The following is a 144179-nucleotide window of genomic DNA, read 5'->3' on the forward strand; positions in this document are numbered from 1 at the left end:
CTGGGACACGAGGCATTTCTCCTGCCCTGGACCACGTGGTACACAGATGCAAGACCTAGAAGTGGAGTAAGCATTTTAGCTCTTGTGGGGAAAATCAGCCTGAAGAGAAGTTGGAGGATGATTCGGGTTAGAGAAAGAGCCTGGCAGAGATCCAGAGCCACATCCCCGATGACAGAAATGACACGTGAGCCCACATACATTGGTGAAGCGGTCTCACCCACATTCTTGAAACACCGCCCAGGAATGGGTTAGAAATGCAATGTCTCAGTTATCACCCTAGACCTGCTGACTCAGAAACTCCGGGGTGGGGTCCAGCAGTCTGTGTTTTAACAAGCCCTGCAAGTGATTCTGAAGTTTATTAAAGTTTGAGAACCAATGACCTAGAGAAGTTACTTATGTGATAAATCCGCTTCCTAGTTTAAGTCAGTTTGAGTGGGATTTTTCTGTTACTTGTGTCACCTGCACTTTGAACCAGTAGGACTCTGGTGGAAAGACAAATATACCTTCATCTGTGGTCCTCACTGCCTTGGAAACTTGCTCAGGTCTGGGCAGTCCTTTTGCCAGCTGGGGAAAATTTGGACCGGCCCCGTATCTTTTCCATCCCTTCCTTTTCCCCCCTGTATTTTGTATATTGTGGTAAAATAGGCATAACACAAAATATGCCATTTTAAATGTACAGCTCTGTGGAATTAAGTACATTCACATGGTTATGCAACCATCACCACCATATACCTTCAGAACCTTTCAATTTTCCCATACTGAGACCACATACGCATTAAACACTAACTGCCCATTCTTTCTATCCCTCTGCCCCTGGCAACCACCATTTTACTTTCGGTCTCTGTGATTTTGACTACTCTAGGAACCTCATATAAATGGAATCATACAACATTTGCTGTTTTATGACTGGCTTATTTCCCTTAGCGAAATGTCTTAAAGTCACCCATGTGGTAGCATGTGTTAGAATTTTAACTTCCTTTATAAGGTTGAATGATATTCCATTGTATGTATAAGTCACATTTTATTTGTCTGTTCATTGGTCAACAGACACTTGGGTTGCTTCCACCTTTTGACTATTGTGAATAATGCTGCTATGAACATGGGGGTACAAATATCTGTTGGAATCTCTGCTTTCACTTCAGAGAAATTCTTATCATAAAGCCATTTCACACATTCTCTCTTACTCTTTATTCTGTCCCTTTGCAATGAGGGGATTTTAGTGTCCTGGAATTGGTTTTGGATATTTGGAATGTTTTCTCTTGTATCTCAAAGTCTCATTTAAAATGTACAACTCAACCTTCCCTTCTGTTATACAACTGAAGACACATGAGCTGTTACTAATCTCTTGCAAGAGTTCTTTAAACATGAGTCATAGCCCAGCCCTCAAAGAGAAGAGAAAACTCACAAGCATTTAGAGACCACAGAGTGCTGGGCCTCAGATAGGGCTTTACGTTTTTGGTGTTATTTAATCTGTGTAACAACCCTGCCAAATGAGGGTTTTTATCTTCTTTTCAGATGAGGAAGCCCGCTTCAGAGAAGACAGCGTATCTGAGGTCCCATGGCCAAAAAGTGGAAACACAAGTCTGTTGGTCTGCTAGGCACTTCCATAACCTTTTGTATCCTGTGGTTTCACATATAACTGGAGAGACAAAACTGTGAATGAGTAAATTATAGAGCACTGATCCTATGTTAAATCTCAGGAAAGGGAAACAACAGTTTGGGCTATAGTGACTTCAGAGTAGTCTATGTTGAAGATTGAACATGACCAGGACCTTGAAGAATGAGTAACATGTAGACAGACACAAGTTAGAAGGGAGGGCATTCCCGGGGTGAGGACTGTATTAGGCAAAGGTGGGGAGGAGGGAGTCGGTGTGGAATATGTGAAGGACAGAGATGAGACTTTCCTAATTGAGTAGACGGGGTCTGTTGCAGAGCAGAAGGAGGTAAGGTTAGATCCGAAGGGTCCGTGTACATTAGAACAGAACTGGAAATCCAAGCGAGCTTTTCAAAAGCAGCATGACATAACACATACAGCATGGAGTTAAACTGGGACTTGAATCTCTGCCTTGTCCTCACGTGTAAAATCTTGGGCCATTTAAGTCATCTAAACACACTGATCCTCGGTTTCCATTCTTGTACAATGGGGATGATAATGGTCCTCGGTTCAGCCGTCATTAAGAATTAGTGATCCTAAATGTACAGTGTTTGTCCCAGGCCCGGCACACAGTAAATGCTCAGCACAAGTAGTGGTCCCTGCTGCCACCATCAGCACAGCTCTCCTCGTCAGTGTGTTAGACAGCAGGCAAGGACTGGGAGTCCCCAGACACAGTTGTGGCTGTGGTGCTATTTTAGGTGCTAGTCTAGGAAGACTTGTCCTGCAAGAGCATGCAGTCTGAATTGAGGAAGGTCATGCTGGAGGCCAAGGGACTCTAAGAGGTCCCTCTGGTTCCTGGCGTGTGACACCAGGGCGTAGAGCAGGGTGGGAGGAACTGGAAGGAAGAGGGAAGAGTCACCAGGAGGCCCTTTGAAGGAAGAGATGGCAGAGCTTGCAGAAGCTCGAGAGTGAAGTACCAACACCAAGCTGTCTAGTTAGAGTGAGGAGGAGGAGGAAGGGAATACTGGTGTCATGGACTAAAAATAAGAAAGGGGAGCAGGTTGGGAGTGGAAATGCCAGAGGGAAGCTGCTTACGTCAATGCTGGGTATGTTGAGTTTGAGGTGATGATAGGCACTAAAGTAAGACAAAACTACTGGGTTTCCTTACATGGACTAAGTGGGAACTGACACCAGAGAAAATGGGAAAAACCCAGAGTGCCTGAGAGGAAGAGCAAAGCAAGAATAGATTTGGGTTGAATGAACTGGCAACAGTACACTTCATACAAAGAACTCTTGTTGCCTGGAGCTAGTAAGAGAAAAACAGTGTATTTGTTTTCCTGTGGAGGCCACCACAAACACCCCGCAACCACGAGACCCTATGTGGCAGTCCTTTGCTTTCTGAGCTTATGGATTGCACAGCTCTGGGTAAGTGCCAAGTGATCAACACTTATGATGGAAGGAGGGAAGATGGTGTCATGGAAAGTTGGGCATGACCACTACGGCAGAACTCTGATCAGTGGTCCACGTGTACCTCGTGTCAGTTAATGCAACATAAAAGATAATGCAACAGCACTGACCCTTTGGATAGCATCCTGACAGTCAACACATAGTCTATTGGAAATTCCCTTTACACCTCTAAGTTGCTAGGTTATTATTTAGAACCCCTCTGGCATATGTTTCTTAAAAGTGTTAATGTGGGTCCCCCAATACTTTCACTGTGGCCCATTATTTTTAGAAGCTAAAATGGAATTAATGTGATTTAGCAATGGTCACAAGGTTTTATCCTTCTTAACTTTTTTTTTTAATCTTATTTTGGCAAAAATTACTTAATGCAAAGAGTTATTCTTGGGGTGGAGGGTTTCTTTTTATTTCAAATTATGTCTGATTTTTTTTCTGTGTAAACCAGTGTTGATCATTTATCCAAGGGACAAGAGCATCAGAATGTAGGCACATTTACTGTTTGAATGAAATGGCATGCATCGTTAGTTGAATCCTTGATATGGGTTCCACCTTATTGCTCTTTTGAGCTCAAGCGGATTATAGAAGAAAGTCTTTAAATTTTACACAGGCAATACATAGTGCCTTCTGGGTAGGAACGAGAGTGGAAAGAGATTTTACTCTTGCTTTTGTTGCTGGACTATTCAGATGCCCCATGCCAACTAGACAGTTTCGATGTGCGGAATGGGCAGCAAACCTCAAACCGGAAATTCTCACACCCCTGGCTTCTCTATTCAGCACATGTCACATTACTGTGAGCTGGTGGCCCAGGTAACATAGAACACCAACCATACAGAGGAATGCTTTGATTTTTATTTATAGAATTTAAATAATTAAGATTCCCTGATGATGTCCCTCCTGTGTGCTCCCATTTTTCTCCAACATTCTTTAACATAGAAATACTGCAGTGTGTTTATTTAGCTTCTCTTCCATTAAATTGTCAGTTCTATGAGGAAGAGACCACATCTGCCTTGTTCACCAGTATATCCCCAGTGTAGTTCCCGTGTCAAACTAGAAGATGCCTGCAGTGCTTATTTGAATATCTCAATCCATGAAGGATGGTGATAAGCTGGTTCATTCGGCTGATTATATGAAATATTGATATATTTCTAGACTATATTAATATGATCTTTTACATAACCCACCATTTTATCTTAGAATCAGAAACTTAGCATGATAAAGACCTTATAAGTCATTTAGAAGCACACTGGAATCATCTGGGAGCTTTGCATGATGGTGAGGCTTGGGTCACACTCCCAGAGGTTCTAACACGACTGGTCTGGGGTGTGGCCCAAGCACTGGGAGTCCTACAATCTCCTCAGGTGGTTCTATTGTGTAGCCAGACTGAGAAGCACTGATACATTGCAACCTTTTACAGATGAGGAAGTTGAGACCTAGAGAGGTTCATTGACTGGCCACACGTCATGCAGCTAGTTAGTGGCAAAGGATAGAAACTCAGGTGTTCTTGCTCTCAGACCAGTGTTCTTCCCATTCTACCTGTGTTTTTCAGTCTTGGCTCATTCACAAACTATTTACCCTGTCATTCAATATTTTCCTTTAAAGTGACTCCCTTTTTAGCATTTTAATTATTGATTATAAAAGAAAATTTTCTATTAGTTGATAACTGGAAAATATTTCACCTGCTATCCATAGACAAGAACTAAAACTAAAAATAATGATATTAAAACATGACTAAGTTTTAGCTAGGTAAAATTGCCCACTGTAGGGGTGTCCAGGTGGCTCAGTCAGTTAAGTGTCTGCCTTTGGCTCAGGTCATGATCCCAGGGTCCTGGGATCCAGCCCCGCATCAGGCTCCCTGCTCAGCAGAGTCTGCTTCTCCCTCTCCCTCTGCTGCTCCCCCCTGCTTGTATCTCTCTCTCTGTGTGTCAAATAAATAAGATCTTTTTTTAAAAAAAATTGCCCACTGAAGATTCTCAGCCCGAAACTTGTTCTCTCCTTAAAAAGAACAGAAAGTGATAAAGAGGAATAAACATCTATCATTAAGCTGAGACTTTCTCCTTCACAAGAGGATTGAAAGAAGAATTGAAGTGGAGGGACCGTTTCACTCTCTGAGTCAAATAACACATTCTGGGAAAATTAATTAATTATTTTATCGATTCATAAACTCTGTGGCCCTACAGCATCTATGACTGCCTGGGATATCACAGCGGTCCGCACCACAAACTCGAACATGCCATGCTGCGTGCACCACTGGATTCACTGCTTTGTTTGCAACGGCATAGCTAATCAGAATGGCTCAAGGTCAAAATACATTAAGGGTAGAATCCTGGCAGAAAAGGAAACTGTATATCATGGGAAAGCAAAGAAAAACACAGAACTTTCTTCTGGTATACCTAAAGGAGAAGCTTACCAAGAGCTTCCTTTATTGAGTTCAAAGCTCTTCACAAATGATTAAGTTATCAAGTTCTGCTGCTGATGATAAACAAGTCCACATTTACTAAGTGCTTTCTCCAGGCAGAAAAAGCTCAAACACTGGGTGGAATGAAGGCAGAAGATAGGAAAAGACCCTACTGGGACTTTCAGCCAAGTCAAATTTGATTAGACCACCTTTCCTAACACAAATTTGTATTTTCTGAGGCAGAAGTTCTCAGACATTCCTCCATGGCATGGACCAGCAGTATAGGGCAAATTAGGGGGCACATGAGCCTGATGTGTGTTTACTCAAGCACTATTCCATAACGAGAAAACATTGTACTGGAACAATCCTTATACTTACCGTAACATGCAAACTCACTGGCACTCCCTCCGTTTCTTTCTTGGAGGCTGACAGTGTCTTTGTCTACTTTGTGCTGTTTTAAAAGTCGTCTCATCAATGTTGGCCTAATGCTCGCATCCTTCCGGCAAAAAAGCCAGCTGGGATCTTTGGTTCTGTCAGGGGGCAAGTTATAATACATCGACTTTCCTTTCAACACACTGACTAGGAGATCTCCCCTGCCAGGAACTAAAAGGCTTTAATTTTATGAATCATCAAAGCTTTTTTTCTATACATGATGTAGAATAACCTTTTCTTTTCAGAAAGTCTAATCCAATAGCCTCCCAGACCTCAGGATGTCACCAAATGGCATGTGCGTGGTGTGCAAGAAGAACAAAGGAGAAAAGTATTCAAAGCTGAGCTGTATATTGCATAACACCCTGTATGAGAAAATCTCAACCTATAAAACGCTTACCTACTTTGGAGTTTAAATAAAGCAGAATGGTGTTCCTTTTTAAAGAACTGCTTTACAGTTATCTTCCTGTCAGAATTCCAATTATTCTATGACTCAGTGGGTATATGTCTAGCTTTTTTAAAATTCTTTTTTCGGGTAAGAATGTGAAGAAGTTTTTATGAGAAGTTTGTAAAGGAAGGGTTTATATAATAATGCTGAGCTTCATCAAATACAAATACACTTTATTTCATTATTTGAAATAGTGTTTTGAAAATAATATTTTCAGAATTGAGCCTTACCTGTAAAAGTGATCAACATTTTCTTTGATGCCTTTGAAAATGTGGTAATTAACTTCGGCTTAGGAATTAACTTATATTTCCGGCAGGGTTGAGGGGATTCAATATTCACTTCTGTTCATCTTTTGGAGTAAGGCTTTCATAAAAGAAGAAGAAACAGACTGGAATTTTGTATGCAAGGGATTAATTTTTCCTAAATTTCATAGGAAAATTTCCTTTGATAGAAAGCATAGGCACTTCCTATTTCACCTGCAGCAGAGACCGGCTAGTCGCTTCCGCCTTCTCCCGAGCACTCAACTCCGCCATATTTCTCAGCCCCTCATGCAGCTGAGCGCGGCCTCCAGACTAGCTCTGGCCGATGGAATGTGTACAGCAATGATGCCCTCACCTTCAGGCCTGGCCCAAACTTTCCAATCCACTCCTATCCCTGAATGGTAAAGGATCCAGGCGAGGATGCTGAGGCCACTCACCAATCATAAACACCCACAACAGTGAACTTTGAATAAGTAAGAAATAAACTTTCATCATAGTAAATCACTGAGACTTTAGAGTGTTTTCATTTTGTGTTGTTGTTTAGTAGCCACTAAACACATCACTTGTTGTCCTTTCTTCTTTCTTTCTTGGTCTCCTTCTGCTTGCCTCATTTCCTTCCTCTTATTGTCTTTGTGGATCATGTGATTAGGTCTTTCTGATTTAACCACCAAACCAAACTGCTTTTATTGGACTTGGGGCAAAGGCCTCCACAGTGTTGAAATAAAAAGCAGACCCAATTCATTTAATTAGCAGGAAACGTTCAATCAATTCAACTTTTTAAGAAGCTTACATCCTAGGATAATTTTTATTCAACAACTATTTGAGTAAAGGGTCACACTTACCGAGTTTAGAGATCATGTAAGAGTCTCATGGTAACTGTGACAAACGTGATAATCTCAGTGCTGGAGACCCAGCAGATGTGTACACAACCACCACCTTCTGAGGAGGAAAATCAAGGTGCGTGGACTTGAAAACAGACATTAGCCTAAGCCCTCAGGCTTGACTTGCATGTCACCATGGCTTCCAGTAGGCGAACATGGACATTGCACAGGGTCAGGCATCGTCAGAGCAGGCCAGAAAGAATATTAGCACTTCATATGGCTGGGTGAGGCTTCCAAAAGAATTAGAGTTTCAAAGTGGCTTTTTAAAAAACCCAAAATGAAAATTCCAGTCTGATTTTGCATCAGCTGCTTTCTTTCAGATTCAATATGGCAGTTTACCCTCTTCCTTCTCTTCCTGCTCCAAGTTGGGGGTTCTCGCGCTGGGCTCGGCGAAGCCCATTCAGAGGCTGTCTCAAGAAGTGGGCTCCAGGCAACCCGCTCCGGATTTGACAAGAAAAGCTTTCTTTTGATCCGTTTTTGCAAACGGGACTTCTGCAGAAGCATTTATTTTGGGGTGTGAGTTGGGAGGTTTCCCTTGCTTTATAGGGTTACAAGCCATAGCTTTATAGGTTCTGCCTGGACATCACACCTGCTCTAAAAGTTTTAGTAACACAAATACCCAGTGAGGTCCAAATCTGAGTCTACAGCACACGTCTTTTCTGGGCCCCCCCCACTCATAGTCCCACTCGTATTTCACCACCTCCACTCGCTGGATGCCTCATAGCCACCTCTTCACAATATTCCAGGAATAGAATGCATTATCCTGCCTACCCTTCTTCCTGCACTGATGACATCACCATCCACCTGGTGATTCAGAGAAAACTCTGAATCATCCTGACCCCCTTTCCCTTCCATCCCCAGATCCAATCAGTCATTTAGTCCAGTTTGTAAGCTGTCCTAAGTATCCATTGAACATGTCCTTCCTCTCCATCCTCAGTGCCACCGCTTTAGCCTACACCCTCGTCGCCCTCCTTCAGTCTGGACCATTACAGTCACCCCCAGCGGCTCTCCTACCACTCTGTCCCTGGCTGCCTTGCTTTTTCTGAAATACAGTAGAAATCATAAACGTGAATATTTATTTCTAGCTTGGCAGTTAACAAGTTGCTTTCATGTACATTTTCATATTTAAGTATCCTAGCATTCCAGCAAGAAGATACTGTTATTCTTAACTTGGAACAAGAATTTGAAGCCTGAGAAATTATCTTGATCAAGGATCCTCAAAAAGGCAAAAAGCTGTTGTTCAAACCTGAGGACTCTAAAGTTTATGCTGATGACATTAAACCACACTACCGAACACATGTCAGTCCTTGGTTTTAACACCTTCAATTTCTCAGCACTGGCTACAAGAGAAAGATCAGACCTTTTAGCACATTGAGAATGCTCACTATAATTATGTCCCAGGGAGCTTTAGCGGTTAATAGTAATAGTTAACAGTCCAGCTCTGGAGTTAGAACCCACATTCTAGTCTAACCTCGTGGATAAGTTATATAATCTCTCTAAACCTCAGTTTCCTAATGTGCACACTGAGGCTAATAATAGAGTTTACCCCACAAAGTTGTTGTGGGGCTTAAACAAGATGGCACATGTGATGTACTTCACACACTGCTTGTCTAACAGAAAGTGCCTGGTGAATGTGCACTGATTTACCAGCCTCATCCCGCAGCATTTGTTTTCCCATCTTCCACCCTTCAAGCAGCCCACCTACACTTTCTGTTACCTCCTCTATGAAATCTTGAAGATCCCAGTTGGCGATTTCCCCACCACTTCGTACACACCTCTACAGTTAGATATTCGGTTGGGTTGTACAGCCCTTAAGACCGGCAGTGGAATGTCTCCTGGGAGGGGTTAGTAGGTCTTGGAGAAAGTCCCCACTACAGAACGCTCTTCCCCAAGCTCTCCCAGGTCTCCTGCCCTAGACTCTTGTTCCTTTGCTCTGCCTCTCCCTTAACCCCTGCCACTTCTGATGTCATATGTCCTCCAGGCTTGCCCTTGCCCTAACTTGACAGCCCTGCTGAAGGCATCTGACCTCATCTCCGTGCCAGTGCTGTGTGCCACTTAAGGGCAAGGCTTTGGCAACTCGTCTGTCTCTCCCTGGCATCTGACCTCAGTCTGTCTCCTGTTTCTAGATTTTCTGAAGCTGACAACTCCCAGGGACTGACCAAACACAGTTCAGTTAGGATGATCACCGATCTTACCACACTGTTTTGTGTTGTCTTTCTCATCCATCAGACTGAACTCTTCCAAGACAGAGATGTCTTGTCTTTGATCTCAGTAGATCCTCTGTGGCATCCGGTTCAGAATAAACTCTTTATAATTGCTTGTTGATTGAATAGACTATTGTTCCCCAAACAAATGGCTGTGAGTTTTGGGGGCTCCTGCTGTATAAGTTCTTAAGACCACAGAGGCATTTGATAGTGCACTCAATCTTCTGAAACTCCTCTTATACAACCAGTTTCAAATCAATGAAAAGTACACATAACTACATCACCTGTAGTGTTTTTTTCATACCAAAATATAAAAGCATTTCACCTATAAAATGTTTTTTTCTTATTTTTTGCCATTACTTGTTGACAGCATTCTATAAATTTGACTACGTCATCAACAATCTATTTATTTAGCTTCATTCTATGCATTTTCAAGGTTAACTGTTTGCTTTTTGCTGCATACCCTTATGATTGTATGTAAAGTTCTTGAAAGAAGTCTTTGTGTAGTTTCTGTTTTTGTCTTTGTTTTTTGGTGGCACCTTGTTGAACAACCTTATACAAAGTGCATACCACAAAATATTGCTTACATTGAAATATACCGCTGTTTTTCAAGTTCTGCTGCTGAAAAATAAGCTCATTTTGTGTTTGACTCAACTATCATGGCTTTCACTGGATACATTTTTCTTTAACCACAGGGCCTAAATTTTGTTTTTGTCTGTAGAACAACAAGATTGCCTAGATGATCACTGTTCCTTTTCACTTCCAGCCATACGTAGTGTAGAATTCTGAAATACACTTAAAAACCCTGGTGTCTCCAGGGGCACCTGGCTGGCTCAGCCGGTTAAGCGTCTGCCTTTGGCTCAGGTCATGATCGCAGTGTCCTGGGACTGAGCTCTGCATCGGGCTCTCTGCTCAGCAGCGAGTCTGCTTGTCCCTCTCCCTCTGCCTGCCTCTCTCTTTCTCTGTGTGTGTGTCAAATAAATAAATAAAACCTTTAAAAAACAAAAACAAAAAAACTCTGGTGTCTCCTTGTCTCAAATGATCTCAGAATTAATAGACAAAAAACCTAAAAAAATCTATTGATTTACTAAAAAGAAAAATACACTTTGAAATTATTAAAATTTTGGAACATATACCTCAGGGAAATGCATATTAATGCAACAATGAGAAACCACAAATTGCCTACCAAAGATAATTGATTATCCCAACACTGGGGGCATAATTGGACAGCACTGGTGGAAATGTAATTTTGTATAACCTTCATACCAAAAGGACAATTTGGCAATATTTATGACCAGACTTAAAAACGCATATTTAAAAAAATTCATTTGAACCAGAAATTATTCTTCTGCTAAGTTCTCCTAAAGAAATAATCAAGGATAGACGCAAAGCTTTAGCTAAATGGTGGTTCTCAGCATTTAGATTGGAAAAGAAACTCATTAAATGTTTGTGGATTTTAGGAAGTGTCATTTCCCAAACAAGTCGCACAGTACTTTAAGGCTACTACTCTGTAAAAATTGTAGACTGGGCACACAACAGGGAAGAAACGTCTAATCACTTCCTTCTGGGGCTCAAGTCTTGCAGCTGAATCATTCCGGGATCAAACCAGGCAGGGCGATCTTCCTTTATCCCCTGACCAGCTTCATTACAGGACAAACCAGAGGGGACTGAACATCTCAGAACCGGAGCCAGAGGTATGAGGAACAAGTAGCTGGACGGAGCAGAGGAGCGGAGGAGAGGTAAAAACTAGAAGGGAGAAGAGAGGAGGCCTTAGGAAGCTCGAGGGGTGGGGGCGGCGTGGGATCCGAAACACAAGTTGACGACGGAGGACGAAAGCGGAAAGCGCTCTCTTGCGTCACCTTCTGGTACCCACGTGTATGTGCACCAGATAGACCTTTCCCTCTGCTCACAAACTGCTTGTTTGCTCTTCTAAATGGTTAGGACATAGTTGAGGGTTTACGATAGATAATAACCAAAAGGTCTAACGGTAGGAGATGGATTGAAAAAATGTTTATAGAAGATTATTGTAAGGGAGGAAAAATAATGTTCCTTCTCCCCTAAGTTCTTAGCTGAGACCCCCATGGTAAAAGACAGATTAACAAGAGAAAAACAGTTTTATTAACATTATACCTCATGTATACATGGTAGATACTCAGGAAAAAAATGAGTCACTTCCCAAGATGGCTTAGAATTCAGGCTTAAAATCAATTTCTGAAGACAATTTAATCACATGGGAATATGCTTATTTTGTGTAGGTTTTTTAAAAGCGAGCTATGCAATGCCCATCCCAATATGGAAAAAAAAAAGTGTAAGTATGGTATATATTATCTAAGATGCAAAGGAAAATGTCTGGGCTAAAAAGCAAATGCCAAGATAGATTCTGTGGTTATTTCCAGCAATGGAATTACAGGTAGCATTTATTTTATTTTCTTCATACTACCCTATATCGTCCAAAACTTCTACAATGAATATATTTTATTTTTATGATCCACAAAAAGGTTTAAATATGTAAGAAGTGTGCGTTAGAGACAGAGAACAGTGTCCTAAGGGTCAGAGGTCACCAAGCATCCTAATAATGTGAAAGAGATCTAAGCAGCTATTCGGTGGGAAAAACCCAGATTCAACTCTGAGGCCTGGATGGGACTCAAGGTCCCTTGAGATTTTACTGTTATTTTTCTATTGCAATTTAAATTGTAATTTGCAGAGCAGTAAAGAAAGCTCTTTTTATCTTTTGATAATACAAACATAAATTTCCCTATTGGCAGATAAGTTTCCCCTGTATAGCTCATAGATATGTGCATACTTTGCATGTCTAATCATGTCATTTGCATATAATGTAAACCCATAAGTCATGTTTATAAGAATTCTGAGCCATACTCATTGCATTCAGCAAGCAGGGTGAACACATTACATTCTGTCTCTATTAAACTATGATCATAGAAGCAGTGGAGGAGGCGCTAATCCCAGTTCTCTATTGAGGGGCTTACTAGTGACCTTGGGCCTACCACAGAACTTCTTAGGGCCTCAGTTTTGTGATTCAAACGAGGGAGGTAAGCTACTATTGCTCAGGCCCAGTAAAGCCTAGGATTTGAGGATTTCCTTTTCCCCATGCTAAAACTTGACAACATCCTAAAAACATAATGAAGACTGAACACTCTTTGAATACTAATAATCTTTATTCTACATGCTTTACTGAAAAGGAGCTATTGCTATTTTAAAAAGAAATGTCTGAGGCTGCTTATGCATTCTGGAAGTGGAAGAGATAAAGCTGGTCTTTTGTACGAGAAATACCTGCACGGGGCTTTTGGTTTTAAAAGGTGATTTCTGCAAGGCATATTGCAGAAAGAGCTACTTTGACAGAGAACTGAATTGCTCTGTAGGTAAAAAAGAGAGTTTGTGGGTTTGCCGTGATAAAAGGAGGGGTAGCTATATGAGTAGGAGTGGCTTTAGCCCTTCCCTCTACCTTCCCTCAGATCCCCAACCCACTCCAGGTAACATACAAGCTAAGTCAAGGCAGCGCGCTTCTAAACAAAGGAGACTTTGAAATAATGCCTTTATTTATTTTTTTTTTTAAGATTTTATTTATTTGAGAGAGAATGAGAGAGAGAGAGAGAGAGAGCACACGAGAGGGGGGAGGGTCAGAGGGCAAAGCAGACTCCCCGCCAAGCAGGGAGCCGGATGCGGGGCTCGATCCCGGGACTCCAGGATCATGACCTGAGCCGAAGGCAGTCGCTTAACCAACTGAGCCACCCAGGCGCCCCGAAATAATGCCTTTAGTCCTAACTTCCAGTCAGATTGTTCTCCCCAAGACTCTTCATCTGTATAAAAGGGTTGAGAATCACGCCTGTTAGGAGAACTATTTGGAAATACTGAGGACTTCTCAAGAGGAGGATAGAGGAGAGAAGGGTCAGAGCAGAGGGGAAGGCAGGTCCCAGAAGGGTACAGGAGCCAGGGCTGACAGGAAAGACAACGATGGCGAGGCCTCACGGTGGGGGGGGGGGGCAGTTGGCCGAAGAGCTCCCACAACAGCAAGGCCTGCTGTTCAACCTGAAGTGGTTTTCTCTCCGGGCCATGCTGTTGCCCGTCCTCTGTTATTCCAGACCTTCCGCAGAAGCTTACCGCATGTAATTGTCTAGCGCTACTAGTTCTTCGGGGGACTGAAGGGGTCCTTATAGGGCCAAAAAGGTAAGAGCAAGAACTGTAGCTGCAGGAGGCGAGAAACGGAATTCGGCGGAATCAGTCAGAGTGAGAGGGGACTTAAAGAACATAAGCCACCCCGGCTCCCACACACCCTTGTCCTCTGCTGTGACACGTGAGCACATGCACATGCATGCTCGTGCCCGTGCGTGCACACACACCCGCCCACACACTCACGTACCCCCTACCGGTAAGCTTCAGAAATACTGGAAGGAGACAGGACTTCTCATAATATATGGGTTGGGGGCCGGGAGCTAATCATTTCATCTGAATATTGTAGGACAGGGTATTCTCAGAAGGTTGGAACATTGGTGAATGGCTTTCATTTGAATGTGGGATTCTTTTTTTTTTTTTAAGATTTTATTTATTTATCTTAGCGCCCGCAGGAGCGAGAGCACACCCACGCATGCAGCGGGAAGGAGCAGAGAGGGAGGGAGGGGGAAAGGGAGAGAATCCCAAGCAGATTCCCCACTGGGAGCAAATCCCCACGAGGGGCTCCATCCCAGGACCCCGAGATTATGACCCGAGCTGAAATCACGAGTCGGACACTTAGCAACTGAGCCATCCAGGCGCCCCTTGAATGTGTAATTTTTTTTTTTTAAGATTTTATTTTTATGTATTTGACAGAAAGAGCACAAGCAGTGGGGGGTGGGAGAGGGAGAAGCAGGCTCTCCGCAGAGCGGGACTCCATCCCAGGACCCTGGGATCATGACCCGAGCCTAAGGCAGACGCTTCACCGACTGAGCCACCCAGGCGTCCCAGAATGTGTAATTCTTTTTTTTTTTTTTTTTTTTTTGACAGAGAGAGACACAGCGAGAGAGGGAACACAAGCAGGGGGAGTGGGAGAGGGAGAAGCAGGCTTCCCGCTGAGCAGGGAGCCCGATGCGGGGCTCGATCCCAGGACCGCTGAGATCTTGACCTGAGCCAAAGGCAGTCACTTACCCAACTGAGCCACCAGAATGTGTAATTCTTAACAGAGAACACATTTTTGTAATATTAGTAAAATTTAGCCTCAGGTGGCTCAGTTTTTTTTTCTTTAAAAGAGAGTAGCAACTTCCATTGTAGTAGAAATCACTTCTCCAATTGTTGGCAACATTTTCAGTGTTTGGTTTCTATTTTAACCTCTTGCTCAGTCAGCTGAGCTCAATTCACATCTTGTACTCACAAAGGTTCCCTAACCTGGCCGTTCCTTCAGCCTCAGGGGCCTCCGTCTCCCCTGGGTCCTTCCTGAGATCCTTGCCCTTAAGGGGCCAAAGAAGTGCCTGATCCACCCACTCGGGCCGTCTTCTTATGTCATTGGGGTTTTTTCATTTAAATGATTGAGTTTCGGTAGCAGATGCTGTGTATCTGATGTGATGCTCCCTCATTTGGAGTATGTAAAACTAGGAACACTTACCATGTGACCGTAACAAAAGTAAATATACCAGATGGGGCTTGGGTTTCACGGATCTGTTTTTATCCTGATTTACTGTTAGCTTACGTGACCACCACAAGTTGAAGAAAGGTCCAAACCCTCTGTTTGTACTCCTCTGCTGTATCACTTGTAAAAACAAAGTTTAAAGTACGAGGTCATGAAATGATTCTGCGAGCCAGAACTTGTTCTAGTTATTCATGAAAATATGCAAGCAAATGCTTTTGGGGTGTTATGATTGTTAAGTGTAACAAGATGGCGGAAACATACTCGATTAGCGGCTGGTACAAGCACTCCTCCCAGGGGGAGCTTGTCTTCAGTAGGAAACACCCTTCCTGCCTGGGGTAGAAGCTGGGTCTGCAGAGGCTGGAGTTTGGTTTGTCACACCACAGGGAGCTCCTGGGTGAATCTGGGGGCGGGGTGGGGGGGAGGAGAAGAAAGGGAGAAAGAGACGAAGTGAGAGAGGCGATGTTGGGAGCTGTACCATGACTGGGGCCCCCTGAATCTCCAGAAAGTTAAAAAAAAAAAATCACAAAACGTTTGGTGTGATTGCCTTTCTTGTGGAAACCTGAGGCGAGCTAGCACCTGTGTAGTCATGGAGAGCAGCAGCCCGGGGCTGCCCTGGAGGGACACGGCCAGCACGCACGCTCGGAGGGAGACTAAGGGATAGCCCAGGGAGCAGAAGCTGCAGCAATGCAGCATTGCAGCAGGCCTGAGTGCTCGCAAGTGAACCGGGATGGTCAGTGAAGGGTACAGACGGAAAGAACAGATGTAGGGAATCTCACGATTTGGAGGGCAGGCTTGAGGGAGAGAGTTCCAAGAAGGCAGCTTGTTTTCTCCAGGAGGGACATAGGAGCCAAATCCTTGCAGGAAAAAGAAAAATATGCTGATCGTCTGTTCCTAAATGGAACGCAGGCATTCCTGGAAACTGCATCATTAAGGGGACTGCTACAAAACAAAACCGATTTCCCCCCTAGGAAAATTATTATAACAGAATAGCATCTGGACCAAGGACTCAGCATTGCGTAAACCATAAATACAACCGGCCACATGTCATCAAAGCAAAATAGGTATGCACTCAAATGATCACTTAAAACTGTACAATTATTCTTGGGTTCCATAAAACAGGCATAAATGTAGTATACTCATAATTTTACAAGAGACTCCATCCAATATGCTATAAAGTAAATGGTTGTAAAAGCTAGAGTAATAATTTTTTTTAAAATATTTTATTTATTTATTTGACAGAGAGAGAGAGACAGTGAGAGAGGGAACACAAGCAGGGGGAGTGGGAGAGGGAGAAGCAGGCTTCCCGCTGAGCAGGGAGCCCGATGCAGGGCTCCATCCCAGGACCCTGGGATCATGACCTGAGCCGAAGGCAGACGCTTAAGAACTGAGCCACCCAGGCACCCCTAGAGTAATGAATTTAACATGAAATATGTTAGTTATAACAATTAGACAATTAGTAATATTTTCTTTGCCTTCTTAGCACTTAAATGTAGTTTTATGGGAGAAGTATAACTCTTAAGGATTATCCAAGAAACTTTGAGTGAATGCTTTCTTTACTCTTGTAAAATGTGTCTGAATTAAGCAATGCTGCTGGAAGTCAGTCAGTTAATCAAAAGTTGCTTAAGGAACATGGCTGATGCTCACCACCTGTTATTCTTGCTGTTGTTGAGGGTGTTGATAATTCTGATACTGAATAGCATATTTACAAGAAAGAAGCAGAGAGGAAGTTACAAGAGAAGTATCCTCTACTGTGTGATTGATCTGTAGATGGTTACGTAGGTACTACCTCTTAAGAGGTAGAACATTCTGGAAGGTTATCAAGCAAAATTCATACTCTGGTGTAAATAATGTGGGCTTACTGGGAAGTAGTTGTTTAGGAGTATTTTATTAATCAGAATTTCATTAGGCTGCTTATAATAGATACCTGTCTATAAGTAGGGGTTTATAGTTTCCAGTAATAAGAAGTAGAAGCAGCCCTGGGCTGATATAGCCGCTCAAGATAGTCATCAAGGACACAGTCTTTTGGAGCACCTGGCTAGCCCAGTCAGGAGAGCCCAAGACTCGTGATCTTGGTGGGGTTGTAAGTTTGAGTCCCACAGTGGGTGTAAAGATTACTTAAAAATCTTAAAAAAAAAAAAGAAAGAAAGGAAAGGAAAGGAAGGAAGGAAGGAAGAAAAAAGGACCAAGTCTTCCATACTGCCCTGCTCTGCATCCTCATGCCCAAACTCAAGATGGTTTTGCACCTCCAGGTGTCATGACCACATTTCAGGCAGGAAGAGGGGAAGGACCAAAAGCATGTACCACCCAAGTTTTTATAAGGAAATCAGTAGTCTTTTCAGAAGCCCCATCTAGTGGACTTCTGCTTATCTCTCAGTGACCACCGTGAAACATGGCTAGCTACACAATGGAAGTTGAACACATTCCATCCATCCCAAATGAAACCAGTGTTCTGTAGAAAAGAAGGGGAGAATGGATAGTCTATAAGCAGCTAGCGATGTTCTTCTGCAAGTTGACTTATTTTAGGGTAGTGATTCAGAGCTTTGTGGTGGCATACTCCATATTACAGGTGGTGTTCAAATGTCAAGGTCATTAACATTTTTTTCACCTAGATTGTCTGAGTTTAAACTGCCCTACTTCTTATAAATCCTGCCCACCTGTCCTCTCAAGGTTATTATCTATCATTTAAAAACACATAAATCTCAACTTTAGATGAAATGACTTGTCCAAGGACAAGTGGACTCAATATGAACATGAATTGTCTTCATCCAGCATTTCACATGTAGAAAGTTATCAACTGTGGATCTTGGAATCAGAGATAGAAGAGGCCCAAGAGACCACTGGGATAGCAAATAATGGGGCAGAAGACCAGGAACCATACCTGGTTTAACCAAGGTCTCATTACCAACAGAGAAAGGACTAAAGCCCAGCCCTTTTGGCTTCCAGTCCAGTATCCTTTCCACTCCTTTCTGAAATCTGCCTAGTAAATATGTGTCTAAACTTGGAGCTCGTTTCTTTTGCGGGGAAGGAGAGTCACAGAGGTTTCACTTGTTTTGCCACTATTTCAGATTCTTTCCTAAACTACTTCTTCTTTACAGGACCCCTCAGGACAAACCTGATGACAAGGTTTGTCACTTTATGGACTTAGACACATACATCATGGAATAAATTATATTTGCCAAAATGGTAGGACTGTATCACCAGGAGCCTGGTATGATCCAGTTTGTCTCTGACACTTGAGTTGATGCTGTGTGCAAGGCAATTTGCTTTAAGTATTCTCAGTATTTCAGTTCTTGAGGCTCACCATCTGGAGGCCAGAAAGACACACTTCTTTGATGGCATGATTATGTCTGGGAAGGTTTGGGGTGCACACCCAAGTGGCAGACAGTGAAAGGACCATGGAATCCACATGGTCCATCCTTTCCCCCAAGGCAGGTACCAAACCCCTGTGTCCCAGACTTAATTGCCATAAGGCATCTGTAGGAAGACCTGAATGACAAGGAACCACTATTATGTAGGCAGCTCTAAAATACCATAAAGTTCTTCCCTCTCTTAAGCTGAAATCCACTGTTTCTTAGCTTCCATTTATTGATCCTAGTTTGTACATCAGAGCTATATGGATGTTAACTCCATCCTCCATGGGACAAATATTTGTAGAAAGCCATCATGGTCCTGGTTTATCTTTTCCTCCGTTCCTTCTATTATTCTTCCTGGGGCATCTCTAGATCCTTTACCATCCTGATCACCACCCTCCAAAAAATCCAATTTATTAGGCTCCTTAAAACCAGGTACATTGAGAACTAGACACAATACCATAGATAAGATGTGAGGAGCACATAATAGGGCCATTTCCTCCTTTATTTGGATACTCAACTAACGGGGCCATAAACTGCATTAACAACCTCATACTGTTGTTGTTCCATATTGAGCCTGTTGGCCAGTTGAGACTCTTACTCTTTTCCTGGAACATTATGTTGGGTCAGTTCTCCTCCTCTGGATTTTCCTGTCTACACGTGCCTTGGGTATACTACAGAAGCAATCGAATAAGTAAACATGTCACATTAATTTGTTTTGTGGTTGTCAAAGTAATAATTCAATCACAATGATGTACTACACTCATTGTGCACTTACCTAATCCAGGTAATTGACCAGGAATATCTCCTTCAAGCCTTACAGTGACCCTCTTAAGACAGATATTACCCAGTTTTAGAGATGAGGAACAGGCTCATAGAGGTTGAAGCATCTGCTTACAATCACACACAAAAGAAATGGAGAATTCAGATCCAGATCCCTCAGAATTCAAAGCTTTTGCTCTGAGCTACAATTCCACTCTGCCTCTTTATCTAATCATGCAAAACACCAAACAAGCCATTAAATGAAGGCTCTTCCCAGATTTATAATAATTGAGAGCAGACAGACTTGGAGAAATGGGTTTGGGGTTCTGGTTTGGTTGATGTCTAAGATAAATATTCTGGGGCATAAAATCTCATAATCCTTTACCTTCTGAAGGGTAGAGAGAAAGTGATCTAGTGACTTACAGAGGTATCATTGAAAATGTCCATTTAATGAGTCTCTCTGGCAGCCGGCATTGCTGGGCTTATGATAGAGGCAGCTAAAAAGAATACTATGGAATGACACCCAAATATTTATTGAAATATTGGGAATCAAAGTCCCATGCAAACATTAGGCTACAAATATTTCTGGTCAGAGCAGGCTTGAGGAAAATTGTTCAATAGTGACTGACATAAGGGGGAAAAGAGCTCTTTGATTGGTTTGTAAACTAATATTTTTAATGCCCTGGTCGGCTAACAGCTGTTTTTCCTGCTGCGTCAGTTCTGCCCCGCAGCAACTCAGAACAAGAGTGGCTGCAAAAGAAAACTGCCAATGTGAAAACATAATCAGAATAATGGCCAGCCCCCAGCAAGAAGACCTTGCCCAAATAGGACGAGGGCATTGGCTTTGGCTTTGTCTTCTGAGCTTGGTGTCTCCTCCACCTTCTAGGGAACAATCCTTTGAAACTGTATGTAACGATGACTTTGAGAGAGACTCCAGAAAATGAGAAACGTTCATTGTGTGGAACCAAATTTAGCTGGCTAAAACTAAAAACAAAATCTTGCTCTGGTTTCTGCCAAGGGGAACGCGAAAAACAGGAATTAGATACAAGCAAGCAGTTAGTTTTTTCTTGTTTTGAAATTGTACTTTTTACTCTCAGAAATCCTTTCTTTGCTGTTGGTCAGTTCTGTGAAATGGCTGTCCCAGGACCTCTGCATATGAGGTTGTGCCCACCAAAGGACCTTTGCACATGTTGTCCCTTCTATGTGGAAATCTTCACCCTCATTCCCACCCCATCATCCTGGCTGACTTCTGCTCATCTGTTATGTCTTGGCTGAAATGTCCTTTCCACAGGCCTTTCCAGACTACTCAAACTATCTTAGGTATTTTAGGTTTTATGTTCCTATACTCTGTAGATTTTCTTTTTAGTGTTTGTGACAAAATAATGGCCCCCTAAAGATGTCCACATCCTAGAACTTATAAATACATTACCTTACATGGTAAAGGGAATTTAGAAGATATGATTAAGGATTTTGAGATGGGGATTATCTGGTGGGCGCAGTGTAGTTACAGGAATCCTTATAAATGAAAGAGAAAGGCAGGTATGTAAAGAAAATGTCCCATAGAATCCCCATTTGGGGAGATTTACAAAGGGGGCATTACATACTCTGGATAATGGTTTGATTTTTTTAAAGGATTTTAATATGTGTATTTCATTAAAATGAGGAGTGGAGGATCCCATAATCATTCAGTAATTAGCTTTTTTTTTTTTTTCCTTAGGCATGACCTGTTTTGTGACCTTCTCTCTAGGAGACAGATGAAAGTGTATTTCCATTTTTAGCATTCAGTTCCTAAACCTGAGCTGAAAACCTGAGAACTACATCTAGAGTAGCACAGGATATGATCTGAGCTGCCCAACCCCCTGCTGGCACAATAGAAGTGAGGAGAGAAGTGAGGGGACAGGGAGCATGGTAGGCTCTGGGCTCTGCAGGGCTGTGGGTCCGCGCCCCGGGAAGAAAACCCGGGAAGGTTTAGGGTGCGCTCTACTGCCATCTGCTGTCGCCCCTGGCTTCACGCACAGAGAGGTTTCCACGGTTTAAGACACAAAGAAATCCAGTGGAAAGTTACAGATTAAGACTGATCGCCTCCACTTTATATAATAAACATAGCTCTCAAAGTTCATTTGCTCCATATCCTTAGCAGCAATTGGTATTTTAGGTTTTTTAACGTTAGCCATTTTGGTGGTTCCGGGGTGAGGGGTATCTCACTGATTTTATTTTGCATTCTCATGATGACTAAGGGGGAGCACTTTCTTAAAATATTAATTTTTATTAAATACGATAACGCATGCCCCTTTTGGCCTGTCCTGGGGTCAAATCTGCAACGTTGGTGCTGTTAGTGGCAAGTCTATCCAACTGAGATAACCAGCCACCCAAATTAACACTTGCCGTAGGTGCTTAACGATCCTTTGGAATTCCTTTTTGGGAGTTGCATACTGCAGTCTTTTGCCCATTTTACTACTGGGTTTGTCTGACTTTTCATTATTGATTTGATGAGTTCTTTATTCTGGTTGGAAGGGCTTTGTCAGATAACACGTTTCTAAATATTTTTTTTCCCTACTGTTTGCCTTTTCATTCCTACAACGGTATCTTTTGATGAACAGAGCTCATGTGAATCTCAAGTTTACATTTCCATTTAATGGAAATAGACATAAGTGTAAATTTAATGTAAATTGTAAAGTCCAACTTACCGATGTTTTCCTTTAAGGTTAGTGTTTTTTGGGTCTAAAGAAATCTTGGCCTACACCAAAGTCATAAACATATTTTCCTGTGTTATCATCTAGAGGCTTTAGCGTTTTACCTTTCACCTTTAATTTATTTTTGGGTAAGTGTGACATAGGGATAAGGATTCTATTTTTTTTCTGTTGTGATATTCAGTTGACCATTGAAAAACCATGCTCTCCTCACTGTACTACATGTCACAGATCAAGTGACTGCAGATCTGTGGATCTGTTTCTAGACTTCATTCCAGTGGTCATTTGTTTATCCTGGGCAGATCCACGGCCATGGCCTTTTTTGTAATAATAATAATAATAGATGCAAAGTTATTTTTTTAAGCCCGCAGACTGCTTTGTGTTGGGCAGTTTGTCACTGGTACTTCTAGCACTCCCAGCAATGTGACATTGTCTTACAGCCAGCCCCAGAGACTAATCTGGGTCTTTCTATCAGAATTAAATATTGATAAGACTTACTACTGCTACTTCTACTACAGTAACACTTGCATAGTACTAGCTATGTGCCAGGCATTCCTCAAAGCGCTGTATGCTCATTAACTCATTCAGTCTTCCCCAAACCTCTAAGCGGCAGGTACTATTACCCCCTTTTACAGAGGGGGAAATTTAGTCACAGAGAGGTAACTTGCTCTGTATCACTCAACTAGTAAGAGCCAGAAGTTGAATATGGTGAGTCTGGCTCTAGATTCTGTATTGTTAACCACTACCCTTTGCTGCCTGTCTTATAGGCAATGCATTTTTTTTTTCATGAACCGTGATATGCAGCCAGGCAACAGAGAGCTGAAGCACCAGTCTCCTAGCCCATGAACCCACCAATTATTCCAGCGTGGTCTGACTGTGGAAGATCCCTTCTTGCCCCCTCTGTCCATTCACTCCCTCTTTGGGGTGCTAGTCAGCTGGTAGATTTCACTTGGTTAAACTTTATACACTGTGGCTTGATGTAAAAATCTTTAATGATGCAGCTTTTATTTTCCTTTTCAACCTCCTCTCCCACCAAAACCCCCAAATGTACTGTTCTGTGTTCTTTTATGTGATGGTCACCCAAAGAGACACAGGAGAGGCTCAGGAAAACGAAGCTTATTACACGCACAGGCCCTAGAAACAAGAGGCATGCCGCATCTGCAGGTCCCCATATCACATGGAGCCGCACAGGGAAGCACGGGCGTTGGTCAGGAGGCAGAACAGGAGCAAGGGGAGAGCTTAGGTCACAGCCTTTATCAGTTTCTGCATTCTGCAGGAAAGGCAAGGCAGGCCAAGGTAAACAGGATTGGCTAGCTTGAATAATTACAGGGGGCTCTAAGCTACAATGGGCTCTAAGGGGTGGTCCTTATTTGCCTGGTACCTGGTCCTGGGATGATTAAGGCAGAGGGATATTGCTTCCTGGGGTGCACTGGCCGGACAGAGGTATGGATCTGGATGGGTTAGTCTGCATGTCAAAAGCATGCTCCTGGCTACACCTTTTGCTGAAATTCCAATCCCAGCAAAAATGTTTGTCTCTCTAGCCAGAAAAAAAAATTTTAAGATGTTAAAACATTACAGAAATTTTAAAAATATAAAGAATACATGTACTCCATATTCAAACTACCTATAGTGCCCAACTGCTATGTGCTTCATCTCAGAGTACAGACCGTTTCTTGCTTTGATTGCCCTCGTCTTGTTTATTTTTTCTAAGATTTTCTTTATTTATTTGACAGAGAGAGAGACAGCAAGAGACAGAACACAAGCAGGGGGAGTGGGAGAGGGAGAAGCAGGCTTCCCGCAGAGCAGGGAGCCCGATGTGGGGCTCGATCCCAGGACCCTGGGACCATGACCTGAGCCGAAGGTGGACGCGTAATGACTGAGCCACCCAGGGACCCTGGCCTTGTCATGTTTAGATCAAATACCACTTTTCTCAGGTAGAAGTCCTAATGACCACAGATGCACAGTTAAGAGCTTTCCCATCACACCTTGGTGGCTGTAGCACTTGTCAGATCGCTGGAATTGGTTAATACATCGCTTCCTCTACCAATTCTAAGACCCTTCTGAGAGGCTGTGGAGTGGGAAGAGGTAGAAATATTGCTTGAATGACTAAATGCATGAGTAAATGAAACTCTCCCTTCCAAAGACAATATTCCACTCTCTCCCTTTTTTCTAATCTGTCCCACGAACCGTGTCTACAGCATGGTATGATGACAGCCCCTTCTTGCCTCCTGTCACCGACGGCTGTGACATCTACCAGGGAGGGCCTCTTCCTGATGAGGCTGGGTGGCTGAAGTAGAAGTAAGGCTCAGAATTTTTGTTGGTCAGTTACTGAGATCAGTAATCTGGGTTTTAATAGTATGGAATTAATTTGTTATCAAGATAAAAAACATTTGGAGGCAGATGTTTTAAACTAAAAATTATAAAAATTCTAGTGTCCATAGTTTACTCACTGCTGTAAGTTTATCTTCATGAATTAACCCTTACAACAAATGGTAAACAAAGGGTATTATTTCCATTGTAGAGATGCAGACTAAAGCTCAAAGATGTCAAATGACTTGTTTTAAGGTCCCAAAGCTAGTAAGTGACAGGGGCAAAATTCTAATTTGAATCCAGGGCTCCTGTTATTAAATCTGGAGCATTTTCCATTAAGCCACACAGCTCTTTGACTTACATTTATTTCCCCTCAGCTTTTGTCAATATTTGCAGACAAGAAAAAGGATACATATTTCATATTTCATGCCAGCAAGCACTGAGTTAGTGGTCATTTTGAATGCTTCTCATTCTGGATAACCAGCAAAGCCTTCTCCAAAGGGGGTGTTAGGACAGCAGTGCCAGAGAAATAAGCAAATATAAACATCTTATAACACAGAGACTGATCTGCAGAATTATGTTAGGGGTCTATGCGTTTCTTTTTTTTTTTTTTGGAGGGGGTTGCCTGTGCATTTCTATGGGGGACACTAAACATAAAGCAGCTTATAAAGAACCTCTAGGTGAACCTAGAATTTGCTTCATTATGAAATGATGAAGAGACGTATCAAATGTTCTAGGTAATCAGTAAAACTGGGGGTATAAGACACCAAGTACAGTAAATTGGTGCTACAGAAACAGACGAAAGATTATGGATCTAATGGAAAATTAGGCACCTGATCATAGAATTTAAACTGTAGCAATGTGAACAAAGGAATCAACAGTGTATGAAAACCTGAACACATTTTTTATGTATCTAACCAAAATAAAAAGTAATATTGTATAAAACTAGTGTAGAATGATTTTTTTAAATGACTTTTCTCTGTGTGAATTTATTAGGTGAGCCAACTGATCCTGTTTTTTGAAATTGCCCTTTTCAAACATTCACACTAATATTAACTTCTCATGTATGGAATGAGAATTGAATTTCTTTCATATGCTTCTGAGCAAGTGGTTTTAAAAATCCATACTATTAAAAAAAATCCATACTATTACATTTTTTCTCTTTGCAGCTTTTATAAAGGCATTCCTGTAGTTTGACCCTTCAGAAACTGTAGTTTCAAATACTTGACTTCTTAGCCCTACTTCTTTCTCCTCAGTCATCCTTAAGATTCAAAGAAATGTAAAAGATTCAACTTTGGCAAAGGCTGAGGACCCCAGCCACAATGGTGTTCTTCATTCCTAAATGTTATTTCATGAAATACACTTAACCAAACAGGAAACAGAGATAGATATCAAATGTTTTATTCCATATTTTCAATTCAGAAATATAAAAAATATTTACACAGCATTACCTTTAAGTACGTACACAGCGTTAACAGAAAAGGCAGTAAGAAATGACGGTTTGGGGTTAATGATCAATATACTCAAAATATTTTAAGATGCCTTTCAAGTACATGGTATATAATGAAAATCATATCATGGAAAATTATTAACTACATGGCTCAGAATTTACATTTTGGATCCTAATATTTTTCTCCTTATTTAAAAAAAAATATAAGCCTACTTACTTATGAGGCCTGTTTGTTTTCAATAAGTCACCTTGTCAATATAACATGATAAATTTACAGTTCATTATTTATGATCTTTAAACATAACTAAAGAGCAGAACTTTGGGAGTGCTCTTAAAATGTTGAGTAATTTAAAATGTATGAAAAACTATATTGGGGTAAATGTCATACATTATGGCTTTTTTTTTTTAATGTAAGTGATATTTAAGATATATACAAGCTTGATGGGAAGAACATATTGACCTAACAATATAGGTATACAAAGGAATGAATATAGACCATTTCATGAGATGCCTATTAATCCAATAGTAAATTAATCCATTGCCAAACAGGCTGAGCAATTAAAATGAGGCAAGTCAAGCCAGCAGTATACAATTTCAAATTTCTAAGTACTTGAAAACATTTTCCAACATTTATTTACCATAACATATGTAAAAACTAGAAAGTACTAAACAGGAAACTAGGCTTGAACTTGGAATTAAATAATCTTGTCAATGTGAGAAAATGTAGGTAAATCCCAGTTTATAAGATAAATTATCTACAGAGACCAATGATGGGGACTGTTTTATCATTAAAAAGTTCTGCTGACAGCAACACTTAGATTTCTTTTGCCCCATTGTCAGTGTATCTAATTTGTGAGTTGGTGAATTAAATACCACCACAAATGGGAAAACAACATTTTTCATTATATCACATTATAAATTCACAAAGAAGTTATGTATCCACAAGTTATAAAAATAAATCTTTCTTTAGATTAGAAAACAAATAAAAATAGAAAAATTTGTATTAAAAGTTTTAAAAACCAGGGCAAACTAACCCGAGAATTATGACTGTTTTTGCCACAACTATATTGTCTTTAGGTTATCTATTCAAAAAATTAAATCAAAAATCTTTGATCCACCAATGTTTTGGATGCCAAATTCTTCTGTCCTACTGTATTACGTATAAATCTAAAAATCTGGAAAAAATTAAAACAATTCAGAATGAAAAGTGTAGAAAGAAAATTCAATATGCACATCAATTAAAAGATCTTAATTAAACTAGGCTAATTCTCTCAGCTATTTGCTTTCATTTGTCAGGCATCTGTATTCCACAGTGATACACAAAATTATTTCAAGAGTATTTATCATCTTTCATAATATCAAAGAAGTGCATATTCCTATCTACACTATATTTTGATGAATTAATAATATAAATCCTCTCATGTACATAGGAATACACTATCAAATATTTTGCAAGGCAACTTACCTCTAGCTCTAAAAGCTATGGAAACATCAAAAGAACTGTTAGGGATAGAATTTGTTTGTAATTTTAGATCTCTGTCAAAGACTGATAAATTATATACTACTAACTCATATACTTCCTTGACATAATGGGGGAATATTTGAGTGATATTAATCACAATATTTCCAGAACAAATTTGTCATTTTTTTTTTAAAGATTTTATTTATTTATTTGTCAGAGAGAGAGAGTGAGCGCACAAGCAGGGGGAGTGGGAGAGGGAGAAGTAAGCTCCCTGCTGAGCGGGGAGCCTGATGCCGGACTCGATCCCAGGACCCTGGGATCATGACCTAACCCGAAGGCAGCTGCTTAACCAACTGAGCCACCCAGGCATCCCAAATTTGTCATTTTTTAAAATCTCCACTTCAGGCTCCATACCCATCCAGCAGTTGTTTTTTTATCCACACAGGTAGAAAAATGTGTGACAGTTCTAATAAAGGGGCTTCTCTGTGGCTGAGTCCCGAGCTAGATCTTCCTGTTACATTAACATCTGGTGCAGAGGGTGAAGGGAACTCTAATTACTGCTACTTTTTTTTTAAATTTCAACTTTTTATTTAAGTTTCAGTTAGTTAACATATATGGTAAAATTGGTTTCAGGTTCTAATGACTGCTACTTCTGGCATCTAGGAGATCAGCAATTTAAATACCTTCTTACTGGATTCTTTTCACGTTTGCTCAAGCAACTTATGCCCTCCACAATACCCCAGTATTTCACTGACCCTGAAGGAGAGTGTAATTGGTTGAAATGTTTCTTCTTTTTCTGTGGGGATAATCATATTCTAAATCTTAACAAATTCCTAGTGAAAGCAGACATTGTTATTCTCTGCTATAAAATATCTACTTCCAAAGTATTTGTTTTATAAGAAATCCAGTAAAAATTTTTAAACTTACCTCCTGTTGTAGGTATGTAAGGAAGGCTGCTAGAACAAAATTTTGGCAAGCCAAATCCACAACACAGAAGAACAGCAGATCAAAAATAAGAAGAGTGGCTTCATTTCCATAATATAGAACACTGCTGAAAGAATACCCTTCGTCTGTTTTTTTTAAAAAAAGCAATTTATAAGATATGTTAGAAACTTTAAAATAGAACTTCTGATAAATTTCAGTGATAAAATTTGGATATTTAAAAATAGCATAACAGAAACTACTACTTATAATACTTCATGGCTTTCAAAAAAATAAAGGGGATTAAAATTTGCTAATCTCAAAAGTTAGTCAAGGAACTCTGCTCATAAAAAGTAATTTTAACATTTGTACCAAGGGTTGGTAATTGCTAGTAGTGTAAGTATATAGTCAATACCTTTCAAATGCCAGGTAATGAATATCCCTTATTTGTTTATATAACTAAAGGCCAAAGAATCTTAGAAAGATTCTCTAAGATAAAGTTAAAAAACAAAACAAAACAAAACACATAGCCAGCAAGGACTGAATAGTGCATAGTGAGCTATAATTTGTTTCTTAGTCCTCTAAGGTTTAGTTTCATATTTTGTTTTTGTTTCCCTTGCCTTAAGAGACACGTCTAGAAAAAATGTTGTTCTGTACAAATGTCTTTGCCTCTCTTCCCTTGACCCTCCTGCTTGACAAGAGCCACTTTTTTTAAGATGCAGTTCAAACTTTGCCATGTTGCCTCTTCTCGCTTGACTCTCTGGTTAAATTTTTCACTCACTATTCTGTATCTAACCTGTGCCTACACAGACTTCCACCCCAGCATCACCCCACTCATATATACAAGATGCCCACTGGTCTGTGCTGTGTACCCCGGGACTGGCACAACACATGACGCCCAATAATGCAAGAATAGGTGATATGCAGGCCACGACGTAGGTTACACCATTTCCATTCTTACCGATCCACATAAGAGATTATCAGCCACATTAAAAGTAACATATATACTACCTTTTTTTTTTTTAAAGATTTATTTATTTATTTGAGAGAGAGAGAATGAGAGAGAGAGAGAGTACATGAGAGGGGGGAGGGTCAGAGGGAGAAGCAGGCTCCCTTACTGAGCAGGGAGCCCGATGTGGGACTCGATCCCGGGACTCCGGGATCATGACCTGAGCCGAAGGCAGTCGCTTAACCAACTGAGCCACCCAGGTGCCCTATACTACCTTTTTAATGATAAGAAACCAGGTTTAGGCACTATTCCTGTCACAGATATCGGCGATTTTTAAGAATTTGGATAAAATGAAAAATTAAATGTTAAAGATTAATCAAAATGTTATTCTTCCTTAAGTGTTTTATTAGTTTTCCACTGACTGCACATTCGCATAAAATCTGAATTTTATGTTCACTCTCGCCCCTTTTATTTAACATAGTACTGGACATCCTAGCCACAGCAATCAGACAAGAGAAAGAAATAAAAGGCATCTAAATTGATAAGGAAGAAGTTAAATGGTCACTATTTGCAGATGACATGATACCACACATAGAAAACCCTAAAGACACCACCAAAAAACTACCAGATGTAATAAATGCATCCAGTAAAGTTGTAGGATACAAACTTAATACCCAGATATTAGTAGCATTTCTATACACTGATAACGAAGTAGCAGAAAGAGAAATTAGGAAAACAATTCCATTTACAATTGTACCCCAAATAATAAAATACCTAGGAATAAATAACCAAGGAAGTGAAAGACCTGCCCTCTGAAAACTATAAAACACTGATGAAAGAAAGTGAAGATGCCACACACAAATGGCAAGATATTTCATGCTCACGGATTGGAAGAATTAATGTTATTAAAATATTCATACTACCCAAAGTGATCTACAGATTTGATGTAATCCCTATCAAAACACTAACAGCATTTTTCACAGAACTGGAACAAATAATACTAAAATTTGTATGGCACCACAAACAGCCAAAGCAATCTTGAGAAAGAAAAAACAAAGCTGGAGGGATCACAGTTCCAGATTTTAATATATACTACAAAACTGCTATAACCAAAACAGTATGGTAGTGGCACAAAAACAGACACATAGATCAACAGAACAGAATAGAGAATCTAGAAATAAACCTACACTTACATGGTCAATTAATCTATGACAAAGAAGACAAGAATATACAATGAGGAAAAGACAATCTCTTCAATAAGTGGTGCTGGGAAAACTGGACAGCTACATGCAAAGAATGGAACTGGACCACTTTCTTACACCAAACACAAAAATAAACTCAAAATGTATCAAAGACCTAAATGTGAGACCTGAAATCATAAAACTCCTAGACAAACACAGTAATTTCTTTGATATCAGCCATAGCAACATTTTTTCTAGCTATGACTCTTAAGGGAAACAAAAACAAAAATAAACTACTGGGACTATATCAAAATAAAAAGCTTTACACAGTGAAGGAAACCATCAACAAAACAAAAAGGCAACCTACTGAGTGGGAGAAGATATTTGCAAATGACATACCTGAAAAGGGGTTAATATCCAAAATGCATAAAGAACTTACACAACTCAACACCGAAAAACAAACAATCCCATTTAAAAATGGGCAGAGGACCTGAGAGACATTTTCCCCAAAAAGACATAATGATGGCCAACAGACACATGAAAAGATGCTCAACATCACTAATCATCAGGGAACTGCAAATCAAAACCACAATGAAAACCTTACACCTGTCTGAGTGGCTAAAATAAAAAAGACAAGAAATAACAAGTGTTTATGAGGATGTGGAGAAAAGGGAACCCTTGTGCATTGTTGATGGGAGTATAAATTGGTACAGCTACTGCGGAAAATAGTATGGAGGTTCCTCAAAAAATTAAAAATAGAAATACCATATGATGGAATAATTCCACTATTGGGCATTTACCCAAAGAAAACAGAAATACTAATTCAAAAAGATACATGCTCCCCTGCATTTATTACAGCATTATTTACAGTAGCCAAGATATCAAAGCAGCCCAAGTATCCATTCATAGATGAATGGATAAAGAAGAGCAATATATATATATTCTCTATCACACACACACACACACACACACACACACACACACACACACACACACACACACGATGGAATATTACTCAGCCATAAAAAGGGTGAGATCTTGCCATCTGCAATAACATGGATGGATCTTGAGGGTATTATGCTAAGTGAAATAAGTCAGACAGAAAAAGACAAATACCATATGATTTCACTTACATGTGTAATAAAAAATCAAATGAATAAATAGACAAACAAAAAGCTGAATCAGACCTGTAAATACAGAAAACTGATGGTTGGCAGAGGGGAGGGGGTGGGGGGGAGGACAAATGGGTGAAGGGGAGTGTGAGATACAGGCTTCCAGTTATGGAATGAGTAAGTCACGGGAATAAAAGGTACAGCATAGGGAATGTAGTCAGTGGTATTGTAAAAGCATTTTATGATCAGATGGTAGCTATACTTGTGGTGAGCAGAGCATAACAGAGTTGTTGAATCACTATGTTGTATACCTGAAACTAATGTAACATCATCTGTCAATTATATTCAAATTAAAAATATCTGAATTTTATGTGTTTTACTATCTCTTCCATGTCTACCACTGATTTTGAAATTCAGTTTTTTTACTTTCTTGCAGAATAATTACCTTTTATATTTTTGTTTCCTGCTACATGACATAATAAAATGAAACACAGAAAACTATAATATCATGAAGTTAACTAAGTTCATTATGTTTCCTTTGTTTTTACATAAAATTATGTAATTAAAAGAAAATAACCATAAGTACTTTTTTTTTCAAATTTTGAAACTAGTAATCAAGTGCAGCAAAGGCATCTGAAGGATACCATTGTAAAAGATGCTTTTTTCCATTGGTTCCATGAATTCCATTCCAAGAATTCTTTCAAGAAGCAGTTTATCTTTTATAAAGTAGTCCATTTCCTTATGAACCTAATATAAAAAGATAAGAGTCATTTCAAAAATAGCAGTAAAATAAATGTTTCCCAATTAATGTAAAATCAGAAAGAGAGAAAATGAAAAATGAATAACAGATGAAGAAAATCTGTTCTTTAAAAAAGACTGATTTTACTGCAAGGGGCTTTATAACAAAATTTTCTTTAGAAATGTTAAATTTTTTATGAGGGAGAGAGAGAGAGAAAGCATGCACAAGCAGGGGGACTGGCAGGCAGAGGGAGAAGTAGACTCCCTGGCAAGGACCCCAGTGCAGAACTTGATCCCAGGAACCCGGTATCATGAACTGAGCCGACTGAGCCACACAGGCATCCCAAGAAATGTTTTATGTTTTAAATGTCTAGGGCTAGATATACTTAAAATTAATTTAAAACAAGCTTTTCAGGAATACAACCATAGCACAGCATATTTCTATAATAAATATAGTAATATTTTAGTAATTAGCTAACAAAATTCCAGTAGACATACTTTAGGGGAATCATCATTATGCTAATAGATACATAAAATGTATATGCTAATAGATACATAAAACGTCACTTTATTTTTATATAAATTGACTCTATCCTTAAGCCACAGTATTAATTTTGATAGGCAAAAAAAAAAAGAAGGGCTCTAAGTCCACTACTTAGTTAACTAAAGAAATAATTGACATTACTGGTTAACTTTTTAAAAATTGTATTTTGCTTCTAGTTGAAATATAAATGCCGACATACATACATGATCGATGAAAGAGCCAAGAAATTTATTCATAGTATGATATGCTTTTATACTCTGCTCAAAAGTACTTGCTGATGAACTCAATAGTCTGGCAGGGCCATTTTTCTAATGTAAAAAAGAGTTAACAATAAATGCAACATGTCTTACGTTCTTGGTTTTTAAGTAACATGAAATATTGGCAAAATACCTGAATTGTACTTTATACAAACCCTTGTTAGTGTGTCATGAATTCTGTCATAGTGTTGTCTCATCTGGCTAGAAATTGCAATCTGAAAAGTCTGACCATCTGTGTTGGGTACCAAACCTCTCTGGCTACACAAATTTTCCTGAAAAGTTAAGAAAATTTAAATAAAGATCATGGAAATTTTGCCCATTTCAAAAAGAAAATATAACATTTTTCTTTTAGTTGGTATCACAAGATTCGGAAGCCAACTGAAATTTTAGTGAAACTATATCTGAGACAGAGATTCTGACATTATCCAAGGTTCCCACTCCCCTCTGGGTTTTACTAATTTCTATGGAGTCATATGCTGTTCAGTTCTCTATATTATCTCCTTTACCCGACTTTAAAAAAATCCATTCTAAATTCATTGTATATTGATATTCGTAGCTTTATGATTAATTTTATTGCTCTTTAATGCATGCCAGAAAGTCTAGTCTTAGATTAACTACTTTTATAATTATAGTCTTTTTTGTTTTCTAAAAACTTTTAGAACATTTCCTTAATTAAATGCAAAAAAAGGTAATGTGATACATGACCAAACAGTTAATGTCATGGACCAGATCTCCATTTCAGGTCTCCCTGATACAACCTGAATCCTGACAACCATAAACACGTAAAATTTTGCATTACCCCACCCCCTAGCTACTTCCCATCCATGCTTCAAGGTCAGCTCAAGTCCTCCCGCCTCCCTTCTTGTGCTTTATTTGCCTACTCCAGAGCTTAATAATCTCTTTGTTTAAATTTAACCTGCAAACATAATATAACACTTGGTTTTCTACAGACTGAAAGGAAGCCTACATGTAGTGAATTTCTCTATTAAAAAAATAATAAAAGCTTTCTTTTTCCTGATTAAAAAAGCACATGCTATTGCAGAGAATTTATAAAATATGGAGAGGTACAAAAAAGAAAGAAAAGAAAAGAAAAATCACCTATGATCTCAACACCCAGAGATACAAGTATTTTAAGGTATTTTATTTCCAATCTTTTGTCCAGGCATATAGATACAGATGGCATAAAACTGGGATCACACTGATTTCTTTTTCACCTAACATTATATCCTAGCAATTCTCTATGTCATTAACTATTCTCTAAAACATGATTTTTATGTCTACCTAAGAATTTCACTGTGTATGAAAACCAACTGCTTTAATATTCTCTTTTTGCCCTTATAAATAACCCCTGTTATGAAGATCCCATATCTAATTAACTATTCACATTGCTAATTATTTCCTTGAGTTCAATTCACAGAATTAGTGAACTCTTAAAAAGCTCTTGGTATATGTATTTCCAAATGCTTTCCAGAAGATTTGTAAAAATTTATCCTGAGACCAGTAGTTTTATGGGTGCCCATTTCACCATGTCCTTGGTACTATTAAGTATTAGCTTTTTAAAAAAAAAAAAAACTTGGCTAATTTGAAGAGTGCAAAAATATTATTTTTTACATGTATTTATTATGAGCTATACATTGTTTACAGCTTCATTAGTCTCCCCTGTTTCTTATCTACATACTTAATAATTATTTTGTCTTTTTCCCATTGAGGTTTTAAGTGTCGGCTTAATGATTTGTATGGCTTTCAATACTGTTATCAGTATCTTTGTCATATTTGTTATGGGAATTTTAGTCAAAATCACGGTCTTTTACTTATATGATTGTTGGCTACATAAATGTTCTCCATTAATAAAGTAAAATCAATTAATATTCCCTTTATGATGCTTTCTATTCTTTATGCTTAAAAAGTCATCTCCCAGTCTCAAATATTCCTTTTTTACATTTAACTTTTCAAACCGGGTATAACTTCTAATAGTTAACCAACCAGTTCATGTATTAAATAAATCGTTTTTCACTGAGATGCCATTATCATATATTAAATTCTTACAAGTCACAGGTGTAGTCCTTTAGTCAATAAATCCTCTTGATTTTTCCTCTCAAGTATTTTATTTTTCTTTTTAAATTTTATTATGGAAGTTTTTTGTTTTTTTTTTAAGATTTCATTTATTTATTTGACAGAGAGAGACACAGCAAGAGAGGGAACACAAGCAGGGGGAGTGGGAGAGGGAGAAGCAGGCTTCCTGCAGAACAAGGAGCCCGATGCGGGGCTCGATCCCAGGATCCTGGGATCATGACCTGAGCCGAAGGCAGACGCTTAACGAATGAGCCACCCAGGAGCCCGTATTATGGAAGTTTTCTAATGTACACAGTACAGGGAACAGTAAACCATCCATCACCCAATCCCAAATCTGTAAATATGTCTGTATGTATCTCTAACTAATAAGGTCTTAAAAAACAAAACAAAAACCCACCATGCCATTTTCACACCTAACAAAATTAATCATTCCTTAATATAATTTAATATTTAGTTCTTAAATTAAATCTCCCAGATTATTCCCAAGGATTTTTGTTTTTAAATTTTTGGTTGATTCAGGATCCAAAGTCTACACATTGTACTTGATTGTTTTGTTTCTAAATCTCTCTTATTATCTAACAGTTCTTCCGACACCACCACCACCACCACCCACCCCTCCTCTACTTTACATGCCTTTGATTTGCTGGAGACACTGGGTCATCTGTCCTGTGAGACATCCTGCATTCTGGATACGGCTAATTGCTTCCTATGGCATTATGTCATTGATCCCTCTATCTCCTCTACTTCCTATAAATTGGTGGTTAGATCTAGAGATTTGATTACATCTAGGTTCCATTTTCTCAGGCAAGAATATTTCACAAGTGATGTTATGTACTTCTTACTGCATCATAACTGGAAGTGATTAATGTTGGTTTTCCTAATTTTTCCTTGTAGTAAGACTGAGCCAGTGTGTTCAGATTATATCAACCTGATAACTCATTATAAAGCTCCCTGTCAACCTTCACTTAATTATTTTGGCATCCACTGATGATTGTACCTATATGCACTAATCCATTAGTCACTACAAAATGGTGATTTACTAAGTTAGAATTCCTTTTATTTTCTTTTGTAAGAAAGAACTTCCCCTCATGAATTATTTGGTTACTCTGAAATACAGTTCATATAGGAACTGTGGGATGAAATTTGATTCTTTCCCTTTGTCAACGTTCAGGGTAATGGGTTGGTACTCTAACTTTCAAAAGTAATCAATGAGGAACTTTTAAAAATATTATTACAAATCCTAAATTAAGAAAAGAGAACCCATCTCTCAATTAAGAACTAAAAGATGTTAAATTCATTCATACCGCTTCTCTTTTAAGGTTCATATTCATTTCTTCCATATTTGTATCTGCATGCCCATGCACTGATCTACCATGAATGTAATATCCAAAGCATTTGTGGGATAAGAGAAACACTGATATCTACAAGAAGATAAAAAAGAAGCAATTAGCAACTCATATAGAAAACAATGAAAATTAAGTTTTTCTTAAAATTGCTTCCTTTCTCTCAACATAAAGAGGGTTGAATTCTTGGAAAATATATAAATAAGACAAAAGGATCGTGTTATTTTTAAAAAGACAGAAAAGAGATTGAAGATATTTTCTAAGAAAGGAAGAAACAGGATTGATATATGAAAATTTTTCAGGAACTCTGCTGAGTGAATTATTTGGTGGATAAGGAATTCATAATTAAGAAATTGCAAATGGAGAAGAAGAAACTAAGGCAGTAAACATTAACTTGTAGCTCATTATAACTATCTCTGGAATTAACAATCAGTGGGAAATTGGACTAAAAAATTCAATCACACCAAATCACTTTCAAAGCCTCTCTTAATGTACTCATGACCTTTAAAAAGGGAAAAATAACAGTTGCAAGATAAAGTCAGAAAGTACTTACATTGCTCATACAGCATAAATCCACAAACTGTCGAATTTTATCTTCTATAAATCTTTCATAAAAGACAGCAAAGAACATGATCTGAAACATTAAGCCAAGTTCATGCTTATTAGCTTTTAAATTTTAATTTTCTTTTACAGCCACAATGTAGTATCTTAAGAAAAAAGAAAGTCCACCCAAGAACACAGTGGCCTCTAAATGGTTCCTATGGGATAAATTCCTACTTATCATTTCTGATTCCTCTGTCACAGAAATAAGGTTTTGGAATTGTGTTAAGATTTATTGAAGGAGCCTATTTTGAATTTCAAAAACTTTTCTGTATCATTAAAACACAACAGGACAAATGTGGGGGAAGAAAGAGAGGGGCTTTAAAAAATTTAGCATAAACCAATGTATTGACGGCCAGACATACGTCTGGTTATGCAATCCTGCCCATCTCCTAAATTCCAAAGCCATTAGAAAACTTGCTGCTTTTCAAATTAATCTTCCCTGACAAGAGTAGCACATAAAAAGCATATATCAAATATTCTATTTCAACTGCAGGTAATATATTAAATATTCAAATGGAATGGTTTTAAGTGCTTTCTTAGCTTTTATAATACTGGAAAGGGAAATTATTTTATAAATCAAAAGAGGAAAGTTTACATCTTAGACCTACTTAGATATATTTCAAAGAAAGATAACATTTCCTAACCATCCAGTTGAAAGGTGTCCCCCATTCATAACCCCCTCCCACCTCTCCTCCATTTACTCCCTATCTCATCTCCCTATTGATGCCCTTCACAGCACTTGCCACAATCTGTAGTTTGTTCTTGTTAAGCATATCCCTGAGCCCAGCACAGTGCCTAGAACACAAAATGGACTCAGATATGTGAATGAATAAATAAATGAATCTAGAGCAACTGATTACTGAACACACTTCCCTAACATTCTGTATACGTCTTGTTTTAAGTCCCTTTAAAGGAACTTACAAAGTTTAAAAACTAAAGGATACCACTTAAAAGTTGAAGAAGCTGGGTTTAGGGAAATAAAAGGAGTAAATAAAGACTAACTATGAGAATCAAGACGACTTCTTTTAAATTTTATTTATTTATTTATTTATTTATTTAGTTAGTTAGTTAGTTATATGAGAGAGAGAGCGCGCGCACGCACGCGTGCATGCACAACATACTAGCAGGGTGAGAAACAAAGAATGAGGTACGAAGGTGGTGCCCGAGATGACTAGTTTCTGCCCCAACAATCCTTTCCCCTTTCTCCTTAGGGACAGACCCCTCCTTGGAGTGGGCACACGGCTGCCTGGCTGAAAGACACCAGTGCGGTGAGGTGTGGCCATGTGCCTGAGTTCTGGCCAAGGAAATGCTGAACAGCACTTCTGAACTGTTCTCCCCGACTCCCTCCTTCAACTCCACCAGCCATCATGGACCACAAGGTGACCTGAGAGATGGGCGTCCTGAGTGGCAGAGCTTCTGAGTCCTGGCGGCAACATGCAGCCACCCTGCGCTGCACAGCTCCACTCTCCTTTCACATGGGAGGTAACGGTCATTTTAACTTCAGCCACTGCTATTTTGGGTTTTTTTGTTGTACTCAACCAAATATGAAAAACTTCAGATGCATTCCTTTAAATTCTCTACATCCAGATGAATCCAATATACTCAGAAAAACGTATACTGGTCTATCTTTAAAATGAATTATTTTCTATTATATTGATGATAAACATCAAACCCCATACTCTTTTGATCCTATCTCATTTCAAATTCTAATTTGTTTGGCTTTCTTTTCTGATTATTAAGCTATCCCTCACTGGATCTACCCTGTAGTTTCAAGTTTAAACAAGTCTCACCAATTTAAAATAAACATAAATTTTAAAAGTCTATTCTCAGGTTACAGAATGCCACCTGGAACCAATTCTGTAGGAATTTTTGGATTTAAATCCTAAACCATGTTTAAAAATAGGCCACGTTTAATTCGGCAGATATTTGTTTGCCAGGTTAGAGGTAGTTTAACCCGATCTTTCTAGAGATCCCATGTTCATTTGTTGACTTAAAAGTTAAAGGAATTTTTAATTAAACAGAAAGCCTTTTTCCATTCATGGGAGTGTCTGGAAGCAAGAGAAAGAAGTACAAATATTAGAGTTAAGTGCTTTAGGTGATGCTTCTTTTCTTCCTTTCATTCTTTTTTTCTTTTCTTTCTTTCTTTTTTTTTTTAACATCTAAGAAAATAGGGAAATGAGCATAGAAAAGATCCTCTGTGGGGTGCCTGAGTGGCTCAGTCAGTTAAGGGTCTTACTCTTGACTTTGATTTTTGGCTCAGGTCATGATCTCAGGGTTGTAAGATTGAGCACCATGCAGGGCCCTGTGTCAGGCTCCATGCTGGGTGTGGAGCCTGCTTGGGATTCTCTCTCTCCCTCTCCCTCTGCCCCTCCCCCTGCTTGCCCTATGCATGCAAACACACACACTCTCTCTTTCTAAAATAAATAAATAAATAAATCTTAAAAAAATAAAAAGGAAATGATCCTCTGCTAGGATCATAGGACCTGAAGCTAAGAAGACTTTAGTTTCAGTTTTCTCATAAAATATTTCAACAAAAATTTCACAAGGAGTACCTGTAATCTGAGTGAGATTTAATGATATATAAATAAATGGAGACAATAAGTTGTTTTTCAAAAAAAAAAAAAAAGAAAATATTAAGGGTAGCTTAGCCTTCCCTATAGTTTATATAAACTAAGCCATGGAGTCCATCCTCTGACTAGAAAGCTGCAGGCTCTGAAAGACCCTTCTGAGCCCACTATTGATAAAAATGTGAACATTCTCACATTGATAAGAATCTAACATCAGGGCGCCTGGGTGGCTCAGTCCGGTTAAGTGTCTGCATTCGGCTCAGGTCATGATCCCAGGGTCCTGGGATTGAGTCCCGCATCAGGCTCCCTGCTCAGCAGGGAGTCTGCTTCTCCCTCTGCCTGACGCTCCCCCTGCTTGTGCTCTCTCTCTCTCTCTCTGTGTCAAATAAATAAATAAAATCTTAAAAAAAAAAAAAAAGAATCTGACATCAGATTGCCTGGGCTCAAATTCCAGTTCTGCCAATCTCTAAGTGCATGACTTTAGCAAACTATTTAGCATTTCTGTGCCCTAGTGTCCTCATCTATAAAATGAGGATGATAACAGAACCTATCTCCAAGGGCTACTATAAAGATTAAATTAATATGTGCAATGCAATTAATTATCACAGTGCCTGGATTATAACCCTAGGTAAGAATTAGCTATTATTGTTGTTCTTGCCATTACCTTCTTTCTGCTGTAGAAAGCAGGATGTGGTCAATATTTGAAGATAATTAGTATGTAAACAGAGTTATAAATATAGAAAGGCAATGTTGCTGAAAAGTATAATCTGTTGTTACCTGTATAATTCCAATGACCAGCCAAAGAGCAGTAGACACTGCATATCTTAAAATGCGGCTATAAGGAGCTATGTAGCTAGCTGGGCTTCTGGAAAGACTAGAGGATGAGTCCATTAATGCTAAGTTCTTGAATCCCACAACCTGGAGTAAAAAGGCAAATTTAAACAGACATACATAAAGAAAATAGTTCTACTCTGAAAATGGGACACTCCTCCCTATTTCTTACCTTAAAAACTAAAATATTTATAAAAGTTTATACAAACAGTAGAAAATCTAGGTAAAAATAATTATCCAGTATTTTTAATTACAAAACAAAATAGTTCATTTGGAATTCTCTTCAATATGACTAAAGGCCAAATATAACCTTATTATTATATACACGGACAAAAGTCAAAAATTTGTCAAAAGAATAAAACTTTCTTCAGTAAACTACCAACGAACAACCAGCATTTCATGCGCTTTTAACATATGCCAGGCATTATGCAAAATACTTTTTTATACTCTTAAACAGTATTTTCCAAAATGTCTTTTAAGGAAGATACCTTCTTTGATAAAAGGAAGCCATGATTAAATAAGTGTGGTCATGCCTTCCACTCTCTTAGAATAAAGGCTCTGGGAATTTTTACAGTGAAGAAATTGATGTGACTTTATTGAATCCAATGTTTCCCAAATGTGCTTAACTAAAAAAATTCTTTTTCATATAACACCTTTTAAAGCTCTATAAAACATTCTTAACAAACAATACTGTAAGTGAATTTTTGAAAAATCATTCATATGCCTTGGATATACACATATTCTTTTGGCTTTAAAAAAGGAAAGCAAGGGAAAGGAGGGAGAAAGGAAAAAAAAAAGGAAAATGGAAGGCAGACAGACATAAGAGTTAATAATTCACATCTAACTTTATATAAGCAGCTAATTCCTAAGAAAAGTTATTACCCACATAACGGTTTTCATAGTTTTCATAGTTCAGTCTCATTCAGTACAGAACACTTCCTTTAATAATACCAGCCAGATCTGTGGGATACCTGTAAAGGTATCAGAAAAGCACGTAGCCACTCTCTACGCATAGTTTAGCTATAGCTCCAGCTCTTGCCACTGAATACAGTCCAGAGTAAGCATTCAGTGATGATCTGTTGAATTGTTGTAGAATTCTAATTCTAATCAGAATGTAAATTAGAGAGGGAGGAAGTTTTTTCAAAATATAGATAACTAGGCTCACCTCAGAGCTACTGAACCAAACATAATCTCTAGTGGTGAGGCCAGGCATAGTAGTTTACAAGAGTTGCCCAGGGAATTGTGATACAAACCAGTAGGGTTTAAAAGCCATTCCTTAGCTACAGTAGTCAAACTGAAAGAGACAGAGTAGAACGGTAATTGCCAGGGGCTGAGAGTGGGGATGGGAAGCTGTTGTTTTGGTTGTGCAAGATGAAAAGAATTCTAGGGGTTGGTGGACAACAATGTGAATGTACCCAACAAGATTGAACTGCATACTTAAAAATGATTAAGATGGTAAATTTCATATTAGGTGTATTTTAACACAATTTTTAAAAGACACTCTTTGTATCGGCTTGATAACTTCAGAAAACTCTTCAGAAAACTTTAGAAAACTCTTCCATGAAAATGTAGCTGGAATTATACGAAATTAATATTTATGAGGTACACAGAAGTTGCACACAATTAAAAAAGTTTATACCTCCAAAAAAAAGAGGACAGTAAGTATTTGAAAGAGTGGATTAATTTTTCTCACAGTCTGAATTTCATTCCATTCATTTGCTACAAAATATGTTCTCCATATGCTCACAGGAACCGTGGCACTCCGAACACCACCCTCACCTGGTCAGAGAGATAAAGTAAGTAAAAGAGTTTCATCTTTGTTCTAGAAAAAGCAGCAAAAGAATTTTGGTACAATGGTTATTTCAGTTACCTTCAACAGCTTTAAGAACCTTTCCTTTAGGTCGCTCCCAATCAATAAAGAATATATCTATGGTAATCTGGGATATAAGCTTATGCAAAAATTGCAGAGCCTGAAAAGGACAGAACACTTGAAAAGTATCCACATTAAGCCTGATTATGAATACAATGATTTTTTTTAAGAAACAAATATCCTGTAATCACAAGAATATACAATTTTCACAAATGACAAAGTTATCATATCATCAGGGGATCAGTAGAAGCTCATCAAATAACACGGAATCAACAAATTCACAAAATTTTCATACACATTAATTTGCCTTCCCTTCTCTTTCTTTAAAATAGGGATGTGAAAAAAGTAAACATCCTACCTCTTCCTCATACAGGGGCCATGCCTAATTGACTCTCTTTCCCAAGGTTTCCAAAAGCATACTTTTATTTTCTAGACCATCTGATTTCTTTATAAGTAAAGGTATTTTTCAACTATAATTGGCTGTCTTAATTAAAGCTTTAAGAAGCCTTCACTATCTTTTTTTCTATTCCTGGTGTTGAGATACTTAATGTTTAAAATGTGTTGTTGAAACACATCTTTTTCATTTAACAGAAGTAATATGTTTAATCTAGGGTGTTCTTCCTAGTAGATGCATTATTCATCAAAGGATAAAAGTGTAAGGATAGGATGATTTCTCTCTTCAAGGAGCTCACAGATCAGTGGGAAAAGCAGACACTGAATAATCACAGGACCATGGGATGAGATCTACTAGGGGCATGTTAAGGAGCTTCACATACATTGACAGAGAAATGAAATAGGGAAAGGGGATGCCATGAGAAGAGGAGGAAAGGAATATGGAGACAGAGAAAACAAATTCTAAGACAAATTCAGCATGTTATCCAGGGTGGTACCCTTTATTGCCCATTAAAGAGGTAAAATTCATGCCTAAAGACATTTTATCCCATTGTGAATGCATCTTCAGACTTTAAAAAAGAAAGTCATATGATGAATTATCACTTTACCAAATTAGCTATAACTTGTATTAATCCAAAAATACTTATTATGGCTTTTTAGGAAAATTATTTAAGCTAGATTTTCAGAATGAACTACCTATTATATTTCCTTGGTAAAATAAAATAATTCATGCTTCCTTTTAAAATCAAACTAAATTTGGGGCGTCTGGGTGGCTCAGTTGTTAAGCGTCTGCCTTCGGCTCAGGTCATGACCCCGGGGTCCTGGGATCGAGCCCCGCAACAGGCTTCCTGCTCAGCCGGAAGCTGCTTCCCCCTCTGCCTGCCACTCCCCTGCTTGTGCCACTCTCTCTCTCTCTTTGACAAATCAATAAATAAAGCCTTTAAAAAATAAAAATAAAATAAAATAAAGCTAAATTTTACACCAAAGATTTTGAAAACATTTTAATTTTAATGACTTACGAGTTTAATAGCAGGTCTTTTAAATTCAGGAATCTGTCCTTTGAAACTTACCTTCAGAGCAAAAGCACATCCCACATAAGTAACAAGACGTTCTTCCTGAGCTGGCACTGGTAGCAAAACAGAGATAGATTTCTGTGCCTATGATAAAAATTACACTGTTAAATATGACCACACAAGGTTTTTAATAAGCACAATTTATAAACCAAAGATGCATAGAAAAGGAAAGTGGTGATACTCAATAAACAGCACATTCAAGAAATGGTGGTTTAGTACTTGCCTCAATACTCTTGGTCAGAAATACCCCCAAGTAAAAACAGTTCCTTTATAAAGACAGCTTACCAGTTATTCAGGTATTAACATTTAGGTTAAATTCGGGAATTCACTTACTTTGAAGAAAATAAGCCAATAAAGACCTGTTCCCACAGTGATGATAAAGAAAACATTGGCCAGATCACCAGCGTAGTACACCAAGAATTTCATAACTGTCTGCAATTTAAAAAGAGAATTATAGTTGTTATAGACTCAATCTATTTACACTATCACTTTCAGTAACATAGTCTCTACCCAGTTTCTCAAGCTTGAAGCCTTATTTCATGTATCCATGGATCACCTAGTTATAAAGCCCAACTGTGGCCATCTCCTGGATTCCTTTGGATCTGTACCTTTCAGTCTATTCCCAAAAGCACCTGTCTCACCCAACACTTTTCACCTTTCACCATCTAAGAAAGTTACATTGCTTCCTAATTCTTTCCTACTTTGGAGCCCTCCACCCCAATCAGTCCTTCACACTACCACCAGAGTTAGTTTTCTAAAATGTAAATTGGATTGTGTCACTCCGTTTCCTAAAAATGTAGTGACTCTTCACTGGAGTGTAAATTCCAGACCCACAGGGTCCTTCACAACCTAGACCAAAATGGACTTTTTAGCCTCACCTGCCAGTTCCAACCACTTACTCTCTGATTAACTTGCATTTCAATTATTTTGTGGAATGAAATGGGCATTGTTTATTGTTTCATCAAATATTCTTTTCTTCTTCTCTATGGCAAAATCTCATGAGCTCTGAGAATAGAGACCAGATCTGTCTTTGCTCACTATCACATCCGCCAGCAGCTGGTAGTGTTCTTGGCAATCAGAAAGTAGGTCCTCAGTGACTATTTTGTGGAATGTACAGATAACCCAACCCAGCCTAAAGTTCACTTCTCTGGAAAGCCTTTCTTTCTATTTGGAATAGTAAACCAAGCCCCCTCCTCTGATTCCTTGGCACACTGGCTTTGGTGTCAGGAAGATATTCTGGTACAAACAAGTTACTATGTTGCCTTTCTCATGTTCTTCATCAGCAAAATAGAAATAAATACCACCATTACTGAATTGTAAAAATTAAATGAGTAGAGAGGCACCTAGGTGGCTCAGTCAGTTAAGCGTCCAACTCCTGGTTTTGGCTCAAGTCATGATCTCATATGTCATGAGACTGAGCCCCACATTAGGCTCCACACTCAGAGGGAGTCTGCTTGGAGATTCTCTGCCTCTGCCCCTCCCAGTGCATGTTCTCTCTCAAATAAATAAATACATCTTTTAAAAAATATATTTAAAAAATTAAATGAGTAGGAAGTTTATTTTACTTCTGCCACAATTTCATTCTGCATAAAATGGGAATGATAATAATTGTATCTGATTTCACAGAGCTATTGTGAGGATTAAATAAGTTATGTAAATAAAACTTAAAAAAATGCCTAGCATATATTCAATAAATGTTAGATAAAAATAAAAACAAAGATAAATTTACAAAAGATTATATGAGAAGTAAAACTATAAAGTTAATAGAATAAAACCTGGGAGGATATCTTTGTGATCTTGAGATTGGGAATGTTTTCCTAAAAAATATTCTAGAAGCATATGAAAAACTAATCAGATGTGACAATATCAAAATTTAGAGTCTCTGTTAAGCAAAGTAACACATAGATAAAAATAACAGATGGGTCATATTTGGAGGAGATATTTTAGCATCAAAAACCAAAAAGGGATTCATATTTAGAAAACACAAAAAAAACTCCTTTAAATAAACCAGAGAAACTGGAAACCTAATAGAAAAATTTGCAAGGGATATAAACAGGCAGTTTACAGAAGGGGAAACCCAAATGATTAATAAAGTATATGAAAAGCAGAGAAATGAAAACGAAACCAACAGTGATGTACTACTTATACTGCCAGACTGGAAAAAAATGGGAAGGCTGGAAAAATATCAGGCGTTGGTGAGGATGTGTGGAAACTAGAACAGTGCTGCTGGTGGGAGTGTAGACTGGCATACAGCAACGTGGGAGGGGAATGAGGTGTGCATATACCTCTCCTAGTTATACACCCCAGAGAAACTTAAGGCAATTTTTAGTTGTTCTCCAGCTGTATCTTAAAAGGATACAAAGTAGTGAAAAGATGAAAATATACTTTAAAAACTCCTGATATCATACCTGTAAATCAATCATGGGACTCCCAATGCGTCTCTTCCACCCTGCTGTCTTCAGAAGAGATGATAAAACAGCCAGTCCACCCAAAACACCCAAAGCAATCTAAAAAAAAAGAACATTTTTGGAATATGTGTAATTTCCCCCATCAATGTTCAAATATGCAAATAGAGTATAAAGATGTGCTCAAAAAATGGTGGAGGGTGTGTTGCAAGGACATAGGGACCAAGTTGAAGGAACTCCCAATGGCTAACTCTAGGACAATTTGAGCAAGAAGACAGATAGTAATGAATTATAATCACGAGAATAAAATAAATATATCCAGGAGTCCATACTGATTTAAAGAAATAATTGAATAAATAAATCTATGTGGGCAAAGGGACAACTCCTTATAGAATTCCATTTAACAAATATAGAAGAAATGACGGAAATAGAAAAATCATTATGAGGCAGATGTTACAATAATACTTTTTATAGACAAGAATCATCACTGGATGCTAAAATTAGAGACCAAAAGGATAATGAGAAGCAGAATATTTGCATCCTCTCAAAGTATCTCCCCACAAGATACTTAATTACAAATGGAAAAATACAGTGGGGAACTCCACGGACACCACCTTAGACATATGATCCGAGTTAATATCATTAGTATTAAGACATCCTGACACCATGTGCCTTCTGATATGATGCACAGAGAAGGGCACAACATCATATCGATGGTATCTGTGTCAAAACTACATGAACTTGATTTCATTATGGGAAAACATCAGATAAACCCAACTGAAGGCCAAAATAATTGACCGGCACTCTTCAAAAGTGTAGGATGGGGTTCTGAAAGAAAGAGAAAGACTGAGGAACCGTCACAGATTAAAGGAGACTAAGGAGACGTGACCACTGAAAGCAATATGTGACCCTGGGTTGGGTCCTAAAACAGAAAAAGGATAGTGAAAGAACTTGGGAAATTCAGAGTATGTAGATCAGTTAATAGGATTACATCAGTATTATTTTCCTTATTGTGAACATTGCACTATGGTTATGTAAGATGTTAACATAAAGGGAGGCTGGGTGAAGGATACATGGCAGAACTATTTTGACAATTCCCTTGTATATCTAAACATTTTTTAATTAAGAAACATACTGTAAATATTTTAACAAGTTAAATAAACTTACATCTGTCTGAACTTGTGCTTCTCCTTGATTCATTTCATATTTGACTGAGAAAGAAACCTGGTATTTAAAAGAAAGCAAATTAGCCATACTAAAATTATATAACACAAAGCTACTTTTACTATAAAGATGTATTTGCATATAAATGCCATATTTTTAATTTATTAATATTACTAGAGTTGACCCTTACTTATACATAAATGGAAATACTTTGAGGAATTATTCATGATGCTTTGAATATCCCTTTTGAACATACATAGAAGAAAGAGGGGTTCATTAGGAACTCATTTAGGTTCATTAACAGCAGTCAAGCTAATATTTCATTTTCTGATAGGTTTTTATAACTGAGGAATGTGACTAATCTTGCGTATCAAGAATTTAGCAACTGGCTCAACAATCACACCTTAAGAAGGCAGAGTATTCAAAGGGCTGAGCAAGAATCTTAGGGATAGCACTATATTAAGAGACGAGAAAGAACCAGTAAAGGATAGAGAAACAGGACTGTGAGAGGTAGGAGAGGCTAGATACCAAAGTCTTACCAAGCTCACAGAACAGAAGTTCAAGAAGAAGGCTCAAAATATGATGTCAAATGTTGTATGAATGTCAAGTCATAAAGAAATAAAGCTAATGTTTATGGAATTCATTGCTGACCTTCAAGAAAGAGGTTTTCAAAGAAGAAAAATGACTAGAGCCAGACTGCAAATGATGAAAGAGTAAACGGTTGGGAAATCAAGGAAAGATACACAATACCAAGTTAAAAAGCTGGCAGAATTAAGGAAAGATGTTATTGGCTGGTTGTTTTACTTTGTTTTTAAGATAGGACAACTTGATGGCTGTTTTAAGCAAAGGAAAGGGACCAGCAGAGGAGCTGGCTGAAAAAGGGATTAGGGATGAAACAGGATACTGGAGAAAGTACTGCAAATAAGCACAGGTAGAAGATTAATTTAAGAAAAGAGGAAGGGCCCTTTGTTCTTAAAAATCAGAACAAGAGACAGGAAGGATAATGAAACAGATTCTGAAGTATTAAAGAGGAAATCTGAGGGAATTCATCGGAGGGGAAATCTGAGGGATGGTGTTGATCTGCTCAGAAGATACGAGGGAAAGTTATTCGCTGTTGGTGAGAGAGCAGAGATGTAGGTGAATGCTTAACTGATGTAGAATTGTTACAACAACTGTCATAAAAAATTAAGAAATGATGAAAGAACTGTACATTCTACACTTAGAATGAATCTGAGGTGGATTTCACCAGTATAGTTTCATGATTCTCTCAATTCCTTTTCTATTTTCTAATTTATCAAGACCACCCTTGGAATATTTAAACAACAACAAAAATAGTTAAAGAAAAGACCCAGAAGTGTTTTATCTTAAAATAAATATACTCTTGGTTACCCAGGAAATTTTAAACCAGCCAGTCTTTTGTTACTAAGCCTGTTTCCGGATTTTCCTCTCCTATTACGGTGCATACAAGCTCAGGCAATGGAAACTAATTTTAACATCCAGTTACATCATACAAATGAGGATGTAACATCTTTTAGAGAGAAGTTATCCTAGGTGCCTACCTTTCGCTTCATGAAAGCCTGAATCCAGCAGCAGCTGAGTACAAGCACAAGCACAACAGAGAAGCCCAAAGTACTGGCTAGAGGAACTACAACATTAACATTTAGGAAAGTAAAATAGTGAATTCAAAGCTGTTAGTGAGGTTTGGAGGTAGGGAATGCTTAAACATCTCTCCCATTTCCAGAGAGGGAAGGGAATATCCATTTAATCTCCCTGAGGAAAAAGTACAGAAGGATTACTTCTGGTTTTGATCTCTATCTCTCTGTCATGAACCCCTCCTCAAAGCAGAGAGGCTTTATCTGACTGGTGAGGTTGGGAGAAGGAACTCAGCCTTTTCCAGGCTCATTCCCTTTGGTGTAGTCCCTCTTCAGGGTGTACGAGGTCTCCCCTCCATACAGGACCTCCCAGGCAAGGAGGCCTTTAGTTCTGCACTTAACTTTGAGTAGAAGAAGTAGTAGGATGCTTACGTGGCTACAGGTCCAAACTGTATTCTCTACTTCACTTTAGCATTACTAGTTATAAACTACTGATAATTTGAATCTCTTTCTACTTGTTGAAGTCTATTTCCATCAAGTGAGCAAGCCTGGTGAGAAGAGACCACTCGTGCCTGCTGAAAGTTTGAGTTTCTGGTTTAATTAGCCAAGAAAACAAAATCTCAGTGCAAGCAAGTTGGCCAAAGAGGACAGAAGCAGACACTACATATCTCAGCATACCCCAGGATCTCGAACAGGGATGCCTGACTGCTGCTGATGGTGTCTAGAAAAAAACTTAATTCTTGTTTTTTTACCTGAAGGATCCACAGGAACGCACCTTTATCATTATTAGTAAAAAGTAATTAAGACTTGACTATATTAAGTGCAGTGTTTATTTAAAACTTGAAAAAGGACAAATAGCCTTTGACCATAATGTAAACTGCATCAGTATCACATTAACACATATAGAGGCACTGACTGGCACAGGACTCACCTTCACAGACTGGCTGCTGGGATCTGTGACATCAATGTCACTGTACGCAATGGTAATTAAAGGAGGGTAAATGTTTCCATTTTTTGTGTTGGGTACAAGGTGAATGCTGTTTATGAGAAAATACATTTATAGTTATAAATACATCTAAGTCCTTAAACATACAGTTAACTTACTGTTTTGGTTTTTTTTTTTTTTAATATGGATAGTCTTGGTGATCTCAAAACCAACCAGTGAATAAGGACTTGGGAAGGTCAAACATAAACTAACGGTACCAACATAAGCTATCTTAGTAGTCAAAACTTAATATTAAAATATACCGTCTGAGACAAATGAGAAACCCTTCCTGATCTAGGTCTTATGAAGTTTACAAATGAAATCACTGAAGTACTGTGAACCATCCCTGAGGAATAGTCAAGGGTGAAGTGTTAAACAAAGCCTAGAAAAAGGCAGATAACATCCTGATTTTCAAAAGAGAAAGATGAATTCTTAACAAAATAATGTGTGTCATATCTAGTACTATTTATGGCACATAGTGGAGTGTATTTTGCTGAATTCAAGGCATGGGTATAATTTGTAAATCAAAAAGGAAAGTGCCAAACACTAGTGGCTAGCATGTTTTCACCACGATCAAGTCAGACCTGACTAGGTCCAATTTCATTTTTACTAGTGATACATTAGTAAATTGAGGGAATGCTAAAAACAGTACATCTGGACTTCAGCAAGATATATAATAAAGCTTCTGTACTGCTTATACCTCATAAGACTAATATGAAAATCAGAATGAAATAACAATGAAAAAAAGATATATTGAAGTGTTTCAAAATGCCAGACTCATGTAAGATGATGGTGTTTATTTTCGCCACTGTTCAAGGTACACATCAAAAAATATTGGGAGTGGGAAAGTCAATGATGATCTAGAGGGAACAATCTCACACTGAAAACAGAAATAAGAGCTGCATGGCACTACCCAAAGGTAGGGTCATCCTTAAGATTTCCTAAGAAGATGGAGGTGTTGATACTTAATCTGGGCCAACCTAGACCACTAAGGAGGTGAAAACACACAGGAGGCCTACCCACTGCAAACATTGGGTGGGCTCTTTCTAACATTCCCATTTCAGCCCACTGCTATTCAATTTCCCTCCACCTCTCAACCCATTCTAAATCAGCAGGGCCAGAGTGTGAATTCTGACAAAACTCCTCAGGTCCTTCTGATATAATTCTTCCCTTGGAGCTCCTCCCTGCTACTGGTGTATACCAATCTACACAGATATCTAAAAAAACCTTACGCATTGTTCCAATTCAGTTGTCCTTATTGTTTTCCTCAGATAATTACTAGTAAACACTTTCATTATAACATTTCCCCGTACACTCCAAGCTTAATTTAGTACAACAGATGTTCACCTCAGTGATATCTGGGTAGCAATTCGAATTAATCTTGGTTGACTTCCTAAGTCATTTTCTCGTCCACTTAGTGCATCCACTAAGAAAATGCGCCGAGTCAGAAGCCACTTGCTTGAGCTACTGTCTTTTATCATAAAAAGGAAGAAAAAAAGATAGCATTAAAAAAATACCTTCAAATTGTTCAAGATGGCTCTTGAGAATTTTACTGAATAAATTTAAAACACAAAATTAGTACATTCTGTTTCAGATAAGATGGCTGCACAGCTATCGCGGTTAGAAATTCCTGGTAAGAGCTTTCCCTACCTCACTTGAATATCTTTGATTGTTTGGAAGATATTTTCCCTGCAAATTACCTAATAAGAAAAATTTTCTGATACGAGAACAACATAAATAAATTTATCCGAAAAGCAGCTTGAGAAAGCTTGAAGAAGCACAGCCCCAATTTACAGTTCTACTAATTTTTCTCAGCTTACACTTAAGCGATAATATTAATTTCTTAACAATAAGCCTGACACGTTTGGTAAAAATGTCTAAATATACCATTAATCTTATTGTTTTACTTTTTGGCAGACTACATAAAACCATATCATAAGAGAAAATCCATGCCCTTTTTTATAACCCATGGCTTACTAAATTATCATGTTGGTTGACTTATTTATTGGCTTTTAGCTCGAGAAAGAGTGTACAGATGTCTTACCTTGGTTCACAAATATTTTATTGTATTGAAGATTTAGGTTTAACACAGGCACAGCCCAAATATATTGGTGTTGATTTTCATCAGTATATTCAAGGTACACATCATAAAATATAGGAGAGGGAAAGTCAGTTAAGATCTTAGAGAGAGGAATCTCACACTGGAAAAATAAAAAAATAAAAGCACTGAAAATTAGAAAGCATATTTAGTATCTTTTAAAGTATTTTTTAATTTTGTAAAATAAAATATCTTTAAACTATCTTGTTTATATACATTTCCATGTACCTTCCAAAACATGAATACTATAAACATGATTCTTTTTAAGGGCCGTAAAAACTAAGAGTAAAGAACTGCCTGGTTCTTGTCCTACAACACAGCTGGAGAGGGTATGCCTTCATTCTTAACGTTAAGTGTACATCAGTGACAAAGTTTAAAAACTACTGTCCTATGGGATGAGGTCTTAAATTCTTCTGATATACAATGATGTCTATGATTTGGCTTCCCTTAAGAGAGTCAGGCTTATCTCCCACTGCTCTCTACCAGTCTATGGTACATTCATACTTGCAGTTCCTAAATACACTATGCTATTCTGTCTCTTTGACATCGCAAACGTTCCTGCCTGACATTCTCTTCCCCACTGTGTTTCCCTGGTAAACTCATATTCGTTCTATAAGCCCAAATGTCACTCATTCCAAGAAGCCTTTTAGTACTTCTCCAGGAATTGCTGATGACTCCTCCTTTGTATCAGTATGGCACCTTGTAGACACAACATTCCACATTCTTTGCAATTCTTTGTCTATATAGCTGTTTTCTCTATTAGGCTGTGAACTACTTCAGAGGCAGCCAGGTTCAATGGAAAAACCAGGAATTTTAAGCCTAATAGAACACTGGTTCCACAATTTACCTGATGCAAGACCTTAAGTTCATTACCTAATCTCACTAAGCACCATTTCCTCATCTATGAAGCACAGATAATGATATGTTTCTCACAGTTATTTCACAGATCAAATGAGATAACAAGGATAAAATGCTGAGCATCCAGCAGCAGGCATTTAACCAGGGTTGGTTCTGTCTCATGGTAAACACATAATAACATTTCTTTTTTCTTTTTTAAATAACATATAAGTCATTTATGATAATAAAAGTGAATTCATATTCATGATAGAGGATTTGGAAAATATAAAAAAATAAATAAATCACTTGTAATCCCATCATCCAGAGATAACCACTGTTAAAAATGTTTATTATCTTCCAATCTGGTTTCCATGATGACATTTTTCATTGCAGTTCTAACAAAACTGAAATCACAGTTTTGTTCTATGGTGTATGTATATGCATTTTATCAAGAAGTATTTTTGTAGACGAGTGAATGTCTTTCAAAAGTTTAATGGCTCATAATATTACTTTGTATGTTCCGTAATTCAGAAATGGGTTTCTAAAGGAAGGAAGGTCAGGGAGGGAAGAAGGGAGAAAAAGTATGGAAGGAGAGAAAAAGAAGCATTTTTACTTGTTAACTGGGGGGGGGGGGGTGGGTAGAGGGAAGAAGAAGTAACATTTTTATTAGTCACTAAAAATAATATTTTCACTTTATTCTAAAATGCTCAGGAATAGGGTGCCTGGGTGGCTCAGTCGGTTAAGCGTCTGCCTTCAGCTCAGGTCATGGTCCCAGGATCCTGGGATCAAGTCCCAAGTTGGGCTCCTTGCTCAGTGGAGAGTTTGTTTCACCCTCTACTCCTTCCCCCTACTTGTGATCTCTCTCTCTCTCACGCGCTCTCTCTCAAATAAATAAAATCTTAAAAAATAAAATGCTCAGAAATAAATATTATTTTTTTAAAACCTATATCCTAGAAGTAAATAAATAAGAATTATGAAAATCTTACATTATATTATAAACTCTATAGATAACAAGGTAAGATTTTTCTGCACCCCAATAATAAAAAATTATATCAGTGAAAACGTTTTGGGGCGCCTGGGTGGCTCAGTCGTTAAGCGTCTGCCTTCGGCTCAGGTCATGATCCCAGGGTTCTGGGATTGAGCCCCACATCGGGCTCCCTGCTCAGCGGGAAGCCTGCTTCTCCCTCTCCCACTCCCCCTGCTTGTGTTCCTGCTCTCACTAACTCCCTCTGTCAAATAAATAAATAAAATCTTTAAAAAAAAAAGTTTTGAAAATTCAAAGATCATTCCAATTATTATCGATGTGAAAAATGAAGCTAAAAAATATAGGCTAGTATAGTTGAAACTTACATTTTGTTGATAGGTTGTTCCAAAAGAATAAGCAGCATTAAGTCTTGTCTCTGTGTCTGGACAGAGCTATAGCAAAAGAATACAACTGATAAATATTTCAGAATAATGTTGCTTTATATAATACTACTTAAAGTAGTTTTAAGAAATTCCCATTTAAAGCACAAGAAAAAAATCAACTGTAGCATGCAAGTGATGCTCTAATCCAGTAAATATTTAATCTTTTCCTCATTTTTGCCTGAGGCAAAAACAAGGCACATTCGTAATTCTTTAGCTAGAAGTATGCTCACCTGTAAAATACCTCCTTCTAAAGTTTGCCACTTGAGAAAATTTCCTCTTACATCATAAGAAGCAGCAACAAACTTCAGTTTTCTATTCTGATTAAATAAAAACAAGAATAAAATAATGTCATGTACTTTAGAAGCAATGTAGTATTCTATAAAGAAACATTCATTGTTGACTGATCCATTCTTTTCCCAAAAATCAAATATTCAACTATCTTTACTTTGAAGCAAAATTAATCTAAGTATCTTTATGATTAAACACACCTAAAATAAATGAACTGTTTTTTTGCATTAAAACTATTATTCCAGAATTGAAAGGCAATGCTAGTGACAGATAACCTCCTTTCAAACCTGTTAAGAATGTGTGTGTGTGTGTGTGTGTGTGTGTGTGTGTGTGTGTGTGTGTGTGTCTATGTGATGTGCAGAAGAGTTGGGGAGTTAGTAGGGGGAGAATAATCTATTTCATCATTCCAGAAGGTCAAAAAGCTGAAGGTAAAAATTTGGATCTGTGAAGTGTTAAGGAAATGGCATAGGGTCCCTATCAGTCTTTGGAAACACTTCTTAAAAATGCAGAGATATGGAAGGACTGAGTCTGTCTGGCATTTGGTGACATAAACTACCTTCCCAGTCCCACGAGTGCTACTTGCCACCACAACCACATAATCCAGAGGTATCCATAGACTCAGGTAAGACTGCTGAATGCTTTATTGTTTGATTCCTATAAGCAGTTGATATTTAAGTTTAGTTGAGTAATCAAATTTTTAAAAACAATCTAAAGAATCAAGAATTATGACTAACAACATTCTTATTACCTTTTAAAATTGTAAACTGAAATACAGTTGTTTTTTGATAATCTAGTGATTTATACCTGGTTTTCCCCTTTAAAACTGAAATTTGTAGGAAGAGGTGTGGTACTGAGTACTTGAGGTCCTAATCCTAGCTGGTCTCCATAGAACAGCCATGGAAGATTCTGTCTCCTGTAAACAATTACAGTTGTTTTAGTAATGGGGTACCAATATTAATATTTGTGACAGTAACTCACTGAATTTGGTTAAAATGACAGTTCATCAATCAGGATATCTTTACCAAAATGAAATAGAATGAACAGTGCGCAGTCCAGCAGTATTTTCAAAGATGAACTGAAACAGTCGGCATGCATCAAAAGTGGTAGAGTCATAAGAATTCATGTTCATCACACACATATTTCCAAGAGCTTGGCAAGATGTTAGATTGGCATACACCTACGAGAGAACAATGGCAAAGAAATGTAACATGGACTTTAATAACTTTAATAACTATATTTGAAAGAAAACTAATTTGTTGAGTTTGCCTCTCAAACTTCTCAGTTTTCCCAATCAGGAAGAGGTAACTCCATTTTTATAGTTACTCAAATCAAACATTGCACTGATCTTCTTTCTTTCCCTTCCCATACCCAACTCCTCAGTAAATCCTGTTGGCTCAATCTTCACCATATATTCAGAAACTGAACCTCTTTCATTTCCATGCTACCACTCTTGGCTATGGGTACACCATCTCTCACTCGGACTGCTGTAATACTCTGCTGACCGGTCTCCCTGCTTCTGCCAAATCTCCTCTCCATGCTACTGATCCTTTCAAAACCTGAAGTTCAATCATATTTTCCTTTGCACAAAATCCTTCTATCTCCCTTGCAGTAAACTCTAGGTCCTTGCCATAGCGACCCCTTTGTCCCCAAATCTCTCTCTCCACTTTCCCTTACTTACTCTGCTCTGGCCGCTCTAGCCTCCTTCCTGTTACTCAAGCATGAACATACCAGAGAACTCCTGTTTTGGAACCTCTGCACTTCCTGTGGTCTCTGCTTAGAACACTCTCTCCCTGGATTATTTACATGGTTTACTCTCAACTTCCTTCAGGGCTTTGTTCAAATATCACCGACAGAGATACCTATCCTGACCACCCTACATGAAATAGTACCCCTTCCACTCTCTATGCTCTTTATCCTGGTTTATTTGTCTTCATAGCACTTAGAACCACCTGCATTTACTTAGAATATAATTCCATGACGGATTTTTTCCTGTGTTTTTCTGAAATATATAACCTGATTTGAGAACAGGGCCTGCCACATAGTAGGTCATTAATAAAATTTACGAAATGACAGTATGAATCACTTTCCCTTAACACTCAATTCCAGCTGAACAAGCTTGAAGACATTCAATTTTGTGTATTTTCTTTCCACTAGAAATGGCTTATTCTTCTTATAGAATATGAATAAGGAGACATATCTACTTAGAAGACTTTTATTATCTGGGGAAAAAATGGTGGCACAAGTCTTCAAAATGAAATAAAATTACTTTTAAAAAATTCAAACTTACCCAACAAGCAGCTGCTGATGACTGCAAATACTTTACAAACCATTCTGAAGTGAAAGACATGCCCTATTCGCAAAAAAGATAAGTTTTAGTTTCAAGTTCAAATGAAGATTCCTTACCTACATTGCTAGGAAAACATTAATATGCATATTTTCCAATGGGAAATGGCTACTATTACTTTCTCAATGTTATCAGAAAATAGTTTAAATGGGAATATAAGAATTAATTCTAACCAAACTCAGTTATTACAAATCAGGACTTTACTGCAAAATCACGTCACTTAGGCAAAAGATATAAGGAAACAAAGTATGTCTCTATAATCGGAAAAAACTATTATGCCCATTTTAGTAATATAAAAAACAAAGAACAAAATGGCAAAAAATAAAAGAAAACCTGGATACTGATTTAGTATTTCATGGTTAACATTTGCTGATTTAGGATTATTATACTGTATTAAATTGGCAAGTCATAAAAGAGAAATATTTATGAATGCTTTCTAAGCAACAGGAAATTGGGGATATAGAGAGTAACATTTAAAATCTCCAAAGTGGTGATTCTCAAACAATGATGAACATCAGAATCACCTGTGAGATTTCCTAAGAACAGAAAATGCCTGGCTGCATTCCAAATCAATCTCCAGGAGGAACCAAGGCATGCATGTGCTCTGAAAGCTGCAGATACAAATCTCTGCTAAGAACCACTGCTTTAGAGCTTACCTGCACATGTTGCTAAAAACTGACACACTGAGAAACACCTTTCAGGGTAATTTACTTACTGGACATGTACAGAGGAGATAAAACCAAATTATATGGAACATGGCACCAGAGCTATCAAAAAAAAAAAACCTAAAATAAAATTATAAGTCACTATTTTCATCTTTTTAAGGAGCAAGAATTCTTACTTTTTAAGAAAAAAACCCACATCTGTGTATAAGATTGAAGATCACATTAAAAAAAACTGAAGTTTTTTAAGTAAAAAAATGGAAAGCAATGACAACAGTGCTTGGAAATTCATGTAAAATAAACCCACAGACATTTCTAGTGGCAGTGTTAAAGCTGCATGATCCTTTCATAAAATAGTATCTACAAGTTTTAAACCAGGAATTTACAAACACTTAGGAAATTTTTCTTAGGGAAATAATCTCCCCAAAAGGAAAAACATATCTATTTGCATAAAATGGTTGACAGCAATATTATTAATAGAACACCTAAATATTCAAAGGCACTACAATTACATAAATTTCAGTGCATTAATGAGAGTGTTAGGTAGCTATTAAAAATTATATTGGTTGAGCCTGTAACATAGTATAGAGAAACCAAGGACGTGCAAAAGGATTGATGGAGACATGTCAAAATAACACAGGAGCTTATTTCAAAATTTGGAACAATTTGAGCTTTGAAAAGAAAAATAATAGTAAACAATTGTAACACACTGAATAAACAAAGATTTCATGAGTTCACAAAAAAGTAAAAACAAAAAAAGCACAGAAAGAAAGGAAATCTTTACAGAAGATTGCTAGCTAATAAATGTAGAGGGAGTAAGAGAACTGTGAAATTATTTTGAAATGACCAATTTAAAACTTGATTCAGGCAAGGTTGGTTCATCAATGGCTACCAAATGGATAAGTAGTCTCAAAGTAAAATCTCAAAACTAACTTATTAATCACAGACCCTTTACAATGAAGAGAAATGGCAAATATCATGGTCACCAGGCAATCAAATTTAGCATCACCAGGAACTGGACCACTTAACACGTGCTCTTTGTTATGATGCAATGGCTGCACACAACACTATATCATATTCTTGCAAAAAAGATGTTTCTCTGAGTCTAATCATGAGAAGACAATCAGAAAAGTCCACATTGTGGGACACTCCACAAGAGAGCTGACCTTGACTCTGCATGTCAATGGCATAAAAGCAAAAACAACAAAAACACCAACAAAAACCACAAAAGCAAAACATAGTAGGGTCTAGATTAAAGAAAACTAAAAGACTAATTGCAGTGTGGGATCCTTAAATGGATCCTTGGACTCTCGCCTCTCCATCTTCCTGCCCCTGCAAAAAGAGGAGGGAGCATAAAGGTCATTACACAAACAAGAGAGGAAATTTGGAAATGAACAGTCTATCAGGTAATTCTATTACATTAATTTTAAATTTCTTTGGTGTGATACCAGGAAAAACCCCCTTGTTCTTAGGAGCTACATAATAAAATATTTAGGAGTGAAGTATCATACATCTACAACTTATTTTCAAGTGGCTCAGAAAAAAAAAGTGTGTGTGTGTGTGTGTGTGTGTGTGTGTGTGCATTTTACATACACATGGAAAGATAAAGCAAATGCAGCAAAACATTAATGGTTGGTTAACCTAGGCGAAATATATATATACAGTCATGGTCTCTATTTTTAACTTTCCTATAATTTTGAAATTTTCTTTTTTTTTTAAGATTTTATTTTTTTATTTGACAGAGAGAGAGAGAGCACAAGCAGGGGGAGCAGCAGGCAGAGGGAGAGGGAGAAGCAGGCTCCCCGCTGAGCAGGGAGCCCAATGCAGGGCTCGATCCCAGGACTCTGGGATCATGACCTGAGCCGAAGGCAGACGCTTAACCGACTGAGCCACTGAGGTGCTCCTAATTTTGAAATTTTCAAAATAAAAGTTGAGGGGATGCCTGGGTGGCTCAGTCATTAAGTGTCTGCCTTCGGCTCAGGTCATGATTCCAGGGTCCTGGGATCGAGCCCCGCAACAGGCTCCCTGCTCGGCGGAAAGCCTGCTTCTCCCTCTCCCACTCCCCTGCTTGTGTTCCTGCTCTTGCTGTCTCTCTCTGTCAAATAAATAAATAAATAAATAAATAAATAAATACATAAATAAATAAATAAAAGTTGAGAAAAACATAAAATCAAGATGCTAGATCACTATTACTATCTTTGGGGAAAGTTAATGGGAAGACACTAACTCATGTATACAGAAATTCTTTACTGATTGGCAAGTATAAATGCCTCTCAAAAAATTATACAAAACTAATTATGTTCCAATTCTGTATTGTTCAAGAAAACATTTGATATGTCATGTTTTCCAATTAGGAAAAGTGTAAATTTTCAAGTTAATACAAGTAGTTTAGTTTAGCTGCCAATTACAGTGTCAACATAAAGTAATAAACATGCATTCTGATTTATCAATCCATCTAGTCTCTTGCGGGTTTAATTTTTTTGAACTGGTCCCTTAGGCCCTGACTGACCTCCAGGTACATTGCTAAAACTGAGTTCTTATACCTGTCAGACAGAGGACTGGGCCAAGATAGTCACACAATCTTAACTACATTTGTTTTCATGTCTCATACAACTACACAGAACCTGTCTCAACACTCGTTATAAAATGACTTAAAATCAAGGTTTCTAAACTTGTCCTTAGGAAAGCATCAGTGTCGAAGACTGGTATGTTTAAATGAAATGCATTAATTGAATCAGATTAAGAACGGAATTGCCTTTCTCTGCCCACCTTTCCTTAACAGAGAAGTCTGCAATGGATCTACTGCACAGTGGTGTGAAGAAGGGAGGATGTGGAGGTGGTATGGAAGGGTTCAAAGACTGTTATATTGAGCAAACGAGTTGAGTGAGGGTGAGACCCAGATTTCTCACTACTGGAGAAGGTACTGAAAATCTGTCAAAGGAAAGGTTAGAAGGAACACTGAGGAACTGCTTTAGAATTGAAAGCATCAGTATGAACTCATTTACTTCAATATATATATATACAAAATAAGGAAATAGTTATAGATATGTATATGTATGTAAGTGTGTGTGTGTGTATATATTCTAGCTATGTCTCCTAAAAGGGTATACTAAGTGTGGTAATCTTGGTTTCTAAATATTATCCTCCACAAATTCTTAGAGAATGGCTGATTCCTGGAATGTACAAGATGAACCTGGAAATCTCCTTGTGCCAGAAAGGAAAGAAATCCTCAACAAATGATGGAGACATATCAAAAAGGTATAGGAGCCATCTTGAAGGGGCTTCAATGGCTAAATCTAGGACAATTTGAACATCAAAACAAATAATGCATCTATTGGATTATAACCAACTGAATAAAATAGGAACCCACTAATCTATACTGACATTAATAAACAAATACATAAATGGGAAGAAGGGGAAATTCTTCCTTACAGTAGAAGGTTAATTAATAAATGTAGAAAGAACGATGTAAACATTTGGCAACCTCATAGTAGTGGTTGATAAAGGCAAGCATCACCAATGGAGACTAAAGCTTATTGTTAATGTTTGGTGAAGACGAAGCATAATCTTGAAAATTCTCCTCACAAAATACTAATCAATTACAAAGGGAAAAATGGCACCCTTATAGCACACATGGTGACTTCATAGCAGGTGATCAAAGTTAACATCACCAGTGTTGGACATATGAATGTTGCATGCTTTCTGTTATGGTACAATGCACTGAGAAAAGCAAGACATCTTTTTTGTGGTTTCCTGCCAAGCATGTCCTGATTATGAGGAAAAATTGGATGCACCCAGTCAAGGGTCATCCTATAGACTGTAAGGCCTATAACCTTCAAAGCTGTTGAGTTCACGAAAGGCATGAAAAGACTAAGGACCTGTTCCAGATCAGAGACTGAAAGAGATGGGAGCTCTATATGACTAATCTGACACCAAAGAGGAAAAAAAAATTTATTGGTACTTTTGGCAGAATTATTTTAAAAAGGAAAAAAGAAGAAAAAATAAAAATAAAGGCCTGCAAGTTTGACAATGATATACAGAAGGTCACTATAACCTGAGACTGGGGAAGAACACTCCAGAAGATATCCATCTTATTGCTAAGGAACTAATTTTGGGGTGATCTCAGAGCTCCATATCTATACCCCTATCTTAGTATTTATTTTGTTGTTTTGCAAACATTTGGTACTTGCCTATCACACCAATAAGACAATACTGGATAAGAGGAATTTTTGCTTTATTCGCCAAGAATAATGGTTGTCCTCCAATTCCTCCTCATCACTCCCACTGATCTAAGGATGATATGAGTAACCAGATCCTAGCCTGTCCACCCCAAGCTCTGTTGGCATACTGGGTATTTTCAATGCTCATTAACCAACTTCTAGTCAGTCATCTAACTCCTACTCCCTTGGACTCATGATCTCTTCAGTTCCAATTCATCCACTTTCTTACCATTTTACATAGCAGACATTGTCAGACCAGCAACTGTTGCAAAGGCTCTAACCCTAGGCCTCCATGCTCTCAACTACAAAATAAGGAACCTGGCCAGATACGAATAACCCTTGTTTCTCCAGTGATTACCATGTACAGGCACTATGAGGTAAGTATTATTACTATGCCCAATGTACAGACAATAAAACTGAAGTTTAAAAATATTAAGTAAGTCCAGGGATATATAATTAATGACTGGCAAATCCAGGGTTCAAGTCAAGAGTCTCTGGTGTTCTTAACACACAACGCTGCTTCTTTATAGGATCTATAAAAGAACTTTTCAGCTTAAACATTCGGAGATCACTGAAAAAGGATGAGCCAAGGTAGAGAAGAGAGTAACTCTACTTATAAATAATAATGCTGAGTTGTTAATGCTTCTCAGATTGATAATTTCTGTTTTAAAATGACTTACACAGAACTGTTTCTCATTTTAGTCCCGGACTAATGAGCAAACGAAGTAATGCAACAAGAATGGAACAAAAAAACTGAAACATACTCACAAGATCTCCATAACGGGCAGATGAAATTACACGTGAAGGAAAATTCCCTGTGCTGCTGAAACATAATCCCCCTGTCTTCATAAATAAAAAAAATAAAAAATAAACAGTTTATGGAAAGGTATGAGCAACTTAATTTTAAAATATATACTTTATTAATTTGATTAGCCTTACTAAAATGTTTGGTGCTGAACATGTACAGGACCTGCTGGTATTGATGAATGTTGGTTCACATTGGATACATCTGTCAACATAACAAAAAAATTTTTAAATGTCAATGAATTATGCTAGACCTAATTTCATCAAACATTTGTCTTCCTAAATGCTGAATTATAATAGATTCATTCAGCTAAGTAATTACTTGTAGTAAAGTAAACAAATTAAAAATATTAACACTGATTTGATTAGTTTTATACCACTCCTTCTATTACAAAGCAAGGTATAAATAAATAAATAAATAAAATTAACCAATAATAGGAGAGCATTCTTTTGAAACTACATGGAGAGTGTAGCATAAATAATATTGAATAGCAGAGATGATTAAGTCACTCAATTAAGAGCCCAAAAAACTCATATAAATTAAACCCAATCTGTTTTCATATGTAGTTATATTAAATCTACTTTCTTTATTTTGTCTGCCACAAAGCAAAAAGGAAACATATGCTGAAAAAGATATGTGTATCTATCCCTTCATCAAACCTACAACAAACACTTATAAAGTCTATTCATTATCCTTATTTATTTTAGGAAAATACATTTTTCATTAATGTATGATATACAGGGAGGAAGAGCATCCACCAGAGTAGTGGGGACACTGAAGGGTTTGTTGTATTCATTACTTGTAAGATAGAACAGGTAGGGGATGGGGCATGGCACAGAACTAGGCTCGAGGCAGTACTGGAAAGGGAGGCTTGGGGACCAGCCGAGTAGTCAATATTTGGACACTACAACCCACATCAGCTTAAGAGAAGTAGTGATCCAATACTCAGTACCCCCAGGAGAAGCTATTCAAGTATTTTCTATTTTAAACTTGGGAACTGAAGAGACAACTGTGCTTAGAGGGAAGTCACCATGTAGCCCTCAAAAAAAAAATCTGAAGAAGTTGAAATAGGGATACTCCGTTTGAATTAGAGAGAGGCAGGGGTGTGTGTGTGTGTGTGTGCGCGTGTGTGTATGTGGTGTGCATGTATGCACACATGAAGGGGAAACAGCAAGTGACAGAGAATAGGGCTATACATCAGGGTTCTTGGGTTACTATAATTATCATTTACTTATTAATGTTTTTTATATAACTTTATTATAAAGCACAGTTCCTGGCACATAGTAAGTATGCTATGAATAGAAGTTAATATTTATATGCTATATATATTATAGATTATGTACAAATTACATAATAACAAACAAAAACAGCTACCTTTTACTGAGCATTTACTCTAGAGCACTATGCTAAGAATTCGCATATCCATTTCTGAGCTGTGAAAAAAGCCTATGAAGTGGGTGGTATATCTCCATTCTAAAGACAAGAAGACTGACTGACTATGCTTGCCAAGGTCAAACAACTGATAAGAGAATGAGACAAGCTTTGACCTCTAATCAGTCTCATTCTCTGGGCTTCAGCTTCTTTATGTTAATGTCTACTTCTATCCTTCTTTGGGTTACTGTGATGAAAAGTGATATTATAGCAAGTATTTTCAAAAGGTACAGAGTCCATATAAATGTAAAATGATATTTAAAAAGTCAGCACCCAGCACACGGCTTACCTGTTTCCTAAAGCATTTGCTACCGTAAAAGAGTTTTCATTTTCATCACAGAGCTTACAAGTTGCTTGAGACAACAATGTTCCATTAACAGCTCTTTCCACTAAACGATTTAGAAACAAAATTGTAACTCAAAGTCAGCATATAAGCTTCTATATATTTTGTAAAGCCCAGTCATAATTATTATTCTAATAATTCTCATAATACCTGATTTGCAGAAGAGGCATGTCAAACACCACCAAAACAAGGTATAGAAAAGTGAAGACTTCCTCACTCCCACATAAAAAAACTAATTTTCCAAATCATAATAATAAATTAGTATTTTTTCAAGTTGTTGTTTTGTTTTTTTGTTTTTTTACTTCTTACCTGTATGTTCCTGTTACAGCGGGTATGCAGAAACAATTTCATAGACAGCTGACATGTTTCTACAACTTACAGGGTTTTTGGTAGCACCTACTAAAATTTTAAATTCACATACCCTTCAACACTACAATTTCATTTTTAGATACCTAACCTACAGAAACACTTGTACATTTATATAAGGATATTTACTGAAGCATTACTTGTTAGAAAATCTTAATATTTATAATAGAAAAATGATGGTATATTCAACCTATGAAATACTATGAAGGAGATTAAAAAGAATGAGGTAATCTAATAGATCATACTGGTAACTGAAAAAAGTATGCTGTAGAACAGTATTTTTGGTATGAAATATTTATATAAAAATACCAGTTATATTTCCTGTGGCTATAATGTATATTTTAAAACAGGAAAAAAAAGGTTCTAGAAGGAAACAGACATGCAAACATGTACGTGCACACGCATCAAAATGATAACAATTACTTTGGGGCTAAGAGAATTAACAGAGAACCAGCACTGGAAAAATGGGTAAAGGACCATTAGTCCCAATCATAAAGTTATCAATAATGTTTATCCATAACGTTTTAAGTTTTTACAAGGTGGTAAAAAGGATTTTAACCAAAGTAAAGGTGAATGACTTGTTTCTCCTACAGTCATCCCCATCTCAGTAAATGGAAACTCCATTGGACCATTCATTTACTCAGGCCCCAGTCCTTAGAGTCTCATTTCTTTTCACATTGCACATTAAAAACAATAAAATTAAAATTAAAAAATAAATCTGCAAACCTTGTTAGCTCTTTTTTCAAAATATATCCAGAAACTGAATTATTCTCTCTACCTTCACAACTCTACCCCGGGCCAACAGCCATCATCTATCACCTGGACTTTTAACCACAGCTTCCTAATTGGAGCCCTGGTTCTATTCTCCAGGCAGAAGCTAGAATGAGACTTTTCAAAACCAAGTGTGATCATTTCAATCCCCTGAAAACCTTCCAATGGCCTTCCATTTCATTTGGGGTCATTTCTAAGGTCACTATTACAGCCTAAAAGACCTTACATGATCTGCACACAATCTCCCCAACTTTCCAGACCCATCTGCTTCTTTCCAGACCCTTGCTTGCTTCAGCCACATTAGTGTATTTGCTGCTCCTTGAACATGCCCAATTCTTTCCCATTTCAGGATCTTCATACTTGCTATTCCCTCTGCCTAGCATGAGTCCCCTAGTCATCTACATGGCTTTGTCCCTCACTTCCTTCAAATCTTTGCTCAGATGTCACCTTTCCAAAGAGGTCTTCCATGATCATCCACGTAAAATAACACTTGCTCTCTCTTCCATGCCCTGCCTTATTTGTCTTCATAGCACTTACCACCACCTGGCATATACTATTCATTTGCTCATTGTCTTCCTCTTGCCACTAGAACCTAAGTTTGATTCACTGCTGTATCCCAGCACCTGGCAGGTAGTGCTCTAAATAAACATTTTTTTTATTTGAAAAACTTAAAATTGGAAGGTTTCACATAAAAATTGTGTATTTTTAGCATCTTTTAAAAAATAGGAAAGTCTGATTTCATGGAACCCATGTTCTTACATAATGACAACAATCTGCTGGTACTGAATTGGGGCTAGCTACTGCCTTTTAGCTTAACTGCCCATCTGTTAAATGAAGTTTTAAAAATTTATTTCAACATTCAATTTTGTCAACAAATATTTATGAATAAATATGACAACATACAAATATTTTCAGGAATGTATAGAGACATATAAGTACTAAAAGTATTCTTTTAGTACTCATGAAAGAAACTTAATAGTGACTACATTAGAGGACTAGGAATGAGAGTGAAGGCAGAAGGGAAAGCACTTAGCTTTTATATTTTTCTATACTATCTAAATTTCTAGCCATATACACATATTACTTTCATTTTAAAAAGTAAAATTTTAAAGTTGAAAAATACACGCCTTTTTAAGCAGTAAATCTACATGTGTTCTTATGGTGCTCTCTCCAAAATATACTGCAAATAAACACTCCAAATATCTGCAATACGTTAAAAACCTTGGAAAGGAGAGAGGAAAAAATAATTACTTACCTTAGGGTAACTTCTGGGAAATGGAAAAGGTGGGAAGTGTGGACTTTCATTTCTCATTTTATAGCCTATGAATTATTTGATATTTTTAATGATATGTACTTACAGCATTATTTTTAAAAAATTATTTACCTGAATATCTGAGCATTTTCTTCTCATGTCAGAAATGGGAAGAGTCAAAAGAAGTGTAAGAAGTAAGAAGTACCCTCTTTCTGTCTATTCTTCCACTCCCCTCAGCCCCTCTTGCAAATCCACAGAACAAATTGACAGCAAAAGTTCAAGATGGCTCTAAGGAGCTCACACCATGGAAAATTTTAAGTATGTAATATAGCCTCTAAAATAGTGAAATACTGTTTTCACAGCAGTCACCCAACTATAAGGGGTCACTAGGTGTCAGAGCCACTGTCTGGCCCCCATGCCATCTAGCCTCCATTCTCAGCAACTCATTAAAACTGCAACTTCTGCACCAGTGACCTCTGACTGTCAAAAGTCATTTCAGGGGGCACCTGGGTGGCTCAGATGGGTAAGCATCTGCCTTCGGCTCAGGTCATGATCCCAGGGTCCTGGGATCAAGCCCCGCATCAGGTTCCCTGCTCGGCGGGAAGCCTGCTTCTCCCTCTCCCTCTCCCACTCTCCCTGCTTGTGTTCCCTCTCTTGCTGTGTCTCTGTCAAATAAATAAAATCTTAAAAAAAAAAAAAGTCATTTCAGAACTCAGTCCATACTGACTTTCCCACAGCATTTGAAATCTATGAACATCATCACCTTCAGCCCCACTTAGAAAGCCCAAAGGCATTTTTGACTTCCTTTTTCCTCATCCCCATATTCCCTCATTCATCTAAGTCTATTACATCCTTTTAACATTTCTGGCATCTACTCCTTTGAGTATAACGTGTTCTAACTCTGGTTTAGGCCCTTGTCGCTGCCTGTCTACAATACCACCACAGCCTCCTCACAGCTCTATTTCTGGTCCCCACTCTAAATGTCAACTTCATGAGGGCAGGGGCTGCATTCCTGTTCACTGTCTTCTTTTCACTCCTTTACCCTTCATGCCCCTGGACAATGGCCAGCACACAGTAGGAGCTCAACAAAACCCCTATGCCTATGGAACACCCTACCATTCAAGGCCTTCCACAATCTGGACCAATGCACCTTTAAACTCAGCAAACTGGGGGCGCCTGGGTGGCTCAGTCGTTAAGCGTCTGCCTTCAGCTCAGGTCATGGTCCCAGGGTCCTGGGATCAAGTCCCGCATGAGGCTCTCTACTCGGCAGGGAGCCTGCTTCTCCCTCTCCCACTCGCCCTGCTTGTGTTTCCTCTCTCACTGTCTCTCTCTCTGTCAAGTAAATAAATAAAATCTTAAAAAAAAAAAACTCAGCAAACTGTTATTCCCATAATGCCTTTATATTCAATCTAGATGTTTATATTTGTAACAATATGTTTGTATTTATAACAATATGTTTATAACAATACTCTTGCTCACACTCTTCCTTCTGCCTGGAATGTTCTCCTTCTTGCTACCTTTTGAAATTCCATTAATCCTTCAAGCTCCCACTATTACACTGCCTCCTCATGCCAACTTTCCCAAACAACCCTGGCTGAAGTGAGTTCTTCCTTATATTTATTGTCTAGAATGCTCATTTCATGATTTAATATATGTGCCCCTATGAAAATATTTTGTTGCTATTTTGCTCTGCAAATCACTTTTCCATATGCATATCCTGCCTTCTAACTAGATTTTAAATAAATTGATGGCAGGGATTTTCATTCCTTTTAAAAATTAATTTTTGAATAAATAATATATAAATAGAATATAAAAATAAAAGGCACAGAAGAATTTAAAAATGAAGTCTCTTTCCCACCTTTTTCCCCCAGATACCCAGTTCTCCACCCTGGAGGTGATACTGTTAGTTCCTTGTAAATTCTTTCAGAAATAGGCTGTGCATAAGCATATGAATTTATAATTTTTAGAAAGCATAAATGGTAGTTCACCAAATACAGAAAATAGTACCAATAAACAGCAGGTACTCAAATAAATATTTGTGGGTGAATAAATATAAACTTTTCTATAGCTAGTTTTTTTATTTAATGTATCTTGGATTTGTTTCTATAGCAATACTTGAGAACTACATTATTTTTCTATATAATAATCAATATTTTTCTGCATCCTACACCCCTGCATGGATGTACAACAGTTTATTTGACTAATACTTCTTAACAGACTTTGACATTGTGTACGATATTTTGTCTTAGGACTAATGTTGCAATAAGAAGCCATGCATATACTTCTTGAGACATATATTTCCCTGTACTAGAACAGGAAATTCCTAGATAAGGGCTACCTGGGTGATGATCTGCATTTGATAAATACTGTCAAGTTGCTCTCCGTAGAGACTGCACCAATTTATAATTCCCCAGTAATATATGAATAACTACTTCCCTGTATCCTTGCAAACACATTATCTAAGTTCAAAAGGTTGATAATAGGGGCGCCTGGGTGGCTCAGTCAGTTAAGCTTCTGCCTTCAGCTCAGGTCATGATCCCGGGTCCTGGGATCGAGCCCTGAGTCAGGCTCCCCGCTCAGCAGGGTAGCTGCTTCTCCCTTTCCCTCTGCCGCTTCCCCTACTTGTGCTCTCTCGTACTTTCTCTCTGTGTCAAATAAATAAATAAAATCTTAAAAAAAAAAAAGGTTGATAATAAAATCTGGTAGGTTTAAAAATAAAATTTATTTTAAAAATAAAATTTTAGGGGTGCCTGGGTGGCTCAGTCATTAAGCGTATGCCTTCGGCTCAGGTCATGATCCCAGGGTCCTGGGATCGAGCCCCGCATCAGGCTCTCTGCTTGCCAGGAAGCCTGCTTCTCCCTCTCCCACACTCCCTCCTTGTGTTCCTGCCCTCGCTGTCTCTCTCTCTGTCAAGTAAATAAAATCTTTAAAAAATAAAAAATAAATAAAAATAAAATTTTAATTAATATTATTCTTACACTGAGTAAGGTTGAACTTGTTTTTCATGTTTAACATTTTTTTCTTTGTGAAGTTTTATTCATGATTTTTGGCCATTTTTTAAATTCAGCTTTTCCTCTTGCTCTTATTTATTTATAGAAGTTTTATATATATTGCAGAACTTAGACCTCTGTTGATTGTATGCATTATAAATTTTTCTCTAGTTTCTAGGTTTTTTTCCTAGTATTGTTTATGATTTTTTTTATGTGATATTTTAGAATTTGTATTCAGTCAATTTTACCAATGTTTCCTGCTGTAGGTTCTGGGTTTCTCCTCATACTTAGGCCTATTCCATCCCAAGACTAAAAAATTTTTTCCTATTTTTTTTATGATCTTTTATAGAATCATATTTAGTATTTATTTGATTGACCTGAAATTTATTTTTCTTTAAGAAATACGTTAGAAACCCAACTTAGTATTTTCCAAGTTTCCCCAACACCATCTACTAATCAGTCTTTTCTCCACTGACATGAAATGCCACTTTTATCACATATCACATTCTGATTGATTGGATCTATTTTGATTCTCTACAAGTGCCATCCATCAGTATGTGTAATCTATATGGCAGCCATACATGTTATTCCAGAGGCTATAAAATGTGCATAATACCTGATAGGGTTGTTTCCTCTTTTCATAATTTTCTTGGTTTTTCATAATTTTCTTGGTTTTTCACATTTTTTCATAATTTTCTTGGTTTTTCACATTTTTTCCAGATAAACTTTAGAATTAGTTGTGTAGTCTCTAAAATAGACAAACAGTATCCTAGTAGAATTTATTAGGGTTCCATTAAATGTATAGACTGGTATTGGGAGAGCTGACATCTTTATAATATTTAATTTTTCCCCTCCAAGAACATAGTATGTATTTCACTTATTAAAGCCTATGTTTGTATCCTGCAGGAGCATCTAAGGTTTCTTCAACTGATTTATCTTATACATTTCTTCTGAAGTTTATGCCTCAGCATTTTTTTCTTTTTGTTGCCATTGTAGATGAGATCTTTTCTTCCTTCATTCATTCTAAAGAACTGTTGTTTAGACAGAAGAAGGACACTTATTTTTGGAAAATAATTTTGTATCCAAAACCTTTATTGTTTATAATTTTTAGTAATTCCCCTGGGTTTTCTAAACATATAATCAAATCATTAAAAATTAATTTTTGATGATTTTTACCTCCTTTTTAATTATTCTACCACCTATTTCTTTCACTTACCTAAGTGCACAATTTACATCTTTCTCTGGGTCCTGACATTAATAGGAATGCTTATCATTTCTCCCTATTAAGCATCATTTTGGCTTTTGAGTTGAAACATATATACCTTATCATGTTATTTTAAGGAAGTATCAATCTAATCATACATTATAAAGAATATTTTTTAATTTTTTATATTTTTTAAAAGATTTTATTTATTTATTTGTCAGAGAGAGAGAGAGCATAAGCAGGGGGGAGTGGCAGGCTGAGGGAGAAGCAGGTCCCCACTGAGCAAGGAGCCCGATGTGGGACTTGATCCCTGGACCCCAGGAACATGACCTGAGCCGAAAGCAGACACTTAACTGACTGAGTCACCCAGCCGAGAATTTTATTAGGTAGGGCTTTTTATTCTCTTCCCATTGCCTGCTATTGTCTTAAACATCAATAAATTTTGGACGAAAGAAAAATACTGTTCACCTAGCTATTTCAATTAATGTCCTTATCAAGAACAGCATAAGTGAAGATTCATTACTACTTTTTCATAAAGAATTTACTGCTTACCTAAAATATGGCCAGTGGGACAGTGGCATTTTCCTTCTGCAGTTAAACCACCAGGGCAAGAAATGCAATTCCAGCCATCTTCAGTAACACCTTTCTAAATTAAAATAAAACAAAACAAAATAAAATTTCTCCTTCTTAACTGGTGATGTAAATCCAAAAAGCCACAATAGTATATAATTTGTAGTCAATATTCAAATAAATCATGCACATATGAGACACATAAAAATTTCCTGCATAGCCAAACAGTGCTTACATTCCAAAATTAAGTTACACATTATCACTATGTACTGACTACTGTTAACTGTTAACTCTGGGCAACAGTTCTTCTTCATGATTTTCAGTTCAAATGAGTTCTTACTCTCAAAGTAATACTGACATTCAGTTTTTCCATTTACAAAGATAAAACACAACAAAATTCAACAGTATTTAATCAACACATAGCCAATTAATAGTTTGGTTTTACCTGTTCTAACATATTCTAATTTTTATAATCCAAATACCTTAGCTTTTAAAAATGAAACTATGATTCAAAATGGGTGAATTTTATGGTATATGAATAATATGTAAACAAAGTTGTTAAAGTTAAATTAAAGTTAAATTATAAAGTTATAATTTAAGTTATAAAGTGAAATTATAAAAAAATAAATTAAATTTCTATCCATTGTTTGTATTAATAAAGGTTTTTGACAAAATATGACATCATTCAAAATTGGGCTTATTTTATTATATGGTTTTTCCTAAACCTAGGGCAAAAACAAATATGGATGCAACCAAAATGAACAGAGAATAGTAATAACAAAACAATAAGAAATCATTGTTAATTTTGGTTGAAAGACTGGATATACCAAGAAATGCTCCTGTGTTTGGCAGTACATTATAGAGGACTATTTAAAAATTATGATTATTTTGCAATTTCACTGCAAAATAAATTTGCTTTACAGCCATTTCATATTAGCAGCTTTTTATCATTGCTAATTCAGCAATGGTCACTATTTCCAAAAATATAAAATAAGTATTAAAGTGATAATCAAACTTATAAGCTAAATCAAATTAGCCATAAATTAGGACAACTGGTAAATTAAACTATTAACTTAATAGTAATTAATTTAATAGTAATTTAAACTATTAAATTGCCAGATTCAATTTTTTTATCCAGATAATGAGAAGAAACATTCTATAAAAGAACTACCTCACAAAGACTCCTAATTATTTTTTTTTAAAAGATTGTATTTATTTGACACAGAGCGAGAGAGCAAGCACAAGCAGGGGGAGAGGCAGACAGAAGGAGAAGCAGGCTTCCCGCTGACTCCAGGACCATGGTGTCATGACCTGAGCCGAAGGCAGACCTTAACTGACTGAGCCACCCAGGCGCCCCAAAGACTCCTAATGATTGAACATGACTGGAAAATGTATTTCTATTAATTAGGAATCATTATATATAATAACTAATTTACTAATTTTCTAAAAATTATGATATAATGACTAACAAAACAGCACAGATATTATTTAACCTATTTAATGATGCAATTGGCATTTCATGAACTAATCACACCTTAGGTATCATTATGAACGTGAATTGTTATGAGACTGTTGACACAGAACTCAATCTGTACCAGTCAAAATATACACACATCCCAACTTGCTCTTTATATGTATCATTCATCTATTTAAAAAAAAAAAAACAAACACTGAGTTATTCTATGAGAAAATATAAAGACACAAATTTCACAGGTTTTTTTTAAATTTCAAAGTTTAAAAACTAAAGCAATTACATTAGTTTTTTCCAAGTTTGCATGAAATTTCACTGATCGCCCAAAATTTACTCTAGTAAAAACAAAATTAATTTAATAATTTTAAAGTTTGGGAACATATTAGAGTACAGCATTAAAACATAGTTTAAAAAATAAAAACATTTAAGGGGCGCCTGGGTGGCTCAGTTGGTTAAGTGGCTGGCTCTTGATTTCAGTGCAGGTCATGATCTCAGGGTCCTGGGATTGAGCCCTGCGTGGGGCCCCACACTTAGCAGGGAGTCTGCTCAAGGATTCTCTCTCCCTCTTCCTCTGCCCATCCCCTGACTCACGCTCTCTCTAAAATGAATAAATAAAATATTTAAAATAAATAAAGACATTCAATTTACTACCTTTTACAGTAAAATTATTTTAAAGTAAATACTTGATACCATGTTTTCTGGGCACTTTTTACAAATAAAATCAGGTCCTCCATTATTAGAGAGCATCTGAAATCCTGGTAGACACATACATGAAGTTCCTAAAAAGAAAAGAGCCAATTTTGACCTTGGTAAATAAAAATAAAATTCCAAGATAGGGAAACTTTCAATATTCTTAAGGTCTTGAAAAGCAGTATAGCTGTTAAGAGCAAATCCAGAAACGTACTATGTGGGTTCTAATCTTAATTCTATTTAGCTGTGTGACCTTGAGCAAGTTACTGAACTCTGTGCCTAGGGTTCCACTTTGGCAAAATGGGGACAATAACAGTACTTACCTCATAGGGCTGGCATGAGTATTAAATTCGTTATTATATGGGAAGGTCTTAGAATATGTATGGTACACAGTAGGTATTGTGTTTGCTACCACTTTAACTGCAAGCATAACTGAACTTAATATTAAAGCACTGAACTTTAATTTCAATAATCAAACTATCTATTAACTGCTATGGGAAATTTTACAGTTCTATTTCATCCAAACATACACATATATTCAATGATTTCAAATTTACTTTGCCAAAACAAAACCTTATTAGCAAAGTTACCTTGATTCAAATAAATCACTGTTTTCCTCTGGACAGACAGTAGACTTTATAAGATAACCATTATTCAACTTGTTGGATAGGTAAGGACAACATTCTCTAAGGAGACATCAAGTGGAAACAGATCCCATAGGAATCTACGTCGTAGAATGCATACAATATTTGGGTTCATAAGTATGAAGCTAACACCTTACACTTTAAGAGTCTTTCTCATGTACACTTTTACAGTCTACACTAAATGTTTTCTCATTCATATTTCCTCACCTGGGGAGCCTGACCAGTCTTATGTGATGACTTAAATGAAGATATATCAAATTTGAAGACAGCAGAAAGTTAACATCATGGGTGGCCAAATCAAGATTGAAAACATCCTACACTTTAGAATATGGAAAAAGTCTTGTTCTGAGCAGTTTCAGTGAGGAGAACTAGGGCCAAATGATGGAAGTTTCAAGAAAAAAGAAATAAGCTTAATCTAAAGAGACTTCAAGGACAATTAGTAATAGTCAATAATAAAAGGGATAAGTCCTAAGGAAATCTATATTAAGGACACACGATATAGTGGAAATACACCGGTAGAAACAGAGCAAAGAGACACCAGTTCTTCCAATCCACAATTTAGGTGACAAAGAAAATATTACAAATCAACTGGGCTTCCATTTCCTTATCTGTAAAATAAGAAGACTGGACCTGATCCTGGTTAAGGTCCCTTCTAGCTCTAGGTTTCTGGGATTGAAAAGCAAGATAAAGAGCTAACAAAGTTTATAAGCGCTCATTTGCATTCCCTCCCCAACCCGTCCTATGACCTATTCCTCTATACTTCGTTACTTCTCTATTTCTTTTCTGTCTTTGGTAGGCGACTTTCCAGGTGCCTCCCGAAAGACCCCTCTGATGAGAAGTGGGGGACTGGCGCGGCGAAATTCATTATTGGCGCTGGCTCACGGGGTAGCTTACTCTGGGTTCCCCAACCTCATTTGTGTGCAAGCTGCAATCCTCCAAGGAAACCCAACTCTCAGGCGTTGGCGGTTAACGTTCCTGAAGCATTTCTTCCCGCAGATGAAAAGGTGTTTCAGAGACGCCGGGGACTAAGCAGCAACAAGGCTGGAGTGTTAGAACTGTGGCTAGGGCCCACCCCGAACGGTCTCACCTCGGGCATCCCGCCTCTGGTTGGCTCCGCACGGGACACAGGACAGCGCGGAGATATCGAAGTACTGGTTGTGGCCGCACGACTCTGGCTGCAGGAATGGAAAGGAGAAGGTCTGGGCGTGTGAGACTCGAGGGAGGACCACCAGGAGGAATACATTCACGGCCGCCGAGGACAAGACAGACCAAGCCGCCATGGCCAGCCTGGCCCCACCGCCACCCGTCACCATGGTGCAGACGCCGGCGGCCGCGCAGTCTCTAGCGCCCCATCAGCCGCTGCGGCGCATCTGCAGAACCGATTGGACAACTCCGCCTGGGGTTCCGGAAGTGTCTGCAGTCGCTGCCTGGTTGCTAGGTGAGCAAAGCCGCGGGAAGCTGGCTGGTCTGGGAAAGGATGGGACAAAGCGGCAGGCTAGGCCTGTAGGCTGGCGGGCGCAACTGGCTATTTAAAATGTGTTTCAAACTCTGAGACAGCGACCCATTAACCGGGATATGATATCAGTTTAGGAGGTCGGTAAATAGAATACCACTTTCCCAATACAATCACCCAGCATAATTTTTAGCCACCTTATTCATCAGTAGTAGCTTGAAACAACTTTGGCTTTCTCAGAAAAAAAATTTTGTAATAAAAATGATTTGGCACTATTAAGGAAAATACACACACACACAATTCTTAATGCTTGTGGAAAATGCATCTAAGTTAAGTTACTTTAACCATTAACAACCATCAGGCCTTGTATTTCTCACGTGGCCTTCCCCAAGAGACCAGCATTCACTCAGTCACTAGTATCTATGATACAGGACACAGGAGAAATATGTTCTGAAAACTCTTCCTTAAAGATGAATTCTAAAAAGTGTTTTTGAGTAATTATGCATTGTTGGAGTGTCTGGTTGGTAGTGAAAATGACTTAATTGAGTAAGATTTAAAAAAAAAACACAAAACACACGTGACTATACAAATGTTAATGGAGACTCAGAAAGGGTATGGTCAGAATAATTGAGATTAACTGCAAAAGCTTTGTATGGGTGATTTTTAATTCTAGTCTTCTTTAATTAAGTACATACTGTTACATGCTCTGTGGAAGGAATTGGGGAAATAATATTTACTCATTGCCTACTGTGTAATTAAAGCAACAAAAGAGCTCCCATTCATGATGGTTTTCCTTGTGTCCCACACTGTGCACTATACTAAGTTCTTGGCAGCATTAATCTTAATTCTTCATAATAACCCTTTGAGGGAATATTATCCCTTTTTGTATCCTTTAACAAAAAAAAGAAGAAGAAGAAGAAATTGAGGATCAAGAAAGTTACATTTTAGGAAGTAGTGGAACTAGAATTTATCTCCATCTGGTCAACTCCACAACCTATTATCTTTTCATTTTATTAAGTGGCTTCTTTGTGGAATAGAGAAAAATTTTGGCATTCTACATGTAGGACAAACCTATTGCCTTTAGTTAACAAGATGATACAGCCATTGTATACCACAGACAATGGAACTATGGTTGTCTAAGACCTTTGGGCACTAGACCTGGCAAAACTGCTCCAAAGAGCTAAATAAAGAGCTTAGTTGTAGTGAAAGGATTCAAAATACAGTTAGGTTTGCCATAACTGGAGATATTGTGGGTTCATCTGTATAAACTGCTTACAAGGATAGCAGAAAGAATGTTAGCTAAAACTGTTAAGCATAAATTGGGACTGTATCATTAGGGATATTTTTGCTGCAAGTAAATAGATCAGGTTGTTTAAGCCAGTTTACAATGGTTAAAAACAAACATGAGAAGTATAGAGATAGGTGGTCACTGGTCTTCATTCAGTGATGTCAGATAGTCATTGTTGCAGTTTTCTTGCCTTTCCCCTCTAATTTGCAGTGTGCGTCCCTTACACCAGATATCAACATTCAGATTTAATACAGGAAGAACAAAATGAGCTGAACCAGAGATATTTCCACTGTTTCTTTTAAAAAATGAAAGCAAACGATTTCTCTGTGTCATGTATTATGCTAAACTTCTTACATGCATTATTTCAATCTTTTTAACAACCTTATGAATAGACAGTACATTTATCAGGCTTAAAGACATACCCAGTATCACCCAGCTAAAATGTGAGAAAATTATCCATAGAAGTGGATGAGACTAAGAGCACGTGGTTTACTGTCAGCTTATGAAGAAGCGTACCAAAAACCATGAGAGGATGCTTCCAAAGAGGATAGCAAATGCTTATTGAACATCTAGAATGAGATAGGTACTGCACCCTGCCTTACCTACATTAACAAAATTTGGGCAATAGAAGAAGGGAGAGACAGGAGAGGATGAATGGAAGAGCTCTTTAGGAGGAAGAATCATGAGAATGTTATGACTTGGACAAAGAAACAAAAGAGAAGAAACAAAAATAAGGATCACTCAGTTTCTGACTTGGGTGGCTAGGTGGATTGTGACATTATAGGAAGATAGGAAATGTCTGGGGAAGGATAAAAGCTTCTCACTGAATATAGAAAAAATTTAAAGGTAGAAATTAAAGTTATAGGAATTGGGGTGCCTGAGTAGCTCAGTTGGTTGAGTGTCTGTCTTTGGCTTGGGTCATGATCCCAGGGTTCTGGGACCAAGTCCCATGGCGGGCTCCCTGTATGGCGGGGAGTTGCTTCTCCCTTTCCCTCTGCCCTTCCTCCCCCTCCCCCCCGCTCGTTCTCTCTCTCTCTCTCTCAAATAAATGAATAAAATCTTAAAAAAAAAAGTTATAGGAATTATCTGTTTGTGGGAGTTGGGACCATATAATAATTTAAATAATTGATATTAATTGCTTGTTTTCATGTGTTAGGCACCACAATATCCCATTTAACAAAATTGGGACCATTATAATCACTTCTACTTTACAGATGAGAAAACCAAGACTTAGAAAGCAATGTATGACTTCCTAAGGTCATGCTCAGATCATGGTTCTAACTGGTAATTTGATACCAGAGCCCACACTTTTGACCCTGACCCTGATTCTCTACTGCTGCCCTTGAATCCCTGGCTGTGCTTTCCTGGGCATGAATAAAGAAAAAGGAAAAGTAAATAAGCCCATGAGGGGGATTAACGAATTAAAATATTACAAAGAACGTGATAAAAAAATGCGAAGTGCAGAAATGGAAGTGGTGGTTAGAAACGGGAATTAGTGAAGTCAAGATCTCACAGTCAGGGCACTTTGTGTCATAAGCCCTGCTCTCTTTCCCCATTTTCACACTCTTGGTATTAGTCTAGTTCCTACTAGAACTGCTGCATCACATTCAATATGTTCAACACTGAATTTGGCTTCCATGATGGAACACTCTCCCAGTTTTTCTCCAGGTTATTCCTAGAATAAACTTCCTTGTTATTCCTGCTCTTTGCCCTTTGTTGGCTCAGCTTCCTTTATCTATTATATGGAGAATCCCTGAGGGCTCAGTCCTAGACTTTTTCTCTTCTCATACTTTGGTTTCCCTGTGGATGTTGTCAACCATGTTCTTGACATCATTGACCACTGTTTGCAGATGACTCAAATATTTATATATATATATCCAAGCGAAGTATCTTTTCTGAGCCCTGAACAGAATTTCCACTTCTTGCTTGAAAACTCCATTTGGGTGGAATTAAGCATCTTTAATTCAAGGTGTCCAAAAACAACCCATGAACTCCATCACTCCCCCACCTCTAACCTTGTCTTCTTCCAGTGTTTTATATCTCAGTTAATGACAACATCATCCCACCTGTAATACAGACCAAAAATCTAAGAGTCACTTTTGATGCTTTCCTTCATCTTCCCATTTCAATCTAGACTTCTTGATTTTTTTTATCTTCTAAATATCTCTTGAATTAATTGCCCAAATATCCCTTGAATTCTTTTACTTTTCTTAACTCTACATCACTATCACCCTAAAATGCTACCTTCTCACATATGAATTACTGCAATGACCTCTTTTACACCTTAATTTTTCAGTGTTAGGCATTATCAATTATTTTTTTTCGTTTAGGTATAATTGACATATAACATTATATTAGTTTCAGGTGTACATGATTCAGTATTTGTATATGTTGAGAAATGATCATAACAGTAAGTCTAGTTAACATCCATCACCATATAGTCACAAAATTTTTTTCTTGTAATGAGAACTTTTAAGATCTACTCTTAGCAACTTTCAAATATGCGATCAGTATTATTAACTATAGTCACCATGCTGTATATTACATCCCTGTGACTTTATTCTATAGCTGGAAGTTTATACTTCTTGACTCTCTTCACCCATTTCACCCACTCTCTACCCTCCACCTCTGAAAACCACCAATCTGTTCTCTGTATCTATGTTTGGGGCTTTTTTGTCATTTTTTTTAATAGATTCCACATGAGTGAGATCATATGGTATTTGTTTCTCCGTCAGACTATTTCACTTAGCATAATGCCTCAAGGTCCATCCATGTTGTTGCAAATGGCAAAATTGTATTTTTTTTTATGACTGAATAATATTCCTATACATATGTGTGTGTATAATCACATTTTCTTTATTCATCTAGCAATGGACACTTAGGTTGTTTCCAATGTTTCCATATCATGGTTACTAAAATTAATGTTACAGTAAGTGTGAGGGTGCATATATCTTTTTGAGCTAGTGTTTTCATCTTCTTCAGATAAATACCCAGAAGTAGAATTGCTGGATCATGTAATAGTTCTCTTTTTAATTTTTAGAAGAACCTCCATAGAGGGTTCCATGACGGCTGTACCAACTTAAATTCTCACCAACAGCACAAAGAGGTTTCTTTTTTTCCACATCCTCACCAAAACTTTTCTTTTTGATAATAACCAGTCTAACAGGTGTGAGGTAATATTTCACTGTGTTGTTGTTTTTGAAGATTTTATCCATTTATTTGACAGAGAGAGCACAAGCAGGGGGAGGGGCAGGCAGAGAGAGAGAGAAGCAGAGCCCCACTGAGCAGGGAGCCTGATGCGGGGCTCAATCCAAGGACCCCGAGATCATGACCCCAGCCGAAGGCAGACACCTAACCAACTGAGCCACCCAGGTGCCCCTTCACTGTGGTTTTTGATTTGCATTTCCCTGATGATGAGTAATGTTGAGTACCTTTTCATGTACCTGTTGACCATTTGTATGTTTTCTTTGGAAAAATGTCTATCCATTCTGCCCATTTTTTAATCAGATTGTTTCATTGCTGTAATAGTTTATATATTTTGGATATTAATCCTTTAACAGATACATGATTTGTATGAATTTTCTCCTATCCGGTAGTTTGCCTTTTCATTTTGTTGATGGTTTCCTTTACTGTGCAGAAGCTTTTAGTTTGATGTAGCCCAACTTGTTTATTTTTGCTTCAGTTGCTTCAGGCATCTATTTTTTTTTTTTAAGATTTTATTCATTTACTTGAGAGAGAGCATGTGCTTTCATGCACACATGCACGGATGGTGGAGGATTGTGGCAGAGGGAGAAGGAAAAGCTAATAACTCCCCGCTGAGCAGCGAGCCCGACACGGTCTCGATCCTAGGACTCTGAAATTATGACCTGAACCAAAGGCAGATGCTTAACTGACTGAGGAGCCACCCAGGTGCCCCTCAGGCATCTATGTTCTTAAGCACTATGTTATGTGACCTCTAAAGGACATAAACTAAAAATGAAAAGACTATGCAGTCTATTAAACTGGAAGGGGAAAGTGGAGTGATGTTCAAGAGAGATCTCAAGTTAAGTGTATTGAATATTCTCTTCTTTCTTGGTTTACTTCCTTCTTGGATAACTACTTCATCAGCTTCCTGGAAAAAGATGCATAAGATGTAAATTTTGAGACCTGCATATCTGCAAATATCTTTATTTTTCCCTCACAGTTACTTAATAGTTTACTTGGGTATGAAGTTCTAGTTTGGAAATATCCCCTCAGAATTTTGGAGGCACTGCTTCTTTTTCTTTTGGTTTCTAACATTGCTGTTGAAAAATCTGCCATTTTGATTCTTTCGTGTTTAAATTTGTTTTTTACCTTCTGGAAGTCTTGAGGATGTTCCTCTGTCCTCATATTTCTTAATTTTACAGTGATGTGTCTTGGGGTATTTCACTTTTTTTTTTTTTTAAAGATTTTATTTATTTATTTGAGAGACAGCAAGAGAGAAAGCGCTTACATGACTGGGGTGGGCAGGGGGCAGAGGGGAGGCTCTCAAGCAGATTCTGATGTGGGGCTCCATCTCACAACCCTGAGGTCATGACCCTGAGATCATGACCTGAGCCAAAACCAAGAGTCAGACGCAACTGAGCCACCCAGGCGCCCCAGGGGTATTTCATTGTCTTCTTTTGTGTTGAGCACATTGTCATTTAATATACATTTGTTGCAATGGAAAAGATTAAATCAAAACTTGCTTCACTCTTTCATTTATTATTATCATCTTCTAAACCCTAAGGGGATCTCAATGCCATCTCCTTTCATTTGATCGCTGGGAAGGGGGCAGAGGACCAATGGGGGTTAAGCCTGGAGTAGGCTCTAGCCAGTCATAAGAGACAGAATTTTTTTGTGTCCACAAAATTTTTGTGTTACATGCACCAGTAACCAGTCTCAGGGGAGGACTCCAAACATTTCTACCCATTGCATCTTGGTTTTGGAGTCACTAAGGGAAATACAATGCTGTCAAACACTGGACAGACAACACTTCACTTACATAGAGAAGATACAGAGCAGGATCAGTTTCAATAGTGGTGTCAGTCCCCGATGGCCAGTGGGTCTCTCCTGGCCACAGACACAAGGCAACTGGCCGATGTACCACATCCCTCTCATGCTGCAGTGGAAGCAACCTGGCCCCTCTCCTCAGGGGACAAATATAACAGTGGGTTGACCAAGTGACATATAATGTACATACTTGAAACCCAGACAAGAGTAGTTAGTGAGCCCAAAACAAGGAAAGATATTCCCACATAAGGTGATAGCCCAGGTACAATCTGTGTGGGCTCTTTAACTCTTGGTAAGAAGTGTTCCAGACTCAAGGCTCATTCTTATGCAGCTGAGTGGGGGCTGAAAGACTACACGCAGGAGACTTCCAACACAAAGTCTTCTAATTTTATTTTATTTTACTTTTTGGCTTTCTCCTTACATTCCGTCTTTGGAATTATAAGCACTGTATCATTTAGTCCTCAAAAATTGCTCTGAATGGTGGGTACTGTTATCTTCACCCTACAAATGGAAAAGTTTAAGGATAAGGAACTCGTTCAGTCATGAAGTGGTAGAGCTGGGATTTAAACTTGGATCTGCCTGATTCAAGAGCCCAGTCTTAATCTCCATGCTCTACATGTCCTCCTGTGTGTGATGGCATGTGCCCTGTCTCTCCTGCTATAGCATAAGCTTCTTGAGGAAAGAGGACTGTGAGTTCTTCACCCCATTGTTTTAGGAGCCTTGGCAAGACGCTTGACACACAGTCTGGGCTCAATAAATGCCAGCTGAATTGAATGGAAGTCAAAGTGTGCAAGAGGAATAAGGTCCTTGGAGTTGAGAAAATCAAGGAACTCTTAAGACCAAGTGATAGAAGGCTGTTCTTGTGGTTGTTGAAGAGCTTGGAAGGGCAGCTAAAAACTGTGATACCAAAATCATTCAGTGTGGAGTGATGTAGATGTGGTAAAAAGCTTGGAGGGGCTAAATGCCCAGGCAGAACCATGGAGTTCATGGCTCAGTGTGGTTAAAATATTTTAGGATATAGTCTTCTGTTTTGTTGTTCCAGAAACTTACTTATCTTTCTATTCTCTAAAATGATTAGGTTTCCATGTTGACATACTAAAGGTTCAAGAAACTATTCAATAACCGAATACCATGTAATTAAACCCAATTAATTGCCTCAACTGGAATTTTCTGGTTTTGATTGTAATGGTATTGCTATCTAAGAAAGGCAGAAAGCAGACTAGAAAAGACAGGCATTCACTATAGTGTCTTGTTTGTGGAGAAAAATCTGTGTGAGTAGAAGGGGGTAGTCATCCCAAAACAGTAAAAGAGACTGGGAATACCTGTCTAAGCTTGTCCAAAAGAGGGAGTCTGATCTAAGCACACTTGTTCAGACTAGCCTTATAGTAAGTGCTCAATAAATCATAGCTATTATTTTTGTTAACATAGGTGAGAATGCTTCCAGGCACCCTATAACTGAGAACCACTTTTTGAGATTAGGTACCTCCATATTCCATTTCCATGTTTAGCAAACAACTGAGCATTTGACTTCATACAGAGAGTATATATAGGCCAGGAAAAGTGCTGGTCAGCCAGGGTTGGTCTCAGGTCCACTTGACCAGTGTTTCTTCTTGTGAATTAATATTGACAATATTGACATTCTGGAGTGTTGGTTCTGTGTGCTTGTTTAAAGGGAGTCTGCCTCAAAGGACAGACTCCTCCCCCTGTGACCTCTGGGGGTAAATGACCAGAGTTCAATTCCTGGCTTTACCTTGCACTATCTCTGTAGCTTTGTGCAAGCTATGCAATCCTTTATGCCCCAGTTTCCCTTATCTGTAAAATAGGAAAAATAATAGTACCTACTTCTGAAAGTAGTTGTAAGAATACAATGAGATAACGCACAGGGCTTGCCACATAGTAAGCCCTCCATAAATTTTAGCTTTTGAGGTCAGGTTCCCCTAGGACCAAACCCTGGACTGTGGGGATAATAAGGCAAATGTTATCTACTCAATGAGCCTAGCTTCCCAAAGTGCTACCCTTTGCTTGTATATGGATCACCTGGACATTTGAAACAAGCCACTAGTACTTACCTAGTCTCGAGTTTTACATATATTTTAACTCATTTAATATTGATGGCAACCCCATGAGGTAGATGATACTATTATCCCCATTTTACAGATGAGGAAACTGGGGCATGGAGAGGCTAAATTTTTTTTTTTTTGCCCGAGTAAATGGTGTCTTTCATTCCAGGAACCACCTTTTATTCACTTGTTAGACTATCTTCTTTCTCACAATCATATCAGAGAGATTGAAAACTCATTTTTTTCATCTCCAACAGTGTTTTAAAGATATAGTTTCTGCTTTCTTAGTGAGCTTTGACTCCACCCATAAATATATCATGTAGTTATAAAACTGGTGGTCTGCTTTATTTGAAAAAAATCAAATCAAATCAAATCAAACATAAGGTTGTTCACCACCTATTACGTAGCCGGCATCACAGAACATCCCTGTAATTGTGCTTTTCACTTACCATTTTTTCAAGATTGGTCTATCTGCTCTCATGCTTCAAAAAATTAGAAAGTAGTAACAACAAACTTGCTTCATAAAGTTATTAGTGTCTATAAATCTGAATAGGCATGCATTTATTAAGCCCCCTGGGTGTTGGCATCGTACCTGCCGAACATCTAAGGTAGTAAAACTAACATTTTTGTGCCTTTTTAGAGCCTTTCAGAAGATGCTCACATCACACAATAACTGCAGAGGTGAAGAGAGAAAGAAATCGTCAGCTTTTCTCTGCTTTTGCATCTCCGTCCTTAACCCCTGGAACTCACGAACATTTGTCCAGCGAACCTCAGCAGTTATTTATTGAAGCTTCTCATTACCACAATGAGCTGGCCCCGAACTTTGTCCAGGAATCTCTCCTCTCTTTGGTGGAGGCTCCCGGATTGGCTGGAATCTGAACATGCGCAGAAGCTCAGCGAACCCGGGGCGGGACGGTGCGCTCGCGGGCACCGCCTCCCCTCCCCTGACAACGGGAAGCGGGTGAGCGTCAAGACGCCTGCGCAAACGTGGCCGGGGCGCCGGGGTGGTGGGTTACGCTTGGAGAGCGCATGGGCAGACAAACTGTACGTCCGTTTGTCCGGAGCGGAGGGGAGAGTGGGCGCCATCTTCTTCTAGGCTCACTGAGGGCTCCACCTGTACTGGGCTAGCTGCTGCGACGAGGAGTGCCCCCCGCCCCCGGCCTTGTGTGTCCGACTCGGCAGCAGTGGTGTGTGTTTATTGCCAAGTGCGAAGCAGTTACCCTTGGGGCGTCGGGGTGGGGAGGGGTTGGCGATGGGGACGGAAGAACAGGGAAAGGCGGGGCCGGCAGCCGCGCCAGGAGCTAGCGTAGCTTCTGCTGTTAGGGCACCCTCTTTCCTTGCTAAACACCGACTTTTCCCGTCAGCCTCCATGTGGTGTGGTGTGTGCGCTGCCCAGTTTTCTTAAGAGTGAAGATCTCGAAGGATTTCATAGGTATTTTTTTTCTTTGCTATGTCATCGTAGTCAGTGGTGGCAGAAAAGCGTTGAAGGCCTGGCTCGTTAGGCATGAGAGTGGCCAAAGTGTTTGAATTAGGTATGGGGCAGTTCACCCTGTGGCGAGTTAGGGTGGAATGTTTGCCCTTGGGACGGCGTGACGGAAAGGCACGGAGGTTGGGCGGTCCAGGTTAATTTGAAGGCTGATTTTGGCTGAAGGTCTGGCGACAGCATCGGATCCCACGTAGCAACTTTGGCCTGGCGCGAAAGAAGGAAGCTCTGACCCCTGGGAGTATGGACAAAGGCTTTGGGCTATAGAAGCAATGCCTTCGGATGATCCCCATTTGAGGATGATGGATGTTATGGGAAATCCTGTGCCGAGTGGATTCGTCTTCATTTACAGTTCCTTAAGGACTATGGCTCTGTGTCGTCATGCCTTTGGTTTTTATTTTAACCATCTACATTATAAAAGGATAAAAGGCAGATCTTCATAAAGAATAATTGTGGACTGGGCTAGGTTATTTTCTGCAGGGGAAACTCTCTGCATTTAGAATTTCGTCATAACTTTGGGTTTTAAGGAATAGTCATTTTCTTTCCCCCACCGTATCTGGAAAGTGACTTGTTATTCGCTAGTTAAAATCAGATGGATCTGAGATAATACCTATTTAAATTTTAGTTTCTGGTTTCCCTATCAGGCTTGCTTAGAAGATGCACATTTCGTATTGTTTAGTGATAATGGTGATCAAGTGGGATGAATCCTGGATAAAATCAAAATTATTTAAAATGAACTTATTAATTTCATTGACTTGCCCTTAAAAGAGCTTTTAAGGACTCACTTCCATGTTTTCATAGGTTAGAAGTTCTAACAGATCAGGGTCTTTAAATCAACACAGTCACAAAAATACTTGTGTTGCATTCATAAGTAGAAAAAATTTTAAGTGCAGTGTACTTTAGGGTGTTTTGTGTATTTTGATTTTTGTGTAATGTTCTAAGAGTAGAATTTCTGGGGAGTTTGCTTAAGGAAATAACATGGGAACCACAGAAAAAGTGCTCATTTTGAGAACTGGTCTCTTATAGGTGGTTTCCCAGGTATGTCATTGTTGAGAGATAAAATGGTACATTTCCCTACCATCTAAAGGGCAGAAAAGTTAAGTGTTAGTTATATGTGGCAAAATAGAAAAAATATCATATATTGTCTGTTTGAATTGGAATTCATGAGATTTGTACTCATGGAACTATTTAAAATGCTGTTTGTAAGCAAGGGAGAATAAGAAATTTTTTAAATTTGACATTTTATTCCTTGAAACATCCCTAAGTATCTTGTAGATATACTTATGTTCTTAGGGTAAATCCCTTTTAAAGAAAAAGTTTTAGAAGAGACAAAATGGCATGTATCTTTCTAAAATATTTTAAAAGTAAAGGAGCTAAGTCAATTTGCATAGGAAGGAATCTTGAAACTTTAGTGGGGACTATTCCAGAAGCCATTTATAGTTTTTTAAATGTTGGTGTGGATATTGGTTTGTTGAAGGAACCAGGCTTGTACTTTTTTTTTTATTTTTGGTACTGTGCGGATTTTAATAGACCATTTTTTAGAGCAGTTTTTTAGGTTTACAGCAGTAAGGAGCAGAAGATACAGAGATATCCCATATACCTCTGCCCCCACACATGTACCATGTAAATATTTTAATAATAAATGTCATTAATATTTTCAGTATCAGTGTGGCATTGATAATTCAGATGTAGAATATGCCCAGTAATTTCTTGATACCTTTGTTAGTTTAGCTTGTAGTTTGAAAAGTTTAATCAGTGGACCATTTTCAAAGGAAAATAAACCTTGCAGACATCAAAGAATATGTCTTTTTTTTTTTTTTAGATTTTATTTATTTATTTGACAGAGATAGCGAGAGCAGGAACACAAACGGGGAGTGGGGGAGGGAGAAGCAGGCTCCCTGCCGAGCAGGGAGCCTGATGCGGGGCTGGATCCCAGGACCCTGGGATCATGACCTGAGCCAAAGGCAGATGCTTAAGGACTGAGCCACCCAGGCACCCCAAAGAATATGTCTTTAGACCACACTTTGTGGAAGAGTGGTACTTAAGTGTAAATACTGAATTAAAGCAACATTTATCGGCACATTAAAAACAAATTTATAATTATTTAACAACTCTTAAAAACTCAGGAAGACTACATTAAATATTGTTACTTTGGGTATCTGAAAATATTAGATATAAATTTCCTTAAGGAAATACCAAGTTAAGATTTTTCAGCAGTTAATACTGATAATCCCTAAACATTCTAAATAAATGTGCTTTTGTTCTATTTTCTACATGTCATTTGGGTTTTCTCAGTGCAGCACAAGTTTGAAATGGAATAAACTTGTTAGCATAATAAGATTTTCTATTTGGCTTAAGATGAATTTTAATAGTAATTGCTTTAGGAGTTTAAGATAAGGAGTAGTAGTTGAGATTTTTTTTTTAATTTTGGAGGTATTTTATTTTTTTAAAGATTTTTATTTATTTGAGAGCAGCGGGGAGAGGCAGAGGGAGAGAGAATCCAAGCAGACTGTGTGCTGAGCATAGAGCCCAAAGAGGGGCTTGATACCATGACCTGAGCCAAAACCAAGAGTTAGATGCTTAACCGACTGAACCACCCAGGCTCCCCAGTTTTAGGGGTATTTTAGTATTTGCCTTAATTATATTAAAATCAGGAAACTTGGTTCCATGTTTGGAAGTGTGAGCTGTATGTGTAGAACTTAAAATTGTATCCAAAGGGTAGCCATTGGTTTGGATTTATTCAAAACATTAGTGTCTTGTTCATTTATTGTATCATTTTGAATCATTGCCTTATTAATTTGATTTGGTCTTTTGTTTTAAAAGGGAGGAAAATTTCAAGAGAGTTGGACTTAATGAGCTAGGTGTTTGGTCTTTTCATGAGTGGAAGTGATAGGCTTTTGGGGAATTTTTGATGTTTTTAAATTGTCATTTTGTAGAACAGTTGTCTTTTTTTTTTAAGTGGATGTAAAATTTATATACAGTGAAATGCAGAGACCTTAAGGATAGTATACATTTAGTCTTAGTAAGTTTATACACCCATATAACCAACACTCTAATCAAAATGTGTAACATTTCTATCACCCTATTCCTCGTGCCACTTCCAATCAAGGAGCTGTTTAATTTCCAGAAGTTTTTTGTTTTAAAATAATTTGCAGATGTCTACTTGGAATTTGTACTTCGTTTTTGCTGAAGGATGTTTAATTTCCCCTTGGAACAAAGAAGACTATTTTGTAATGCCCATAGTTGTGGTTCCTATATTGCTTCACTTTTAATAGGTAATTCTGAAGTGAATATCCTAATCTGGCGTTGTTTAAGATCAATTACAGGGTCCGAGGATTAATTATATTTCATTTTCTTTCCACAGTTAAGTTGCTTTTACAGAATTAACAGGTCTCCAAGAAATTTTAAAAAGGTAAGATATCCAGAGCTTAAGGCTTGACAAAAAAAAATGTAAAATAGAATAGGACATGTAGGTACACATGGTTTCTGTACTTTACCTCTGGCCAGTGATGCACTAGCGGTAGACAGTTTATTATCATAAGCAAAAATTATATACTGACCATAGATGGCTTTTCAAATATGTAAAACTCATTGTGGTTGGTAAAATTCTTTAACCCACAAAGCTCTCTCTCATGTTTCAGTAGAAGATATGTTTCTAAGTGAGTCTGAAAATAGTTTGGTCTTGTTGTGAAGCAGTGCTTGGCAGACTTACAAAGAAGATTTGATATTTTTGATGCTCATATTGTATAGGATAGGTGATATGAAATATTTTTTTGAAATGGTTTATTTGTGTTTAGATGGGAGAAGGTTTATTCTTTAAGAAATTAGATACAGTCAATATTTTTTGTGAACTCAAACTTGTTTTCATTTATAAATGCTGAAGAAGGTAGGAACCAAGTAATTATTAAGTTTAGTTTGGGATAAGGTACTTCAAAAATAAGACTTGCTATTATGTGTACCTTTCTGTCTGCAGGTCATTATTGCTGTGGTTTGAGCTCAGCATGGCTGTAGTCATCCGTTTACTGGGGCTTCCTTTTATTGCGGGGCCTGTGGATATTCGTCACTTCTTCACGGGATTGACTATTCCTGATGGAGGAGTGCATATAATTGGAGGGGAAATTGGGGAGGCTTTTATTATTTTTGCAACAGATGAAGATGCAAGACGTGCCATAAGTCGTTCAGGAGGGTTTATCAAGGATTCATCTGTAGAGCTCTTTCTTAGTAGTAAGGCAGAAATGCAGAAGACTATAGAAATGAGAAGAACTGATCGCATAGGAAGAGAGCGACCAGGATCTGGGGCGTCAGGGGCTGGCAGCTTGTCTAACTTTGTTGAGGCTATTAAAGAAGAAGCAAGTAATTCTGGATATGGCTCTCCAATTAATCAAGATGCTGGGTTTCATACTAATGGTACAGGACATGGTGATTTAAGGCCAAGAAAGACACGGCCATTGAAGGCAGAGAATCCTTACTTGTTTCTGCGAGGTTTGCCTTACTTAGTAAATGAAGATGATGTACGTGTCTTTTTCTCTGGTTTGTGTGTGGATGGCGTAATTTTCTTGAAACATCACGATGGCCGAAATAATGGTGATGCCATAGTAAAATTTGCTTCATGTATTGATGCTTCAGGAGGTCTTAAATGTCATAGAAGTTTTATGGGTTCAAGATTCATAGAAGTAATGCAAGGCTCAGAACAGCAGTGGATTGAGTTTGGTGGTAATGCAATTAAGGAGGTTGACATTCCTATGAGAACTGAAGAACATTCTCCATCAAGAGGAATTAATGATCGACATTTTCGAAAACGATCTCATTCAAAATCTCCCAGAAGAACACGTTCTCGTTCTCCTCTTGGATTTTATGTTCATTTAAAAAATCTGTCCTTAAGTATTAATAAGAGAGATTTAAGAAATTTCTTTAGAGATACTGATCTGACTAATGAACAGATTAGATTTTTATATAAAGATGAAAGAAGAACAAGATACGCCTTTGTGATGTTCAAAACTCTGAAAGACTATAACACCGCTCTGGGTTTACATAAGACAGTTTTACAATATCGTCCAGTTCATATTGATCCTGTTTCTAGAAAACAAATGCTGAAGTTCATTGAATGTTACGAAAAGAAAAGACCAGTGTCAATAGAGAAAGAGAGGCTTGGACATATTTCACAAAAATACTCTCAAGAAAGCTACCCTGGCCAGAAACTGTGTATATATATAAGAAATTTTCCTTTTGATGTTACAAAAGTTGAAGTGCAAAAGTTCTTTGCGGACTTCTCTCTTGCAGAGGATGACATTTACTTACTTTATGATGACAAAGGAGTTGGTCTGGGAGAAGCATTGGTGAAATTCAAAACAGAAGAACAGGCCGTGAAAGCTGAACGTTTAAACCGTCGGAGATTCTTGGGGACAGAGGTATTGTTAAGACTCATATCTGAGGCACAAATGCAGGAGTTTGGTGTAAATTTTTCCTTGATGCCCACTGAGAGAATGCAAGACCATTCACAGTCATGTGATAGAGATGACCATTCCCATTCGTTTGACTCAAGTGATCCACCAATATACTCAGTTGGCCCATCTGAAAACTTTAGGCATCAGCAAGAGGACTTGAGGCAACTGGACAATTTCAAGCAAACCCAGGCGGATTTCCGACAGCTTGATAGGAGCCTTCCAGAAGACTTTAGGCATTCCCCAGAGGACTTCAGGCGCTCCCCAGAAGACTTTAGGCGCCCACGGGAGGAACACTTCAGGCGGCCTCTTGAGGAGGATTTCAGGCGCCCTTGGGAGGAGGATTTCAGGTACCCTCGGGAGGACTTCAGGTACCCTCGGGAGGAGGACTGGAGGCGGCCACTCGAGGAGGATTTCAGACGGCCTCCCAAGGAGGACTTCAGGCGACCCCCCGAGGAGGACTGGAGGCGACCCCCCGAGGAGGACTGGAGGAGGCCCCCGGAGGGAGACTTTAGGCGGCCACCTGAGGAGGATTGGAGGCGGCCTCCTGAGGATGACTTCAGGCGGCTTCCCCAAGGGGAATGGAGACGACCACCTGAGGAGGACTTTAGGCGACCTCCCGAGGAGGACTTCAGGCGGCCCCCTGAGGAGGATTTCAGGCGACTTCCGGAGGAAGACTTCAGGCGACCTCCCGAGGAGGATTTCAGGCGTTCTCCTGAAGAGGATTTCAGGCGTTCTCCTGAGGAGGATTTCAGGCGACCGCCCCCAGAACACTTCAGGCGGCCGCCCCCGGAGCACCTCAGGCGGCCGCCCCCGGAGCATTTCAGGCGGCTGCCGCAGGAGCACTTCAGGCGGCCGCCCCAGGAGCACTTTCGCCGGCCGCCCCAGGAGCACTTCCGCCGGCCGCCTCAGGAGCATTTCCGGCGGCCACCCCAGGAACATTTCAGGCGCCCCCGAGAGGAAGATTTCAGGCACCCACCGGATGAAGATTTCAGAGGCCCTCCTGATGAAGACTTTAGGCATCCTCCTGACGAGGACTTCAGGAGCCCCCAGGAGGAAGATTTTAGATGCCCTTCTGATGAGGACTTCAGGCGGCTCCCGGAGGAAGACCTCAGGGAACCTCCAGAGGAGGACCCTAGACTTCCTGACAGTTTTAGACCTCCTGCTGAGGAGTTTAGGAACCCACCTGATGACTTTAGAAGTCATCGCCCTTTTGTGAATTTTGGTCGCCCAGAAGGTGGCAAATTTGATTTTGGAAAGCGCAGTATGGGAAGTTTTCCTGAGGGGAGATTTATGCCTGACCCAAAATTAAATTGTAGTTCAGGTAGAGTAACACCTATTAAGATAATGAATCTTCCATTTAAAGCTAATGTTAATGAAATTCTAGACTTTTTCCATGGCTATAGAATCATACCTGATTCAGTTTCAATACAGTATAATGAACAAGGATTACCTACAGGGGAAGCCATTGTTGCTATGATAAACTATAATGAAGCTATGGCTGCTATTAAAGATCTAAATGATAGGCCAGTTGGCCCTCGCAAAGTTAAGTTACTGTTGCTCTAAAGAGCATTTCTAAATTCATTTACGTCCCCACAGTATTGATGCAGTAAAATGCATTTGTTTTTAAGTTTATTTTTAATGATCTAATGAAAAACATTTTAATTTGACTTGTGAATAGAACAAATGTAAATATTAGAATGTGCATCTGGTTTTCTTTTGCTTGCAAATGCATTCAGTTTTTCTAATTTAAAATTATATATGTCCCCCCTTTTTTTCTGGAGACAGTGGGGGAGAAAATTCCGAGTGCATTTTTGTTGATGTCATGGGTAAACCTCAAGACTTGTATAGTAGAGCTGTATTTGGGGAAGATAAATTTTATATTCACTTTTGTTTCCAGTCTGTAGTCTACATCTTATACTGTATAAGGAAATGGTCAGTGACTTATTGTTCAGGTTTAGCATTTTTATTGCTAACTGCCTGCAGAATTAATGCCCTCTTCTTTGTCTGAGATATTACTGTGTTAAGTCTCCCGTTAATTATAAATAGTTCAAAATAGACAGACTGTGAATTTGAAGTTTACTTAAATGTAAAAAGCTTAGGAGATTCTTGAAGTTTCCATGTTCGTAACTGCAAAGTTTTATAAAAATAAAAAAAATGCAACTGAATAGACCAACTAGTTAACTTGTATTTGTATAAAAAGAAAAAAGAATTACAGCTTCTTCTGTGAAGTTTTCAACAGCTACCTTAGTATTTATGATAGGACGGACCAAACATCCTATAATAGTAGCATAGAGAGCTATGTTTAGTTCTATGGTTTCCTCCACATTTCATCAACCAAACTGATAAAATTAACTCAAAATACTTAAAAGTTACTAAAAAGTAACGATAGCTACAAAGGACATTCAGGCTTCTGCTGGGAAGAATCTGATATATGGATATACTTTGTTTTTAGGAAGAATTTAGTGATGATTCATTTAACTTGTAGTTTTTATTAGGTTCTCATTTTTAAATTTCAAGACTTTGTATCCAAAGATTCTAACTAAATATAATCAGACTTCTATGAGATTGAATTTTGACTTCTTTGATATATTTAGTGTGGGCATTTTGTAAACACTGGATTTGATTTTTTTAATACCCATAATATTAATGGCTAACATTTATTGGGCACTTACTGTGTGCTAGGCAGTAAAAGCGATTTACATGCATAATCTCAATTTAAATATTCTTTAAGAAGTATGGAATATTACTTACGTCTCTTTCAACAAGTGAGATAATGAAGTTTAGAGGTTCAGTAACTTGCCTAAAGTCATAGCTTGTAAATCATGGAGAGTTTCAACCCAGACAGACCACTGACTCCAGTTGATGCTCTTAACACTTTTGCCTACTAACTTTGTGAAGTGGTACTTCTGATTTTAGTAAGATCATGCTAAAAATACTTTGAAATATTTCCTTTACACATTGCTTTAAAAATAGCATTAAAAATAAAATTAGTATGCTCATTGTTCATAAAAGACAAATTAACTTTAAAAGTTTTTATATATCCAGGGCTTCTCTTGGATAATAACATTATAAATTGACTCATAATTTAAAGTTGTTTATCAAATATGATTTGACTTTGGTTGGCCTTTAAGTTTACATAAAATCAGGTTAATTTTTCTCAATTCTGTGATCCAGGTTTCCTATACTGAGCAAATAAGAATAAAATTTGAATTTATATATGGTCGTTCAGTCATTTAATAATAGGATATTGCAGAAGTAGAATATTTTGTCAGTACTTAGCCATTTACTACCATTTTGGATGAATCTTCAGTGATTTAAGACGTCTAAGAGAAACCAACTCAAGTTTCTGTGTGTTTAATTATAGTGAATATAATTGCTAAAGCTGGTAATTTGGTTTGAAAAAGCACATCAATATGGCTCTTTAGTAAGCTTATTAATAGCCAGGAGAATGATAAATTAATAACCAAACTAAACAAGATGAACAAAATAGGGAGAAATGATATTTGAATGCTCAAAAGATTATTTAGATGGTTCATTCGATCAGTCTTCTTGAGGAATGTATGGAAGACTTTAAAACACTTCTCAAATGGGAAGCGGTAAGAGCTAAGATGAAGCCTAAAGGTGAAATACCACATAATGTGGAATTTTTTCTCAGAATGGACTGGGGTATGATGGTGGTAGTAAATAAGAGATCAACAATAGTAAACACAAGCTTTGTATTTTGATTGTAAAATTAATGAATTGATAGGAATAGATAACTTTACTCCATAATCCTTTAGTTTATTTTTTAACTTTTAAAAATAAAAAGTTAAATAGAAAACTGGCTTCTACTGAATAGAACCATTTTTGCACATTTTTCCCAACTCTGCTTTCAGTGGTATATTGATAAATTGGCTATGGTAGGAGTTCTTATGCCATGGAAGTTGACAAATGCAACATAACAGGGCATTTTCCATGTTGGAGAGCAGTTAACCAAGCACAACACCAATTTCAAACACACAAGTTCTTATACACCCATCAATATAGTTGATCTTGAATGACCTGGGTTTGAACTGCCAGTGTCCACTTACATGAATTTTTTCCATAAATACAGTACACTATTTTCACTTTAACAATATTTTGTTTCTCTAGCTGACTTTATTGTAAGAATACAATATATAATGCATATACAAAATACATGATTGTTATTGGTAAGGCTTTTGATCAACAGTAGGCTATTAAGTTTGGGGGTAATAAAAATTTATTCAGATTTCAACTTCACAGAGGTCAGCACCCCTGACCCTGGCATAGTTCGAGGGTCAACTATATCACCCAGTTTTGCCTCCTCTCTCCTACTCCCAGATGTATCAGGTACACTAGGAGCATACTGGTTCTCTAGTTTAATACCCAGTGGCATTTTAATTATCTTAAAGCCAAACATTTTTGTCAGAGGTATCTGAAAAATATAGTTCATGTCTAGAAAGTAAAAATAAATCCCACAAACCAAGAGGTAGTTAAGAATCATTATATTGGGAGTACACTTTTATCACTTAGAATAAGCAGTGGCTAGAGCAGTGGCTCTTGGTTCACCTATCACCTATTAAGCAGTGACCCCATTACCTCCATCTTTGTATTAAATGTTATTACTTAGCTGCATTAGATACTATATATTTATGATCTATAATTATGAATTAACTATATCATTCTCAATAAACCTAATCTATTTTGGAGATAAGAAATGGAGGGCTATAGGCTAAGTAACTGGTTAGGTTACCTGTTTTTTTGTTTTTTTTTTTTTACAAGGAAGCTGAAAGAAGTTTTTACATTTTTAAAGATGGTTACATTTTTATGTGTATGTGTGTGAGTAAAGTGATAGAAGTTTATTAAGTGAAGATACAGAAAAAGCTCTCAAGAGTGAGAGGGGTCCCAACAGCGTTGCCGATGAGGGTCTTTAGGGTTGGTCTTTTATAGAAAGCTAACCAGGGAACTTAAATCCTTTTAACATCTCTATTGATAACACCTTCAAGGGCTTACTTCCTTTTTAGGTCTCCGTTATTCTTTGTTGGTCACAGGTGATTATCATAAAGATACCCACCCCACCCCACCTGCCTAGGGCATAAAGGTGGTTACATTTTAAATTATTATTTTTTTAAAGATTTTATTTATTTGACAGACACAGCGAGAGAGGGAACACAAGCAGGGGGAGTGGGAGAGGGAGAAGCAGGCCTCCTGCGGAGCAGGGAGCCCGGTGTGGGGCTCGATCCCAGGACCCTGGGATCATGAGCTGAGCTGTACCTACGTTAATAGCCTTTATTTCATTTCTCAGCCCACAAATTATAAAAATACTTACTCTAGCCCTTTAAGTTTGCCAACCTAAGTCTGGTCTAAAAGAAACTTAATTTTACATTGCTTAAAGTATTATGTATAGTAATCCTTTTGTCTTTTTTTTTTTAAGATTTTATTTGAGAGACAGCACCAGCAGGGAGGAAGGGGTGAGGGAGAGGGAGAAGCAGACTCCCTGCCACGCAAGGAGCCCAATGTGGGACTCGATCCCAGGACCCTGGGATCATGACCTGAGCCTAAGGCAGATGCTTAACCGACTGAGCCACCCAGGCGCCCTAGAATATTTAAGTAGGAAGAGCATTCATTTTATATCAGAACTATTTGCTGACTGCTTTATATATCAGGCACTGTTTTAACTTTATAGCTAGGGCAACTAATGCACAAGAGAAGTGAGTTGCTATTATAAACAGGAGAAATACTGTTTTTTTTTTCCTCCCAGCTACAACACCACAGTTAAGTACCGAAAAATAAAAATGCAGTACTTTCAGTGTCTTAATTCATTTAGGGTTCTAAAACATTTTGAATATTTTATTTATAAAGTACTGAAGTAATTTTATCACTTAGGACTATTCTCAGGAAGCAATGTTTTGTTAACAGAACCATGAATACCAAAGTCAAAAAGCTTTCTAGAAAGTCTTTATTTGTCTGTTATGAGTAATTGTTTTTTTGTGGTTATCTCAAATGATTTTATAAATTTCATAATGTTTATTTGCCTGACTGGTATCCATGAAATATCAAAAGTTCAATCCCCATCCAAAGAAACAAATGGACGTACTGAAAGGCTCTGATTAAATTGATTATTTTCAGGAATAAAAGTAACTATATCCTCTTTCATTAAATAGATGGTGGTTTGGTAAAATTTTTATACTTTTAATGGTTTTTGGTTTTCCATGATGTTTTCTTAGGCAACATTCCGCCAAATTACAGCTTTTCAAAAGTTGTAGTTTCATGTATAATTCCTTAGTATGATAATCATTTTCATTTTAAAACCAGAATCAGGCTGAATGTAGCTTTCTTTTTGAATCTAAAATTTAAGACACTGATACCCTAGTGTCCCATTACCTTTAAACAGAAGTAATAACAGTCTTGTTGAAATGTAAATTATCAAACAACAAAACTTAAGGTTGTAGTAAAAGTGAAAAAAAGGAAAGGAAAAAAAAACCCTTGTCTTTTTTATTAAGGCTTTATGGAATAGAATTTGTATTTAATCAGAATGACTAAAGACCCTTTTTTGGCAGTGAAAGCAAAAGAAGCAAGTCAGATTGTTAGATCTCTTGTTTTTTTTGTCATCTACTTATACTGCAACCACAACTATGTATAGTGCATTAATATGAAATACTTTTGAAATACATAATTTTTTTTTAAATGGAACCTATACAAAAATCACATACTGTTGGATAGGATGTTGAAATGACTGGTGTGTAGTATTTTTTAAAACCTTCATTTTTGGTCAGCACAAATTTCCTTTAATTTTCATTTCCAGTAGGATTTCATTTTGAGGTTTAACATGTATGAAGCCAGTATAAAGTTTTACAGTGTAGTAATTCTGGATTCCAAGTCATTTAAGATGAAAACTGAAAGGTGAAGTTTACTTAAGAAAATTAATTTTCTTCTTCTGTAACATCTAAGTCTTCATCCTCTTCATCATCTTCTGCCTGTTGATCCTTTCTTAGTCGACAGGTAGATACCTGTTAGAAGTTAACACATTAAAAAATATATTAAATTAAAATATTTTTACATGCTTGGTATCTTTTTAATAAGCTCTTACAGAGAAGGGCACATAGAACATGTTTTTCAGGAAGATAATTTCTAGTAATGAAACTTCCCTACGAATTATTGTATTCTAAGGCTGAAAACAGTCACAGTTTTTTCATTCATTCATCATGTTATTTTTGAGCAAAAATATGAAACTAACCATTAGATTCCAGTTGGATACCAGCACTTTAATAACATAAAATACTTCAGAGAAAAGGTACAGATTCAGGATATTATGGCAAATATATTTTAGGTTAAATAGTTTTTGGGTCACAAACAGGCATTTCAATGAGAATCCTCAAAGGGATACCAAAAACTCCCAAGAATCTTTCAGCTAGGCAGCTGAAATATTAAAATTTAATACTATGATTTAAATGGAATGAGTTGAGAATCTGAATTCACTACTTGGCTTTAAGTCCTGACCATTGCCACTTGGGTAGTCTTGCTTCAAACCTTTCTTGAGGGCCATCTGGTAATGTCTGGAGACACTGTTGTCACATCTGGGGGGGTGTGTTTGTGTGTGTTACTGGCATCTTGTGGGTAGAGGCTAGTGAGGCTGCTGAACATGTTTAGAATACACAGGATACTACTCCCCATTCCCTTGACAAATTATCTGGCTCAAAGTCAATAGTGTGGAGGTCAAGAAACCCCGGAATAATGTACTTTTAAAGTACTACACAGATGTTAGCTAATTTTGGTAACATTACTAGCTCGAAATAGAAACAAACTGTATGTACTATGATACTAGATATACGGAACTTAGTGTGTAAGGCACTTTATGCTGGAATGATAAAAATGTAAGTTGGTTGGGGGAGAGAGGCATACATAGCAGTAAATAAATGAGTAGATAAATGCTTAGAGGAGAACCAAATGAAAATAGAAGGTATTGGGTCACATTTACCTAAAAGTTAAATTTTGAAAATATTTTGCTCAATTTTGAATTCTGAATGCTAGGTATGAAAAAGGGTATAGATCTCTAGATCAGAAGTTGGCAAGCTATACCCCATTTTGCCTCCTGTTTATGTAAATAAAGTTTTACTGTTAACAGCCAAATTGACTTCTTAATGTACTGTTTATGGCTGCCCTTACTTGGGACATAGACCATATGGCCCATTTTTTTCTATGGCCTCTTAGAGAGCAAGGTCGTTCACCCCTCCCAGTTTTAGACACCAGGTAACTCAGGTTTTCTGGGTGTGGAAGAAATGAGAAAATTGACTCTTACCTAAAGATATGTGCTTCTGTATCTAAGATAATGTTCAGCCAAAGATCTTTTTTAGGTATAATTTTCAATAAGTCGTGATAGTGGAATTTTTAAACCCTAACCAGTTTGACTTCAGAATCTGTGCTCTTCATATTATACTGCAGAACAAATCTAGATTAGCATTCTCTTGTCCTTTCCACTTCTGCTCTCACACGTTCTGCTTTAGAGAGTATTATGTGCTATAGTATACAAGATAAAGAAATAAGAGAGCTGTGCCTAGTGTAATCTTCCATTATTTTATGTAAGAAGGTAGGAGGGTAAGTTATAATAAGTCAGGACTTAAGGGAAACATTTTTAGTACTGAACACCACCAACGGCAGCTGTTCAAATTCCTTTAAATTATGTATGGTTTCTAGCTTACCTGTCCTGTTCCAGATATACACTTAGCTGAGAGTGATCTTTGAAGAGGCGACTTTGAATTTGCTCTTACTATATCTAAACGGGATGCATAATCTGGTGGATACAGAGAATTTCGGAAAACCTGTTGGAATGATAAAGCAACATTATAAAATAGATATCAAACCCTGGAAATCCAGAAAGCCATATTAAGTTCCTCTTAGTTAAGATTTTCTTTAAGCGACTTAACACATTTCCTCAGCAAAAGCTCATCCACCCACCCACTTCCACCTCCCAGGACAAAATTTCTATTACTGTTAATTTAAAAAAATTAAATACAAAATATATATTTTTAAACATTTTATTTATTTGAGAGAGTGCACACACAAAGGAGAGGCAGAGGGAGAGCGAGAATCCCAAGCAGGCTTAATGCCCAGCGAGGAGCCTACTTGGGGCCTGATCTCATGACCCTGAGATCATGACCTGAGCCGAAATCAGGAGACAACTGACTGAGGCACCCAGAGGCCCCAATACAAACAGTATTTCAAGTTGTAAAGATGAAAGCTCAAAAGGTTATTTGAGCCAGGTAAGGTGACTATGGGTCCTCAAACCATCACGTGAGAGCTTTTGCTGAGGAAATGTGTAAGTTGCTACCCTCAAAGAGGATGCTTGCTAGTAGGGAGGCTGCAAGTCAGTCATACCTTTGATTCTTTGTCTTCTGCCTATCTCAACTTTTACCAATTTAACCTGATTGCAGTACTCTGATAGTATATTACATAAGAGTAAGTTGAAGCCAGTATAATTTATGCATTCCAACTTCACTAGAATCTGGAATACCTTTGTTGGTTTTTTCCCTAAAGCAACAGTTCCAAATACCACTCTTAAACCTGTCTATATCTTTGTCTTCTCCCATTTCTTTAACATACAAATAGGTAAGGTTATCAGATGTGAATTTCTTCAGCTTCACTCCCTTTTTCCTCAACTCTTCACCCTCTCCCCCAACCCCCTTTTTAAGCAAATGTCATTCTGATTCTTTCCAAGGCGCATATTTCCTGTATGCAAAACTTGAAACCATAAAACAAAAGCTTGCTTTCTCCACAGGTTCCTTCCCCCAGCAAACAAATTCAAAATCAATCTTTTTTTATATTCTACTTCATCTCTATTTGTCAAAAACATACAAGTAGGCTTTCACCTTCCAGTGAGATTGCTCCTGCCAGAAACCACCAAGGTCATCTGTCTTGATCTTTACTGACCTTGTTATGAAACTTCTTTTCATGCCATCTTTAAACTCTTCATGTGCTAGCTGCCCTACTTCTTCACATCTCCTTTTCTATTGCTTATACCTTAAATATTTTTAAAGGGTTTCCCTAAGGCCATGTTTTTTTTTCACACCTTTCTCTGAAAGATCTTATCTGTACAGCGTTTAATGTCTACCTTTCAAGGAATTCTCTATGGGCTTTCTACTGATAGCCATACTTACAGGCCCAACTACCTTCTGTTCTCTTAGACCAACACCATCTAGTAGAACTTTGAGATGATAGAAATGCTTGCTATTGTGCTGTCCAAAAGGGCTACATGTGGTTACCAAGCCCTTGAAATGTGGTTCATATGAATGAGGAACTTAATTTTTAACTTGTAGCCACATGTGCTTAGTGGCTACTGTGTTGGACAGTGTAGCTCTACATTTCACCTTTACAATGAACGATGTTATGATACATTTAGTAGACCAAACTACAACCCTGGCCATTGCCCCTCAATTTCTCATCTGAGGTATTTCTATTTTAATTTATTGACTCTACACATTTTTCTTTATAGTTTACTTAGAATTAGCTTACTGAAGACCAAAATATATTATTAAAAAACTTTCTGGCTCCTGATTACCCAGGATCCAAATTCCAAGGCTTAAGATGACTCAAACCTACCTATCACTCTTCACTTCTAGCCTATGTACCAATATGTAGAACATATTCTGTTCTGCCTTTGCAATGCTGATTCCTCAGAATTCCCCAGAATCATTCAAGAGCCAAGTCAAATACCATCTTCCGCTATCTCCTATTCTCTAGTCAATTTCTCCTATTCTATTCTCTAGCTCCTATTGTTCATACCCTCAATACAACTTTCATTTCATTGTTCTGTATTTACATATCTCTCCTTCTAGCTTTAAGTTCCTCTAGAGCAAGGAGCCCTGTTTTATCTTTTCAACTCCTCCCAGCTTAAGACAGTAACATGACAAATGAATGATGTTAACATGACCTTAATCCCCATGTTTTGGGGGGAAAAAAAAACTAAGGGATGTCTCTACACATTTCTTTAAACCTTAGAGAAGTGCAAGACACCAAAGAAACTGATGAAACTTAGCCCCACAGGTGAGACTTGTGTTTTAGGGCACTTCAGGCATGCTAATTAGATTATTTAACATGTTACTAAGGACTCAATATTATGTTTTGGTGCCAGATATGGCACACTGGTACCCTGGTACGATATAAAAACTAGATGACTCATTAATCAACTGTTATTTGGAAGGATATATTTTTGTTAGAACAACATTCCTTTTTTAACTGTTCTAGCAAAGATGAGGTTAAAAGTGGGAAATGGAAGACAGTATACACCCATGAGATAAAAGTCTAAACCAGTTAAATATTAAAATTAATCTCAATGCAAAACAACAGATTTACAGGAGTATTTATTGGCAATAATGCATTTCCCAATATGGTCCAAGATCTCTTCTAGGAGTGAGTCTCAAGATGTTCTGAAGTGATTGCACAGAGATGATCTTTTGAAGGCGAAATGAGCCTGACAATGCTTTTTTATGTGAAGAACAAATAAGGTAAGATGGTCTGTAATATAACTAGATGCCTAACTGCAAAAAAATTAGCTGCTGCCAGATTAAGTCTCAGCAGTTCTTGTAAAGCATGGACCACCTAAGAAAAATAGCAAGTTCTTTCTCTGTTCCTCTCTACATATTTTCTCTACTTGTTTCTAAGAAACCCTGTATTTAAAGGATCCTTTTTCTTCATAGTACCTGTTTGATATCATTTTACTTCCCCTGGTCTCAAAGGTGTCCCTAGACTCCTCTCCTCTCCCTGCCAGTCTCTATAGGCATAATAGTAACAGTTTATGCCTATAGTTTGTTATGCTTCAGGATCTTTGTGTATCTATCTGTACCTTTGCCTGAAAGGGTTGCCAGGGGTTCTCCTACACATCCCTCAAACTTCTCATTGAGAAATCATTCTTTGATTTCTCCAGACTATTTAGAATCCTCCATCACATATACTTACAGCACACTATATTTTTTATGAGACTGGTCATATTATAAAACTTAAATAGTTACACAGTACAGGCATACCTGGTTTTATTGCATTTCACTTTATTGTGCTTCACAGATACTCTGTTTTTTACAAATTGAAGGTTTGTGGCAACCCTGCTTCAAGAAAGTCTATCGGTGCCATTTTCCCAACAGCATTTGCTCACTTCGTGACTCTGTCACATTTTGGTAATTATTGCAATAGTTTAAACTTTTTCATTGTTATTACTATATATGTTATGGTGACCTGTGATCAGTGATTATGACTCACTGAAAGCGCAGATGATGGTTAGCATTTTTTAGCAATAAAATACTTAATTTAGGTATGTACACTTTTTAAAAGATCTAATGCGATTGCATACTTAAGAGACTACAGTATACAACATTGTATATTAACTATACGGGAATTAAAATAAAAAAACTTAAAAAAACAGACTCTAGTATAGTGTAAACATAACTTTTATATGCACTGGGAAACTAAAAAATTCATTTGACTTGCTTTGTTGTGATATTCCTTTTGCAGAGTTCTGGACTGCTGCAATCTGAGATATGCCTGTTAATGTCTGAACTCCATGGTAGATTTTTAAGTTTTTGCTTTGACAACTCAGACCATTTCTAACTTATAATGCTAAATCCTCAGAACTTCGAATGCTGCCTGGCATATAACAGGTGCTCAACAAACAGATGTTGAAGGAACATTTAATGAGGTAAATACTGTATCTCCATTTTAGGGATAAGGAAGCTGAAGTATGAAGAACTTGCTCAATACGGCCCCACTACAAAGTGGGGAAGTTGATACTTTGTCAAAAACTTATCTGCCACACAGCCCTGAGATCTTTAGTTTTTTTATGAATCTCTCCTCTCACAGTAACAGTTTATGCCTGTAGTTTGTTATGCTTCGGGATCTTTGTGTATCTATCTATATCCTTTGCCTGAAAGGGTTGCCAGGGGTTCTCCTACACATCCCTCAAACTTCTCATTGAGAAATCATTCTTTGATTTCTCCAGACTATTTAGAATCCTCCATCACATATACTTACAGCACACTATATTTTTTATGAGACTGGTCATATTATAAAACTTAAATAGTTACACAGTACAGGTACCTAGCTAGCTGATTAAGAATAGTAGTAAGAGGAGTGGTGTGACAAAAAACCTAGCTAGGACCTCTGGAATGCGAAGGAAAATCTTGGGGTCCAAAGGAAGTGAAGAAACTTTAGTTACCGTTAACAAATGGCATCTCAAGGGCATTTTAGAAAAAAGGAGAATGAAAATACTTATAAAAAGGATTCCAGTCTTGTAGGAAAAGTGGGGGATCAATTCTGAACCTGCCACTCAATGCAGTGTTGTTTCTTGTAGGGAATGGTGCACATCACTCATCAAGAAGCACACTTTTCTTCGCAGGATAGAGAGGATGCAAACACAGTGTCAGTAGTCAGACTTCTGGTTTGGCTCCCAGCTATATTACTTATTAGTTAGGGGACTCTTTGGGAAGTTTCTTAACCTCATTCTGCCTCAGTTTTCTCTTCCACAGAAATGAGGACAATAAGTACTTCTATCAAAGCTGATGGGAGAATTAAAATATAATTAAAATGCATAGGTCAGCAGCTGTCCAAAGTAATCACTTTATAAACATTTGCTATTTTATTATTTTATAAATGACACATATAAGCTTGATCTATTTTTTAAAAAAATAGGACATGAAAGGAGTGAAAATTAAGAGAACTTAGCTTTAGTATTTGGAAGGACTGGACCCTTAGGAAGCCATCTATTGATAAACAACAGAAATATCATATATGCATAACTGACATAAAACTGGGAGATGAGATTTTGGCATTGGAAAACATATACACACATATTAAAACATGTGCCTTTCTTCATTTTAGTCAAGCTGTAATCTGATTTTACTGACTTAAGTTTCCTGGAACCAATGGAGTAGTGAGAAGAGAAGGCCCAGGTGTGCTTTATGATGGACAGTTAATAAATAAACAACTCAGGGAATCTTCACAATTGTCAAATGGCAGACACTCCCAAATTCTATCACTTAGTAATACAGAATTCTGGCTATATCTTGAAACTACCTGGCCTTTTTCACTTCTACTAAGATAAAATATGGACAAAGTATGTCTCTAATCACCCGTTTTAGCAAAAATACTTTTCTGCCTTTTTTCTTCCCTTTTAGAAGATAGGAGGGTAGGAGATTTACTCTTGAGATGTGCTTGCTGAAGCCAGGCTTAGATATTTAAATGCTCTAACATTATTAGTTGGCCAATTGGATTTGCACTGAACTCTCAGTACAAAGCAAGCCTTATTATAAATCTACATTTATTTCATAGCATACTGATTAAGAATCCTGATTCTGCTATTTATACCTAAGTGTCTATGGTCAAGTTAAGTTACTTAAAGCCTCTAAACCTGTTTTTGTAGCTGTAAAATGAGAATAACAGCACCTACCTTATTATAGGATTGTGTGAGGGGTCAATGAGAAAATTCATGTGAAGCTTTGGGTATTCTGCATAGCATAAACCACTCAAATGTTAGCACAAATCATTGTTATGGTTAGTATACTTAAGTGACTTATATCACCAGTCAAAATGATACATTGTTTCACATAATGGCCTTATTAACTAGCTATTAATAAATTAACTCTTGGAACTTTACCATGGCTAATTTGAAAAGTTAAAAACACATACTCAGAAAATCATAAAAGTTCAGCTATTTGGGACTGCACACAGTAAGATAAACCACTGTAGTACTCCAATTTATTTTTACCCACACAACCTAATGCTTTCTTTTAAATATGTCCATCTTAATAGAAGAACTGAACTTGGATAGACATAGTCCTACCTCCAAATCTTCTTCTTCATCAATCTTTTGTATGTTTTGGTAGGCAGCAGTGTAGACCTCTAAAGCTTTGCCATGAAATAACATTTCAATAGTGATAAATTCTGAAAATATAGTCTAAAAAAAAAACCAAAGATTTGAATTTAAACAATCATATGAATTTGTGAATTTAGTAAATTTATTCCTTACTATAGTCTTGGCATTTTATGAAATACAGAGGTATCTCTTTTTCCACAGGGCAAATGAAGTACAAAAGATAACAGGAATAAAAATGGTTGCAAAGACCTTTTACTGCACAACCTTGGAAATTATACAAAATATTTCCTATCTGACCATTTACTTCCCTCTTATTTTTTAAGTTAGTTTTTGTATACCTTTGTAATTGACATTTGTGATAAAGATCTGACTAAAATGTATATACCATTATGTACTACTCTGTCACCATATGTCTAGAAGTATTAGATAAAGCAGGTCAGTTCTAAACCTGGTATTTTGTAATTCCAACTGATGTTTAAACAATAGAATGTTTTTTAGACAGGAATTATATCCCATCGTATTTCTATGTGTTCTTATATTCTCTAACCACAAAGGAATTACTTGGTAATTATATTGTTACCACTGATAATAGCATCATGGATTTGCATAGAGCCTTCCAGTTTACAAATATATAACTTGCCTAATGCTGCTCACAGCTAGAGTGTTGAAACTTGGGTCTGATTCTTCAAAGGTTACAGTTCTTGCTTATTGTACTGTGCTATTCTTGCTGGAATCAATCATTTCTTTCACAAATAAACTGCACGTAAACCCTATGAACTTGATAATTTATGACAAGGAAGATGATGCACTAAGAGAATGAATGAAGATGTACATGTTGATCTAAGCAGGGGCGAGATAATCAGTAGGTAAGGAAAGGATACAAACCAGACAAGTTTTCAATAAAATAGGATCTTATCCTTTTGTTATCTTGTTCCTTATAAAAAAAAAAACCTCAGAGCATTAAAGTAGAAAGAAGTGGGCAGAATAAGGTAGAAAATACTCAAGCACTGTCCTTAAAGCAGCAAGAGAGAAGAGATGGGTTATAGAAGACAAGAGTCAAATATCCATTTCTCTTCATTCCTGCTGTCCTGTGTTTACCACCCAGATAGGAATGGTCCTGTACTTTGGAAGACAGTGTTACAGTTATCCCTTAGTGTCCTTTAATTCTCCCCACTTCCATCTCCATTCTTAAGGATTAGAAGAATATTTAAGGGAGTACTAACAGGTTTCTGGTCACTACTCAATGTAAACAGATCTGTAGTAGAAAAGTATCCCTTCTGGTATGCAAAGATTGGGCTCTGGGATAAGACACAACTATGACTGAAGAGTGACCCTTACTGTCAATTCCTGTAGGTCACAGAGGATTCTGGCATACTGCAGTGGCAACTAATAAGCAGCATTATGCCCAAGAATCTCCAGATATCCAGGAAATACCTTCGAGGTGAATTAGCTTATTAGGACTGGGACTCACAGACTCACTTAGTTGTCAATCTTCCTAAGGTAGCTGCCTAGCTAGAAAGGAGTCAAGTGCCCTTTAGGAGTGTGGAAACTCCTAGAGGGAAAACAGCAGAACTAGGAGTCAATGATAAGCCAAAATACTGAAGACTCCTACTTGGTTCTTGGTCTGCAGCTCATTTTAGGTAATGGGAACAATCAAGCACAGGCTTACATCTTTCCTTCTGAATCTTAAATTTAGAGATTTTCTACATTTAGTAAATAAAGAACCGTATAAAAAACTATAGACATAGTTTGACTTTATTTTTGGAACAGAAAATTTTTTCATTTACTTAGGCTTAGAATTATACAATAAACCCTTAAACTTGTTTCAGGTAAGTACAGAGGGAGGTTGGAGAAGCACATTTTACAGTGTTACATAGTCAACTTTGTTTTAGTTTTTCTTGGATATTTACAGACCATCTGTTTACTTATATGGATAGAGAAGGTATTTACCTTAATGCTATAAAAGTACCTGAGAAATAAAATAGCCTCAAATAAGGGATTAAGCTTAATCACTCAAGTGAGTTAGGTGTTACTCCTATTTTTAAATATTTCCACAAATGACATTCTAAATCTTTAATAGATACACTATTTAGTAACTAGTGAAATCCAAACATTTACAACCTTATTACACCTAAATCTGTAGATTTAGGCTTAATTCAGTTCTATTCCACTGTGGTAATTTTGTGGAATATGTGAATATTTTAAAATATTTTTCAAATATGTGAATACAGTTATTAAATTTCTGATGGTCAGAATCTCTGACTGTGTCATCTCTGAACTAACAGTTATTTAATACTAGCATTTTATAGGATTTCTATTCCCCTTAGCTCATAAGCCCTGAAAAATATGTAGATATGTCGGTCAATACATTATTTTTCTTTATTCATATCCTCTAATTAGAGAAACTACTACATTCTCATTTTAAGACACTGATCAACTTTTAGTCTGTAACCATTTTCCAATCTCAAAATTTAGCTTTAATTAGTGATAAGTACTTTACAAATTACCTTTATAAATGGCTATTATTTACTACTTGGAAGGTGGGGGGACATCACTCTCAAGTTTTGTGATACTTTGGTTTAATCCTCTATGGTTTGAACTTTTATTGCTTGACAAAACCTTTATTATAACACCTAAACAAGAGAAGAATGGCTCTACTGATTTTTTATACTGTTTATTTTTCTGTCAGAAACAGTAGTGGGAAATCAGTAGTACTGGTAATCTAGTATCCCAGACTTGGAATTTTTGACCCAAGAGTCGATGAAGTCTAAAGATTATCACAGAGGAGAGTTATATCCCTGAGTATAGTCAGAAAAGAATACTGCCAATCATACTCTTTCTAGTTAGAATTTCATAAAATATCCGAAAATAGGCAGAAGGAGAGTAATAGCAAGGAACATTAAAAGTTAGATAACTAATATAAGAAAGAATATAAAAAGCATGTTTTTGAAATAAAATATTTTCAGTGAATGACCAGAAGGGTGGTAGAACTTTCTAGGAACCAATCATATTTAGAAATAATTTTCCTCAAATAAATACAGCTAACTTTCAGTGATCTCATATAATCTTACCTGGAATGGGTCAGTATGATTGGGGACAGAAGCATTAATGATTTCTTTTTTTTTCCCTTTTCAATTTTATTTTGTGTGACCAGAAGGCAATTTGGGCACATACTTAATTTTTATTGGTGGGGGATGAGGGAGCTAATCTGAAATTCTTACCCGTTGGAAGTATTCTGTAAAGCAGGAGAGTATAGTAGTTAAGAATATAGGCTCTGGATTAAGATAAATCTGGGTTCCAATCATGACAAACATAAGAGCTATATAATATTAAGCAGTTTATATAATATGTTCTTTTCCCTAGTTTTTCTCATCCTTACAATGAGGATAACAACAGTACCAACCTCATAGGTTTTGGGGTTAAGGGCTAAATGAGATAATCCAAGAAAAATTACAGTATGGTAACTGGTTTAGAATAAGTGCTCAAAACAAGTTAGCTATTTTTATTAAGAAGTACACTTGCTAGGTTAGAAAATGTTTCTTTTCCTAATATTAAAGCCTCCATTGGATTTAATTAGCAAGTAAGACTTTTGACCAAAAAGTCATAAAAGGTCTAACATTTTGGCAAGTAAAGGGGAAATAATGGTTCTCCAGAATAGAGGCTATTCAGTAAATGATGTCAAGGGAAATTTTATCTACTTGAAGAGAGTGAAATTAGATATCTACCTCATACCATATGCAAAACACAACCACCAGATAAAATGCTTAAATTTTTAAACTTTTTTAGATATCACAAATACTAGAAGAAAATATAAGCAAGTATTTATACAAACTTAAGGATGAAAACAACCTTTGTAAGCATGACACCAAGTCAGAAGCCAAAAAGGAGAAGACCAACAGATCTGGCAACAAAAATAAAACTTTAAGGCAAAAACACACCATAAACAAAATGGGAAAATACATTTGCAACATATCTTCTCTTTAATATAAGGGGTTAATTTTCTCAATATAAAGACTTTACAAATTCATATAAAAACTACCAATATTCAATAAAAATAAAGGCTAAGGACAAGTGTGGGTAATTTATTAAAGAAGAAATGTGTCATTATTAAATATATGAAAATATTCCATCTTAGTAGTAACTGCAAATTAAGATGACACTGATTCTTTCACCTGTCAGATTAGTTATTAAAAATACTGCTACTCTTCATTAGTACACTGGGTTACTCATGCAAGGTTTTGTAGAAATGCTAGTTAAAATTTTGTGGACATAAGTTTATTTTTTTTTTTTAAATATTTTATTTATTTATTTGACAGAGAGAGAGAGATAGAAAGAGCAGGAACACAAGCAGGGGGAGTGGGAGAGGGAGAAGCAGGCTTCCTGCCGAGCAGGGAGCCCGATGTGGGACTCGATCCCAGGACCCTGGGATCATAACCTGAGCCGAAGGCAGACGCTTAACGACTGAGCCACCCAGGCGCCCGTGGACATAAGTTTAAAGCTTTGTGGACAGACAGTATCAAAATTTAAAGGGTGCATGCTCTTTGAATCAGAAATGCCACTCTGGTAATTTATCTCAAAAGAATAACTGGATCAACAAAAAGGCCAATGTTTAATGATGCAATGAGATTTATAATTGCAAAAGTAACCTAGATATCCACCAATAAAGACTGGTTAGATAAAGTAATATATCCATAGGAAAATACTATGAGGATACCAAAAAGGATGATATGCGTCTGTTTCTTAGCAAATATGCCCATGATATATATTAAATTTTAAAAAGTGATGCTACATATAGTGTGGTCCACTTAAATATAGCTCTATGTATAGGGGAAATGCTATTATGCTCCTCATAAGGATGCTGTGAGGAGTAAATGAGTTTATCCACATAAAATGCATATAAGATGTGACATAGTCAATACCTAAGAAAATTTGTTATCGTATCTATTGTGTATATGTGCATAGAAAAAAAACTGGAATGATATAAACCAGAATGTTAACTGATTATTTATGAGTAGTAGGATTACTACATTTTTCTCAATAATTTTGTGAAAAAAATTTATGGTGATTTTATATTTAGTTGTAAGAAAAATAAAGCATTTAAAAATTAAATTTAGAAGATGTTTCTTGCTCACATTAGCTACTTTGCCACATACTGCATTCCTGTCCCTCTCTGTTCCAGGAGTGACCTTGACCCCTGGTCAAGATCTTTTCTATAGATCTGAAATTCCCTTAACATTCACCCTATAACTGATGACTTTTCCGATTACATGGGAAACAAATGGGACTGTGATTTTTTTTTTAAGAGAGAGAGGAGGAGGAATGAACAGGGGGAGGGGCAGAGAGGGAGAGAGAGAATTTTTATCAGGCTCTATGCCCAGCATGGAGCCCAGTGTGGGGCTCCATCTCCTGACCCTGGGATAATGACCTAAACCAAAATCAAAAGTCAGGAATTTTTTTTTTTTTTAAGATTTTATTTATTTATTTGAGAGAGAGAATGAGATAGAGAGAGAGGATGAGAGGGGAGAGGGTCACAGGGGGAAGCGGACTCCCTGCTGAGCAGGGAGACCGATGCGGGACTCGATCCTGGGACTCCAGGATCATGACCTGAGCCGAAGGCAGTCGCTTAACCAACTGAGCCACCCAGGCGCCCAAGAGTCAGGATTTTTAACCGCTTAACCGACTAAGCCACTCAGGCACCCCAGGGACTGTGATTTTTCATTCACATTGTGTACAATAAGTTCCATAACAACTTTTCTCAGAAAGACAAATTTTTTGCAAGGTTCCTATGAAAAGTATCTAAAAATTGTGCTACCTTGCTGATTAATGCTGCTACCAAAATTCAGATGGACTTGTAAATTAAACCCACCTTGAACAGAGTAGTACAGTTACCAGCAGTGCTCACTCATTTCTGCCCCCAGGGAGGTTAAGGAAGGAGCCAGAAGCTCCGTTCCCATCTGAAGCAGTAGCCTGGTAACAGGTAAGAGTAAGAATGTTCTGATGTTTCTCTCAAAATTATGAGTGGCATCAACAATTTTTACTTTTCTAAGAATTTTTCTCATAAACAGAAATGTGAGACATGCTTAACATGAACAAAGGGGGGCAATAATGTAACTCTTTTTGACTTGTCTTTGAGGCTTCTGGTATGGGATTTGTGCATCCTTCATCATAAAAGATCTCAAATGAGGCCTGACTTGGAAAAGAAACAATTTGATACTGAGGAGGAAAGATGTATAAAAGGGGAGATTCAGAACTGTAACAGAGTTCAAATTCAACCTCTGGAAACCGTTTCTGGAAGTTTGCTAGATCATGGGGGTCTGCATTTAAAAGTGTGGGTTGTCACAGATGACATAATCTTGTGAGTAGAAAATCCTAAGGGATCTACTAAAAAACTATCGGTGCTAATAAATGAGTTCTGCAAGGTTGCAGAATATAAGATTAGTGTGCAAAAATAAATTATTTCTGTATGCATTTGCAATGAACAATCCAAAAATGAAATTAAATAAACAGATCCATTTACAATAGCATCAAGAATTACAAACTACTTAGGAAAAAGTTTAAGAAAAGAAGCACAAAACTTATACTCTGAAAACTACAAACACAGTTGAAAATATATTAAGGAATATTTAAATAAAATGGAAAAATATCCCATGTTCATGGATTGGAAAAATTATTTTAAGATGGCAATACTCCCCAAACTGATTTACAGATTTGATGCAATCCCTACCAGAATCCCACTTGACTTCTTTATACAAACTGACAAGCTGATTCTAAAATTCATACAGAATTATAACAGATCCAGAATAGCAAAACAATCTTAAAAAAGAACAAAGGAGACCTCATACACCCTGATTTTAAAATTCATATAAAGCAATGCTAATGAAGATAGTGTGGTACTGGCATAAGGAGAGACCTATAGATCAATGAAAGACAAAGTCCAGAAATAAAACCATTTCAACAAGAGTTCCAAGACTATTCAATGGGAAAGAATAGCTTTTTCAACAAATGGTGCTTGGGCAACTGGACAGTCACATGCAAAAAGATGAAGTTTAACCTTCAGTTCACACCATACATAAAACTTAACTCAAATGGATCAAAGGCTTAATTGAACCAAGAAAACTATACAACTATTAGAAGAAAGCGGATAAATCTTCAAGATCTCAGATTTGGCAATGGATTGCTAGGTATGACAAAACATAAGCAGCCACAACAAAAAATATATTGGACTTCATCAAAATTACAAATTTTCTGCTTCAAGGAACACCATCAAGATATTGAAAAGAACCTTAAGAATGGGAGAAAATAATTTCAAATCATAGATCTGAAAAGGGACTTGTATCCAGAATAGATAAAGAACTTTTACCACTCAATAATAAAGACAACCCAATTAAAATATGGGCAAAGGATCTGAGTAGACATTTCTTCAAGGAAGATATACAAATGGCCAATAAGCATTAGTAGGGAAATGCAACTCAAAACCACAATGAGATACCCACTAAGATGGCTGTACTGAAAAAGTCTGATGAACAGCAAGTACTGGTGAGGATGCAGAAAAATTTGAACCCTCATATTACTGGTGGGAATGTACAATGGTGCAGGAAGTTTCTCAAATGATTAAAGATAGGGTTACCACATGATCCAGCAATTTAATTAGATATATATGTAAGAAAAATGAAAATATATGTCCATACAAAAACTTATACATGAATGTATCAATCACAATAGCCCAAAGGTAGAAACAACCCAAATGTCCATCAACTGATGAATGGATAAACAAAATGTGGTTATATCCATTTAATGGAATATTTGGCTGTAAAAAGGACTGAATTACACTGATAGGATACATGCTATGATACAAAAGCATGTATATAGTTAATATGCATATAACATACATATATATATATATATATATACAGCTAATAATGAAAGCACGCTAAGTGAAAGAAGCCAGTTATAAAAATCATGTTATGATTCCATTCACATGAAATGGCCAGAATAGCCAAATCCATAGAGACTTCAGATTAGTGGTGGTGACTTAGGGCTGGGAGGGTTGGGGTGTGGGAAGCAGCAAAGTACTAGGTCTTACTCTGAGGTGATAACAGTGTTCTAAAATTGAGTGGTAATGGCTGCACATATTGGAACACACTAAAGACCACTGAGTTGTACATTTTAAATGGCTGAATTGTATGGTGTATGAATTCTATCTCAATTTATTAAAAAGTAGGTTTCTTCTTGTCTTACATTTTTGGTGACCACCCAGAGACTTCCTTCCAGGGGCATAATATGGTAGGCAAAGAGAAAAGCTTGAAAGCCCCTTTCTTTGTGCACCCTCCACTCTGCAGTCGCTCTATGTCCTAATGCTTCAGGAAATGTAGGAATTGCAGTTGGGAATTCTGCACTCACTCACTCTCTGCCCATTTTGTAACTGGTGGTTGCTCAGGGAATTAAAAACATCTGTAGAGGTAGTCTGAACCTGAAGTGAGCCCAAAGATCAGAGACACAGACTGCCACGTGTAAAAGAAAATTGTGCAGGCCTTGAGGAGCAGTGGTAGAGTGAGGAATCAGACTGCCACCACTAACGACGCCCTTAGGTGGCAATGGAATCAAGCATACCTCACAAGTCTCCATTCTCATCGTTCAGGTTAAAGCTAATTATTTATATAACCTTCCTTTCCCCCCCAATTTAAGAGATGATGTCAGCAAGTGTAAAACATTATATCCCACCCACACTCTTCCACCTCAGTAAATGGAGTTTGTCTTAGGGCAGCTTTCTGAGATGCTCTTCATGCATTACACAGCAGAGTGCAAAGTGAATTGAGAGGCTTTAAAAAAAGGTTTTTGGTCTTCAGGACCAAACTAGAGATCTTTGAGCACGGCTATCAGAAAAATCAAAGTTCTGAAATTGTTTGAAACTATGACAGGGGGGCGGTAAAGGTGCAAATGAATGCTGATTCATGGGCTTTAAAAAGGAATGATGATTATTAAGTAGCATATCGTGCTTATTTTATTAAGCACATAACTTTTGAAAGCAGGATGTTTTCTTTGTTAATAGTTATAAAATGACAAAAATATTTTTCTTTAAAGCTTGATCCCAGAAAATTTTCAGTGAGCCAAAACACATCCTAGATGACTTGTTTTAAAGGACTTACTATGGTCACAAGCAATTCTCCAAACCTGTTCAGGTGCCTATGAAAAAGTCACTGAAGACCTTCTGAAGTCCATGATCCCAAAGCTGTCAAATCTACTGGCTTTTTACAATAAAGTAAGGCAATTCTTGTGATACCATATCATGGTGGATGCAACTTTATGTGGTTGGCTATTCTCACCTATTCATTTATTCGATAAGATGTAGTTACTAGAGAGTACTTAATGAGAGTGTATTATAATGGAAAGCATAGATTTTTAAAATACATAACTGTTTATAGTTCAGATTTTTGGCTATGATACTTCGGGTAAATTACTTTATATCTCTGCTTAAATTTCATATAAGATGTATAACACCACCTCATTCTTATGAGGTTGCTATAAAGATTAAAAGATAATACATATTTGGTGCTTGTAACAGCACTGGATGCACAAAAACAATAAATGTTAGTTTCCTTTGACTAAACAGTACTTGGGATAACAAGTTGAATATCTGAGGAAATGGGAAAATAACATTTGATATTTCTTATTTATAAGTATCTTTTTCATACAGACTATGGGCTAAAAAATTTAGTAATTTAAATTTTTCATACATTTAAATAAAACAGTAACATTAGAAAACATGTTTTGAACTTTAAGTTACTTTATTACCTTTATATCCTTTATTTTCTGCTTTTCAAAATTGTCAATAGTTTCCTCCAGATGACGAGTTGTTCGGGTAGCATCCATTGTAGCTCTCTGCAATTCAGTTTCTGCCTGCAAAAGAATTCCCCAACCAAAGATATAAAAAAATTCAGGTTAGAATCCATTCAACTGAAGTCTATTTGTAAATGTTACCATTGCACTACTGGCTTTTTGGCATAACAACTGTAAATTGTTCAATAATATATTTTACCATATAAAATAAGATGATTTATATAATAAGCACGTGCAGAATAAAGAACTTTAAATCTATTAAGTGACATGATTCCTTACCTCATATGAAAGAAAACAAAACTCCTTCCCTTTCTTCCTACAAAACCATTTTTTCCCCTGTATTACCCTTTGACTATTTACTGTAAAATAATTTTCTATATTTTCTACTGTTTTCACCTATTTCACTGTCTATGCCATTTATCATTCTCTTCTTTTTCTGCTCATTCTTTCCCCTTTAACACTTTCTCTCCAAAAAAGGACCCATGACCTAAGTATTTTCAATTTTCTAGTTCTCCAAATGCATTAATGTTTCTAATCTTGTAATATCCTAATCAGATATGGCAGAATATACACTATAAATATTTATTTCAGCATGGGGTATATTTGTATATTCTTCTTAGAAGCTAACAGTATTACACTGTTACCATTTAGTTAGTGCTTAGTACAAAAAATATACATACCAGTAACAAATTAGATGACAAGTCTAATGCTTTGCTTCATATATTGTATTGACAACACTCACACTATTGTATAATCAATATGGTGGCCACCAGCCACATGTGGCTATTTACATTAAGATTAAATAAAAATTTAAAAACTATGTCTCATTTACTCTGATTGCATTTCAAGAGCTCAATAGCCATATATTGCTAGTGGCTACAGTAAAGGGCAGAACATTTCCAATCTACTCATGTATTTCTCTTAAAAAAGCATCTCTTACTTTAGAACAGTTGTTGCCCAAAAATATTTAAAATACTTTGTTAAACAGTAGAGGTTTTAAAAAACATAGCCTAATTTTCTGATTAAATTCTATTAGTTTTGTTTCCTATACTGATGTAGTATATTTATGCAAAAGTATCAAATATCATCATTTAATAATTAATCCATGGGAAAAATGTAAATTTGTCATCAAAGTTTAGTGACACATATTATTCTGACATTTAGCCCTTGCTTTCAAGAAAAGATATAAATTGAAATAAGTAAAAGAGTTTACTATAAGGATCCATTTCTTGACACACCACTTTATTACCCACCTGTGACTGAAATTTTTCATAAAGGAAAAAATACATTTCAAAGAGAACAATATTTTAAAGTAAATTAAAATCATACGCTCACAGAATTATATAATCTTGCAATTATACATTAATTATAACTTCATAGTGATTATATACTCTTACATTTAGATTAACTCAAATGAACGATTTTAAGATACTAGGTGTAAAAGAATATTTTTATACGTGTGTGTGTGTACATTTGCCATATAGGGTGTAAAGTTTTTTAAAACCATATAAACTTTTAATTTTTAATCATACCCAGTAATCAAAAATAATTTTCTATATTGCTGGGCTTGAGATTTTTAAAAAATATAACTTTATCACAGGAAATTCAAAAGTAAAATAGAGCTCCTTTATAGATTCGTATGAAAAATTTCTAAGTTATTTGATGCAAGTTAACCTACTAATGAGAATACGCAAGCAGACTATTACATGTGACTCATATAGTTCTTTACTTGTGACTACTTCCTTTTGACTTATGTCTTTGCCCTCCCCATTTTATTGATAGTTTCAAATTTAAAGAAACAGTTTTAAAATGTAGATGGATAGGTAGAATTGGCTAAACCAGGGAAGAGTGGGGAAGCAGAAACTACAGCTGGGACATCTTACTCTTCCACCACCCTCCAGCAACTACTTTTCGTTTCTGAAAGTCTCAAATCCTTTTACTTAGGCATAGCAACTCACCCAAAATTACACAGCTATTTTTAGCAAAGAGGATATGGGTTTCTATTTCTTCTTTTTTTCTGAAAACTCTTCAAAATCCTATAATGGGTCAAGTTGAGTAGGAAATGCTTTTAAGATACTATGATACAACTCTATGAGTAGAGATATCAGTGTATTTAATGAAATTAGTCCTGAATGCAAAAATGGTTTCTGAAACGGTGAGCCAGAGCCCTGAGATTCTTCTTTACCCCATCCTCTTGTATCAGTGTTACTCCATGTTATTTTACATACTGAACTTTAACATGCCTCTTTTGAATTGTCAGATGAATTTTAAGGGTCCATCCTGGTAAATATTCTGTAATGCTATGAGTGGATATTTTTATATTTATATTGAATACGTTTATATTTAGATTGTCCTTTATTTTCTATAATAGTCTTAGGTTGTCAAAATCCACTCACTTTCCCAGTGAGCACAGCAGTTCACCTACAGCAATAATCTATTCCTTTGTTGAATTTCCCCCCATGGGAACCCAATTCTAGTTTCATCTACAGTATAAGACTACCTCCTCCAGGGCAGTGTTCACAACAGACCGTCTAAGTCAGAAACATCTTTGTCTTAGGAATATTCATTTCTGTGTTGAGTCTCCATACCAATACCCGATTCAATCCTACCAACCACTCAGGATTCCAGATGTGACATTTTCCCTGCCTTTATGTATTTTCCTCCAAACAAAACACTAAAAATTTTGACCTCTGACTTACTTCTTAAAAATTGGTGACAACCTGGTCTCTCCCTTAGTCCCTAGTTGTCAGTCATAAATTTTCCATCATTCTCTGGTTTGCCTGACTTGCTTAAAACCCAGACTCCATAATCTAGTTGTAGATCTTAAGCCTCAATGAGATGTTCCTGTCCCAGCCTCCAATTCCAAGCCCTATGGCTGCCCATTTTTGTTTATTTCAAAGTTGGGCATATGTACCTTTGGTCCAAAGGAAGGAGGACCAGGCAATTGCAGCCCGAAATCACTGCTCAAGGGATTCCCCTCAGGAATGGAGGTGCTCTGCAACTTCAAATGCCCCCATAGAGCCACTCCTCATGTGGTTTCTGGCTGAGCTGGGCAGTAAAAACCTTCAGGAAGTAGGAAGGAGACATAAGAAGGAATGGGAAAAAGAGGCAGCGGGATAAATTAGTACTTTCTATATAATTGCACTTATCCCAGTTGCTGGCAATTAGCCAGGCACTATTTTCTATTCTTTTGTTGTCATGAACAAGGCACATCATTCTTAACAGAAGAGCCTTGTTACAGAAGACAGCCCTATCTAGATCCTTTTGTGTCCAGCTATGAACCTCAATTTTACTCTAGAATCTCCTGAAGGTCTTTGGCTGCTAGTCCTAATTGTGGTTTCACATTGTTGTTGTTTTTGAAGGTGAAGGGAATTATACTGGGGAAAAATGACTCTTCCTTCCTTTTCTCAAAAGTGGGGCAGACAGGGCATTGATATATTGGATTCATGATAGATCTTTAATTTTAAAATTAATATTCAGTCATCATGTGAAAAAAAACTCAGAATTCTGAACTTACTTTTTATAAAAATATCAACGTTTTTAAGTGTTTTTTTTAATATCTATTTTGGAAAACAACATGAGGGGATTGAATTAGGTGGTGTATTCTCTTTAAAATTAGTTGATTTCTATAATGAGAATTTGTAAATGCATGTGTTTCTTTTCAACCTTTATATTCAAATTTTCTGCACATTTAAAAGCAGAAATGCGTAATTTCCATATAGATTTACTTTTGTACAGCATACCTTACAAAACATTTTTTTAAAGATCAAAAGTCAAAGGATACAATAACATGTCGATCCGATGGGTTTCGCTGACGTGTTCTTTCTAACTGAGTTAACTGTTTAGCTTCTCGACTCCTTGCTGTTAGTGTTGCTTTGAGGTCATCCTGAAAATAAGCATTTTTGATTAATAAAAATCTCTCATCTAAGAAATAAAATACACACACTCTGTTTTAAGAATGGGAAAACACTCCTTGTTTGGTCCAGGCATTACCAGCACAGGAATTATTACTGCAAAATTAGTGTGTGTCTTTGTGTGAGAGTGTGCACACGTGTGTTTAACACCCTCTCAAATAATGACACAGACAAGATAATTTCAATGCAAACCTTTAACCACATATACACACACATAAAATTTTGATTGTGGTGGTAGTTATATGTGTATATACATTTGTCAAAACTCAATGAACACTTAAAACGGGAGAATTTTATTGTCTGTAAATTATACCTCAAAGCTGGGTGAGAAAACAGAACCTGGGGTTGTAACACACAGTATGGTGACTATAGCTACTAACACTGTATTGCATATTTGAAAGTTGTTAAGAGTACATCTTAAAAGTCCTCATCAAAAGAAAAAAAATTTCTAACTATGTACGGTGATGTATGTTAACTAGACCTGTGGTGGGTATTTCACAATATATACAGCTACTGAATCATTATGTTGTACACTTGAAACTAATATGTCAGTTATACCTCAATAAAAAAATACAACTTTGTCATACTCACTTTTAGTCTACATGTTATTGCCTGCTTTAAAATGAAAAATATAATCTTATGTTCATTTAGTAAAATAAGTTCTTCATGACTATAAATATTAATATTTTAAAGTTTCTGAAATAAAGTATTGCTTCATGTTGCTATGGTTTACTTAGTAAGCTTATTAAAAATATTTCATTATTCTCAAAGTTCTAAGAAATGATGCTTCACAGAGTGTGTAAAAAACTGTATAAACTACGTTGTACTTTTTATTAAGAGGACAGTTATTGGAAACCTCATACTCTTTGCCATAATAGTTAATAATAGTAGGAAAAATGAATTTACTTACTCGTTTCATTTTTACAATGGTTCCATAAGCTTTCAAAGGTTCAACTACTTTGGCTTCAAGTCTTTCAACCTATTGAAAATTATTATAAAATATAACTGAAAAGAAACATAGACATATCAAAATTTAAATTCTGAAATAAAACCTGGGCTATTTAACCTGAACTTAATTATTACAGAGTAATGTTTTAAAATGTTTAAAATGTCACAGTTTATAAGTAAAAGAATAATCACCAGCAATTGATAAAACTCAGAATCTAAACTCAAACACAATAAAAGCTGTTAAGATGTAGAGTAACACTGAAAGCAGAAAAGCACCTAGTATGCAATATGGCAAGAAAACATTTCAGGTTTCTAAGAAATTTATCTCTGCCACAAGATCATCTCTGTATTATTTTTCTTTGTTATAGTAGCTTTTGGGTAAGTTTCAAGACATCTCACATTTTAGTACAGCTACCAATTCAGTGTGTTTAGCATAGTATCAGATATTTTACATATATTATCTCCGAAATGTAATAGTCCAACTTTCCAGGTAAGAAAATTGAAGCTGAAAGATACAGCATATTGGAAAAATTTAAAGCAACACAATCCTCAAAAGCAAAAAGAACTGTATTAGCTACAATCCTTTTCTGGGAAGCCATTTGTAAATTACCAAAGCTTGGAGAAAAAGATAAATGGTCTCAGTGTTGCTGAGCTGTCAAACTGCATGGTTGATCTTTTATTTAGAATTAAACTGTTTTTCTTAAACATTACGATTTTTATCACATTTTGAGTAATTATTTCCTTTAATAGCACTAGTGGAAGGCACTGAAGAAACGGGCTTTTTAAAGGCAAATATAGCATAAGAAAAATAACTCCTGGACATTAAAATTTTCTTTATCAGGACAGGTAACACAAGATGACATTAATTGTTTAAAATGAACATATATTATTTTTGCAGCAGGAAGAAGGCTTTTTTTGATGATACATGTTTATATAGTACATTTCATTTCATATTGATTTTTCTATAAACAAAATGTATATGAATGTTTCACTTTAAAAGATTTTAGGAAAATGAAAACAATCAAGTTCTCATTGAGCATTTAAGTATTAGGAATCCTAAAATCAAAACCTTGAATACTCAGGATAGTTTAGTCTATACCATTTCGAATAATCCATACGCTGATTATTCAGTGCAAGGATTATTCAAGTCTTTTTTTTCTGTTCTCCCTTTTTGTCGCCTACCTTTTGTTCATTGTTCATTAGCACCTTCACCATTTGGTAAGCAAGGGAAATAAAAAAGAACAAATGTAAATCAATTCACTTTGCTATTTGATAAATAGCATAAAGTTTTTCTTGAAATGATTGTCTTAACATAGGATTTTAGGGTTATCAGTGAGTATATATTGTTTTTGAAGTCCCCAGTTAATGTGTAACTGAGAGTTGCTTGTTTATTATAGAATATCATATGACAAGAACTCAACTTTTCCCAAAAAGTACCCCCAAATGTAATTACTACTCAAATTTCTGTACGAATAGCAAGTACAGGTTCAAAGATCATTATCTTCACTTTGTTTTTGTGATTTTTATTGATGACAGAGATTTCTGTATTAGGCTTTTAAAAAGTACCAAAAGCACTGATGAGAGGAGTACAAGAGAAGCAATACAGCTTCTAATTGGGCAACTTCTAACATTTAACCTGTATCTTGAGAACTAATATAAATATAAGTGAAGGTGCTTATGAGGTATTGAAAGTAAAAATGAGCTTTTAGAAAGAAAACAATTACAACACCACCTTCTTCCCTCCCTTCCAAAGCAAAAAAACAAAAACAAAACAAAACCACCCCACAGTCTCACTAGTATCTATGATATCAATCAGTAAATCAATGCTGCTTTTCTTTTTGTCAATGAAATATTGGTCAACTTTACAGAGCACTGAAGCAACAAAGATCTCTTGTCCATTTATTACTTATTCACTCACATTATGACTCTCAACATCTTCCATCTCCAGACATACTTTAAAATATACTTTCGTGCACACAAGACACAAGTCATGCTCCTTTTCTTCCCCATGGGTACTATGTTTACTACCCCTGTAAATAGCCACCCCTTGGCCAAAAGCTGGCAAATGGAAGTGGGGAAATTCAGGACTTCAGGACACCCTAAAGTTTAGTTTGAAAACGGTAAAATCACAAATCACAGGAAGCTTCCCTTTAACAGACTCACACAATGTTACATGAAAATGTACGTTTATCATCAAGTGTGCGTTCGCCACTTCAGTTAGGTGGATTACAAGTGAAAGTCTTCACGGGTCCTTCATCCACTACTTCAGGGCTCACTCATAACAATGACGCTGTGACCTCCATACCTCTGCTTGTCGATAATCCTGAAGTTTGGCAAACTCATCAGCAAAGTTTTTCAGGCCCTGCTTTAAATTTGGGGTCTCTGTACAGGCATACACGTTGATTTCATTCACCAGTAGATCTGCTTTGTCTCGCAGTCTGGCGGTTTTCCGCACATAAGCAGCAAAGATTTGGCACAGCTCTCCGAAATGCTTCTCCACATTTGTGACAGCATCTTGCAGTTGTCTGGTTTGAGCGTCCCTAGAGAAAAAGATGACACAAAACGCAAATCATTCTCATGAGAGATGAGATGGCTTCATCTCCACGTTAATTTGATATGCAAACATTCCCGGGGCATTTTGCAGCTTCAAAGGCACAAACCATCAACGATCCCACCATCTCCGGGGGGGCGGATTCTAGTTCTCTAGGTTCCCTTTTGGGGCCTGGCCTCAATACCCCGACAGTGTAGGCGCATGAAGAGGCCGGGTTCTGGCCAGCCGCGCCGCTGCGGGGTGGCGGATGCTAGGGCTGCTTGGCGCGGCCTGGGCGCCCGGCTGCCTCCCAGCCGTCTGCACAGCCCGCGGCAGTGAGGGGCCCGGCGCCCGGGGAGCGTGATCCCCGAGATCGCCCATCCCACCCCTGGCCTCCGGGGCTCGCTGCAACCAGGGGAGGTAGAGCCCAGAGCGTAGCGGGCTCGGCCCAGACCCCGGCCCAGGGTCGCAATTCGGCACGGAGGCCCCACGGAGAGAGGCTCCACTTCCCCCACCCAAGCCCTCGCGCGGGGGGTGGGGGTGGCCCTGGCCAGCGGAGGCCCCGGGGCTGTTACCGGTTTTCCATGCTGCGCCTCAACATCTTGCCTTGAGCACGGCCGGGGACCCTGATCCGGGCCCAACGACCTGGGCTCGGAAGCGCCCGAGCGTGCGCCGGGTTGCGAGCTGCCGCCGCCTGAAGCCTGAGAGCCCGCCCCGCGCGCCGCCGCGCCGGCTCCGGCGTTTCTACGGCAACGCGGCACGTCCCCGCGCTCAGGGCCCGAGTCGGCGGGAGAGCGGCGAGGGGAAGCCGGGGCGGGGGCGGGGGGGCGGTGTGCGCCGTGGCGCCCAGCCCGAGCCCCTCCGGCGTGTTCGCCTGGCGCGTTCCTTCCCGCCGAGTGTGGCCGGCCCGCGGTGGAGGCCGGCGCCCGCTGGCGGGCCTTTCATCCGCGTGGAGAGCCGCGCTTACCAAACACCGCCTCCAGTCAGTCCTTCCAGCCTGGACTGTGAGCCAAGGAGGGAGAAAGCCAATCAACCAGTTACTAGGAGGGAAACGTAGAACTAAAGGCCAATGGGGTCCAGTTATGCTTCTGCGCCACTTAGCCTTGGAACATCTGCTCAGCGTGTCCGCTTGCCTGTGTTGAATCTGAAACTGTGGGCTCTTTGGAAAGCTGCCTTTGGTAAGAGCGATGCTTACCGTCTCATCTTGAACTTTTCATTTTTTCAGCAAATATTTGTTGAGTTCCTATTTTCTGGAAAAGATCGTGTTAGACACTGGACTATACAAAGATGAGAAGAAAGGACCCTCATCCTGAAGAACCTTAGAGTTCGGTGAGGTGACGACCACTTAAACTGTTGAACAGCACGCCCGGAGACAAAAAAAAAAAAAAAAAAAAAAACAAGCAGGAGACTTTTCTTTTACCTTTGAGCACCCATGTTCTTTGGGCTCTTTTGGCCTTCCCTTGTGCTGCTCTTCCAAGTTAGTACTAAATTCAAGCTTTCTCTCTCTCAAGAACTCTCTTGACAACTCTCACATTTGTCTTCCTGACAGCGTTAGGGGCCTCTTCCTTGCTAGTGTACTTTCTTGATTTTGTACTGGCTCCCTTAGTCTAGACTGGGCTCTTGGAGGTAGAGTAAATGTAATTTTGGTCTTATATTCCCCAGTGTCTTATGCTGATAAAAGTATGTTTTGGACAAATGGATGTCCCCAGTCCTTTGTTACCTCTCTTAGGAAACTTTCCTTATTCTCTTACGTTACAGTGTATTCCTCTCTTCGCCCCCTTGCATTCATTCAGCCAGTTACCTATTGAATGCCTGTTGTAGTTCCGATACTATGCTGGGCTCTGAGCATGGAGTGGTAAACTAAAATCAGAACAGTCTTTGCTCCTGTAGAGCTCATAGTCTCTTCAGAGGGATAGACACTAATCAAATAAATACATGTAAAATTACAGAGGTGTGTGCTACTGTATCTACTTTTGCTCTGTAATAAACCATGGCAAAACCTAGTGGCTTATAACAGCCCTTTGGCTAACTCAGCGTTCTATGAGTGGGCTGGCTGGTTCTTGTATTTTGGTCTGCTCAAATGGGCTCTTTTATATCTTTTTGGTCATCTGTGGGTCAGCTGGTGGCTGGATGAGCCAGGACGGCCTCGCTCACAAATCCAGGGGTGGGAAGTCTGTCAGCAAGAGGCAACCTGTTAGTGACCGCTTTTGCAGTATAACGCAGGTACTAAGGAAAAGTGCATGGTGCCAAGATAGCATATACTTAATATAGAAGTTTGGTTTAAACTAGTTGGGGAAAGTACTTCATTGAGAAAGTGACGTTTGAACTGAGATCCAAAGATTGGGGAGGGTTACCTAGGTGAAGAAGGAGGGAAAACCAGTCCAGAGAGAGGGCCAGTATAGGCAGACTTCCTTCCTCCCACCCCCAACCCCATTCCCATCCACCCTAACTTCCATGTCTCAGAAAATGGAACTGCCCCCCCCCCCCCAACTGATTATTCAAGTCAAAAACCTTGGAATCATCCTTTCTTTTCCCCGGGCACGCTGACAATTTCCATCTATCCCACCTCCAAAACATATCCTGAATCATTCCTTTTTCATTTCTTCTGCATTACCATAATCCAGGCTACTATCATCATTCACCTTTACTGCAAACCCTCCTTGTTGGTCCCTCCACATCCACAGTTACACACTGCAGTGCAAAATAAAACATGTAGAAAAAGGCTGTCAACCAGGAAGAGGCTCTCATTGGACACCGAATCAGCTAGTGCCTTCAGAACTGTGAGAAGTAAATTTCTGTTTTTTATAAGCACCCAGATTATGGTAGTTTTGTTTTGTTTTTGTTCTTGTGGGGGTTTTGGGGGGTTCTTTTTGTTTTTTGTTTTTTGCTATAGCGGCTTAAATGGATTAAAACAGACTCCCACTATGCTCTAAATTTTAAATCTTTACCCTGGCTATGAAGGCTGTATCTCATTCTTGCCTACCCATCTACTTTCACGGCCCCACTATGTTATAGCTACAATATCTTTCTTTCTGTTCCTAGCATATATCAAGCTCATCTTATTTATTTTTAAAAATTTTTTATTTTTTTTAAGGATTGTATATATTTGCCAGAGAGAGCGAGCACAAGCAGGGGGAGCGGCAAGTCAGAGGGAGAGGCAGACTCCCTGCTGAGTAGGGAGCCTGATGTGGGACTTGATCCCAGGACCCTGGGATTATAACCTGAGCCGAAGGCAGACGCTTAACTGACTTAGCCACCCAGGCGTCTCTCAAGCTCGGTTTTGTGTTTGTTATTTTCTCTGCCTAGAACACTCTTCCCTCAGATTGTCACATGACTGGCCCCTTCTTATCACAGAATTCTGTAGGCACAGTATGAGGTTTTCTCTGATCACCTAATTATTACCATATCACTGTTTTGTTTCCTTTGAAGCACGTGTCACTCCCTGAAGTTAACCTATTTGTTTATAGGCTATTTCTGTCTCCCATGACTAGAATATATTCTGCATGAAACTAGGCACTTTGCTATCTTATTCATATTATATTCTCTGCAGCACCAAAGTCCTTGATTCATTGTAGGAACTTAGTAATAGTTGAATTTATCAATGAAAAAATGAGTGAAAACCCCATGACAGTGAGAGCATGGTGTGTTTGAGGAAGTGGAAGAAAATCAGTGAAGCTGGAGTGGGGGTGGTGGGCGTGATGATATGTGATGTAGTTGGAGTGGTAGGGAGAGGTCAGTTCATGTAAGGCATTTTAGCCATGCTAAGGATTTGGTCCTTGCACAAGAGTTCTTCAGAGAAACAGAACTAATAGTATATATACTAAATATAGTGTGTGTGTATATATATGTTTTTATTATTTATCTATCCATCCATATGGTTTATTATAAAGAATTGGCTCATGTGATAATGGAGGCTAGGTCCCAAGATAAGCAGTCAGCAAGCTGGAGTCCCAGGAGAGCTGATGGTATGAATTCCAGTCCAAAAGCTGGCAGACAGAAGACTCAAGAAGAGCTGATATTTCTGACTGAGTCTAAAGGCTGGAAAAAAAGCAATATACCTGTTTAAGCAGTCAGGCAGGAGCATTCCTTCCCCCTCAGATTTTTTTGTTCTAGTCAAGTCTTAAATTGATTGGATAAGGCTTATCTACATTAGGGAGGACAATCTGTTTTACTCAGTCTATCAGTTCAAATGTTAATCTCCTTCTGAAACATCCTCACAAACACACCCAGCATAATGTTTGGCCAAAAGTCTGGACATCCTGTGGCCCAGTCAAGTTGACGCAAATTAAGGATCACAGTCCTTATCTTAGTATTGATGTGAAGGTATTTATATGTTAGAGCAACAGCTATTTATTTATCATGTAACTTTTAAATCTTTTAGCAAATGCCTCATGTAAAATTTTTGAAGAAATATATATTGAATTGTACTGTTTCAGCCTCCACCTAACATATGGAATGAATATGTTTTAGGAACCCTTCTCCTGAGCTCTGGGCCCCTCTTTGGTCTTACTTTCTTGTTAACAGACATTTCAAAACATGTATCAACATAATTGTTCTTAAATCTTTTCACTACTTGGAGGCACTTTTATTTGGCTATACTTTCTTCTAGTATACGTCATTCCATAGGAGTGGAGCTGGGGGCCTGAGAAGGCCAAGTGCTTTGGCCATGGTCACAAGATGAAATAGTAGAGGAGCTGGAATTGTCCTTTATTTTCTCTTTCCAGCACTCTTTCCACTGTGCCAGGATCTCTCTAGAGATAGGTATCTCTCTCACATACACACCACACACATTATGATTTTTTGCAAAGTTCTTAAACAAATGGAAACATTAAATAAATTAAGTAGTCAGTGAATGACATTCCATATATGGATTCAGGAGAGTGTGTGTCAGTGATCAATTATAGGTGGGAATCTATAAAATCTCTGGGAATTATTGTTCCAGGCTACAAGCGGTATAACCTGACTTTTCGTGGACTTTTCTTAAACTACTACATATTTTATCTTTATAGTGAAAATGGCACAATCTTATTTTGCATAACATTGAATAAATTCCAGTTATTTAGGTTGGTTTAAGAAAGGTCCAATTGTCGCAAAGAGTTACATGAACTTCATTCACTCATTTATTCAGCGCTATTTACTGAGAACTTATCATGTACCAGGTGCTGGATTTACCATTCTTTAACCCAAGAGATCACATAAAGGTGGAAGGAGACAGCTGTATACATAACTGGATCAGTTATTGAGGTGATGTTATAGTTCAAATTAGATTATTTTATTTAAGTTATGTTATTCTTTTTTTAAAATATGAGCATCCATGTGGTTTTTTAAAATGTTTAATTAATTAATTTGTCAGAGAGAGAGAGAGAGAGCACAAGCAGGGGGAGCGGGAGGTAGAAGGAGAAGCAGGCTCCCCACTGAGCAGGGAGCCAGATGCAATGGGGGACTCTATCCCAGGACCCTGGGATCATGACCTGAGCCGAAGGCAGACGTTTAACCAACTGAGCCACCCAGGCGCCCCATGTTATTCTTTTTTTTAATCTTAGCTTTCTCCTCCCCTCCCGCCTTGTCCCATTTTAGAAATGAAGTAGGATGTTAAGTGAACAACCATGATAGAGTGTATTTATTTGCCATTGTTTATGTCTAAACAATGTAACTTCAGATGTAGCTGTTCCATGTTAGTTTTAGCCAATTGTTTTAATGCTGATACACAGATTAAAGAACAAAACCAAGAACCTCTCTCTAGCAAATGGTTTTGTTTATTATTTGTTTGATTTTAGTTTTTACTCTGAAGATTCAGTATGTGAGGGGATATAAGGACTCCCTCTAGTGGTAAATTTAGTACTTAAAATTATTTGCTCAAGCGCTACAAGTCAAGGGGGTAGGATGAAAACTGCCCCAGACTCCTGTCTCTTTTATGATCAGTTTTTGAGAACTCACCTATAACTGGCTTTCTTAGTATATTAAGGAGGGAGTATCATTAAGTGATGAAGCAGATGGGCTTTAGTGGGCTCTGAGGTCTACACCTAAATTTAAAGCCCAGCTTAATCACTCTCTTGAGGGTTGGTGTGCATCCAAGTCAGCTAGAGGGCTTGTGAAGACATAGCTTTCTGGGCCCCAGCCTGAGTTTCTGATTCAGGAAGTCTGGAGTGAGAGCCAAGAATATACATTTATAACAAATTCTCAGGAGCTACTGATGCTGCTGATCTAGGGACTGTAGCCAGGGCCCAAGGATGCAGGAACAGCCAGCTCCAGGGGTCCCAAGAAGACCGGGTTCAGCCACTCAGCACTATCAAAATCCAGAGGCAGAGAGACAAGGTGGTGAAACAAGAAAGGGATTTATCACTGAGGAGGACACCGGAAGACAGCAGACTAATATCCCAAAGACTGTCTCCAAAGTGCTGAAAATACTGCTAGGTTTATGTAAGGAAAATGTGGGACAGAGGTTGGTGGGTACGTGCAGGTGGGCAATAGAGGTCAGGTCAATAATCATTGTCTTGGAGTTGATCATGGGGGGTCTTGCTGGTATCTGGGCAGTCCTTATTGCTTGAGGGGGGAAATTTCGATTCCCATCAAGGAATGTTTTGCTGCTGGGCATCTTGCCTGAGTTAAAACATAAGTCGGGAGGAACTTAATCAGTTAGAAAGTACAGACTAAGGAAGTAAAGTCCTGTTTCAAAAACCATACTTTGAGAGGCACGATCCTCGACTCCTAGAGTGATGAAACTAAGCCTTATGTTCCTCAAGGGTTAGCTACAGGGTTGTTGTAAGGATTCATGGAGCAGTAGATATTAAGTGCTTAGCAGAATACTTGATGTAGTGAGTGCTCCAAAAGCTTAGCTCCAATTAATATCATAGATCAGTCAATGATTTCTAATTTGGAAAATTCAAAAAATAATATTTTAATATTGTTGAGCTAATATTCTCACTGTTTTTTGTTTTTTTTTGTTTTTTAAGATTTTATTTATTAGAGAGTGAGCCAGAGGGAGAGAGCATGAGCCAGGGGAGGGGCAGAGAAGCAGACTCCCCACTGAGCAGGGAGCCCGATGTGGGACTTGATCCTAAGACTCTGAGATCATGACCTGAGCTGAAGGCAGATGCTTAACTGACTGAGCCACCCAGGCGCCTTATTCTCACTGTTGTATCAGTAATTTTGCTTATTATTAAGGTCTTTGTGCTCGAAACTACTAAGTACTACTTTTTTTTTTAAGATTTTATTTATTTATTTGAGAGAGTGAGAGAGCAAGTGCACAAGCAGGGGGAGTGGCAGCAGAGGGAGAGGGAGAACCAGGTTCCCCGCAGAGCAGGGAGCCCAATGCAGGGGCTTCATCCCAGGACCCTGAGATCATGACCTGAGCCGAAGGCAGATGCCAACTGAGGCACTCAGGCACCCCAGTACTAAGCACTCTTAATAGATCTATCAACATTTCTCTTATTATTAATATATTAATCTTTTTGCATATTGCTTTGAAATATTGATAACAAAACAAAACAAAAACCACACACTGAAGGGAGGTATGTCAGATGAACACAGGGACCAGTTGAAAAAACTTACAATGGCCGAAGCTGGAAAAATTTGAGCAATAAAATACAGTAGTAATGGATTATAAACTGAGGTGCAAAACAAATGGCCCTGAGTCCATGCTGAGATGAACGATTGAATGAATAAAGGACTGAATAAGTAAGTACATGGGGAAGAAGAGACAGATCTCCCATGCAGAGAATACCAAATAATTTATGCAGGTTCTCTGCCCTCAAAGAGGTGAAGCATAACTACCCACTCCTTAAATGTAGGCAGCACATAGTGACTTCTTTCTAAAGAAAGGGAAAAAAGAGTAACTTTACAGCGGAGAAACATGACAAACACCGCCTCAACCAGGTGATTAAGGTCGGTATCAACAGTGATAAGTTATGTTACAAGTATGTACCTTTTGTGGGATGTAATGATAATGGTAACTTACACTGTTGGTCTTCCTCCTCAAAATCCGTAACTTCAGGGTGATCGTGAGAAACGCATCAGATGAATCCAGGTACAAGGACATTTTACAAAATATCTGACCAGTACTCCTCAAAACTGTCAAGATCATCAAAAATAGGAAAGTCTGAGAAACTGTCACAGTCAAGAGGAGCTTAAGGAGACATGACAACTAAATGTAATGTGGTATCCCGGATGGGATCCTGGAAGAGGAAATGGACAATAGGTAAAAAGTAAAAACTAAGGAAATCTGAATAAAATATGGAAAAAAAATAAAGCAAAGTTCTTTGACTTTTAGAAAAAAATGAATACGTATTCATTATTAGAAGTTCCATCAAAACTTGAGAAGTATAATAAAGAAAAAAATGCCAGTGTTATATGATATAATGTTATGTTAATATTAGGTGAACATTTTTCTAGATCTATCTATTTATCTATTTTTCTAGATTGATTTATCTATCTAGCTATCTGATAGGTAGAGGTAGAGGATATATATACATTTACATATATATAGTAGACATGAAGGCAAATAATCTTATAAAAATAGAATTTTTGTGTGTGTCTTAAATTTTTATTTTGGGCATTATTTAATTTTTTTTACATTAGGAAATATATCAAACACACAGAAATAATTAACTGAGCCCTAGATATTCATTGGGCAGATTTTACCATATTTGCTTCAGATTTTTTTTTAATAAACAAAAGTTCCAGGTAAGTTAAAACCCCACCCCTTCATCTTGTTCCTTCTTTCCCTTTTTCTTATGATAATCACTATCTTCAAAGTGGTACATATTCTTTCCATGTCTGTTTATATACTTCTACTTTATATGTGTGTATTCATTAATGATACAGTATTTTTTTGTGTTTTTAAACTTTTTATAATTGGTATAATATTTACATACCTTTTCAAAATTTACTTTTTAACACAACATTATGTTTTAGAGGCTTATCCATATTGCTACGTTTAGTGCTGTGTAGATTTCTATTGTATGAATAAACTAGTGTTTGTATTCTTCTGATGAATATTGGTTGTTTCCAATTTTTCATGTTATAAAAAATGCTGCAGTGTATATGTACTTTATTTTCTCTAGAGCATCAATATAGAGATGGCTTATCTTTTCATGTTGTTTGTAATAACTTTTGCAGAACAAAAGTTTTTAATATTAGACCTTTAATCTAGTTGGAACCTATTTTTGTATGTACTAGAAGGGAAGGGTCTAATTTTATTTTCTTCCGTATGGATAACTACTTGTACCAGGTTAGTTTATTGAATTATTCATCCCCTCCCCCCATCCCAACTGCTTTTTATCACTACTTATGTCACATGTCAAGTTCCCATACATAGTTTGGCCTTTAATAGGCATTCTATCCATTGGCCTATTTGATTATAGCTGGGCCAATTCTAAACCATTTTAACTAGGGATATTTTGAATGGATCAAATTACTTGAAACCAAGAGAAACTCGCCTATAGATCTGTAAGACAAATCAAGTTGGCTTTAATGTGAAAAAAAAATTTTTTTTGTTAAAGATTTTATTTATTTATTTGAGAGGGAGAGAGAGAGCATGAGAGGGGGAGGGTCAGAAGGAGAAGCAGACTCCCCCCTGAGAACGGAGCCCGACACGGGACTCAATCCCAGGACTCCAGGATCATAACCTGAGCCAAAGGCCGTCGCTTAACCAACTGAGCCACCCACACACCCGTGAAAAAAAAAATTTTAATGGATAGGACTACAATTTATTTTCCTAATCCTTTTTTTTTTTTTTAAAGATTTTATTTATTTGAGAGAGAGAATGAGATAGAGAGAGAGCATGAGAGGGGAGAGGGTCAGAGGGAGAAGCAGACTCCCCACTGAGCAGGGAGCCCGATGCGGGACTCAATCCCAGGACTCCAGGATCATAACCTGAGCCAAAGGCCGTCGCTTAACCAACTGAGCCACCCACACACCCGTGAAAAAAAAATTTTAATGGATAGGACTACAATTTATTTTCCTAATCCTCCTTTCAAGATAGCTTTATTGAGATATAATCTACATACCACATGATTCACCTATTTAAAGTGGGCAATTCAATCATTTTTAGTATATTCACAGTTTGTGCAATCATTACCACAATCAGTTCTAGAGCGTTTTTATAACCACAAAAAGAAACTCCATACACATTAGCAGTCACTCTCCATTTCTTCTCAATCCCCTAGCCCTAGGCAATCAGTAATCTACTTTCTGACTCTATAGACTTGCCTCTTCTCGACATGTCATATAAATGGAATCACACAGTGTGTGGTCTTTTGTGATTGACCTTTCACTTAGCATAATGTTTTCAAGTTTCATTCATGTTTTAACCTGCATTAGTATTTTATTCTTTTTACTGCTGAGTAATAGTCCATTGTATGGATCTACCAATTTGATTTACCCATTCATCAACTGATAGACATTTGGGTTATTTCCACTTTTTGGCTGTTATGAATAATGCTGCTGTAAACATTTCTGTACAAGTTTTTGTGTAGACATATGTTTGTTATTTCTCTTGAGTATATACCTAGGAGTTGAATTGCTGGATCATATGGTAACAGAACGTTTAACCTTTTGATGAACTTCCAGACTATTTTGCAAAGTGGCTGCACTATTTTACATTCCCACTAACAGTGTATTAGGGCTCCAATATCTCCACATCCTTTGAAACATTTGTTATTTTCTTTTTAAGATTTTATTATTTGAGAGAGGTGGGGGGCGGGGCAGGGGGAGAAGAAGGCCCCAGTTGGTCCCAGGACCCTGGGATCATGACCTGAGCCAAAGGCAGATGCTTAACCAGCTGAGCCACCCAGGCGCCCCACAACATTTGTTATTTTCTGAGTTTATTGATTTTAGCCATCCTAGTAGGAAGAAACGATAGCTCATAGTGGTTTTGATTTCCATAGTGGTTTTGATGGCTAATAATAAGCATCTTTTCATGTTCTTATTGGCCATTTGTCTTTTTTTATTTTTTAAATCGAAGTGTAATTAACATGTAGTGTTATATTACTTTCAGGTGTACAGTACAATGATTCAACAGTTCTATACATTACTCAGTGCTCAGCACAAGAACTGTACTCTTCCCTTTATCTGTCTCACTCATCTCCACACACTTCCTCCTGGCAACCACCAGTTTGTTCTCGTATTTGAGTCTTGTTTGTTTGTTTGTTTGCTTGTCTCTTTTTTTCTTTGTTCATTTGGTTTGTCTCTTAAATTCCACATATGAGTGAAATCATATGGTATTTGTCTTTGTCTGCCTGACTTATTCACTTAGCATTATACCCTCTAGGTCCATCCATGTTGTTAGAAATGGCAAGATCCCAATTCTTTTTTATAGCTGAATAATATTACATTATATATATATATATATATATATATATACATATATCACATCTTTATCCATTTATTTAGGGATGGACACTTGGGTTGCTTCCATATCTTGGCTGTAATAAACATAAGGGTGTGTATATCTTTTTGAATTAGTCTTTTCATTTTTGGGGGGATAGATACATAGTAGTGGAATTACTGGATCATATGGTAATTCTATTTTTAATATTTGGGAGACTCTCCATACTGTTTTCCACAGTTGTTGCACCAGTTTGCATTCCCACCAATAGGTGCCTTTTTCTCTATATCCTCACCAACACTTGTTATTTCTTTTTTTTTGATACTAGCCATTCTGACAGGTATAAGGTGATATCTCATTGTGGTTTTGATTTGCATATCCCTGATGATTAGTGCTGTTGAGCATTTTACATGTGTCTGTTGGCCATTTGTATGTCTTTTTTGGGAAAATGTCTATTCAGGTCCTCTGCCCATTTTTAATTGGATTATTTGTGGGTTTTTTTGTTGTTTTGTTTTGCTTTTTGGCATAGAGTTGTATAAGTTCTTCATATATTTTGGATTTTAACCCCTTATTGGATATCTTATTGGCCATTTGTAAATCTTCTTTGAAGAAATATCTATGTAGATCCTTTGCCTATTTTTAAAATTGGTTATTAGCCTTTTTATTACTAGGTTATGAAAGTTCTTTATATATTCTAGATACAAGTCTCTTATCAGATATATGATTTGCAAATATTTTCTCCCATTATATGGATTGTGTTTTCACTTTCTTGATGGTGTCTTTTGAAGTACAGAAGTCCTTAATTTTGATGAAATCCAGTTTATCTAATTTTTCTTTTGTTGCCTGTGTTTTTTAGACATAGACGGCTTTGTTTAACCTAAGGTCATAAAGAATCACTCTTTTGTTTTCTTGTAAGAGTTTTATAGTTTTGGTACCACGTTTCTTTCTAGGGTCAGTTTTGAATTATTTTTCATGTATGGTGTAGGGAACAGGTTGAATTTTATTCTTTTGCATGTGAATATCCAGTTGTCTGAGAACATCATTGAAGAGACTATTTTTTTCCCCACTTAACTATTTTGGCACCCTGTTGAAAATCAACTGGCCATTAGTATAAGGGTTTATTTCTGGATTTTAGCTCTTTTCTATTTATTTTTATGTTGATTTATATGATTTATACCTTGATCCGTATGCCAGTACTAGGCTGTCTTGATTACTATAATTTTGTAGTAAGTTTTGTGGTGTAGGTTTAGAAATTGGGGGAAAATAAGATATTTTTAAGACATAGTTTTTAATTAAAATAATTTTAATTTTATTGAATCTAATGAGAGAGGACAAAAATCAAGAAAAGGATGTCCTGAAATTTAGGAAATAAATTTCCCATCCCACAAGATGTTAGCTTTTAAAAGATCTAAGATTTAAAAAAGGGAATATTACAGAAGTCATTAAGAATTGAAGTTTTTATATTTTGTAAGCATGTAGTTCAATTTCAGATTCTATGATTAACTCTGCTATGAAAAATAAAGAAATTAGGGGCGCCTGGGTGGCTCAGTTGTTAAGCATCTGCCTTCGGCTCAGGTCATGATCCCAGGACCCTGGGATCGAGCCCCGCATCAGGCTCCCTGCTCAGTGGGAAGCCTGCTTCTCCCTCTCCCACTCCCGCTGCTTGTGTTCCCTCTCTCACTGTCTCTGTCAAATAAATAAATAATAATAAAATCTTTAAAAAAAAAAGAAAAATAAATTAGCATCTTTATGCTTTCTATCACTTCCCTTTCCTCACATTTTGTTTTTATTAATAATACTATTTTTTTATATTATCAATGTTACTAAAAATATGTTTGAAACTATAACCCATACAGTGGTTTAGTCTTGGTTGTACATTTACATTGACTCAATGCTCCCTATCCAACTGTTTCATCTAAGTTATTGACTTTATAAGCTCAAAGTTGTATGTCATATTCCATTATCAGTATTTTAATATCTGTGGGACCAGTAACGATGGTCCTTCTTTCATTTATGAGATTTGTAATTTATGTCTTCTCTTCTTTTTTCTTGATTAGTCTGGCTAGAGGTTTATCAATTCTAATGATCTTTTCAAAGAACTAGCTTTTGGTCCCATCTGGTTTCTTTTCTCTCTCTATCTTTCCCTCTCAATTTCTTTTTTTATTTTCTACCTCCTGCTTGTTATAGGGTTAATTTGCTCTTTTTTCCCCTAGTTTCTTAAGATAGAAGCTTAGATCATGGTATTTAGACCTTTGTTCTTTCCTAATAGATGAATTGAATGATATATAAATGCTATGCACTTTTCTCAAGCACTGCTTGTGCTGCATCCACAAATTTGAATATGTTGTGTTTTTCTTTTCATTCAATTAAAAATATTTGCTAATTTCCCTTGTGGATCCCTCTTTGATTCCTGAGTTATTTAGAGTTATGTTGCTTAATTTTCAAATTTTACAGATCTATTTGTTATTGATTTTTAGTTTAATTCTGTTATGATCAGACAGTATAAGTATACATCTTATGATTTTGGTTCTTTCATATTTGTGGAAGGATTTTTTTTTTTTTTTAAGCAATCTCTATCTCTGTGCCCAGTGTGGGGTTTGAACTCATGACCCTGAGATTAAGAATCACATGCTTTACTGACTGAGCCAGCCAAGCACACTTGAATGATTTTTTAATGGCTCAGAATATTATCTTTTTTACCACCTCACACCAGTCAGGATGGCTAAAATTAAGTCAGGAAATGACAGATGTTGGCAAGGATGCGGGGAAAGGGAAACTCTCCTACACTGTTGGTGGGAATGCAAGCTGGTACAGCCACTCTGGAAAATAGTATGGAGGTTCCTTAAAAAGTTGAAAATAGAGCTACACTATGACCCAGCAATTGCACTACTGGGTATTTACCCCAAAGATACGAATGTAGTGATCCGGAGGAGCACCTGCACCCCAGTGTTTATAGCAGCAATGTCCACAATAGCCAAGCTATGGAAAGAGCCCAGTTGTCCATCGACAGATGAATGGATAAAGAAGATGTGACACACACACACACACACACACACAATGGAATATTACACAGCCATCAAAAAATGAAGTCTTGCCGTTTGCAACAACATGGATGGAACTAGAGGGTATTATGCTAAGGAAATAAGTCAGCCAGAGAAAGGCAATTATCATATGATCTCACTGATATGTGGGATTTAAGGTACAAGGCATAGGATTGTAGGGGAAGAGAGAAGAAAATGAAACAGGATGAAACCAGAGAGGGAGACAAATCATAAGAGACTCTTAATCTTAGGAAACAAACTGAGGGTTGCTGGAGGGGAGGCTGGTAGGGGGATGGGGTAACTGGGTGACAGACACTGGGGAGAGTATGTGTTGTAATGAGCACTGGGTATTATATAAGACTGATGAATCACAGACCTGTACCCCTGAAACAAATAATACATTATATGTTAATTAATCGAATTTAAGTTAAAAAAGAAAAAAAGAAAAAAAAATTATCTGTTTTGGTGAATGTTTCATATGCTTTTTTTTTTTTAAGATTTTATTTGTCAGAGAGAGAAAGGAGAGAGAGAACAACAGGGGGAGAAGCAATTTCCCCACTGAGCAAGGAGCCTGGTGTGGGACTTGATCCCAGGACCCTGGGATCATGACCTGAGCCAAAGGCAGCTGCTTAATGACTGAGCCACCCAGGAATCCCTGTTTCATACGCTTTTGAAAAGAATTTGTACTCTGCTGTTGAGTTGAATGTTATATAAATGTTAATTAGGTCAAGTGATTGGTATTATAGATTTTCTATAACCTTACTGAATTCATTTCTACTTGCTCTGCCCTTTATTGAAATAAGAATGTTGAAGTCTCCAACTGTAATTATAGATTTGTCTTTTTCTCCTTTCAGTTCTGTCAGGTTTTGTTCATTCATTTTGAATCTGTGTTGTTAGTTTCATGTATATTTAGGTTATGTAACATATTGATATATCTTCTTGATGAAATGACCCTTTAATGATTGTATAATATTGTTCTTTATCTCTGGTACTATTCCTTAATCTGAAGACTATTTTGTCTGATATTAATATACTTTTCATTAGTGTTAGCATAGGTATAACCTTTCCCTTCCTTTTACTTTTAACTTATCTATGTCTTTATATTTAAAATGGGTTTCTGGGGGCGCCTGGGTGACTCAGTCATAAAGCGTCTGCCTTCGGCTCAGGTCATGGTCCCAGGGTCCTGGGATTGAGCCCCGCATCGGGCTCCCTGTTCAGCAGGGATCCTGCTTCTCCCTCTCCCACTCCCCCTGCTTGTGTTCCCTCTCTTGCTGTCTCTCTCTCTGTCAGATAAATAAATAAAATCTTTTAAAAAAATAAAAAAAATAAAATGGGTTTCTTATATAGTTAGGTTTTGATTTATCCACCTGATGGTCTCTGTCTTTAATTAATTTGTTTAGACCATTTACATTAAATGTAATAATTGATATAGTAATATTAAAATCTACCATTTGCTAGTTGTTTTTTATATATTCTATATTTCCTCTGTTGGAAGACCTAGGTCCTATTATATTTTGATGTCTTTGTTAATATCCTGTGTCAGGGCTTTCTCCATGTAATTGCGGTAGATCCTATGCCTATGGTGGGGGTTATCTGCTAGCTCCAATTCAGCATGTGGCTATGGGATGCAGTTACTTCAAGAGATTCCTCTAGGGGCGCCTGGGTGGCTCAGTTGGTCGGGCGGCTGCCTTCGGCTCAGGTCATGATCCTGGAGTCCTGGGATCGAGTCCCGCGTCGGGCTCCCTGCTCGGCGGGGGGTCTGCTTCTCCCTCTGACCCTCTTCCCTCTCGTGCTCTCTATCTCTCATTCTCTCTCAAATAAATAAATAAAATCTTTTTAAAAAAAAAAAAGAGATTCCTCTAGTGTAATGGTGCTCAACTCTGGATGCATGTTAGAAATACCTGAGGGGCTTTAAAATATACCAATGCCTGTGTCCTACCAATAAAAATCATAATTTATCTGGAATGCAGCCTAGAATTGATAATTTTAAAAAACTTCCCAGGTGATTCTAATGTGACTTAGGTTGCAGGCCCTGGGAAGATCTTGAATGAAAAGTAGCAAATTCTACTCTCATTGATTTTCACTGATGCTTCTCTGAGCTGCCTACTTACTCTCTTTTCTCACTTCTCTAAAAATTTGGGGGTGAAAGGGAGAATTCCCAGGAGTTAGATGAAGTCAGTATTTTCCCTTATAATTATTGCTTGGAAGAAGATATGGGATTGTGATCCAGTCATGGCTGAAACTTTTCAAGGTTTATGACATGATTTAGTATCCTTTACTGTGTTTTACTTTTGCTTGTAACTTTTTGGCTGGTTGTTGCAATTTTTATTTATTTGCTGATTTTGTCAGATATTGGGGAGAAAGGATTCTGTGACCCAACTTTATTCTATTATCTTTACCTGGAAGTCCTTACGTTTTTTATTGTATTATACTATTTTCTCCAATCTTCACAATGTGAAGTAGTTGTTGCAACAGCAACTACTACTATTACTACTATAGTTACAGATGTCCTCATCTTACAGATTCTTAGGCTTCTTCATCTGCACAAAGGTGACAATAATGGTGTCCACCTCATGTGTTGCTGTGGAGATTAAATGAAAGAATATAAGACATTTGCACAATACCTCGAAAACAGCAAGTGTTCAATGACTGTTAACTAATAATAATTGCTCTATATTAAATATCACCCATGAATATGAAGACAATAGTTATTCTACTCATGGCCCATTAATTTCATGTCTTGGTCCTAGTAACTTTTTAAAAGGATAAAACTAAATATAAATGACCACTTTTTTTTTTTCTGACAGAAATTTAAAAATTTTCAAACTACTATATTTTGGGCATACTTTATAACTTTTTTTTTTGTCCTTTAGACTGGAAGATTATCTTTCTCAACTATAAAAGCATGTGTTAGCAACCAGTTGTATTTCACATATTAGCTTCATAGTTCTGTCCATATGAATTTTTTTCTTTATTGGTTTTCAGTGTTGATATCGGCTTTTCTGGGTCTTCACAGATATTTTTTTTTTTTAAGATTTTATTTATTTATTTGAGAGAGAGAATGAGAGAGAGAGAGAAGAGGGTCAGAGGGAGAGGCAGACTCCCTGCCGAGCAGGGAGCCCATTGCGGGACTCGATCCCAGGACTCCAGGATCATGACCTGAGCCGAAGGCAGTCGCTTAACCAACTGAGCCACCCAGGCGCCCTTCACAGATATTTTTAGTGAGCAGTTGGATATTACTTAGTCAAGGTATTACAAGTGATTGGAGCCATTATTCTTTTTGATGTTCCAATTACCCAAGAGTTGGCCAGTGGGAGCCCTTCCAGCTGGCTCCTATGTTTGACATTTTCCCTCTCTTCTTAAATGTGTCCTGGGTTCTGGCACAAGATGTCCCAGACATGACTTGGAATCAACGAGTACTCCAAGGAACAGCTAGACATCACTTTTAAAGTGAAAACTCCAAATTTCTTATTGAAGCATTTTCTTGAGATTGGTTTGGGAATAGCTAGCCTGCTGAGCAAAGAGTTGAGAGCATCTATTTTGACTGTTAGCTGTAATGGTCACTGAAACAATATGTTTATCTTTTTAACAAAGAATATCACAGTCAAAATCTAGGTTAAATCATAGCTCATTGTGCTCTTATACTTTCAACCTATAGAAGCAAAATTTTAAAATAGTCTGTTTGAGACTGTATTTGTGTCAGAGACAATTTTGTGCAGTTTAACATACACATAGGCTTAGCCAAATGGGAAGAAAGTAATGTTTCTTCAGATCACCAGTTTTTGGAAATACTTCTCATTCTAATAGTGAGTAAGATCTAATGAATACAGTGTTTCTATGACAAATACCATGGAGTGAAAATTCAGTCATTTATTAGAATAGGTCCAGATCTATATTCCAAAAGTAACTGAAGCATTGAAATAATTTTCAGAAACATTTCCTTTTTATCTAGATAATATTATAGAAAAATGTATATTTTATTATTAAAAAAGAGGGTACTTCAAACTTTTTATTTAAAAATTCTCACATATTTGTTGCTTTGTTATTATAAAAGTTACAATAATTTTTTTTCTTTTTAGATAGCCTGCAAGATGCAGAACCACTGTTAATCACTTCTCTATTTGATATCTCATACTTCTCCTCTGTAGCACTGATCACAATTATAAGTACATACTTGATTGGGTAATGAGTACTATTTGTGTCTGTCTGTCCTGCTAGCATGTAGACTACATGTGTGCAGACACCTGCTACATCATTCACCACTGCATGCCCAGGAGCTAGAATAGTGTCTTACATATAATAGACGGTCAATAAATTTTTGTTGAACAAATTATATTTGCTAAAAATATTTTTTCTCTAATTTGTAACTTGTCTCTTTAAGTTTGTGCTTTAAAACAAACAGATGATTACCTTTATGTGGTCCATTTTAGCGGTATTTATCATTGTATTTGCTTTTGTATTTTGAAAGCCCTTTCCCAATTGGAGATCAATTAAATATTTACCTTTTCTTCCTCATAGCTTTTATAAGGTTTCATCTTATGTAATTAACTTTTGAATCCTTTGAAAATTTATTTAATTCTAAGTTGTGAGGAAACAGTGTTAAATGGCCAGTATGGCCGGTATGTCTAATTAGCCATTTTCCCCAGTACCATTGATTTAATAATACATGCCTTCTCTGATAATTTGGGGCTCCAGGTATTTCTTTTCCTCTCACTGGTCTCAAGGAAGCTTCTCTAAAATAAGTGTCTAGGAATGGAATCAGAATTCTAAACCACAAAAGTTCTTGACCCTATCCCTGCTCTTCACTTTTGCACATTTTGCTCCAGAAATGTTGAATTTGCCCAGAACAATGAGAATACTCGTTGAGCTCTGGGCCACATTTAAACTCCCAGCTAGCTCTGTGTTGCCAAGTCTGCCCCATGAAAACAGTTTCGATTACAAAATATATATATGTATATATACATATGTTCTGGCAATTGGCTTTAGGAATTGCATTAAGCAGCAGGCAACAAGGATGAGGGGGACTTATACAAGATAGAAATTAATTTTTCTCTCACATAAGAGAGGTACCAAGGTAGGTAGTCCAGTCCAGGGCTTGTCTGGAGGATAAACTAAGTTATCCGGAATGTAGATTTCTTTCTTTCTTTGCAATAAGTCATTATATACAGATTTTTGGCTTCCAACAACTTTTGGAAAGGCTGAGGCCAAAAAGCCTTTCCCTACAGGTTTCTTCCCCTTTTAAGGAGCTTTTTAAAAGTCCCACATATCCATGTGTGTATGTGTTATGTGTGTGTGTATGTATGTATATATATATTATATGCACAGCTGTAGTAATTATCCCATCTAAAACTCTAGCCAATAGAAAAGAAATACACATAGATTTTCTATTAGTAGAAAAACATACAATGAAATAAATTGATTTTTAATTAAAAATGTGAGAGACAGTATTAGTTTTTTTACACCCTTGCCTTAAAATTTTTGCCAGTAGTGAATAGTGCTTTCTCATTGTTTTCATTTGTGTTCCTTTGAATAGTAGTGAAGCTGAGCATCTTTTTAAATACATATTTTTTTTATCTTTTAAAAAATGTTTCATTTGGAAATAATTTCAAGGCTGGAAATACAGAAGCAGTACAAGTAACACATGGATAGTCTTTATCCAGGTTCATCTATTGCTAACATTTGATTCCATTTGCTTTGTCATTTGCTCTCTTTGTCTATTTTTGCATGTGCGTGCGTGTGTGTGTCTAATTTTTTTACCGAACTGTTTGAAGTTACATATATGATAGTCCTTTATTCTTAAATATTTCCACATATATTTCCTAAGAATAAGGATACTTTTTTTATGGAACCCATAAGTTATCAAATTCATAAATTAATATTGATAGAATACTTTATCATTTATATTCCAATTTTGTTCATTGACCTAATAATGTCCTTGATGCATTTTTTTTTCCTCTCCAATAAGAGATCCAGTCTAGGGTTAAGGTATTGCATTTAATTGCCATGTCTCTTTAGCCTTCTTTAATATGGAACATTTCCACAGCCTTTCTTTGTCTTTTATGACATTGACATTTTGTGAGAATGTAATCCTCCCATGTCCCACATTCTTAGTAGAATGTTATTTTGTGCTTGTCTGATGTTTCCTCATAAAATACTGAGGTTATGCATTCTTGACAAAAATACTGCACTGTGCATTATAGATGGTGTGTTCTCAGAGGATCACATCTGGGGGCCATGTTCATCTCTTCCTTATTGGTTATGGTAATGGTCATCTGCCAGGTCTTCAATGTGCATCTCTTATGGGTTAAGTATTGGGTTCAAAGATGAATAAGATAATTCCTCTGTCAAGGAGATTATAGTCGAGGAAGGAAACAAATGGAAACAGAGAAAGGATAGTGTGCTGTAATAGTGGAGTAATTACTTCAGGACTAACTCTGGCCAGGGAACTCGGGAGAGCTTCACAGAGATAAGTTACTTGGGAACAGGGACTGTGCCTACGGGTGTTTGTTTCTTTTATAGCATCTTGCCTTATTCTCATTAAATAAGTATTAAATAAATGAGAAAAAAATCTATGTACCTCAAAATAAAACTGTCAAAACAGAGTACATAAATACACGATTTTCTCTCTCTTTGTAGTTCACCATTGATTACAGAATTGAATGTTTTAGACGCTAAGGAAAT

At 37.4% G+C, this 144179-nt stretch overlaps 3 protein-coding genes and 2 long non-coding RNA genes across 10 annotated transcripts; 3 read left to right on the forward strand and 2 right to left on the reverse strand.

The window, feature by feature from the left end:
- Positions 1 to 11262: 11262 nt before the first annotated feature.
- Positions 11263 to 62655, forward strand: LOC148164619 (uncharacterized). 3 transcript variants are annotated; one of them, XR_015768122.1, is made up of 5 exons: positions 11263 to 11411; positions 38246 to 38516; positions 42182 to 42228; positions 60710 to 60808; positions 62473 to 62655. It is a non-coding gene; the product is annotated as an uncharacterized LOC148164619 (long non-coding RNA). The 3 variants fall into 3 exon arrangements; XR_015768123.1 differs by having other exon boundaries at positions 11263 to 11366; XR_015768124.1 differs by lacking the exon at positions 60710 to 60808.
- TMEM67 (transmembrane protein 67) lies at positions 26253 to 75632 on the reverse strand. The gene is made up of 28 exons (XM_028110645.2): positions 75395 to 75632; positions 73664 to 73752; positions 71485 to 71578; positions 64296 to 64395; positions 62710 to 62779; positions 62539 to 62613; positions 56832 to 56894; positions 55567 to 55721; positions 55349 to 55457; positions 54487 to 54573; positions 54200 to 54265; positions 51959 to 52115; positions 51262 to 51385; positions 49861 to 49966; positions 47341 to 47397; positions 46177 to 46275; positions 44102 to 44200; positions 43766 to 43852; positions 42303 to 42402; positions 42072 to 42211; positions 40379 to 40519; positions 36985 to 37065; positions 36393 to 36509; positions 33171 to 33287; positions 32962 to 33066; positions 32121 to 32223; positions 28241 to 28383; positions 26253 to 27026 (listed from the first exon to the last, which is right to left on the reverse strand). The coding sequence occupies exons 1-28, from the start codon at positions 75618 to 75620 to the stop codon at positions 26946 to 26948; spliced, it is 2991 nt and encodes a 996-aa protein (XP_027966446.1). The 5' UTR covers positions 75621 to 75632; the 3' UTR covers positions 26253 to 26945.
- Positions 75633 to 85136: 9504 nt separating this feature from the next.
- Positions 85137 to 93212, forward strand: RBM12B (RNA binding motif protein 12B). Of its 4 annotated transcripts, XM_028111730.2 has the most exons (4): positions 85137 to 85305; positions 85483 to 85550; positions 88966 to 89013; positions 89575 to 93212. In XM_028111730.2, the coding sequence occupies exon 4, from the start codon at positions 89603 to 89605 to the stop codon at positions 92606 to 92608; it is 3006 nt and encodes a 1001-aa protein (XP_027967531.2). In that variant the 5' UTR covers positions 85137 to 85305; positions 85483 to 85550; positions 88966 to 89013; positions 89575 to 89602; the 3' UTR covers positions 92609 to 93212. The 4 variants fall into 4 exon arrangements, with proteins under 4 accessions (XP_027967531.2, XP_027967521.2, XP_087878914.1 ...); XM_028111720.2 differs by lacking the exon at positions 85483 to 85550; XM_088022788.1 differs by lacking the exon at positions 85137 to 85305 and having other exon boundaries at positions 85373 to 85550.
- A 1659-nt stretch (positions 93213 to 94871) lies between these two features.
- On the reverse strand, positions 94872 to 123747 carry CIBAR1 (CBY1 interacting BAR domain containing 1). The gene is made up of 9 exons (XM_088022789.1): positions 123707 to 123747; positions 122907 to 123141; positions 120564 to 120632; positions 119524 to 119625; positions 117469 to 117474; positions 115695 to 115799; positions 105870 to 105983; positions 99745 to 99864; positions 94872 to 98055 (listed from the first exon to the last, which is right to left on the reverse strand). The coding sequence occupies exons 1-9, from the start codon at positions 123730 to 123732 to the stop codon at positions 97969 to 97971; spliced, it is 864 nt and encodes a 287-aa protein (XP_087878915.1). The 5' UTR covers positions 123733 to 123747; the 3' UTR covers positions 94872 to 97968.
- Positions 95199 to 106679, forward strand: LOC148164620 (uncharacterized). Its single transcript, XR_015768097.1, has 2 exons — positions 95199 to 103212; positions 103547 to 106679. It is a non-coding gene; the product is annotated as an uncharacterized LOC148164620 (long non-coding RNA).
- Positions 123748 to 144179: the final 20432 nt, after the last annotated feature.

The sequence above is a fragment of the Eumetopias jubatus genome, unplaced genomic scaffold (assembly GCF_037043125.1).
Source record: "Eumetopias jubatus isolate StellerSeaLion01/CBP00866 unplaced genomic scaffold, mEumJub1_p1.0 scaffold_4, whole genome shotgun sequence".
NCBI classification, from domain to species: Eukaryota; Metazoa; Chordata; class Mammalia; order Carnivora; family Otariidae; genus Eumetopias; species Eumetopias jubatus.

What these genes read in the sequence shown, in the direction of transcription:
- TMEM67 (XM_028110645.2), bottom strand. Translation starts at nt 75,620, where the DNA reads ATGGTGACGGGTGGCGGTGGGGCCAGGCTGGCCATGGCGGCTTGGTCT. An exon ending in GTTTTAAAGGGGAAAACCAG is followed by an intron (nt 54,574 to 55,348) that starts GTATAAATCACT and finishes TTATTTAATCAG; the next exon opens with AATAGAAAACTGAAGTTTGT. An exon ending in GGTTCTTAAAGCTGTTGAAG is followed by an intron (nt 42,212 to 42,302) that starts GTAACTGAAATA and finishes CTCTCTGACCAG; the next exon opens with GTGAGGGTGGTGTTCGGAGT.
- RBM12B (XM_028111730.2), top strand. Translation starts at nt 89,603, where the DNA reads ATGGCTGTAGTCATCCGTTTACTGGGGCTTCCTTTTATTGCGGGGCCT.
- CIBAR1 (XM_088022789.1), bottom strand. Translation starts at nt 123,732, where the DNA reads ATGTTGAGGCGCAGCATGGAAAACCG. An exon ending in ATGAAGAAGAAGATTTGGAG is followed by an intron (nt 99,865 to 105,869) that starts GTAGGACTATGT and finishes TCATTCCAACAG; the next exon opens with GTTTTCCGAAATTCTCTGTA. An exon ending in GTATATCTGGAACAGGACAG is followed by an intron (nt 98,056 to 99,744) that starts GTAAGCTAGAAA and finishes AACTTCTAACAG; the next exon opens with GTATCTACCTGTCGACTAAG.